Below are 144,179 nucleotides of genomic sequence, written 5' to 3' on the forward strand. Positions count from 1 at the left end.
CTAGATTTTATGAGTCATTCCAGTGTGCTGTATATGCATTGTTGCTCTTTTATTTAGTCGCTCAAATCAGCCTATTTCGCAACCCCATGGACGGTACCCTGCCAGCTTCCTCTGTCCATGGGTTTCTCCAGGCAAGAATACTGGAGTGGGTTACCATTTCCTTCTATGGAAGATCTTCCCAACCCAGGGATCCAATTCGAGTCTCCTGCGTCTCCTGCTTTGGCAGGTGGATTCTTTACCACTGTACCACTACGTGCACTGAAGCAGATACGAATACAAACCAACCAAAGTTTTCACTTCTTGGTTGACTTGTCTTCTCTGCAGCAGTGGGCAAGCCTCAGTAGCCTCTGTCTGGAAACAGTGGTCCTTTGGCGTCTTTCCTGGTTTTCCCCTCTCTCTCTGGCTACTCTTTTGTTCTCACCTGCAGGCATGGCTCCCCTTGCATGTCTATTACAAACCACTTCTGTGTTCACATGCTGTATTCTTCTCCAGTGAAGATTATCTGTACCCATTTGGGTGTAAATGAAAGTATTGGCATCAAAGTAATTTGTGGACTAAGAAAGCCTTTTCAGAAGAGCTGAGTCTGCAGGATAAGGAGGATTTAGCTAGAAAAGAAAAAGAATCCCTGGGTCAGGAAGATCCCCTGGAGGAGGAAATGGCAACCCACTTACAGTGTTCTTGCCTGAAGAATCCCCTCTTGCTAGACAGAGGAGCCTGGCAGGCTACAGTCCTTGGGGTTTCCAAAGAGTCGGACATGTGCAAAGATATTTCTAGATGGAGGGAAGAGCATATAGAAAGAAATACAGATAAAAGAGGGACAAAATTTGCAAATAGTGATCAGCTCAATGTCTAACAATAAATATTTGTTGTGAATATTGATTGAAAGGATGAATATCATAAAAGGCATTTTTAACAGAAAATGAGGAATTATTTTGCTAAATCATCCATGCAAATTATACAACCTGAATGAAATTAAACAGAACCGATAAGAACTGGATCTGTGAGAAAATTGAATGGATAAAAGGGAAACCACTTGAATGTTCTAACTGGTGAACTAGTGTCTCAATCTGCTGGTCACTGTCAACATAGCACCCTGCTTTAGGTCACCTCGGTGTGTGGGGAGCTTGTCACAGCTTTGCAGAGTCTATGAGCCTCTCTCCATACGCTATAGAAGATTTTGCAGCAGAACCTTAAAGTATACTTCACCAGAGGGGAAGACCTTCATTGTTAATTGTACGGCTTTTTAAGTCTATCAACCGTAAGGGCATGTCAAAGTCCAGTTGCTTTCTTTCAGCTGAGAGAATAGAACAGTCTCCCAAAGTTACAAATTCATGTCCAAAAGCCAAAATGAAAAGAAGCCATTCAGTATCTCTGCCTCTGTGAGGACAGTATTTTGACTGCGTGAAGGTGAAGTGAAGGTGAAAGTTTCTCAGTCGTGTCTGACTCTTTGCAACGCCATGGTCTATAAAGTCCATGGGATTCTCCAGGCCAGAATACTGGAGTGGGCAGCCTTTCCCTTCTCCAGGGGATCTTCCCAACCCAGGGATCGAACCCAGGTCTCCTGCATTGCAGGCAGATTCTTTACCAGCTGAGCCACAATGGAAGCCCAAGAATTCTGGAGTGGGTAGCCTATCCCTTCTCCAGCTGATCTTCCCAACCAGGGATCGAACTGGTCATGGGAATTTTGTCTTTAACTGAATACTTCCAGTTGTTTAATCTTTTTTAAAAACTTAATTTATTTAATTGGGGGATAATTACAGTTTTGTGATGGATTTAGTCATGCATCCACCTGACTCAGCCACAGGCATATGGGTGTTCCCCATCCTGAACCCCACTCCCTCCTCCCTCCCCACCCGACCCCTCTGGGTTGTCCCGGACGGCTTTGGGCGCCCTGCTTCAGGCATCAAACTTGGACTGGCCATCTATTTCACATATGGCAATGTACATGTTTCAGTACTGTTCCCTCAGATCCTCCAAGCCTTGCCTTCTCTGTTGTTTAATCTGGATTTTTTTAACTGATTGTCTGCATGTCTGTAAGATCCCTCTAGCTGCATCAGCAATGATTGAGAGCCTGAGGAGCAGGTCCCCGAGCAGAGTCAGCACTATGACCAAGTCCTATTGCTTCGTTTCTCTGGACCCTGTCATCCTCCTCTGTGCTAATATCACAGAACTGGTAAGAGAATCATATAAAATGAAATTGCTTCTTTAAATAGAATGCTGTCATAGAGTTGCTGTAGAAGTCTCCTAAACTTGGACTTACCTCTGTTTGGGTTAAATTTCTTCTTATTGCAATGAGAAAGAATTAACAATTTACATTGTTAATAACAAATAATAGATTGAACATTTCATACTGCCTTCATTCCCTGTGAATTCCATGTTCCCATAAGAAAAAGAAAATCATCAGATGGAAATGCCAGAGGTCTCAAGCCCATTTGGAAGTTTTTAGGAAGCTCTTTCATAACAAGTAGTATGACATGATTGCCAAGGTAAGGAGGGCTGGATTCTACATCCTACTTGTACTGTGTAACGCTGACAAGTCACAGCCTTTGCAGGGTATGTTTCTTTACCAGCAAAACAAGTCCATATGATTTCCAAGACCCCTTACAATTCCCCAAAAAAACCATGATTTTTCTCATGACAGCTGTCTTTAAATGTACAAATGATGTCATATATTGGAGGGCATAACAAAATAGAATTTTAATTTCTCAGTCTATCTATTTCAATGACTTAAAAAAGTGCAGTTTTTAATTGAAAAGGCAAAATCTTTAGTGGTGCTAATAAAGGACCAATAACGATTTCTCTTCTTCACGCAGATGTATTTAGAAGGATGCTAGCCACACGGAGGCTAATTTTGCACTGAGCCAGAGCCGATCCAGTGACTAGGCCTGAACATCCAGCTCAGCGAGATTGCAAAGGGCATTGATAGGAGAGGAGGTGAGAGGGGATGAGGTCTCTGTATCAAGTAAATTATCGATTTGCATCTAAAAGCCAAGGTGTCTATTCAAAGGCCATGTTTTTGAAAAGGACAAATATTCCTTGGCTAGTTCAAAAGCTATGAAGCCATTTTGGGGTTTCTATTCAATAGACTGAAAGGGAAGAACCGAGAATTCTAAGTTCAGTTCAGTATTGAAATATTCCTGAATGTCAGCTTGCTGCTAAATATATGCTAAATGCGTAATTTCTCAGTTATCATAGACATAGAGAAAACTGACTACGTTTCTCAGTTTTCCGTTAACTTTGAAAAATTAATTTGATTCGGCATCCGACGTTGTCAATACATAATTTTAAAGTAGTGAGATCAGGGCTTTTTAAGGGAAAGTCAGCTTAGAAATGTTGAATTTAACAACAACAAAAAATAAAACCCTTGATGTCCTCCATACAAAGATAATCTTAATAAATTCAGATAAATAAAAATTTAAAAATTAAAACCACTTTCAAACCCATCAGTCCATGAATATTTTCATGTGTGTTCCTATGTATTTTTTTCATATGCAGGTGGGGTTGCTTGTTTTAATTTGCTTTTCTCACCAACACTGCATGTTGAACACCCTCATACATCCCTGAATCTCACATGTATAAACAGCCAGTTTCACGCTGGTGCTCTGAGGAGGCCCAGCGCTTTTCCTGAGGTTCCTCAGGGGTTTCCAGGGTTTGGACTGTGGCCAAGTGGACAGAGGGCCTCCACACCCCTGACCCCATCCCGAATCCAAACTTCATCAATAGCAGGCTTTCAAACACATGCTTTACTTTAAAAAAAAAAAAAAAAAAAGCTTTTCTGTTTAAAAGATTCTGCTGCTAAAAAGAAAAATTTTTAATCACTGCTGTCTATTTTTTTTTTTCAGTTTTGTTTTATTTTTGGCTGCACTGGGTCTTCATCGCATCTTGCGGGGTTTCCCTAGTTGAGGTGAGCAGGGGCTACTCTGCCGAAGTGCATGGGCTTCTTATGAGGCAGCTTCTCTTGTTGCAGAGCACAGGCTCTGCGTGCACGGGCTGCAGGAGTTGCACCAGCTGGGGCTCAGTAGGCGTGGAACACAGGCTGAGTTGCCCCACGGTATGCGGGATCTTCCTGAACCGGGGATGGAACGTACGTCCCCGCTTTGGCAGGCAGATTCTTAGCCACTGGATCACCAGGGAGGCCCTGTATCCGTTTTAATGTCTATAATTGTGAGCATGTATGTATGTATCATGGGATTCCCTGGTGGCTTGGGTCGTAAAGAATCTGCCTGCAAAGCAGGAAATGTGAGTTCAATCCCTGGGTCCCTGGAGGAGGACATGGCCACCCACTCCAGTCTTTTTGCCTGGAGAAGTCCATGGATGGTTGAGTCTGGGAGGCCACAGTCCATGGGGTCACAAAGAGCTGGACGTGACTTAGTGACTAAGTAACAGCAGCATATGTATCATATTCCGATTAATAGGTTCCTTTTGACACAGTAGGTAAGAGTCACACTTCCTAGATCTGAACCCCAAGTCTGTCACTATGAGCTGTAACAATGTGCTTGTCTTAAAGCGCCCATAAATTCTTTGACACTCCTGCCACAAATATACATATTAATCAAGAACCTGTATTAATCAGAATGCATTCAGCTTCAACGACAAATAATCCAATCCAAAATGATTTTTGCAAAAAGAAAAAAAAAAAAAAGGATTTATCTACTTCCATAGGTATTCATTGGAGAAGGAAATGGCCACCCACTCCAGTGTTCTTGCCTGGAGAATTCAAAGGACAGTGGAGCCTGGAAGGCTGCAATCCATGGGGTCACAAAGAGTTGGACACGACTGAGCAATTTTCACAATTTTCACGTGTAGGTATTCATATTAGCTTCAGGAAAGGTCGGATCCAAGTGAAAGTGAAGTCACTCAGTCATGTCCGACTCTTTGCAACCCCATGGACTGTAGCCTACCAGGCTTCTCCATCCATGGGATTCTCCAGGCAAGAATACTGAAGTGGGTGGCCATTTCCTTCTCCAGGGGATCTTCCCAACCCAGGAATCGAACCAGGGTCTCCCACATTGGAGGCAGACGCTTTAACCTCTGAGCCACCAGGGAAGCCCCTGGTGGGATCCAGGGACTCATCAAATCTGTTTTTAACTCTTGACCGCTCGGCCATCCTTTCTTTCATGATAACTTTATTTTCAAATTTACCTTCACATCAGGGCCCCTGAAATTTCCAGATTTATATCTAGAGGTTTCACATTATGATCAGAGTTCTTACTTGTAGCTCTACACTCTGACTCTGAGGATTAAACAGAAAATGAGTTTATTAAAAGACTACTTTGTAAGCTACAGAATTGTAAAGGCAAGAACCACACCTGTAGCCAAGCTTCCAACAAGAATGGTCTAAAGAAACCACCACGAAGCTGCCACGGGCTCTCCCAGCGCCAGACGCTCTCTGTACACTGGTGTCAGAAGCTCAAATACTGATGGGAGCAAAGCCAGTCCCAGTCCAGAAACTCATCCGTGCAACCACTGCCACCCTCAAAGCCATTCATCTTAGTCATTATACTCGCCAGCCCAGCAGGACCCCCGCGCGTCCTTCCTTGAGCTGTTGACTTCCCAGTCAAAGCTTCACACGACAGAGTGACTGATGAAGGCACGTAGGTCGTATGCCAATGTCTTCACTGCTAAAGAGACTGGATTTTCTGTCTTTTACTTTGGTGAGGCAGACCTCATACAGCAGAAATTCTGTGAAGCTTGGGACTTTGGTTCAAATATGCTGGGCCAAAACCATGACAAATACCCCGAAGAACGGCTCCAGGGGAGAGTGACTGCAGAAGTTACTGGCTTAAATACAGACCCGGTTGCCCTGTTATCCGCATGCAGAGCTTCGTTTGACTTCAGCATTGCCTGCCTCCTATCCAGAGTTGAAATATTAGCCCATATGAACCAAAACCAAGCTGGAACAGTAGGCTCCTTCCCAGAATCCTTCCGGCAGACAAGCTGTTTCATACAACTAACATATTGTGAGCTTTAAAAATGCTCTAAAATAAGGGCCACGTGAGAAAGGAAGTTAACTTGGCAAATAGTCAAAACATAAAACTGCAAATGAGTTAATGACATTTCATAATTTTTAAACTTTGCCTATTTGAAAAATAATTGAGATGTATCACTACCTCATATGAATAGTTTAAGGAAAGGAGAATAATGTGCAGATGGCAGCATCTGAGCAGTTTATAGCTGATGACGTAATTCCTTTGGTATTGTTAACATGTTTCGGTCTTTCATTCAAATACGCACTATGGTCTTCACAAAAGGGTTTTAACGTTAATCACTCATTCTAGAAACAAATTTACCCTCATCTGATGCTGATCTCTATTATACAGTTAATAAGATATGAACGCATCAAATATTAAAAATCAATTATGTTACAGAAAACATGATGAATGATCGGAAAGGACTGCATGCCATTTAGACTAAGAAAAATCTTCTGCTGTGATTATTTTAAGGATACGTCTTTTATAACTGATTTAACTTGTAACTCAACATTTTCGCACCTGTCTATTGCGTTTCATAAGATAAAGATAAATTTCTAAACTATTATCTGTCAGTTTCTTACATGTTTTTCTCCATATGGCAACAAATTGAAAATACTGTGCTTGTCAGAAGCTAGATGTAATGTGAACAGAGAAGTATATATAGAGGTGGCCCTCAAGAACTTAGAAATGAAGGAAATGGATTGCTTTATGAGACAAACTGTAAAATAAGTATAATTACCATATTTTGATGGACAGGTTCTCCTACAAAAGGGATAACTTTCTACGTCTTCAGAACTATAAAGTGCAGATGATGTTTATAACCTTACCTGTCAGATCAGCCAAGAAACCCAGAAAAAAGAGGGCCATGGAGGGTGGTTTGGGGTCCTTCCCCACACACACAAAGGAGAGTTATCAAGGATAACATTGGCCATGTCCATTTCAACAGATTCTTAATGAGACAGGGTCTTAGGCATCACGTTTTGAATACCGTCCCTAGGGCAAAACTATATCCATGGAGTTTTGGACACATCAACCCTGTTAGTAACAGACCTTTGATTTATGTAATTCCTGTTATTAAAATCTTTATGTGTCGGTAAACTTTTAGTCACATAATCTTGATTGTAAGAAGGGAAAACTCTTCATTCTGACTGTGGGTCTTCTACTTCTTGTGACAGTTATTTTTCATTTTAAGCTAATAAATTTACATTCTGATACCTTCCAGATCTCCTGGGCAGCTTACCTTTAGTCAGTGTCACAGGACTTGTAGAAATTGACCATTATCAGTGGCCTCTCCCTAAACCCACTTGCAAGCGCTGATCTATCTGGGGATTTTATACTTGATCCTAAACTAAGCTATGGCTGCAATACTAGAAACCACACCAAGGTCTGTAAACAAAGAAACCACAGTTTGCTAAGAAAAAAGAACTGGGGATGAGTGATATCTCAAGCTGGATTTCAGCAGCCACCACTGTGTAGGTGGTCCAATCGACTGAAAGATGATGCTGCAGATGAGCATCTTTTCAGAGGCCGGGATAGGCGAATGTGGGACAGGAAGGCCTTCAAGTGAGACGTTCCTCCTCGCATAACTCTTTTTTAAATTCATTTACTTTTGACTGGAGGATAATCTGCTTTACAGCATTGTGTTGCTTTCTGCCGCACATCAGCATGAGCCAGCCACGGGTATACCTGTGTCCCCTCCGTCTCCAGTCTCCCTCCCGACTCCCACCTCAGCCCACCCCTCTCGGGTATCACAGAGCACTGGGTTGAGCTCCCTGTGTTATACAGCGACTTCCCACTGGCCATCTATTTTACTCAGGGTAACGCATGCTTCCATTCTACTCTCTCAGTCCGCCCCCTCTCACCTTCCCCCACTATGTCTGTAAGCCTGCTCTCTCTGTCTCCATCTCCACTGTTGTTAGTCTCGGAGTTGTGTTCAGTTCTTTGAGACCCCAGGGACTCTAGCCCGCCAGGCTCCTCTGTCCATGGGATTCTTCAGGCAAGAATACTGGAGTGGGGTTGCCATTTCCTTCTCCAGGAGATTTTCCTGACCCAGGGATTGAACTCAGGTCTCCTGCATTGCGGGCAGATTCTTAACCGTCTAAGCCACCAGGAAGCATGTCCACTGCTATTCTGAAAATAAGTTCATCAGTACCGTCTTTCTGGATTCCACGTATACCTTCATCGCTCTTAGTTTCATAGTGAACAATGTGTGTGTGTCCACGTGCAAGTGTATGAGAGAGAGAGAGGCTAGTAGACTTTCCCGATGTCTGGCCTAGAAGTCAAACTAATACCAAGTCAAAATCGTCACTGTGGTAGCCAGTATGGTAGATATCGAGCATCCGAGTGAGAAAGGAGGAGCAGACTCAGAGTGCCCTCCACGTAACGGTGTATCCTGGGCCTGACCTAGGAGAGGATCCTGATATATGCGTTGCTGCCTCCATAATGCCCACTGTGGTCACAATTACCCTCCTTCCAATCTCCAAGACCCAGGAAGGAACTGTGTTTCAATTTCAAGCTGTCCATGAATGGAAATTTTCTCAAACATGGATTTTGCCAAAAGTCAAATAACAATTTACTAGCTGACATTAATCACCTCACCCCAGTATTCTTGCCTGGAACATCCCATGGACGGAGGGGCCTGGCAGGCTACAGTCCATGGGGTCGCTGAGAGTCGGACATGACTGAGCGATTTCACTTTCACTTTTCACTTTCATTCCTTGCAGAAGGAAATGGAAAACCACTCCAGTGTTCTTGCCTGGAGAATCCCAGGGACGGGGGAGCCTGGTGGGCTGCCCTCTTGGGGTCGCACAGAGTCGGACACAACTGAAGCAGCTTAGAAGCAGCAGCTAACATTAATGGAGTGCTTCGTATGTATCAGGTAGTTATGACTGACTGGGTTAACTAGAACTGCAGGGATACAGTGGGGTGGAAGAACACTTTTCCACAAAAGGGAGCATTGTCTCCAAGAGAAGAAAGATATTCTGCAAAAACAAAATAAGAAATGTTTTAATTTGAGTTTCTCAGTCCCTTGGTCTACAAGGAGATCAAGCCAGTCCATTCTAAAGGAAATCAGTTCTGAATATTCATTGGAAGGACTGATGCTGAAGCTGAAACTCCAATACTTTGGCCACCTAATGGGAAGAACTGACTTATTAGAAAAGACACTGATGCTGGGAAAGATTGAAGGCAGGAGGAGAAGGGGATGACAGAGGATGAGATGGTTGGATGACATCACCGACTTGATGGACATGAGTTTGGGTAAACTCCGGGAGTTGGTGATGGACAGGGAGGCCTGGCGTGCTGCAGTCCATGGAGTCGAAAAGAGTCAGACTTGACTGAGTGACTGAACAACAACAACAATATAATATAAATGAAATTGAGCAACTTTTCACACCTTTATGGGCAATTTTTATACTTTTTTAGGGAATTGCCTGTTTCTGTCTTTCCCCATTTTCCTAATGCTTTTTGCTTCTCTCTCCCTCTATTTTTGTGATCTTATTTCATTTTTAATATAGACTTTGTTTTAGAACAGTTGTAGAACTAGTCGGTATTGCACATGATGTCTCACTATTGGCTTCCAGAAGCTGCACACATTCATTGGCTTATAGTCCCTCTCGATCTCTGAAGCCAGCAATGGCAGATCATGTGTTTCTCAAGATGTCTTCTCTTTCTGATTCTTCTGCTTCCCTCTTCCCCATTTAATGCTGTGTGATCACATTGGGTCAATTGAAATAGTCTCTTCATCTTAAAATCAGCTGATTAGCAATCTTAATTTTATCTGCAAGCCTAATTCCCCCTTGCTGTGTAGCAGAATATATTCATGGGTTCTGGTGATTCAGATCACTTCAGTCATTCAGTCATGTCCGACTCTTTGCAACCCCATGAACCACAGCACACCAGGCCTCCCTGTCCATCACCAACTCCCAGAGTTTACCCAAACCCACGTCCATCAAGTCGGTGATGCCATCCAACCATCTTGTCCTCTGTCGTCCCCTTCTCCTTCTGCCCTCAATCTTTCCCAGCATCTGGGTCTTTTCAAATGAGTCAGTTCTTCACATCAGGTGGCCAAAGGATTGGAGTTTCAGCTTCAGCATCAGTCCTTCCAATGAGCACCCAGGACTGATCTCCTTTAGGATGGACTGGTTGGATCTCCTTGTAGTCCAAGGGACTCTCAAGAGTCTTCTCCAACACCACAGTTCAAAAGCATCAATTCTTCAGTGCTCAGCTTTCTTTATAGTGCAATTCTCACATCCATACATGACCACTGGAAAAACCACAGCCTTGACAAGATGGATCTTTGTTGGCAAAGTAATGTCTCTGCTCTTGAATATGCTATCTAGGTTGGTCTTAACTTTCCTTCCAAGGAGTGTCTTTTAGTTTCATGGCTGCAGTCACCATCTGCAGTGATTTTGGAGCCCAGCAAAATAAATTCAGCCACTGTTTCCACTGTTTCCCCATCTATTTGCCATGAAGTGATGGGACTGGATGCCATGATCTTAGTTTTCTGAATGTTGAGCTTTAAGCCAACTTTTTCACTCTCCTCTTTCACTTTCATCAAGAGGCTCTTTAGTTCTTCTTCACTTTCTGGCCGTGTAGCAGAATATATTCATGGGTTCTGGTGATTAGCTTGTGAACATCTTTGAGGGACCATTTTTCCCTTTACAAAGATCATCAGTATTCCTTGTTTACAAGCAATAGAAATTGTCTCCAACTTAAGCAGATAGAGAATTTATTAGGTGAATAAAGGTTTAGCTCATAGAATTACAGAGAAGCTGAATAACTTTGTGTTGGAATGGATGTGAAACAGAGCAGCTCTGGATCTCTAGAAAGTAGGGGATGATTGACAATCTTTTTAATAGACAATACTATCTTGATGAATAGCTCTAACTATGCTTTATTCTTATGCTGCTCAAGATTGAAATTCCAGGGAGAAATAGACTCTGACTGGCTTTTCATAAGTAATGTATCCACTCCTAAGCCAAAATTGGGATGAACACCTTGATTAATGAACCCACAAAGATTGTGTGCAATGAGAGGAGGTTCTTCCCCAATGCCAGTTCCAGGCATCATTACCAGAAGAAGAAATGTGTGTTAGGCAGGCAAAATAAGAGCTATCTACTGTGGTATGGGAAGGATTCTGAGCAATCATAGCAGAGTCAGTTAGGCTGTAGTGGCATCATAATAAAGTGTATATGGTATGAACTAGTTTCATTTGGCTAGCATGGGGCATGTAAATAGCCCTCCCCAGACAACAACAGGAAAGTAGACTCAGCTGGTAGGACTGTCCCTGAGTGTGCAGATGAGAGATTTTACCCAATGTCACAAGGCATAGGCAGCTATCAACTGCTTTAGCATTGAAGAATACTAATAGCAACTGCAGTTAAGGAAACTCAGGTCAATGGATCTGGGAGCAAACGGAGTAGGAAGTTAGATTCAAAATGTAGTTATCCCACTAGTAGGTAAGAGCAAAGCTTACCTAGCTATTTCCATTCTCTCCTTAGTGAAAGACAAGTCTGATTTCCTAGAGGTCAATTATTTCTTCAGATCTTTGCGGGAAGGAGGCAAGACACATGATTTTCAGTACTGTGCTTAGTCACTCAGTCATGTCCAACTCTTTGTGACCCCATGGGCTGTAGCCCGCCAGGCTCCTCCATCCATGGAGATTCTCCAGGCAAGAATACTGGAGTGAGTTGCCATGTCTTCTTCCAGAGGATCTCTCAAATCCAGCTCTCCTGCATTGCAGGCAAATTCTTTAGTCTGAGCCACCAGGGCAGCCCAAGAATACTGGAGTGGGTAACCTAACCCTTCTCCAGGGGATCTTCCTGACCCAATAATGACATATCTAAAAACTCCTACACAGTGACTCAGCATAACCTCTCATAATGACAACCATAGAAGCAAGAATACACAAACCTTCTTTATCCTACTCCATTCGTTTTTGTCTTTCAAACCCTGTAATTATCTGCCTCATTGTTCTTTGTACCCAGTAGCCATTCTTTCACAGTATTCAGTAAAGAAATTTATACATTCATCCTAGCCAAATCCTTGACAAGAATGTGCTTCACATAAAATTGCCAGATGATTTTCAAAGAAACTAACTTTAAAAGTCACACATTTGAAGGTTGATGTTTAGGCTTCACAAAGAGAAATCACTGAAGTAAAATGATGCTCAAAAATACTTGCAACTTACATCTATGACAAAGATAAAAAGGATTCCTGGTCAGAACTACTACTCGTCAGGAATCCTGAAAGCAATATGAGACTCAAGCTGTGAATCTGAAAAGGAACGTAAAGTATTAACAAGTACTAGCAATGTACCATCATCATTGCCTAGAAATATTTTCCCCTTGCTTCTTAAATATCATCCATTTTTATCTGGATTATAACAGCTCCTCTTCTGTCTCCCTTGTTTTGCTGGCCAGTGGAATAGATGAGTCATCTCACCATCTGGGCTGGAGGAAAGAGAGATGTATGGCTGAATAAAGCTGAATATTATCTACATAATGATGGCCCTGCAGTCCAAAATATCTCTTTCTCAGTGTCCTCATCTACACTTAGTTTTTCTTCAAAACAAAATTAGGGGGTATTCTACAAAAGCAATTTCTGGCTACTTCTTCCCACCTCTAAGTCAACATTTCCAAACTTTTGGCAATATAGACTCCAGGCAGCACTGACTTTTCAAAGGCTTGGTAATGGCTGAAAAGCCTAGATTAAATTAATTAAGCAAAATATTATAGCACCATGTTTTTTGAGGTGCCATTCAAAACTCTTCATAACGCCATTCCTCAAAAGTAAAGTCAGCACCTGAAGAGACAAATGTCTGTCTTTGCTTTGAGATAAGATTTAAGGTTGCACAAATGTTGCAGGTTTTCAGTTTATCATGTATGCCTGTCTCTCTGCGTGTGTATGTTTATATAGTCTTTGCTAAATGCCAGGATATAGTGGAGAAAAAAAAGCCGTATATCTTGCCTTCACAGAGTTTACAGATGAGTGTGATCAAACATACAGGCTATCTGTAGAACACACATGGATTTCCAAGCATATAAGACCTGTGTTTAAAACACTGCTGCTGCTGCTGCTGCTGCTGCTAAGTCGCTTCAGTTGTGCCAGACTCTGTGTGACCCCATAGATGGCAGCCCACCAGCCTCCCTGTCCCTGGGATTCTCCAGGCAAGAACACTGGAGTGGGTTGCCATTTCCTTCTCCAATGCATGAAAGTGAAAAGTGAAAGTGAAGTCTCTCAGTAGAGTCCAGCTCTTCGAGACCCCATGGACTGCAGCCCACCAGGCTCCTCCGTCCATGGACTTTCCAGGCAAGAGTACTGGAGTGGGGTGCCATTGCCTACTCCGGTTTAAAAAACAGGTAATCAAATTCTGTTTATGTAAGATTACTTTCTTTTCATAAAGAGCTAATGCAAGCCATATGGTTCAGAGCTTTATATTGTTTATATATGTATACATATATACACGTAGGCTCCAAAATCACTGCAGATGGTGACTGCAGCCATGAAATCAGAAGACGATTGCTTCTTGGCAAGAAAGGTATGACAGACCTGGGCAGTGTGTTGAAAAGCAGAGACATTACTCTGCCAACAAAGATCTGTATAGTCGAGACTATGGTCTTCCCAGTGGTCACGTACAGTTGTTAGAGCTGGACTATAAAGAAGGCAGAATGCCAAAGAATTGATGCTTTTGAACTGTGGTGCTGAAGAAGACTCCTGAGAGTCCCTTGGATAGTGAGGAGACCAAGCCAGTCAATCTTAAGGGAGATCCACCCTGAATATTCACTGGAAGGACTGATGCTGAAGCTGAAGCTCCAGTATTTTGGTCACGTGAGGCGAACAGGCAACTCATTGGAAAAGTCCCTGATGCTGGGAAAAATTGAGGGCAGAAGGAGAAGAGGGCGTCAGAGGATGAGATGGCTGGACGGCATTACCAATGCAATGAACATTAACTTGGACAAACTCCAGGAGATGGTGAGGGACAGGGAGGCCCGGCATGGTACAGTCCATGGGGTCGCAAAGAGTCAGACGTTATAGATATAGATATAGATATAGATATAGATATACATATAGATGATATAGATATAGATATAGATATATCCTTATGCTCTCTTTTCAGTTTCTGAAATATAACTAAGAATCTCAGTTATCTGAAGAAACAAGTCTACTAATAAAATAATAGTCTGAGTACTGGCAAGCACTGCTGAGGAGAGGGAACCAAGGCCGTGCTGAGTTTGTTAGCTTATACAAGGCACAGCTGAGGGAACTGGTAATGTTCAGTATGGAAAACAGTTGGCATGTGTAAATCTCAGAAATTTAGAGCTGAAAAGGATTTTATTAGGATGGTGCTGGTTTAGTTGCTAAGTCATGTCCGACTCTTGCGACCCCATGCCTTCCAGTCTCCTCTGTCCACAGGGTTTCCCAAGCAAGAATCCTGGAGTGGGTTACCATTTTCTTCTCCAGGGGATCTTCCCAACCCAGGGATGGACCCCGACCTCCTGCATCACAGGTGGATTCTTTACTGACTGAGCTACCAAGAAAGCCCAAGATAATTTAATCCAAATATTTCATTTTGCAGGAAAAAAATGATACAGTAACTTCTTTTAGACTATGAAATTGGCCAGTGGTAGAATAAGGTTTATGACTGGAATCTCACAAAGTTCAATGTTCTTTCTTCAGTTTCGTTCTGTATTTCCACGCACCTGACTTTTAACTTCAGAAATGCTATTACCATCAGCATCAGTGATTGATTGATCAGCCAGTCAGTCATTGTCATCACTGATATTTGTTGAATGTTCACTCTGTTGGTTACTGATCTACGCACTAAATTATTGCATTATATCTCACAGTAACTCTCCAGGGTGGATACTGTTATAATCCTCATTTTTCAGTTGTAGAAAACAAGAATTAGAGCAGTCACCCAGCTAGAAAGAAACAAAGTCAGGAATCAAATATTGGTCCGAGTCCAGTAGTTAAAATAAACTTGTACTTCACTCTATTCTGAATAACTAGAGTCATCAGATCTAGGATTCATGAGCGGATGTTGTAAGAGAGAAAGTTCATCCTATATAAAGAGGAAACTTCCCACATTACACTATTAACATGTCAGAGTTGGAGTGAAACCCTATTTCAATGAGCTCCTCAAATCCTACAAGTATTGAAATGGATCATGGGGAAAGATTTCTGCAATGACTAGGAAGCTGAACCATTGATATCAACTCTTTCTTCTAAATCCTTCATTTTTTATCTTTCAGAAATCATTTGATATAGTATTGTAGATCTCACAGCCTATTTATCTCTGCATTTTGCTGTTACTGTAATTAGAAAAATCTATTTTCTAAACACATTTAAGCATTCACATTTCTAAAAGTCATGCTGAATGTTGGTTCTGAGTATCAGCTATGTGCTTGGAGGTGGCCATGTATTCTGTCTTTTGGCTACCTAGAATGCAAACCTCTTTGCTGTTTGAGGAATTTCCTACTATACAAATCCTAAGTGGAGGCAAAACTTTCCATTATAGCAGCAGAAAATGCCAGATACCTGCCTTCCTACTCTAGTGGCACATGACTTAGGCTCTGGCAATCAGATGCCCCCTTCAGGGACTTTGACTCGGAGCCGGTGACTAAAGCAGCATAGTGAAAGAAGAATTCTTTTGGCAACAAGGACAATCAGTTTTCCAATGCAGAGCTGCCAAGAGCAAAATAAAGCACTAGTGCAGGCTGTATCATCCAGTGCTCAGTGGGACGGCATGTATCCACAACACATCTTCTTTATCCCTTCATTTGTTGGTGGACACGTAAGTTGCTTCCACATCTTGGCTATTGTGAATAATGCAGCTCTCAATGTTGGGTTGCATGTATTTTTTGGAATTTGTGTTTTTACTCTCTTTGGATATATACCCAGCAGTGGATTTGCTAAATCTTATGGTATTTTGAGAAAATCTCTGGTGGCTCAGATGGTAAAGAATCTGTCTCCAGTACAGGAGACCTGGGTTCAATTCGTGGGTCAGGAAGATCCCCTGGAGAAAGGAATGGCAACCCACTCTAGTATTCTTGCATGGAGAATCCCTATAGACAGAGGAACCTGGCAGGCTGCAGTCCATGGGGTCGAAAAGAGTCAGCACATGATATTTTGGGGCTTCCCAGGTGGCACCACTGGTAAGAAACCCATCTGCCAACGCAGGAGACATAAGGGATACAGGTTTGATCCCTGGATTGGGAAGATCTCCTGGAGGAGGGCATGGCAACCCACTCCAGTATTCTTGCCTGGCAAATCCCATGGACAGAGGAGCCTGGCGGGCTACAGTCCATGGGGTTGCCAAGAATTGGACACGACTGAAGTGACTTAGCACCCCCCCACACACACATGGTATTTTTAGTTTTTTTGAGAAACCTCTGTACTGTTTACCACAGTGACCACACCAGTTTACATTCCCACAAACGCAGTATACTAGGGTCACTTTCTCCCCAACATTTGTTATTTGTAACAAATAACAGGCATGAATTGGTATTGCAATTGGCTTTGATTTGCATTTCTCTGATGATTAGTAATGGTGAGCATCTTTTCATGTGCCTGTTGGCCATCTGTATGTCTTCTTTGGAATAATGTCTTTTCTTGTCTTCTGCTCATTTTTCAACTGGGTTGTTTCGGATTTTTTTGATATTGAGTTATACAAGCTATTTATATATTTGGATAGTAACCCTTTATTGGTCATATCATTTGCAAATATTTTTCCCTTATAGTAGGTTGGCTTTCCATTTTGCCAATGGTTTCCTTTCCTGTGCTAAAGTTCTTAAGTTTAATTAAGTCTCGCTTGTTTAATTTTGCCTTTGTTTCCTTTGCCTTAGACTTATCCAAAAAATTGCTATGATTTATGCCAAAGACGCAGGACTTCCCTGGTGGCTCAGATGGTAAAGTGCCTGTCTACAATGCAGGAGACCTGGGTTCGATCCCTGGGTCGGGAAGATCCCCTGGAGAAGGAAATGGCAATCCACTCCAGGACTATTGCCTGGAAAATCCCATGGACAGAGGAGCCTGGTAGGCTACAGTCCATGGGGTCGCAAAGAGTCGGACACGACTGAGCGACTTCACTATACTATACTATACTATGCCAAAGAATGTTCTGCCTGTTTTCTTCTAGGGATTTTATGATTTATACTCTTATATCTTTAATCCATACTGAGTTTATTTTTCTATATGGTTTGAGATGTTGCAATCTCATTCTTTTACATGTAGCTGTCCAGTTTCCCCAGCACCATTTAGTAAATGAACTGCTTTTTTTCTACTGTAATACTTACCTCCTTTGTCATAGACTAATAGAATAGGTGCGTGGGCTTATTTCTGGGCTCTCTATTCTATTTTATTTGTCTGTATGTCTGTTTGATGCCAGCACCATGGTGTTTTGATTACTATAGCTTTGTAGTATAGTCTGAAGTCAAGAAGTATGGTATTTCCAGCTTTGTTCTTTTTTCTCAAGATTACTTTGGTTATTCAGGATCTTTTGTGGTTCAATATAAACTTTAGGATTATTTGGCCTAATTCTGTGAAAAATGTCATGGATATTTTGATAAGGGTTGCATTAAATCTGTAGATTGCTTTGGGTAGTAGTGCCTTTTAACAATATTAATTTTTCCAATCCATGAACATGAACATAAGTTATATTTCCACTTATTTGTATAGTCTTCAATTTCCTTCATCAATGTCTTATAGCTTACAGCATATAAATCTTTTGCCTCCTTGGTTAAATTTGTTCTTATATTTTATTATTTTTGATGCAATTATAAATGGGATTTTTAAAAAATTCTCTTTACGATAGTTTATTAGTGTACAGAAAATCACAGATTTCTATTAGTCTTATATCCTAAAATTTTACTGAATTCATTTATTAGTTTTCAGTTTTTTGGTGGAGACTTTAGGGTTTTCCATATATATTACCGTGTTATCTGTAAAGAGTGACAGTTTTATTCTCCCTTTCAAATTTGGATGCCTCATATTTCTTTTTCTTGTCTAACTGCTATGGCTATGACTTCCAGTATAGTAAGTCCCCTACACATGAGCCTTCAAGTTGTGAACTTTCAAAGATATGAGCGTATATTTGTGGATCCAGTCACATAAGTTAGTTCACGTGTCTGGCGTACACTGTCATGGTATGTGCCTCCTCTACAGGTGGCTGTGCTTTGGTGTGACTGCGCAAAAGCGTGCCGGCTGCGACGGACCGCACAGAAGCGTGGCCAAGAGGAGCTACCACTCGCCCAAGGTCAGGGGCGGCGGCCGGGAGGAACTACCCCACGTCCAAGGAGCAGCTGCTGTGCGCGCGCAGGAGGGCCGAGAGGATCTACCACTAGCCCAAGGTCAGGGGCGGTGACTGAGAGCTCTAGGCTGCGATGGTGCAGGATGGGCTGAGAGGAGCTACCCCACGCCCGAAGCGAGGGGCAGAGGCCAGGAGGAGCTACCCCATGCCTGAGGTCAGGGGTGGCGGCCGAGAGCTCTAGGCTGCGATGGTGCAGGATTGGCCGAGAGGAGCTACCACTCGCCGGAGGTCAGGGGCAACGACCGAGAGCGCTAGGCTGCGATGGCGCAGGAGTGGCCAAGAGGAGCTACCCCACGCCAGAGGCCAGGGGCAGCGGCCGGGAGGAGCTACCCCATGGTCCAAGGAGCAGTGGCTGCGCAGGCGCAGGAGGGCCAAGAAGAGCTACTCCACGTTCAAGGTCAGGAGGGGCGGCCCTGAGGAGATACCCCTCATCCATGGTAAGGAGCAGCGGCTGCGCTTTGCTGGAACAGCCATGAAGAGATACGCCACTCCAAGGTAAGAGAAACCCAAGTAAGACAGTAGGCGTTGCAAGAGGGCATCAGAGGGCAGACACACTGAAACCATACTCACAGAAAACTAGTCAATCTAATCACACGGACCACAGCCTTGTCTAACTCAATGAAACTAAGCCATGCCCTGTGGCGCCACCCAAGAAGGGCGGGTCAAGGTGGAGAGGTCTGACAGAATGTGGTCCACTGGAGAAGGGAATGGCAAACCACTTCAGTATTCTTGCCTTGAGAACCCCATGAACAGTATGAAAAGGCAAAATGATAGGATACTGAAAGAGGAACTCCCCGGGTCAGTAGGTGCCCAACATGCTACTGGAGATCAGTGGAGAAATAACTCCAAAAAGAATGAAGGGATGGAGCCAAAACAAAAACAATACCCAGTTGTGGATGTGACTGGTGATAGAAGCAAGGTCCGATGCTGTAAAGAGCAATATTGGATAGGAACCTGGAATGTTAGGTCCATGAATCAAGGCAAATTGCAAGTGGTCAAACAGGAGATGGCAAGAGTGAATGTCGACATTCTAGGAATCAGCGAACTAAAATGGACTGGAATGGGTGAATTTAACTCAGAAGACCTTTATGTCTACTACTGTGGGCAGGAATCCCTTATGAGAAATGGAGTAGCCATCATGGTCAACAAAAGAGTCCAAAATGCAGTACTTGGATACAATCTCAAAAATGACAGAATGATCTCTGTTCATTTCCAAGGCAAACCATTCAATATCACAGTAATCCAAGTCTATGCCCCAACCAGTAATGCTGAAGAAGCTGAAGTTGAACGGTTCTATGAAGACCTACAAGACCTTTTAGAACCAACACCCAAAAAAGATGTCCTTTTCATTATAGGGGCTATAGTGAGGACAGATGGCACCCCACTCCGGTACTCTTGCCTGGAGAATCCTATGGATGGAGGAGCCTGGTAGGCTGCAGTCCATGAGGTCGCTAAGAGTCGGACATGACTGAGCGACTTCACTTTTCACTTTCATGTACTGGAGAAGGAAATGGCAACCCACTCCAGTGTTCTTGCCTGGAGAATCCCAGGGACAGAGGAGCCTGGTAGGAGGCCGTCTATGGGGTTGCACAGTTGGACATGACTGAAGCGACTTAGCAGCAGCAGCAGCGGCAGTGAGGACAGGGCTATAGTGAAGTTGCTCAGCTGTGTCCAACTCTTTGCGACCCCATGGACTATAGCCTACCAGGCTCCTCTGTCCATGGGATTTTCCAGGCAATAGTCCTGGAGTGGATTGCCATTTCCTTCTCCAGGGGATCTTCCCAACCCAGGGATCAAACCCGGGTCTCCCACATTGTAGACAGACACTTTACCGTCTGAGCCACGAGGGAAGTCATAAAAGTAGGAAGTCAAGAAACACCTGGAGTAACAGGCAAATTTGGCCTTGGAATACGGAATGAAGCAGGGCAAAAGCTAATAGAGTTTTGCCAAGAGAACACACTGGTCATAGCAAACACCCTCTTCCAACAACGCAAGAGAAGACTCTACACATGGACATCACCAGATGGTCAACAAAAATCAGATTGATTATATCTTTATAGCCAAAGATGGAGAAGCTATACAGTCAGCAAAAACAATACTGGGAACTGACTGTGGATCAGACCATGAACTCCTTATTGCCAAATTCAGCCTTAAATTGAAGAAAGTAGGGAAAACCACTAGATCATTCAGGTATGACCTAAATCAAATCCTTTATGATTATACAGTGGAAGTGAGAAATAGATTTAAGGGACTAGATCTGATAGACAGAGTGCCTGATGAACTATGGATGGAGGTTCGAGACATTGTACAGGAGACAGGGATCAAGACCATCCCCAAGAAAAAGAAATGCAAAAAAGCAAAATGGCTGTCTGGGGAGGCCTTACAAATAGCTGTGAAAAGAAGAGAAGTGAAAAGCAAAGGAGAAAAGGAAAGATATAAGCATCTGAATGCAGAGTTCCAAAGAATAGCAAGAAGAGATAAGAAAGCCTTGCTCAGCGATCAATGCAAAGAAATAGAGGAAAACAATAGAATGGGAAAGACTAGAGATCTCTTCAAGAAAATTAGAGATACCAAGGGAACATTTCATGCAAAGATGGGCTCGATAAAGGACAGAAATGGTATGGACCTAACAGAAGCAGAAGATATTAAGAAGAGGTGGCAAGAATACACAGAAGAACTGTACAAAAAAGATCTTCAGGACCCAGATAAACACAATGGTGTGATCACTGACCTAGAGCCAGATATCCTGGAATGTGAAGTCAAGTGGGCCTTAGAAAGTATCACTACAAACAAAGCTAGTGGAGATGATGGAATCCCAGTTGAGCTGTTTCAAATCCTGAAAGATGATACTGTAAAAGTGCTGCACTCAATATGCCAGCAAATTTGGAAAACTCAGCAGTGGCCCCAGGACTGGAAAAGGTCAGTTTTCATTCCAATCCCAAAGAAAGGCAATGCCAAAGAATGCTCAAACTACCGCACAATTGCACTCATCTCACACGCTAGTAAGATAATGCTCAAAATTCTCCAAGCCAGGCTTCAGCAATATGTGAACCGTGAACTTCCTGTGTTCAAGCTGGTTTTAGAAAAGGCAGAGGAACCAGAGATCAAATTGCCAACATCCATTGGATTATTGAAAAAGCAAGAGAGTTCCAGAAAAACATCTATTTCTGCTTTATTGACTATGCCAAGGACTTTGTGTGGATCACCACAAACTGTGGAAAATTCTTCAAGAGATGGGAATACCAGACCACCTGACCTGCCTCTTGAGAAATCTGTATGCAAGTCAGAAAGCAACAGTTAGAACTGGACATGGAACAATAGACTGTCTCCAAACAGGAAAAGGAGGACATCAAGGCTGTATATTGTTACCCTGTTTATTTAACTTCTATGCTAAATACATCATGAGAAACGCTGGGCTGGAGGAAGCACAAGCTGGAATCAAGATTGCCAGGAGAAATATCAATAACCTCAGATATGCAGAGGACACCACCCTTATGGCAGAAAGCAAAGAGGAACTAAAGAGCCTCTTAATGAAAGTGAAAGAGGAGAGTGAAAAAGTTGGCCTAAAGTTCAACATTCAGAAAACTAAGATCACGGCATCCGGTCCCATCACTTCATGCAAATAGATTGGGAAACAGTGGAAACAGTGACAGATTTTATTTTGGGGGGCTCCAAAATCACTGCAGATGGTGATTGCAGCCATGAAATTAAAAGACATTTGCTCCTTGGAAGAGAAGTTATGACCAACCTAGACAGCATATTCAAAAGCAGAGACATTACTTTGCCAACAAAGGTCCATGCAGTCAAGTCTATGGTTTTTCCAGTGGAAACATATGGATGTGACAGTTGGACTATAAAGAAAGCTGAGTGCCAAAGAATTGATGCTTTTGAACTGTGGTGTTGGAGAAGACTCTTGAGAACCCCTTGGACTGCAAGGAGATCCATCCAGTCCATCCTAAAGGAAATCAGTCCTGAATATTCATTGGAAGGACTGATGTTGAAGCTGCAACTCCAATACTTTGGCCACCTGATGGGAAGAACTGACTCATTGGAAAAGACCCTGATGCTGGGAAGGATTGAAGGTGGCAGGAAAAGGGGACAACAGAGGATGAGATGGTAGGATGGCATCACCAACTCAATGGACATGAGTTTGAGTAAACTCCGGGAGTTGGTGATCAACAGGGAGGCCTGGCATGCTGCAGTCCATGGGGCTGCAAAGAGTCGGACACAATTGAGCAACTGAACTGAACTGAGCTATGGGTTTTTCATATATGGCTTTTATTATGTTCAGATATGTTCCCTCTATACTGACTTTGATGCATTTTTATCATGAATAAAAAAAATTTTATCAAAAAATTTTTCCACTTATTGAGATGATCATATAGTTTTTATTCTTCAGTTTGTTAATGTGGCATATCACACCGATTGATTTGCAGATACTGAAGCATCCATGCTTCCCTGGAGTAAACCTCACTTGATCACAGTGTATGATCGTTTTTATATATTGTTGAATTCAGTTCAATAGTACTTTGTTGAGGATTTCTGCATGTATATTCATCAGAGATATTAGCCTATAATTTTCTGTGATGTCTTTGTTTACAGTATCACAGTAATTGTGGCCTCATAGTATGAATTGGAAGTCTGTCATCCTTTTCAAGTTTTTGGAATCATTTGAGAAAGATAGTATTAGCTCTTATTTAAATGTTTGGTACAATTCCTCTGTGAAGATGTTCAGTCTTGGACCTGTGTTTGCTTGGAGTTTTTTAAATCACAAATTCTGTTTCACTACCAGTGATTGTTTTATTCAGATTGTCTATTTCTTCCTGCTTCAGTCTTGGAATATTGTATGCTTCTAGAAATGTATGTCTTCTGTTTTGCCCAGTTGTTAGCATGTAACTGTCATAGTATTCTCATGTTATTATTTTTGGATCTCTGTGATATTGGTTATTTCTCTTATGTTTAGGTCCTCTTTTCTTCTTGATAAGCTTAGATAAAGGTTTATCACTTTGTTAATCTATTCAAAAAAAACAGCAGTTGTTTTCATTGGTATTTCTATTGCTTTTGGAATCTGTTTTATTTATTTCTCTAATTTTTATTATTTCCTTTCTACAGATGATTTTGAGCCTTGTTTGTTCTTTTCCTAAGTCTTTCAGATGATACATTAATTTGTTTATTTGAGACTTTTCTTGTATCTTGAGGTGCACTTGTATCACTATAAATTTCTCTCTTAAAATTGATTTTGCTGTTTCCCTCAGACTTTGGAATGCTATGATTTCATTTTCATTTTTCTCAAGGTATATTGATTTCCTCATTGGTTTCTTCATTGACCCATTTGTTTCTTAGTAACCTACTATTTCAGAGAAGGCAATGGCACCCCACTCCAGTACTCTCGCCTGGAAAAATCCCATGGACGGAGGAGCCTGGTAGGCTGCACTCCATGGGGTCGCTGGGAGTCAGACATGACTGATCGACTTCACTTTCACTTTTCACTTCCATGCATTGGAGAAGGCAATGGCAACCGACTCCAGTGTTCTTGCCTGGAGAATCCCAGGGACGGGGGAGCCTGGTGGGCTCCCGTCTATAGGGTCGTACAAAAATCCTGACTGAAGTGACTTAGCAGCAGTAGCAGCAGCAACCTGCTGTTTAATCTCCACATCTTTGTGTTTTCCCCATTTTTCTCCCAGTCATTGAATTCTAGTTTCATAAGGCTGTGGTCAGAGAACATGCTTGATATAATTTTTAACCTCTTAAATTCATTGAGACTTGTTTTGTGCCCTAGAATGTGATCTATCTCTGAGACCATTTCCCACATACTTGAAAAAAATTGTGTATTCTGCTGTGTGGGGATGGAATGTCATGTAGATATCTTTTGTATTAATTAAGACCGCTGTTGCCTTAATGATTTTATGTCTGAACGACTTCTCCTTTGATGTAAGTGGGGTGTTGAAGTACCCTACTATTGTCATAGTAGGCTTCTCAGGTGGCAGCGGTGGCAAAGAACCCGCCTGCTAATGCAGGAGACAGAAGAGATGCGGGTTTGATCCTTGGGTTGGGAAGATTCCTTGGACAAAGAAATGTAAACCCACTCCAGTATTCTTGCCTGGAGAATCCTATGGACAGAGGAGCCTGATGGGCTACAGTCCATGGGGTCATAGAGAGTCAGACATGATTAAGCACACCTCTAGTAGTAGTATCATATTATTGGTGATTTTCCCCTTTATGTCCATTAATATTTGCTTTATGTATTTAATTGCTTCTGTATCTGTTACATATGTGTTAATAAATTAAAAATTCTCTTCTTATACTGATCTATTTACCATGATATAATACCCTTCTTTGTATTTTTTAATAGACTTTGTTTTTGGTTCTATTTTATCTTATATGTTTGCATGAAATACGTTTTTCCATCTCCTCGTTTTCACTCTCTGTATGCTTTTAGCTCAGAATTGAATATCTTAAAAGCAACATATAGGTGAGGTTTATTTTTTATTTTTTTCTTTTTTACTCAGTCACCATATGCCCTTTGTTTGGAGCATTTACAACTTTGACATTTAAAGTAATTATTGGGGACTTCTCTGTAGTCCATGATTAAGAATCCACATTCCAGGCTTCTGGTTCAAGATGGCGAAGTAGGAGGCCATGTGCTCATCTGCTACTATGAGAGCACCAAAATCATACCTAGCTGTTGAACAACCATCTACAGGAGGATGCCAGAACCTACCAAAAAATGATACCTCACGTCCAAAGACAAAGAAGAAGCCACAGCGAGATGACAGGAAGGGCACAATCATGATAAAATCAAATCCCACACCTGCCAGGAGGGTGACCCACAAAGGCGAGGACAACAATATGAAAAAGTTCTCCCAAGGCTATGGTTTTTCCAATGGTCATGTATGGATGTGAGAGTTGGACTATAAAGAAAGCTGAGTGCCAAAGAATTGATGCTTTTGAAGTGTGGTGATGGAGAAGACTCTTGAGATTCCCTTGGACGACAGGAGATCCAACCACTCCATCCTAAAGGAGATCAGTCTGAATAAAAACTGATGTTGAAGCTGAAACTCCAATGCTTTGGCCCCCTGATGTGAAGAGCTGACTCATTTGAAAAGACCCTAATGCTGGGAAGGATTGAAGGCAGGAGAAGAAGGGGACAACAGAGGATGAGATGGTTGGATGGCATCACTGACTCAATGGACATGAGTTTGAGTAAACTCCAGGAGCTGGTGATGGACAGGGAGGCCTGGTGTGCTGCAGTCCATGGGGTAGCAGAGTCAGACATGAATGAGCAACTGAACTGAACTGAACTGAACTGTTGTGAAGGTTTGGAACCTCATGTCAGGCTTCACAGCCTGGGGACCCAACAAAGGGACTGGAAATCCCCAGGAAATCTGACCATGAAGGTCAATGGGATTTGTTTACAAGACTTCCCACAGGACTGGGGGAAGAAACAGAAATTCCAGTCTTGGATGGTACAAACAAAACTTTGCATGCACCAAGACCCAGAGGAAAGGAGCAATGACTCCACAGGAAACTGGACCAAACCTACCTGCTACTGTTGGAGGGTCTGCTGTGGAGGTGTGGGTAACCAGGGGCTCACCACAGGGACAGGGGGACTAGCAGCAGCTGTCTGGGAAGGTCCCCTTTGAAGTAACCTACCATAGAGCCTGTAGACCTAAGGGCTAGGTTGCCTCAGGGCAAAATCTACCACCTATGTCAACCCTACCCGTCAGCAGATAATTGGATTAAAGCTTTTCTGAGCAAAGACCTGCCCACCAGAGTAAGAACCAATTTTTCCCACCACCATCAGTCCCTCCTATCAAGAAGCTTACACAAGCCTCTTAGCCTCCTCTATCAGAGGGCAGACAGAAGAAGCAAGGAGAACCACAATCCCACAGTGACTGAAACAAAACCACATTACATTTCATCACGATGAAAAAGCAGGTGGTTACATCCCAGATGAAGGAACAAGATAAACCCCCAGAAAAACAACTGAATAAAGTGAAGCTAGGCAACTGTCCAGAAAAATAATTCAGAATAATGATAATGAATATGATTCAGGATCTTGGAAAAAGAATGGAGGCATGGATTGAGAAGATATAAGAAATGTTTACCAAAGACCTATGAGAACTAAAGAACGAATAAATAGAGATGAATAATACACTATAAGGAATCCATAGCACAAAAACTGAGGCAGAAGCACGGAAAAATGACCTGCTGGACAGAATGTTGGAAATCAATGCCACAAAACTGAATAAGAAAAGAGAATGAAAATAAATGAAGACAGCCTAAGAGGCCTCTGGGACAACAGTAAACACACCAGCATTCTCATTATAAGGGTAGCAGAAGGAGAAGAGAGAGAGAAGGGCCCTGAGAAAAGATTTGAAGAGATAAGAGCTGAAAAATTCCCTAACATGGGAAAGGAAATAATCAACCAAATCCAAGAAGCACAGAGAGTCCCAGGCAGGATAAACCCAAGGAGGAACACATCAAAACACAGAGTAATCAAACTGACAAAAATTAAAGACAGAGATAAAATATTAAAAGTAATAAGGGGAAAAGGACAAATAACATACAAGGGAACTCCCATCAGGATACCAGCTGATTTCTCAACAGAAACTCTACAAGCCAGAAGGGAATGGCATGATATACTGATGTAAGGAAGATATACCCATTTGAACGCAGAGTTCCAAAGAATAGCAAGGAGAGATAAGAAAGCCTTTCTCAGTGATCAGTGCAAAGCCATAGAGGAAAACAATAGAATGGGAAAGACTAGAGATCTCTTCAAGAAAATTAGAGATACCAAGGGAACATTTCATGCAAAGATGGGCTCAATAAAGGACAGAAATAGTATGGACCTAACAGAAGCAGAAGACATTAAGAAGAGGTGGCAAGAATGCACAGAAGAACTGTACAAAAAATATCTTCACGACCCAGATAATCGCGATGGTGTGATCACTGACCTAGAGCCAGACATCCTGGAATGTGAAGTCAAGTGAGCCTTAGAAAGCATCACTACAAACAAAGCTAGTGGAAGTGATGGAATTCTAGTTTCGCTAGTTCAAATCCTGAAAGATGATGCTGTGAAAGTGTTGCACTCAATATGCCAGCAAATTTGGGAAACTCAGCAGTGGCCACAGGACTGGAAAAGGTCTGTTTTCATTCCAATCCCAAAGAAAGGCAATTTAAAGAATGTTCAAACTACTGCACAATTGCACTCATCTCACATGCTAGTAAAGTAATGCTCAAAATTTTCCAAGCCAGGCTTCAACAATACATGAACTGTGATTTCCAGATGTTCAAGCTGGATTTAGAAAAGGCAGAGGAACCAGAGATCAAACTGCCAACAGCCATTGAATCATTGAAAAAGCAAGAGAATTCCAGAAAAACATCTATTTCTGCTTTATTGACCATGCCAAAGCCTTTGACTGTGTGGATCACAATAAACTGTGGAAAATTCTTCAAGAGATGGCAATACCAGACCACCTGACCCGCTTCTTTAGAAACCTATATGCAGGTCAGGAAGCAACAGTTAGAACTGGACATGGAACAATAGACTGGTTCCAAATTGGGAAAGGAGTACGTCAAGGCTGTATATTGTCACCCTGCTTATTTAACTTATATGCAGAGTACATCATGAGAAAGGCTGGACTGGAGGAAGCACAAGTTGTAATCAAGACTGCCAGGAGAAATATCAATAACCTCAGATATGCAGATGACACCACCCTTATGGCAGAAAGCAAAGAGGAACTAAAAAGCCTCTTTATGAAAGTGAAAGAGGAGAGTGAAAAAGTTGGCTTAAAGCTCAACATTCAGAAAACTAAGATCATGGCATCCAGTCCCATCACTTCATGGGAAATAGATGGGGAAAGAGTGGAAAAGTGACAAGCTTTATTTTCTTGGGCTCCAAAATCACTGTAGATGGTAACTATAGCCATGAAATTAAAAGACATTTGTTCCTTGGAAGAAAAGTTATGACCAACGTGGACAGCATATTAAAAAGCAGAGACATTACTTTGCCAACAAAGGTCCATCTAGTCAAGGCTATGGTTTTTCCCGTAGTCAAGTATGTATGTGAGAGTTGGACTATAAAGAAAGCTGAGGTCTGAAGAACTGATGCTTTTGAATTGTTGGAGAAGACTCTTGAGAGTCCCTTGGACTGCAAGGAGACCCAACCAGTCCATCCTAAAAGAAATCAGTCCTGAATATTCATTGGAAAGACTGATGCTGAAGCTGAAACTCCAGTACTTTGACCACCTGATGTGAAGAATTAACTCATTTGAAAAGATCCTGATGCTGGGAAAGATTGAAGGCAGGAGGAGAAGGGGACGACAGAGGATAAGATGGTCGGATGGCATCGTCAACTCAATGGACATGAGTTTGAGTAAGCCCCAGGAGCTGATGATGGACAGGGAGGCCTGGCATGCTGCAGTCCATATGGTCGCAAAGAGTTGAACATGACTGAGCGACTGAACTGATTGAAGAGAAGAACCTACAACCAAGAATACTCTACCCAGCAAGACTCTCCTTCAGATTTGTTGGAGAAATCAAAAGCTTTCCAGAAAAGGTAATGTTAAGAGAATTCAGCACCACCAAACCAGCCTTACAACAAATGTTAAAGTTCTCTAGGCAGGAAACACAAGAGAAAGAAAAGACCTTCAGAAAATAAACCCAAGCTATTAAGAAAACAGTAAGAGAATCATACATATGGATAATTACCTTAAATGTAAATGTATTAAATACACCACCAAAAGACATAGACTAACTGGGCAGAAGAAAACATGTGCATGTAGGCCTTACCACAAATTCTACTTGACCCCCCAAAGTGTATGTAATTATTTTATATTGTTAAGTTAATCATGTTCCCATTATGGACTCCAGTTGTAATTATCTTTTATTTTTATCCTTTCTATTGATTGTGAAAACTGATAAACATCTTTTACTATTGTAATTATGTAACTATTACTTGGTACCATTGTATCATGTTTGGTCAAGAGAAAAATTATAGAACTCTATATCACCAAAACTACCATTTAAAAGAAAAACCTGTCATCAGTTTTTAAAATCCATATGCACACCAGAATTATTTCAGAATTTTTTGAAAAATACAAATACCCAGTGCTTTTTTTTTTTTTCTAGAGCTCCAGATGTTTCTAATGAGCAGCCATGTTTAGAAACAGCTGGACCATATGAGGATCTTTTAATTTTATCTGGTTTTTTTCACTTTTTCTATTTCATATTCAGTGTTCCCGTTTCATTTAGTTTATGTTTTCCAATTTCTCCATCTCTTTTTTAAAATTTTTTTCTCAAGCCTTTATCAAGCATAGTAGAAAAACTTTTGTATACATATATATAAATAATATGTATAATATATATATTTTAGAAAATGTATGAATTTTTGCCTAACCAAAAAAGTTATGACATTTTGATTCCACCTGTTTGACTTAGTACAAATAGAATGCTAGATTTTTAATTATAAAAAATAGACATATAACAGGCAACAATGGTTTACTATGTAGCATAGGGAACTGTAGTCACTATCTTGTAATAACTTTTAATGAAAAATAATTTTGAAAATATTATGTATGTTTATGTATGACTGAATCACACACACAAAAAATAACTTTTTGAAATTTAGTAATGTTTATCCTTTTGCCAGTTTTTCTAAATGTCCTATGGATAATAACATATACAGAATTTTAAATATACTTGTATAGGATATGATTAATATAAATTAAATATAAATCTATTATATTTAAATTATTAATGACCTCATTCAAGGTGCTCCTATGCTTATTTTTTCTGCACTTGATAAAGTATTCTCAGAGAAATGTTAATATGTCTCACTATGATAGTATATTTTTACTTTTCCCTTATATGTCTTCTGATTTTTGCTTTATGTAGCTTTGCTTTTTTCAAGGTGTCTAATGGTTCATGCTGTCTATCTTCTTTGTGAACTGTAGCCTTTATCATTAAATATATTCATCTTTGTTTCATTTTTAAAATAAATAAAATTAAATTTGAATTGAAAAACAAAAAAGAATCCCCCTTCCAATGCAGGGGACAAGGGTTTGATGGCTGGTTGGGGAACTAGGATGCCTAAGATGCCACCTGCCAGGAGAGCACCTGCGTGCCGCCGCACCAGAGAAAGGCAGCCTGCGGACTGGATCCAAGACCTGACTCAGCCCAGCGAGCGCCGAGAGCACTCAGTGGCTGCTGATAGGCAGATCTGCCATTTTCCCTGGTTATGTTTGTAGTTCCTGGCTGCTGATAGGCAGATCTGCCGTTTTCCCTGGTTTCCTGGTTATGTTTGTAGTTCCTGGCTGCTGATAGGCAGATCTGCCGTTTTCCCTGGTTTCCTGGTTATGTTTGTAGTTCCCTGTCCATCTCTTTTCGCTTCTTTCCTTGTGGTTTGATGTTTTTCTCTAGTGGTGTACTTGGCCCTTTTTCTATGGTTTTTGTGTATCTATTATAAGTTTCTGTTTTGTGGTTACCAAAGGATTCAAATATGTTGACCTAGAACAATATCTGCTTGTTTTAAACTGGTAGTCATTTAGGGTCAAAAATAATTGAAAACATCTATTATATCTATATTTTTTACTCCTCTCCCCTACATTGTGTGTTTTTTTATGTCATACTTTGCATCTTCATGTTTATCCCTTCTGTGTTTATGGTAGTTATTGTTGATCTTAATTTTCGGTCTTTTAATCGTTGTACTAATTTATTTAAGTGGTTGATTCATAGCCTTCGGTATACATTTACTCTACTAGTGGGATTTTTTTATTTCCTGTAGATTCTTACTTCTTGTTGTAGCCATTTTTTTCCCACTTAGAGAAGACTCTCTATATCTTTTAGGGTAGGTTTAGTATTGATGAACTCCTTTCATTCTGAGAAATTCATTGTCACTTCTTCAATTCTAAATCATAATCTTGTTGAGTAGAATATCCTGGAGTTCACTGTTGGCAAAAGCAGACTTTGAATGGACCATGATAGACCCAGGATTGGGGGAGAATTGGACCAGAGCCCTGTGAGCATCAGGGTGGAAAGCAGGTTGATTGCAGCCTGATCTCAGCTTGGTTCATTCTGTCCTGTAACAGGAGTTTCTCAACTGTGGAGTTGGAATGCAAGGCCTCTTGAAAAAAATTGACCCTGTTCTTTACTGACAAAGTATGAAGGTTCTGGTTGAATCAATGCAACAAAGTTGTTGTGTAACCTGAGTGTTCAGAGCTAAAAACCTTGTGACTGTTGTGAGGAACCAAGTATTGTATTAAATTTTGGTAAAAATTTCAAACTTTTTAGTTTTCCTATTTGGAGAAAGTATAATCCTTGAAATAAAAATATTATCAATATAGAAATTATATAGAACTCCTAAAATTCTGTTCAGTTCAGTCACTCAGTCGTGTCCGACTCTTTGCAACCCCATGAATAGCAGCACGCCAGGCCTCCCTGTCCATCACCAACTCCCGGAGTTCACCCAGACTCACGTCCATCGAGTCAGTGATGCCATCCAGCCATCTCATCCTCTGTCATCCCCTTCTTCTCCTGCCCCTAATCCCTCCCAGCATCAGAGTCTTTTCCAGTGAGTCAACTCTTCGCATGAGGTAGCCAAAGTACTGGAGTTTCAGCTTTAGCATCATTCCTTCCAAAGAAATCCCAGGGCTGATCTCCTTCAGAATGGACTGGTTGGATCTCCTTGCAGTCCAAGGGACTCTCAAGAGTCTTCTCCAGCACCACAGTTCGAAAGCATCTAGGCTGGTAAAATGTTGTTAGTTGTATTTCTAGTAATTATCTTAAATTGTAACCTGCCTGCCAATGCAGGAGACATAAGAGACACGGGTTCCATCACTGGGTCCAGAAGATCTGCTGAGGGAAACCATGGCACCCCACTCCAGTATTCTTGCGTGGAGAATCCGCATGGACAATGAGCCTGGCGGACTACAGTCCAAAGGGTCGCAAAGAGCTGGACGCCAGTGGCTGAGCGTGCAACACGCTGTATGTCATACCGGTAACCAAGTTCCTTTTCAACTGCACTGCAATTAGATCTTTAAGCTTGACTTTTTAAAAAGTCTTTTGCCATTTATTGTTATACTCTGATGCTTTTGCAAAATTCTTTATCTTCAAGAAGACTCATGGAAAGGACTTTGTGACAAGTGCAGGTTTCTGAGAACTCTCAGATCTTACTATTGAATTGGATAAGAAATTAAAGAATTCTAATGGAAAATCCGATGGCTTCATAAAACTATTAACAGAAGATTAAGATCAGGGATTAGTTAAATAGGATTGAGTGAACCTATAAGTATGGTTATAATTTTATTTTCAGTTTTGTCTGAAATATTACTGTTTTTTTACCTGTGTTTTCCAGATATAAGGAAGGCTTTAAACTATACCCCTACAAATAGAATTGAAACTATCTTTTCTCTCTACCTGATCTCTCCAGAATTTGGAAACTCTTAGGCTCCCAGAAGCTTTCTCAGATATGCATGTGTACTCTAAGTCTCTTTAGCCATGTCCAGCTCTTTGGGACCCTGTAGACTGCAGCCCACCAGGCTCCTCTGTCTGTGGGATTCTCCAAGCAAGAATACTGGAGAGGGTTGCCATGCCCTTCTCCAGGGATCTTCCCGACCTAGGGATCGAACCCATATCTCTTACATCCCCTACACTGGCAGGCATGTTCTTTACCAGGAGTACCACCTGGGAAGCCCTTTCTCAGGTATAAGGAAGGTCAACTTCTAACAGGTGCCAGAATCTCAAGGTATTTCAGGACCTCCAGATGAGAAGAAGTCACTTGAATCTATCATCCAAATTTATAGATATCACAGGTGAAACCTGTAACACATCCCTGTTGTGACTTTCCTGGCCCTGAAAGGTTTTTTTTGTGTGTGTGTGTGTGTTTTTTTTAAGTTCAATCTGATTGCTTATGAAAAGCTTCAACACAACCAATTAAAAAGCCTGTGTGATCAATTTACCACAGACTTATTTCACAAACAGATTAGTCTTAATTTGGCCATATACGGTAGAAGCAAGGGTAATTTTAAAGAGAAAAAGATGTTTTAGTGAATATTAAATTCTAGCTTTATCCATGGAGGTCTGTATTTACTGGCTAAGACTCACTTTCTAGACAGTTACTTATGACGTTTAGTTTTTAAACAGACACTCTAAGTTTGTTTCTGAAGTTTATCAAAGTAACCTAACTTTGGATAAAGATCTGATTCACCCTGACCTGCAACTGGGAGATGATGCACCCTGGAAAAGATATCAGGCAAAAGACTTTTTATAGCCACCTTGGAGACCATGCCAGGCCTCTCCTGGATGAACTGCAACTCCTGTTTTTGACGCCTGATTACAACTCAGATAGGCGCGACCACACCAGGGTGAGCAGATGGCAACATCTGAAACAGACAGACAACTCAAGATGCGGGACTAGGCCTGTATGCTGACCTTGACAGTTGCTCACACTTGTGCTTATGAACCAAATGTATTTTGTCTTTGTGCTCAATCTTAGGCAAGTTTCAAAAATATATCAAATTGCTGTTTATGGCCAAATACCTATGTTCATTACTCCTCGATCGCCTTATTGGATTTTTCCTCTCCAGGGCCCTAACTGGATGGCTCTTGGAAATGTTTAAAGAAAAGAAACTCTAGCACCACACAAGCTAATGTTATCACCAGGATAACTGAGACTTTCTGATCCAGCCAATTAATAATGCCTATTCTCAACCTGGCCATAAATACTCCTTTTCATTAGGTGTTATATTTTGGGTAGCTCCTAACAGACCCCAGTGGATTTTTGCAACATGTTTATGACATTGACTCTCCCCAGGTTGTTCAGGAAGATACGTAATTGGTTTCCCTTGGGCTCAAGGTCACCTACAGGTAACCTTGGAAACAGCCCCAGCCAATCTGCCAATCTGCATTTAATACAGGCACACTGGGCTCAATCAGTTTTCCAAAAGTATGATCATTTGATCACAGTATTTGTTCCTTACTTGGAACAGAAGGTATTATTCATGTAGAGGCTTTAACAAAATTCACTCAGCAAGCTTTGAATGATAGTAATTAACCCATTAGGTTCTCAGTTTGGAAGTCTCCATGATGAGAAAAGCAGTCTCACAGAATTTCGTGGCCCTCAATATTTTAGCTGCTTCCCAAGGGGGAATTTGGCACGCTGCCGTCCATGGGGTCGCAAAGAGTTGGACACAACTGTGCGACTGAACTGAATGGGGAATTCGTGCTGTAACATGTACTGAATGCTATGTCTTTACACCTGATGAGTCTTCAAATGTAACTAACCTTATAACCATGTGAAGGGTCACATCTCTGCTCTGAATGATTCTCTTCCCAGTTTAGAGGAAGCACCAGGAAAATGCTTTGGTTTAGAAGGATCTTGGCTTAAGTTTTTGCTAATGATGTTGTTGATACTACAGGCGATTTTAATTACACTTTGTGGAACTTATAAGGTAATAGTTTCTTTTATGCTATGTGTCACTTGCTTATACTAAGATAGTATATTTATAGTTTCAATCAAATGAAAATATAGATTATGCCAATAGTTCTCCATAAAATAATAGGCATACACAATGCACATGTGAGAAAAATCGGTTTAAGTCTTATTGGACAACCTAGAATTGACTGTCAGTCCTTGCCAAACATTCTGCTGGTATAAGTAACCCCATAAAGACAGAGAACCAATGTATTAGGACTTGGTATCAAGGGATATGACAGACCCAGGGCAGGAAAGCAACTACCCTAGAAAATATCTGCTCACCTACTGCTTTCTATCAAATGATGAATGATCAAAAGGGGGAAACTGTGAAATAAAATTCATATTTTATGACAAGACAATAAACATTTAAATATAAAAAGGTTTTCTTTACCGTTTGGTTTCCTCTCTCCCCTCTACTGCACATTACACATTGACCAAACCTCCCCCATCAGAAATACCTGCTCAGCCAGAAACAGCAACATTTTCCTGGCATCAGTAAGACAGCTCCTTAAAAGGTAACATTGCTTCTAGACTTGCAAGGGACCATGATGATGCTTAGACATGGATTATGTAAACTGTCAATAATATGCTATTTAATGCATATCCCTCTGCCTCAAAAAACTTATATTACTGTGCCTTGAATTCAAATGGGCAGAATACTTCTCAGAGCTTTTTTTATCAACTAAAAATAGATGAGATTTTTTATCAACAGTGGTGTGCGGCCACTGAAATTCTGTTTGGTTAGCTTAGTGCTTATCTAATGATTAGACAGAGATTTCTTTAAATGCCTGGAATCAGTATGCCTCCCAGGGTTTGTTGAGTATCTGGTGTATGTGTTTGGGTCACGGTTCAACACCCAGCCAGGCAGTTGACAGTTTCCCCTTAGTCTTCATTTCTTACTTATGCAAAGCCTCAAGATCAGCCTTTGCTGTTGTTCAGTCGCTCAGTCATGCCCGACTCTTTGCGACCCCATGGACTGCAGCATACCATGCTTCCCTGTCCTTCACCATCTCCTGGAGCTTGCACACGCTCATGTCCATTGAGTCGGTGATGCCATCCAACCACCTCATCCTCTGTCATCCCCTTCTCCTCCTGTCTTCAGTCTTTCCCAGCATCAGGGTCTTTTCCAATGAGTTGGCTCCTCGCCTCAGGTGACCAAAGTATTGGAGCTTCGGCTTCAGCATCTGTCCTTCCAATGAGTATTCAGGGTTGATTTCCTTTAGGATTGACTGGTTTGATCTCCCTGCAGTCCCAAGTACTCTCAAGAGTGAATGTTTAGGGCCTTCTCAAGTCTTTGCCAAGCTTATGCACTGCTTAGCATAATCTTTGGCATGTGTGTTGGTTTCTGGATTCTTATGAATGTGTTGGAGCTTACAAAGCTCCTACAGACATTCTCCAGCCTTTCCTTTTAAGCTTTCTGTTTAACCAATTTTGCTGCTCCAAACTGTTTCCACTGCCTAAAGTGTGGCAGAATTAATCAGTTCCCTCTCAGTGTTTGTTGGTTTGCTTGTTTTTTGACAAACGCTTCTGGGGAAGAAGCTTTCCCAGGCTTGCAAGTGAGATTTTTCTGGGGAACCAGAAGATAGGTCAAATGATGACTCTTCTCTTGGAAATAGGCTCTGAAGGAGTTACAGCCTCATTCTACCTTGTCTGGACCTGCCACGATGCTCCTTTTCACCATGATTGCCAGCTATTATTTTTCAGTGCAACAGTGGAGCTGGAGGTGAGATTGGATTAGAGTAAGCTGTTTTCTTGAATAAATGCTTCCTGGGTTGCTGCAGGCCCTTGGTTGGTTTGCAGAGTTCTGAAAAAGTTGACTCTGACAATTTTGCCAGCTTTCTCATCACTTTTATGGAGAAAATAATTTTCAGAGGTGCTTGCATCTCCATTTTTGGGATGTCACTCTAAGGATATAATTCGAATTCAGGTCCTCTCCCTCATTAACCAATCCTCCACCTATTATATCTGTGGTTCTCAAACTTTACATGCATCAGAATCACCTCAAAGGCTTGCTAAAATACAGATTGCTGGACTCCACACCTAGAGTTTCCAAGTCAGGTCTGAAGTTGGACCTACCTGAGAATTTGCATTTTAAAAACATTAATGCTGATTCTGTTGCTTTGGGGATCACACCTCAAGAACTACTGCATTACATCCTGTAGAAATGAAAAGTGGTGCCTTCATTTCATTGCCATAGGCAGTGCTTCCCCCCTCTGAAGTCAACAATAATACATATAAATCATTAATACATATCTGAACTGAGGTGTTCAAGAAGACTCTTGAGTGTCCCTTGGACTGCAAGGAGATCCCACCAGTCCATCCTAAAGGAAATCAGTCCTGAATATTCACTGGAAGGACTGAGGCTGAAGCTGAAACTCCAATACGTTGGCCACCTGATTTGAAAAGACCCTGATGCTGGGAAAGATTGAAGGCAGGAGGAGAAGGGGATGACAGAGGATGAGATGGTTGGATGGCATCACTGACTTGATGGACATGAGTTTGAGCAAGTTCCAGGAGTTGGTCATGGACAGGGAGGCCTGGCGTGCTGCCGTCCATGGGGTCACAAAGAGTCAGACACCACTAAGTGACTGAACTGAACTGATATACCTATATCTATCTATATATCTATATATATAATACAATACATAAGTATTTAGTACTTACTACATGCTAGGTATTGAAATAGGGGGAAGGGGACATGGCACAACCTTTGAAAAAATGACATAGCCCATATTTACCTGACAGGGGAGATACAATGATCACAAAGGTAGTTTTTCCAAAGTGAGGCTCATCCATTGCACTCCAGATGTGCTGACCCCTGCAATTTCCCTAAATGTGGGAAACTCGACTGCATAATTTGTGGTAATGGGGAACTTTCCCCCCAGGGGGAAAAAAAAAGAATAATATAGCCCAAGGACACAACATAAATAGATTATAACCAAATGGGTCAAAGATGTCAGATAAGTCAATTTCGACTAGACCTTAATCCTCAATATATGCTCATTGTAACACATCAACAAGCTAAATGCCAAACCCAGAGGCACCATGACAGTTCCACAGGAGCAAGTATATAGTGAGTGTAGCCTTTTGATTCTAGAATACATGGAGTGTTTCTCAAAGAGTAACACAGATCAAATCTGATGCCTTGGGACATGCATGCAGGATTAAAAAAAAAAGACTCACATAGTGAGAGAGTGATTCCTATTTTGGTTCTATTTTTCTCTCCTTTGATTACATCATGATAAAAATGCCATTTCCCTGCTTGCTTTTAAAATGTTTCTAGTGCTTGGTAACCTGTTTTTTACAGGCAGTAGGCTTTAGGCTTAGAGACTTTAGTAGAAAAAATGCTCTTTAATTCCCAGATTTTAAAAACTTTGCTTTATGTTCACTTCTCCTTCAGTTGCTTTCAACTTGGGAGAGGTGATACACGGTTTCAATTTACAGTAATTTACAAAGTCTCCCTCTTAAAGAAATTGAAGGAAAAACAGATTTATTTAAAGAAAATAAATACTACTGTGAATGTATACACAGATACAATATGGAAGAGATTAAAATTTGGAAAACCCTGCCCTAACAAACAGGTTAGTGTATCCAATTGGATCAGTATACAACATCCTAAAAGGAGACAAGGGAAATGTGACTCAAGTATCAGTTCTTCAAAGAGGAAGAGACTTGGGTGGAGAAAGAGCAACACCTGTGAAGCAGAGAAATATCAAGCAGGAAATGGTTTCTTGGTAAGAAATGTACTACATCAGTGGGCTGAGAGTTTTGTTCCACAAACTGCCTAGCCAGTTCTCACAGTCTAACTTTTATAGTAAATTTGGGATAATTTTGTTTTCATCAACAGCAAAAAAAAAAAAATTAGTCTGGGTTCACTGGCAGGAGACTTTGCAGTTGCCAGGGACAGCAAGAGAAGTGGGGCTCTTAACTCTTGGTGCAGGTGATAAGCTACATGTATCCTGGGCATTGGGCATGTGTGTGGTGGGGGTGAAGGGGCTCGTGGTAAGATGGGAGGAGAGTGGGCCTGTAATTACAGAAGCAGACAGGTTCAGCATGAAAAGGGGAAACGTGCAGGGCGAAGAAACAATTCAGCATCAGGGACACGACTGACTAAACTGTTACCCATGTTTAAATTAAGCAAGGTGTCCAAGGACTACAGCTGTTGTATTTATTTTGGTTTCAAGTGATGGGACCTGGTACTTACCAGCTTGACAACCCATCAGCCCCAAGGTGCAAACTGGAAGCCTCTGGTCAGGCCATGGCTATACAGAGGAAACGCAGGCATCCCCATATGACCCGCCCCCACCCCAAGAGAATCAAAAATGAGGGGACAGACGACTGCCTGCTGGACTGCAGGGTGGGAGGGGAGAAGGCTAAGGTGGGCAGGGAGGGGGAGCTGCCCTTCCTCCTGCTATCTTCTCTCGGCCTACCCATGACGCCGGGAGACCTTCATCTTGTTAGTTAGGTCTACAGTCAAATTAGGATTGATTTTGGAAACTGTGGTGCTGGAGAAGACTCTTGAGAGTCCGTTGGGCAGCAAGGAGATCCAACCAGTCCATCCTAAAGGAAATCAGTCCTGAATATTCACTGGAAGGACTGATGCTGAAGCTGAAACTCCAATACTTTGGCCACCTGATGCGAACAACCGACTCATTGGAAAAGACCCTGATGTTGGGAAAGATTGAAGGCGGGAGAAGGGGACGACAGAGGATGAGATGGTTGGATGGCATCACCGACTAGCAAGCTCAGGGTGTTGGTGATGGACAGGGAAGCCTGGCGTGCTGCAGTCCAGGGGGTCGCAAAGAGTCGGACACGACTGAGCGACTGGACTGACTGAGGATTCATTTTGACACCTCCGTCTCGCGTGCTGCGCCTTCATTTCTCAAAGCCTAACTGCGCCAGTCCTCCAGATCTCCGCACGGCGTCCCTTCCCCTGAGACCCCGCCCTTGTCTCCCGGCTCAACCCACTGAAGGCCTTGCGGGCCCGGCCCGGCCCGGCGCCCCGCCCCCTCAAACGTCGCAGTGCTGCAGGGAAAGGGGGCGGGGCTTGGCGGGGGTGGGATTTGTCCTTCCGCTGTAGGGCCAATCGGTGAGGCTCCCCCTTGCCGAAACAGGGGAGCGGGGCGCAAAGACAGGACAAGTGTTTTCCCCTTCTCCGCCACGTCCCAACTACTGACGCGCGCCCACTCCTCAGGTTCCGATTGGGCAGGAGGCTTACCCCCGCAGCGGTCTATTAAGCCTATTGGTCGAGCCCGCTTTGGGGGCGGGGCTTGCGCGCTCCCCGCCCTCGCCTGCGCCGCGGCGCAAGGGGCGGGGCGCGCCGCCGCCGTCCGTGTTTCCGCCGCCGCCGGCTCCTGCGCGTTGGGCGGGGGAGGAGTCGGAGGCGGAGAAGAAGGCGGCGGCGGCGGCGGGTGGAGGACCGAGCGCCGTCCTCGCTCCGGAGCCGCTTCTCAGCTCGGTGAGGGGATTGCTTTCCTTTCCTTTAAATGAGGCTGGTCCCGGTGTCTGGTGTGCGAGGGTCACGGCCGGGAAGCTGCCGCCTCCGCCGCCGGCGTCTCTCCGTCCCGGCCCTCGAGCGGGGCCCGTCCGCGGCCCGCCGCGCCGGCCATGGTGGGTGGGGTCGCTGGCTGGGAGAGGCCGTCTTCGCCGCCTGGGCCCGTTCCTCCAGCGGCGGCCGCGGGGCCTCCGCAGGCCGCTCCCCCTCGCTGCCCTTGGCGGCTGGGCCCGCGAGCGCTGCCTTTCTCCGTCAGCGCGGCTGTGTGAGGAGAGCGTCTCCCCCGGCGCGCTCACCGCCCCCCGCGCCCCCGGCACCCGGTGTGGAGACCCCCGTCACCCCGCTCACGCACCCCGTGTGGAGACCCCTGTTAACCCCGCTCACCCCATTCAGTCACCCCGTGTGGAGACCCCCGCTCATCCCACACAGTCCCTCATTCATTCACCGCGTGTGGAGCCCCCCCCCACCCCGTGTGGAGACCCTCGCTCACCCTTGGAGACCCCCCACCCCGGTCAGGCACCCCGTTAGAGCCGAGCCGTCGGACGCCGCGGGCCTGCGGCAGCTCCGCGCCCCCGAAAGCCGCCGTGGCCGTCGTCCCCTGCCCCGCGGTCGTCCCCGAGGCTCGGGCGCGCAGACCTCCGCCCAGGCCGCGGCCGTCACGCGCCCCGAAAGCAGCCCCGCTCCCCCGTCAGCGCGGCGGGTCAGGGCTGGCCCCGGCCCCGGCCCGGCCCGGCGGTGACGGCTCGTCAGCGGCTCTGCGCGCGTCCAGGGCCTGAGCGCCGCTCGGACCGAGGCGAACGGGAGAGGGGCAGCCTTCTTGACTGCGAGGAAGAGCTGTTGAGAAGACTCCTCTCTCCGGGCCTTTTTTTTTTTTTCCTCTTTTTTTTTCTAACAGACGCATAGGCACTGCGTTGAGTCGGCTGCTTCCGGGAAAGTTGTTTTTTTAAAGGCCTAATATAATCTTTTTAATCATGACTTGTTTGGTAAGTTAAATTTATTTACATTGGCAGCCCCAAGGCAGTGGCACCCCACTCCAGTACTCTTGCCTGGAAACTCCCACGGACGGAGGAGCCTGGTGGGCTGCAGTCCATGGGGTCGCGAAGAGTCGGACACGACTGAGCGACTTCACTTTCACTTTTCACTTTCATGCATTGGAGGAGGAAATGGCAACCCACTCCAGTGTTCTTGCCTGGAGAATCCCAGGGACGGGGGAGCCTGGTGGGCTGCCGTCTACAGGGTCGCACAGAGTCGGACACGACTGGAGCGACTTAGCAGCAGCATAGATCATTTGCAGAGTGTGTAAATAAACACGAAGATAAACATTTAAAAGATTTTTAACGAACGTTTGGACTTTTCCCCCCATGTCTTCTGGAATTTATTATTTTATATGAAATTTTAATTTTTAAAATTCAGTTACAAACATGCAAACTAGATGTAAAATTTCAGCAATACAGAAAATGAACCATTAACTACAATGTGAACATTCCTTTTTATCCTCCAGTCTCGTTCCTGTGTCTAGAGTTAACAATACTGTACGTCTTCTAACGTACACTTTTAAACACATATGCATACATGTAAAGTTGGGAGAGTTTGGTGGGAATACACTAAACACCTTGATATATCACTTGCTTTTTTCGCCAAATTATGTATCTTGGCCATCTTTCCTTGTAAATTATAAGTCCCCTTGGTACTTTTTAAAAGCTAAATATTTAAATAATTTCAATGGGCTGTAATTTACTTAACTGTTCCCTTACAGAAAGACATTTAAGTTAGTTTCTTTTTCTAATCACAAATAATGCTTTATTTGAAGCCAAGTTTTACAGTTACTTGTTTTTATTAATATCCTTTAAATTTTCTTAAATTTTAGAACTTCAAACAGCATGGAAGGACTAAGGTGAAAAGTGCATCTCCCACTTCCCCTTCTAGTTCTGCCTTCGTTCTGAGAGTCAGCTGTTCAGTAAACTTCCTCTTTATGTGATTATTTCTGGAGCATGTATTCCTAGAAATTGAATTGCTAGATTAAAAACAGTATGCATTTAAGTTTTGATAACCTATTAAATTTCTCCCTACTTAGTACTCTTTTCCAAGTTAATCTTATGCATTCTACAAATGAACTTTAGACTCAACTTGCAAATTAGATAAAAGATCCTTTAGGTGTTTTGAGTGAGGTTATATTGAAATTTTAGATTAATATGGAGCATATTGTACTTTGTGATACTGAATCTCTCCCCTCTGATAGATATGTATAGCATGTCTCTTAATTCACATCTTGCTTAAGGAAAGTTTTATAATTTTATTCCATAAAACTCTATGGCATTCCATCTTGGTAGCTCTGGTGGATAGAAACTTTAAGTAACATTTATTTCTCACCCCCCAGTTATACCAAAGCTTTTGAATTTTTTTCTGCTTATCATGTATCTAACCACAACTGATTATCTGCAAATATTCACAGTTTTGTGGCTTTTAAATTTTATAATTTTGTGTTTTCCTCATTACATTAGGACTTCCCTGGTGGCTCAGCTCGTAAAGAATCTGCCTGCAATGCAGGAGAACCGGGTTTGTTCCCAGGGTTGGGACAATCCCCTGGAGAAGGGACTGGCAACCCACTCCAGTATTCTTGCCTGGAGAATCCCCAAGGACAGGGGAGCCTGGTGGGCTGCAGTCCTTGGGGTCACAAAGAATCTGACTGGACTGAGTGACTTAACACTTTCACTTCTTTCTCATTACTTTGGCTGGTATACATATTTCTTTCTCATTACTTTGGCTAGTAACATTTTTATACAATGTTAAATAATAGCAGTGATAGTTCACAACTTGGTGGTGTTTTAGACTTTAAGGGGATCTGATGTTTTAGCATCAATTATGATGTTTACTGAAGCTTTCTGATAAATGGAGAGTATAATAGGTTAAAATATTTTCTTGTATTCTTAACTTTCCAAGTGATTTTATTGTTGTTTTTAACTTCTGATGATATTTTAAAAAATCATAAGTGGGTATTGAATTTTATTGATGTTTTTGATACCTTTTGAGTATCTGTATAGGGCATCACCAGTATTCCCTGCTTAGTATTCTCCCAAAAGAGCTGTTTTTTACAGAATCAATTTTATTGAGGATAATTTACTTACAATAAAATACATAGATTTAAAATGTATGGCTCCGTGTGTTTTGACAGATGTATATACAGTCATGTCACCACTACCACAATCAAGAGTAGAATATTTTCATTACTACAGTCAAGATATTGAATATTTCTCTCATCCCCAAAACTTACCTTCTACCCTTTTTCAGTAAGTCACTCTTTTACCCTCGGCTCTAGGAAACAGTTTGTCCTCTTTTTCGCACTCTAGATGGGTTTCATTTGTTCTAGAATTTTATATAAATAAATTATGTAATGTATATTCTTCTGTGTCCATGTTTTTTTCTTTCACTGTGTTGTTTTTGAGGATAATCCGTGTGTTTGTATGTTTAGCTGGTTCATGGCTTTTGTTGCTGAGTAGTAGTTTATGGTGTATAGATTTACCACAATAATTGACCATTTCACCTATGTATAGGTATTTGGATTGTCTCCAGTTTGGGATTCTTATTAATAAAGCTCTACGAACATTCATTCATGAATGTGTGAACATATATTTTCCTTTCTCTTGGTTAAATACTTATAAATGGATTTGTTGAGTTGTATTGTAAATGAATGTTTAATTGTAAGAACCTGTCAAACTGTCCCCCATTTTACAGTTCCAATTGCTCTATGTTCTTATCAAACTTAGTTAATGTTAGCCCTTCTTGTGGGTATGTAGTAATATGACACTATTTTAAATTTGTATTTATGTGATGTCTAATGATGCTGAGAATTTATCATTTATTATGGATCATTTGTATGTCTTCCTTTTAAAGTATGTGTTCAGATATTTTGCTGTTTTTAAACACTGAGTTGCTTGTCTTACTGAGTTGGAGGAATTCTTTATACAGTTTTCTGTAGAAGTCCTTTGACCCGGACAGATGCATACATACTCAGTGCAATCTGAAGCTTACCTTTCAGTTGGCCCAGAGGAGCTTTTAATTTTGATTAAATTCATTTCATCAATTTTTCCTTTTATAATTTGTGTTTCTGTGTTCTAAGTTTGCTCAGTACAAAGTCAGGCATATTTCCCCTTACATTTTCTTCTTCAAATGTTACTGTTTTTATGTCGAGGGGTAGCAGTCTGTTTTGAGTTATTTTTGTATATGGTGTGAAATAAGGATTAAGTTTATGCTCCCAGTTCCAGCACCACTTAGTCAAGTCAGTTTGACCATGTATGTGAGTGTGTTTCTGGACTATCCCCTTGATCTCTGTTATCTTTCGTTTTGCCAGTGCCACTTTGTCATTCATGATAATTGTTGCTTTATAATAAGTTTTAAAATCAGATAGTGTAAGTTCTTCAACTTTATTTTCCAAAATCATCCTGGATATTTTAGTTCCTTTTGCTTTTCTGTAAAATTTTTTAGAAGTAACTTGTTGGTTTCTACAAAAAATACTCGGGATATTACATTGAATACATTGATCAATTTGATAAAAATTGACATCTTAATATTGAATAATCGTGTAAGCACATGAGCTATCTCTGGTTTTAATCAAAGGTCTTCATTTTCCTTCATTAATATTTTATGGTTGCAAGATACAGAAGTTGTTGCTCTTGTCAGATTTATATCCAGGTATTTCATCACTTCTGATAATATTGTAAATGATAATATTCCAAAGTTTCCATGTCCAGTTGTTCACTGACAGTATGTAGAAATACAGTTGATTTTGTATACTGATCTTGAACCTTGCAACCTTGCTAAACTTACCTGTTCTAATAACTTTTTTTCCTTTGTGGATTCTTGTGGATTTTCTCATGTAGAAAGTTCGCATCATTTGTGAATACAAAGCATTTTTGTTTCTTTTGTTTTCAACTTGTATGTAGCCACCTCCACTGTACCTTTTTTCCCCTTATTGCCCCGACTAGGACCTCCAGTATGATGTTGAATAGGAGTGGTGAGAACAGGTATCTTTGTCTTATTCGTAATCCTAGGGAAAGAAATCTTTCAGTCTTTGATTAGTAAGGCCACTAAGGCCTTTTATCAGGTTTTATTATGTACTACATGTTATAGTTAAGTAAAATAATCCTTTAATCAAGTTAAGGATGTCCCCATTCTGTTTTTAGATGAGAATTTTTTAATCATGATTGGACATTGAGTGTGCTCAGATGTTTTAAGTGTTATTTGTTTAGATGATCTTCTGATTTATCTTCCTTGGTGTGTTAAGATGAATTACATTGATTTATTTTCAAATGTTGAGTCAACCTTGCATTCTCTAGATATGCCTCACTTGGTTATGATGTATTATCATTTTCATAAGTTAGTAGGTTAGATTTGCTAATATTTGTTGAGTGTTTTTTTGTATCTGTGTCCATGAAAGATACCTTTTTGTGTAATATTTTTGTACCAGGATAATGCTGGTCTCATAGACTTAAGTGTTTCTTCCTCTGTATTTCCTGAAAAATTTTAGATATTTCTTTCATAAATGTTTATCAGAGTTTGCAAGCTAACTTATCTGGGCCTAGGTTTCTTTGTTGAACAGAGATGGATTTAGTTACCTTAATAAGTATAGGATGGTAAGGATATCCTAATTTTGTCTTAAAAACATTGTCAGTCTTTGACTATGTGAGTCACCTAATATATGAGTTTTAGTAGTTTGTGCATTTCAGGGAATTTGTCTCTTTATTAATTGCCATGAAGTTGTATCTTATTGTCCTTTAATAGCTATGGCATCCGTAGTGATGTCTTTTCTTTTATTCCAGATGTTGTCAGTGTGACCTCTCTCTTGTCTTTATTAGTTCATTTCCAGGTTTATCAATTGTGTTAACTTTTCTAAAGATCCAGCTTATTATTTTATTACTTTAAAAAAAGTTTTGAGTTACACTGACTTTAACTCTTTACTGTTGCTTAAGTGCTTTGGATTTAAATCCACTCAGTTTTTTCAGGTGTAAGCTTAAAAGGCTGTTGATTTGAGACCTTTCTTCTTTTCCTTCTAAGTACTACATCACATGGTCTCACATATTTTTATGTTGATATTTTCTGACTTCTTTTGTGACTTTCACATTCACCCATGGGTTATTTAGATGTATATTGTTTAATTCCCAATCATTTGGTGATTTTTGCCCATCTCTTTCTGTAACTGATTTCTATGCTTAATTTTATTGTAGATGGAAAACATACTTTGTATAATTTTGTTTGACTTCTTTGAAGTTTTATAAATCAGAATATGGTCAGTCTTGGTAAATGTCTGTGCAATTCAAAATAATGTATGTCATGCTGCTTTGGGGCAGGATATTCTATAAAGTCTGCATTCCATTTTAAATACTAAATTAATCATTTGTATTAAATATTCTGTAATTGTTAGGTCAAGTTGACTTGTGATGCTTGTTAGGTTTTCTCTTTCCTTACTGAGGTTTTGTCTACTTGTTTTTGTTGGTCATTGCAAGAAAAGTTGAAGCCTTTAAGTGTAATTGTGGATTTGTCTATTTCTGCTTCATCTTCCAACTGTTTTTACTTCATATATTTTGAATCTCTGTTCTTAGGTACATATTTGTTTAGGAGTGTTATATCTTCTTGGTGAATTGACCCCTTTATCATTATGTAGTATCCTTGTTTATCTCTGGTAATATTTCTTCTGCAGACTACTTTTCTGATATTGATAGTGCTATTCTATCTTTTTTTTGATTAGTGATTGCATGATTAAAAAACTTTCAAAGGCATTTATTTAAAAAAACACTTTGAAGACACCCATAATATGAAGATAAAAAGACTGAGTAAGTATCCAGTACTTTGGCCACCTCATGCGAAGAGTTGACTCATTGGAAAAAACTCTGATGCTGGGAGGGATTGGGGGCAGGAGGAGAAGGGGACGACAGAGGATGAGATGGCTGGATGGCATCACTGACTCGATGGATGTGAGTCTGAGTGAGCTCCGGGAGTTGATGATGGACAGGGAGGCCTGGCGTGCTGCGATTCATGGGGTCGCAAAGAGTCGGATACGACTGAGCGACTGAACTGAAGTATTGTTTGCAAGTACTCACCAAAAGTAAACTGATATGCCTGCATTAGTCATAATATTATTCAAAATAGACATAAAGGAAGAAATATTACAAGAAATAAACAGGAAAATACCATAATAAGTAGGTCAATTCATCAAGACAATATAATAATCCTAAGTGTATGTGTATCTGATAACATAGCCTCTGAATATAGAAGTTAATATAATTAGTAAAGATAGGTATGCATTCATAACTGGAGATTTTAAATATACATATGGTATAACTGATAGAACAAATATATGAAAATGTCAGTAAGGAAATAGGAAATTTGAATGACATGATTAATCATCATGATATAATTGACATTAATAGAACATTTTATCTAACAACTGAAGGCTATGCTTTTCTTTTCAAGCACATATGGGACATTTGTCAAAATATTGTGGTCCTTAAAAAGTATCGTCAAATTTCACAGGATGGAAATTATATAGTACATGTTCTTTGAACCCTGTGGAATTAACTACAATTCAGTCTTGCCTGGGAAATCCCTTAGACAGAGGAGCCTGGCAGGCTACATACAGTCCATGGAGTTGCGAAGGAGTTGGACATGACTTAGCAATTAAACACTTTAAAGACGCACATAATACAAAAGTAAAAAGCGGCCGAACAACAACAGCAACATAAAAGTAACTAGCTAGGTCCATGGGGTCGCACAGAGTTGGGCACAACTGAAGTGACTTAGCATGCATGCATGCATTGGAGAAGGAAATGGCAACCCACTCCAGTGTTCTTGCTGGGAGAATCCCAGGGATGGAGGAGCCTGGCGGGCTGCCATCTATGAGGTTGTACAGAGTCAGACACGACTGAAGCAACTTAGCAGGAGCAGCAGGCTCCAAATGTTTGAAAATTAACCAAGACATTTTAAATAGCCCATGAATCAAAATGAAGTCACGATGAAAATTAGAAAACATTTTTTATCTGAAAAATAACAAAAAGATTACATCGGAGCTTGTTGAGTGCAACTGAAGCAGTGCTCTGAGAGCACTCTATATACAGGCATACTTAAGGTTTTATTGTGTTCTGCTTCATTGCACTTCATGGATACTATGTTTCTTTACAGATTGAAGAATTCATTAGTGCTACTTGTCCAGTAGCATTTTCTCACTGATACAGTTTGCATATCCTTATCAATTTAGGAATAGAAGAAAAACAGTGTTAATTTTCTGTATAGTATCAGCAACAACAAAATGTTACAGCGGATACAATACTCAGTGAAAAACCTTGTTTCATGTCCCCTATCTTTTTCTCTATTTAACTACATTGGAATCCTAACCAGTGCCCTCAGGTTAGAAAAGGTTAATTAAAAAAAAATGGAAAAAAAATTTTAAAGTGTTTGCCAGTAAAGTTTTAGAATATGTGAATTTAAAAAGATACAAGGGTACAAAGACAACTTGCAAAAATGTAAGTGGTGTACTAGCAACCAAAAAGTATAAAATAAAATTAGAAAAGTACTTTTAGCAAAGCATCAGAATATGTAAGATACCTAAGAATAAATCTAATAAAAACTTTGGCAAAACTTCTACACTGAAAATTATAAAACAGTGCTGGGAGACATTTTAAAATACCTAAGTATGTGGAGAAATACTTCATCTTTATATAATAGGAACTCACTATTGTTAAAATGTCAGTTTCCTCCAAGTTGAGCTATAGGTTCAATATGATTTCACTTAAAATCCCAGAATTTAAAAATCATGATGAAATGGATTGCAAAATTTATATCAAAATGTAAATGTCTCAAGACTTGGTATAAAGTTAGAGTAATTAAAATAGTATTATATTTGAACAAGATGGACAAAAAGACCAGTGGAGGACTGTGAGTGTCTAGAAGTGGAACCCTCACATATGTAGTGTCTTGGATCGTGACAAAAGCTCCAGTGAAGCTAAGAAACATGTTTAATAAACTGTGTTAGGTAAGTTGGATACTGAATATTTGGGGGAAATGAACCTTGATTTCTGCCTGATACTGTATTCATATGAGTTGGATCTGTATCACCTAGAATTATCAAGGTTCTAGAAGCAAACCTAGAATGTCTTCATCACCTTGGATTAGACAAAAATTTCTTAAATAAAACAAAGTTGGTAAATTAGACTACACTAAGTTATGAATTTCTATTCATGAAGATGTCATTAAAGAGAACAGGCAAGCCACAGACTACAAGAATATACTCACATTAAGTAAATCTGGTGAAAGACTTGTATCCAGAAAGTATAACTCTTAAAAATAGAAAAAGGCAAGCAACACACTTTTTAAAATTTGCAAGAAAGCAGGCAGGTTCTTCACAGAAGATATCCAAAAGGTCAGTGTGCGTAGGTAAAGGTACTCTACATTATTACTCATCAGGGAATGTCACAATGAGGCACCATCCCATCACACCCCCACCAAATGGCTGAAATTAGAGACTGACAATATCAGGTGTTGCCAAGGATATGAATCAATATCAAGTGTTGCCAAGGATATGAAACAACACTCTTACATATTGCTGGTGGGAATGTAAGTCGTTTCAGCCGCCTTACCAAGCCGTCAGGATCTGTTATAGCCAAACGTACCTCTGTACTGTTACCAGTAATTCCAGGTCATGGATACTCAAGAAAAGTTGAAAAAAAAAAGTCCATACAAAGATGTTTATAACAGCGTGAATGAATCTCAGAAACATTGTGTCAAACAAAAGTAAATAGACATAGAAGAGTTTATGATGTATGATTCCACTTCGAGGAAGTTTAAAATCTGAAAAACTTAACTGGGGTAATGGAAGTCAGGAGAGTGGTTGCCTTTGGGTTGAGAGGAGTCAGTGTCTTAGCAGGGATGAGAGAAAACCCTCTGAAGTGATGATAAATAATTTTTATTTAGGTGAGTAGCTAGATATATATGTAAAAATTATTTGGATTGTAATGTATGCTTAAGAGTTTTGTATGTGAACAATTCTTCAATAAATGATTGCAAAGAAAAGGGAAATAATGTCAAAGTTTTCATGGAAATTTCCAAACATGTCTGTAGAGTACAAGGAACCCCCATGTACATACCATCTTGCTTCAGCATTTTGCCTTGCTAGGTTTTTTATATCTCCTCAACCTTCACTCATGTTTCTCTTTTTTTTTTTTGATAGTGCACACATCTCAGGATCTATCACAGATACATTATTCTGAGCATATTTTGTGTTTTTTAGCATCAAATGACATTTGTTACCTTTTGGTATGCATAACATTGAATTTTTTATTTTCTTTGTTTTCTGTACCCTGGTTTTTCCTTTTTCTGGTTTATTGACATGAAAATAAATCTCTACAGCTTTTTTTTTTTAATTGAGGTGTAGTTCATTTACAATGTTATGTTAGTTCTTCCCAACTTTTCTGCTTAAAGCTGATTAATTTGTGTATCTCGAAGGAGGGTCGGTTGAGCAGAAATCTTCTTATTTGTGACACTTGAATCAGAGATCTTCCTATCTAAATGAGAGGTAAATTTGAGGAATATTCTTCATCTCTTTTAAATGAATTAATATTTTATTCTTTCATCTCGCTTTTCTTTGACTCTAATCTTCTCCTGCCTCAGCCAATTATACTTTAAGGTAAACCACAGAAATTATTGTTCTAGTGTGTTGAGAGTTGTATTTCACTTCTTTCCTCAAAGATTGCTATTGATAGTCTTAAAAAATCTTTTTTTACAAGACTTTTCTTTAACAGAATGAGAAGTTTATAAAAACTTGGTGAGATACAAGCTTTGCCAGAACAGAATTTGAAAATAGTTTTTTGTGTTATGTTTGAGTTACATTTTGTAATGTAATTTTCACTGTACCAGTGCTCAACTTATTGTTCCTTTTTTACAATAGTTTGCAAAACTATCTTCAGAGAAGAGTAGCAGTTAAGAGAAGAGTAATAGGTAAGGGAAGAGTAGTAGATAATCAAGTATAGCCTTCTGTCTTATCTCTTGTTACTAGGGATAACAAACCCGTTTCATCTCAGAAGTTTTAACAGCTGTCCCTTAAAATTTCTCTCTGATTTAGGTATTATTATCGTTTCTAAAGTTGTTCATTTGCAGAGTTTGCTAATCATACCTTGGAAGTTTTCTTGTGATGGTGGTGGTGGTCATTCACTTAGTCATGTCTGACTTTTGCTAGCCCATGGACTGTAGCACGCCAAGCTTCCCTGTCCTTTACTATCTCCCTGAGTTTGCTCAAACTCATGTCCATCAAGTCAAACTCCTGTCCATTTCATTCTTCATCCCTTGTCCTCTTACCCTCAGTCTTTGCCAGCATCAGGGTCTTTCCCAATGAGTCAGCTTTTCTCATCAGGTGGCCAAAGTATTGGAGCTTCAACTTCAGCACCATTCCTTCTAATGAATATTCAGGGTTGATTTCCTTTAGAATTGACTGGTTTGATCTCCCTGTTGTCCAAGCTACTCTCAAGAGTCTTCTCCAGCACCACAGTTGAAAAGCGTGAATTCTTTGGTGCTCAGCCTTCTTTATGGTCCAAGTCTCACATCCATACGTGGACTACTAGAAAAACCATAGCTTTAACTATACAGACCTTTGTCAGCAAAGTGATGTCTCTGCTTTTTAATACACTGTCTAGGTTTGTCATAACTTTTCTTCCAAAAAGCAAGTGTCTTTTAATTTGGTGGCTGCAGTCACCATCTGCAGTGACTTTGGAGATCAAGAAAATGAAATCTGAGACTGTTTCTACATTTTCCCCATCTATTTGCCGTGAAGTGATGGGACCGGATGCCAAGATCTTAGTTTTCTGAATGTTGAGTTTTAAGCCAGCTTTTTCAGTCTCTTTTTTTTCACCTTCATCAAGAGGCTTTTTAGTTCCTCTTTGCTTTCTGCCATAAGGGTGGTGTCATCTGCATATCTGAGGTTATTGACATTTCTTCCCACAGTCTTGATTCCAGCTTGTGCTTCATCTAGCCGGGCATTTCACACGATGTACTCTGCAAATATGTTAAATGAGCAGAGTGACAGTATACAGCTTTGATATACTTCTTTACGAATTTTGAACCAGTTCATTGTCCTTGTTCAGTTCTGACTATTGCTTCTTGTCCTGCATACAGGTTTCTTAGGAGGCAGGTAATGTGGTCTGGTATTCCCATCTCATTAAGAATTTTCCACAATTTGTTGTGATCCACACAGTTAAAACCTTTAGCCTAATCAACGAAGCAGAAGTACATCTTTTTGTGGAATTCCTTGCTTTTTCTATGATCCAGCATATGTTGGCAATTTGATCTCTTGTGTAGCAGCCTGTAGCTTTAAGTCTGTGGTTGGTTGCTTGATTTACTACAATTAGTTGTAGTAATATTTCCAGTTGCTTAGTGATATATGGAATTAATACCACTTTACTCCTCATTTATTGTGTGTATACTAGTTAGATGTACTGAATATTTTGCAGTTGTAAATACATATAAGCAATCATTTGTGCTTGTTGATAGAAAACATGAAAAATCTAGAGATACATTAAAAATAATATATAAGTGTCAGACATAATTAAAGTATAAGCTTAAGTTGCTAATAGTGGATTCTTTAGTAATCTCTTGGGATATTTACTTTGCCTTAGCCACTGAAAATGGAAGGATGAGGTAATGTTAGGAAGCTAGGTTTAAATGTAATTGGTTCCAGCATATATGAAGCTGCTTTCTGGTGGCATTTGTCAGCGTTTGTCATAAACCTATTTTGTCATGGAGTTTTTATTTTTGAATTTATAGCTTAAGTGTGGTAATAATTACAAAGCTTTGTGTGACTAAAAAATTATTTTACTGAAAGGAAATATGGGCTAGGTAATTATAAAAGTTTGTTTTAAGAGAAATTTTAAAAGCCATTTCTAGGGCACTTTGATATATGTAAAGCTAAATATGGGAGAATACAAAATAAATATTTCAGTGAGCTTGGAAGAGTAATTAAGACTTCCCCCCCTTAAAATAGTTGGATCAAGCTGTATTTGTTTCTGAACTATTGTTTGTTTTGTTCTTTTTTTTTTTTTTAATATATAATGTTATCTGAGCTTTAGGTGTTCAACATTGTGATTCAACATTTGTGTTCATTACAAAGTGATCATCACCAGAAGTCTGGTTACCATTCATCATCATTTACTTGACCCCTTTCACCCCTTGTGCCTAGCCCCTTAATTAGCTTTTCTGTTTCTAAAAGGACACTTTAAAAGTAGATTATTTCTAGGCAGTCTAATGAATGGGCTTCCGTGGTGGCTCAGACGGTAAAGAATCTGCCTGTAATGAGGGAGACCTGGATTCGATCCCTAGGTTGGGAAGGTCTCCTGGAGGAGGGCATGGCAACCCACTCCAGTATTGTCTGGAGAATCCCATGGACAGAGGAGCCGGGTGGGCTTCGGTTCATGGGGTCGCAGAGAGTCATTTCTCAAAGTGATCATGACCAAAAGTCTAGTTACCGTTCATTACCATATACGTGACCCCCTTCACCCATTTTGCCCACCCCCTTAATTAACTTTTTTGTTTCTAAAAGGACACTTTTAAAGTAGATTATTTCTAGGCAATCTATTGAATAGGAGAAAATATTTGCAAATCATGTATTCGATAAGGGGTTAATATTCAAAATGTATAAATAATTCATGCAACTCAATAGCAAATACTAAGTAGATGTTTTTCCAAAGAAGACATACAGATGGCTATCAGACACATGAAAAAATGCAGAGCGTAGGTGCTAAGCAGCAGTGCAGACATTGTCAACAAGCGAATGACGCATGTAATTCATTTTACACTGTCATCCCCAACATGGTGCCTCCCAGGTTGAGAATAAGTAGGTCTCTTACAGGGAGAAAATGCACTTTTGTGAGCTGGTATTAGAGAATCTTTATGGTGGTAGATGGACGCATAACTTCAGAATCTAAACACAGGTAATTTAAATTGGTTGTATTTATTATCTAATACAGGATAGTTTTGTGCAGTAATAGACCTGGCAGCTCAGGATGTGTATTATATCATAGTTTCTGTGGGTCAGACACTCAGGAACAGACTGACTGGATGGTTTTGGCTCAAGGCCTCATGAGGGTTACAATCAAGATGGAGCTGCAGTCATAAAAAGCCTTGAATGAGGCTGAAGAATCTGCTTCCTAGATGGTTTATTCTCATGGCTATTTCCAGAAGACCTTGGTTTCTTCTGCCTTTTGGCAGAAACTGCCAGTTCCTCATCACATGGGCCATTCTGTAGGACTACTGAGTGATCTTACGGTACAGCAGCCAGCTTCTCTGAGAGAGTGTGAGCCGAGAGAGTGAGGAGGAAGCCACAGTATCTTGGGCCTGAGTCTTGAACATCACATAGTCACTTCTATCACTTTGTCTTCATTAGAAACAAGTTACTGAGTATAGCCCACACTTAATGGGAACAAATTAGGTTCTGCTTTTTTAAGAAGTATCAGAGGATTTGTGGACACGCTGTAAAACCACTACATTATTCTAACAGGTATGGTGATATTGCACAAATGAGTAGCCTACATTACAAAAATAATAGTAATAAATGTGAACTTTGAATATTATACAGGCTGGAGTATTAGTTGACTACTCTGGTGTGTGCGTGCATGCATGCATGCCAAGTCACTTCATTTGTGTCCGGCTCTTTCTGACCCCATGGACTATAGCCTTTCAGGCTTCTCTGTCCATGGGATTCTGGACAGAGTTGCCATGTGCAGGAGTGGAGTTGCCATGCAGAGGAGAACTGATCCTGAAGGCGGTTCACGGTGTAGCTTGGTGTGTGTGTTCAACGTCAGTGGGTATTGTGGTCATTTAGGTATGAGCACGCATTATTCTGTGTGCTGAAGTCTGTTGCTTTATTACTATTTTAGATTTTTAGTTTTCTGAATTACTTCTACTACTAGCTTTCACTTAATGTGTGTGAGTTGAAACTTGAATCTAAGTATTCCCAAGTCTTAGTCTCTTCTAACTATATTTCCGTATTTCCATCAGAGAAAGGGGATTGTCATGCATTCATTCATCCCTTCATTGACAGCTGTTTAAATATGCATCATTATGTTAGTATACCGACACAGTTCATTTAATAGACATAACACACTTAAAGCAAGGCCTTTGTCTTTAAATTCACTCTTTCAGCTCTGCCGTGGGAGGGTAGAGCCCATATTCAGGCTTTCCCTTGTATTCTTTTGAAGATTGTTCCCATTACCTATCTAGAACTGCTGGCATATTATCCTAGTTAAGGGGTAAAATGATGACACCTAAGTCAATAATTGGAAGATCTAGAATTAATACTTCCCTGATTAATTCCTTTAATTCTTAGACAACAGCACATTTGTATAGTTTTTTTTGTTTTTGCAATTAGGAAGAAGTATGTGAGCACTCTTAAGAATTTGAAATGAATGATTGTCACAAGTAGAGAGGAATCATATGTTATTATTAGATGAATAGTACTAGCAAAGGAAACATTTCTTTAGAGAAAACTGGAGAGACCAAATGTTCCCAATAAACTTTACATACAAATCTGCCACTGATGAATTAATTGTTTTAATCTTGACGTATAACTATGGTTTTTATTGTTCATCTTCTGTTCTGTTTTCTTTTCTCTTTCATACTTCAGAGATAGGAATGAGTAGCCCTGTTGTAGGACTTATCTATGGGAGAAGGCAACGGCAACCCACTCCAGTACTCTTGCCTGGAAAATCCCATGGATGGAGGAGCCTGGTGGGCTGCAGTCCATGGGGTCGCGACTGAGTGACTTCCCTTTCACTTTTCACTTTCATGCATTGGAGAAGGAAATGGCAACCCACTCCATTACTCTTGCCTGGAGAATCCCATGGATGGAGGAGCCTGGTAGGCTTCAGTCCATGGGGTCGGTGAGTCGGACATGATTGAGTGACTTCCCTTTCACTTTTCACTTTCATGCATTGGAGAAGGCAATGGCAACCCACTCCAGTGTTCTTGCCTGGAGAATCCCAGGGACGGGGGAGCCTGGTGGGCTGCTGTCTGTGGGGTTGCACAGAGTCGGACATGACTGAAGTGACTTAGCAACAGCAGCAGGACTTATCTAAACAGCTGGCCTAGATAAAATAGAGATAATTGATATCCACAGAGAGATTCAAGTTTACATTTTATTTGTAAGACAAGAACCACTATTGAAAATGACAATGATGATAGAAGAAGCAGGGAACAAGAAACACAAGAAATCTGAAAAATTATTGTAGAGAATATTAGAAAGCCAGAAATATAAAAGTACATGAAATCTATCATTTTGTACATTGAAAATGAGAAAGAAAAGTTTAGAGACAAAGAATTAAACTCTGTGGGCCAAATACAGAGAAAATAAGGAAAGAAAAAAAAATGAGAAAATTTTATGTAAGTCTTTAAAGCAACCCTACTATGCTATGTGATAGAAATTTTTTAAATGGCCAAAGAAGGTCCTTGTGAAATATAGAATACCATTTCTTGAGAGAAGATCCTAGTTATTCCATAAAGAAAAATTGCTTTACTTACAAAAGAATGAGAAATAAACTGACAGGGCAGTTTCTTAACAGCAACATGGGCCTCTTAGAAAGCAGTGCCCTTTAGAGGTTGGAAAAATGATTTTGTTTTGAACAGAAGTCAAGAGTGTGATGGAAAGAGGAAATATTTTGATATGCAAAGACTCAACTTTTACCTACTTACATAAAATTGCTAAAACAATTACTTGAGAATCTACTAATAAAGACAAAAGGAACACACCCCTGTTCCTGAAACAAGGTAAAGAGGAGAGAACGTGGGTTTCAAATCAGGGGACCTAACTCAAACCCAACCAGAAGATAGCCCAGAAGTAGTCGGGTCTTGAAAGCAAGCAGACTTAGTTTCTATCAGGCAGTTGGAGGGCTCCAAAAACAATCTTTTAGAAAGAAATGGATTTATGTTGAAAAAAAGTATGATTAAGAAACAGGGAGCTTTTAATGATTTCTGTACTCTTAGCACTTCTCTCTCTCAACGGCATGCTTTGACGCGGCTTCTGTGTTCAGCGTTCTACCAAAGACGCCATTGTCAAGAGCTCCAGTGACCTTCCCTGTGGCTCGGTCTGGGGTCAGTTACAGATCCTCGCCACGCTTTTCTTGTAGCAGCAGTTTGGCCCAGTGGATCAGTTCTCTGGTCTGAAGTGCTTTATTCATTGGCATCCACACTCCTAGAGTTTTTTTGTTCTCTCACCTGCCTCTCTCACTGGTTGGTTAGTTTTCCGGGTACTTCTTTTCCCCTGACCTCTTAATTTTAGGGGCCATCTCTAACAAACCCTTTTTGAATATTAATCTATATCCTGATAACTCCCAAATTATACTGGCAGTTCAGAATTCTCCAGTCAACTCCAGCCTCTTATTTAACATTTCTACTTGGATATCTAGTAGATACCTCAGATTTGACACATCCAGAAGTAAACTAAGTGTACTTTCTCCAAACCTGCTTCTTCCACAAATTTCCTACATCAGGTAATGGCCTGTCTGTTTTTCTAGTTGCCTGGGCTGTAAAACTTAGGAATCAACCTCAGATTCTGACCTTACTTCATAACCTATATCAGAAAATTTTGTTGCCTCTGCTTTCAAAATATATCCACAATCTGGTAAATTCTCACTGCCTCTATTTTTACCCTGGTCCAAACCACTGTGATCTCGTGTCAGTATTTTCATAGCTTTCTAACCAGTCTCCTACCTTTGACCCTGTTCCCCTTCAGTCTAAACACAGTAGCCAGAGTGTTCCTTTTAAAACAAGTTAGGTAATGTCTCCTCTGAGAACTATTTGGTGGTTTTCCATCTCACTAAGAATAACACCTACATTTCTTATATTGGGCTTCCCTGGTAGCTCAGCTGGTAAAGAATCTGCCTGCAATGCAGGAGACCCCAGTTCAATTCCTGGGTTGGGAAGATCCCCTGGAGAAGGGAAGGGCTACCCACTCCAATATTCTGGCCTGGAGTACTCCATGAACAGTCCATGGGGTTGCAAACAGTCAGACATGACTGAGTGACTTTCACTTTGACTTTGTGGTCTTACCTTGTAAAGACTTATGTGATCAGTTACATTTCACTCCCCCATCCATAATTTACTTTCTGACCTCATCTGTTACTTTCTTGCTCATTCCACCCCAGACCTTCTTGCCATGGTCACTTCTGGGAATCTTCACTTCAGAGTCTCCTTTTATACTGCTGAGGATGTTCTTTCCCACACATGGGGATCCCTCTCTCACGGGTATTTGCCCAATGATCCCTTCTTGGTGAAGCCTTCCCTAACTATGCTGTTTTAAACCACATACTCCTAGCAGTTCTTGAGTCCCTGCTCCGTTTTGCTCCATGGATGTTGTCTGTGGGCTTCCCAAGTGGCTCAGTGGTAAGGAATCTGCCTGCCAATGCAGGAGACACAGGTTCAATCCCTGGATGGGAAAGATCTCCCTGGACGAGGAAATGGTGGCCTACTCCAGTGTTCTTGCCTGAAAAAGTCCCATGGACAGAGGAGCCTAGTGGGCTCCAAGTCCATGGGGTCACAAGAAGACTGACACCACTGAGCGCCTGAGCGCGCACACGCACGTGTACGGTCTAACATTTATTTCTTGTTTGTTTTGTCTAGTATCTGTACCCCGTACTACAATTTTAGGAGGGCTTAAGATGGCAGGAGTATTTGTCTATTTTGTTCATTTTTATATCTTCAGCACTGAAAATAGTGCCCGGAATATTGCCTTATTTCAAAGGAAAGGCTTTGGATAAAATATCCATGAACTTAAATCCATGGCCATCCTTTAAGTCTGCCATGTATTGTAGTGTGAATCTGTGAAGATGCAAGTTATTGCAGATTATTTTTGTTATTAAAACAGTATTAATCAGTTTGTATTTTTGCCAGTATGGCAGGATTATTGTTTGATATTCCTTTCCCTTTTAGGTATTGTTAACAATCTGACTTGATTCAGCAATATTAGAGCAGTACACAGCCTATTGCTGGGGTATAATTTATATGGAGAATGTGTATGTATACTTTTATATGTGTTAATTTATAGCTAGCTGTATGGCTAGACAGATAGCATACAGATTGAAACTAATTTTCAGAGCTGTCATCTTCTAATAACTTTAAGTTGGTGGTGGGCAGTTAGCAGTAGCTCAGGTGTTAAGGTGTTGAAATAAAGAATTAAGCTCTTGCCAAACTTTAAAAAAAAAGCACAGGTTGTAACTTTTAAAATACTAAATAAATGGATTAATTTGAAAACATGAAGTTTTTATATGTTACATGGTAAATTTTGTTTTCCTGATTTAGAATAGTTTCTTCTTTGGCATTAAAATATCTGGTCAGTTGACTATTCTAATAGTCAATTTATCATTTTTTACACTTATTGTCATAAGCCATTATACATTTTTAAATGAAGTTTGTGTTCTTAGGGTTGACTTCTTTTAACAGTGGCAGAGCTAAGGGAACTTTAGTGTTTGATGGAGAAGCAAAGATAGCATAGTTTGTATTAGATGCCCAAAGTACTATATAACATAAGTTTGGTCACATACCCCAATCCACACTTCTAATATATTTGCTTGCTGCTGCTGCTGCTAAGTCGCTTCAGTCGTGTCCGACTCTGTGCGACCCCATAGACAGCAGCCCACCAGACTCCTCTGTCCATGGGATTCTCCAGGCAAGAACACTGGAGTGGGTTGCCATTTCCTCCTCCAATGCATGAAAGTGAAAAGTCAAAGTGAAGTCACTCAGTCGTGTCTGTCTCCTAGCGACCCCACGGACTGCAGCCCACCAGGCTCCTCCGTCCATGGGATTTTCCAGGCAAGAGTACTGGAGTGGGGTGCCATTGCCTTCTCCAACATATTTGCTTATGTACTTATAAATTATTCATGTATTATCATCATTGTCTTTCTTAAGGATGATATGTACTTAAGGCAAGGTTTTCTGAGAGGATACTAAATGTTTTCAAATAGCCATCTTCATAGTTTTGAGATTTTTTTGATTGCCTTATCAAATCCAGTATATATTATTGTGTTGTTATGGGCAAGTTAAGAACTTCACTAGAAGTGTTAGTTTTGGCATTTTGTTTTGTGCTTCTGCTTTATTAATGTTGTATTTAATCTGTGGTTTCTTTGTAGGAATCTTCTGCAGCTTATCCATTGTGTGAGTAAAAACTAAATCACATCCATAATTCCACTGAACTGGGCACACGGAAACTGCCATATATGTCACAGTACATTGAAAAAGAGCCAGCAGGTAAGCAAAGTCTGTGTTGGTTACTGTAGATTGAGGACTTCATATTTTCCCCTCTGGATTCCTTGTGTACTGTATATGATGTTTAATTTTGGTATTATTTAAGGCCAGTTTCAATCCATGTACTGAATATTTATAAAGCTTAATTTCTAATTTTTTATACAGTCAGATCAGATCAGATCAGTCGCTCAGTCGTGTCCGACTCTTTGCAACCTCATGAATCGCAGCACACAAAAATGAGTATAAATAGAAATTGTTATATTTTCTTTTCCTACCCCCTTGGCATCTATTGTGGTTTACACTTTGGAGACTATTTATTTGGAGATGTTGTTAAAGATACTGGTTCTGGAGTCATCAGTTTAGTTCACTCGCTCAGTCGTGTCCAACTCTTTGTGACCCCATGGACCGCAGCATGCGAGGCCTCCCTGTTCATCACCAACTCCCGGAGTTCACCCAGACTCATGTCCGTTGAGTCAGTGATGCCATCCAACCGTCCCATCCTCTGTTGTCCCCTTCTCTTCCTTCCTTCCATCTTTCCCAGCACCAGGGTCTTTTCAAATGAATCAGCTCTTCGCATCAGGTGGCCAAAGTATGGGAGTTTCAGCTTCAGCATCAGTCCTTCCAGTGAACACTCAAGACTGATTTCCTTTAGGATGAACTGGTTGGATCTCCTTGCAGTCCAGGGGACTCTCAAGAGTCTTCTCCAACATCACAGTTCAGAAGCATCAGTTCTTCAGCGCTCAGCTTTCTTTATAGTCCAACTCTCACATCCATACATGACTACTGGTAAAACCATAGCCTTGACTAGATGGGCCTTTGTTGGCAAAGTAATGTCTCTACTTTTTAACATGCTGTCTAGGTTGGTCATAGCTTTTCTTCCAAGGAGAGTGTCTTTTAATTTCATGGCTGCAGTCATCATCCGCAGTGATTTTGGAGCCCAGAAAAATAAAGTCAGCCACTGTTCCCACTGTTTCCCCATCTGTTTGCCATGAAGTGATGAGACTGGACGCCATGATCTTAGTTTTCTGATGTTGAGCTTTAAGCCAACTTTTTCACTCTCCTCTTTCACTTTCATCAAGAGGCTCTTTAGTTCTTCTTTACTTTTTGCCATAAGGGTGGTGTCCTCTGCATATCTGAGGTTATTGATATTTCTCCTGGCAATCTTGATTCAAGCTTGTGCTTCATCCAGCCCAGCGTTTCTCATGATATACTCTGCATACAAGTATGACAATATACAGCCTTGACGTACTTCTTTCCTCATTTGGAACCAGTCCGTTGTTCCATGTCCAGTTCTAACTGTTGCTTCCTGACCTGCATACAGATTTCTAAGGAAGCAGGTCAGGTGGTCTGGTATTGCCATCTCTTGAAGAATTTTCCACAGTTTATTGTGATCCACACAGTCCAAGGCTTTGGCATAGTCAGTTAAGCAGAAGTAGATGTTTTTCTGGAACTCTCTTGCTTTTTCTGTGATCAAGCAGATGTTGACAATTTGATCTCTGGTTCCTCTGCCTTTTCTAAATCCAGCTTGACCATCTGGAAGTTCACGATTCATGTATCGCTGAAGCCTGGCTTGGAGGATTTTGAGCATTACTTTACTAGTATGTGAGATGAGTGCAGTTGTGTGGTAGTTTGAGCATTCTTTGGCATTGCCTTTCTTTGGATTTGGAATTTGTGCTTAGAAGCAATTATATTTTTTATTTTAATACCCTAAAACAGAAATATGTAACTTTAATTTACTGATTATTCCATATACTGTGAGGAAATATTTTGTTTATTAGTTCCTGCATTATATAGGTAAAGTCCAGGTGACTAAGCAAATTTATTATATGTGTAGATGTGAGATAATGGCCTACTTAGTAAAAGATACTAATCTTTGCTGTTATATATCCCTTAGGCATCAGAACTTAGTACTTGAGTTGTTCAGATGTTTTTGACTTTTCTTACCATGCGTATAACATTGGTAGTTTTGAAAAGTTTGACTTGGTTCACCACTGTTTTCTTTTGGAGAGTTTTACTTGACCCTGATCTTTGGGATATATTTTATAGTGGTCCAGTTGGTTCTTTGTAATAGTACAGATAGCATTAAAGAAATTACTTGTGAGAAACCTAGACAGCATATTAAAAAGCAGAGACATTACTTTGGTCCGTATAGCCAAAGCTGTGGTTTTTCCAGTAATCATGTGTGGATGTGAGTTGGACTATAAAGAAGGCTGAAGGCTGAAGAATTTGTGCTGCTTTTGAACTGTGGTGTTGGAGAAGACTCTTGAGAGTCCCTTGGACTGCAAGGAGATCCAACCAGTCCATCCTAAAGGAGATCAGTCCTGGGTGTTCATTGGAAGGACTCATGTTGAAGCTGAAGCTCCAGTACTTTGACCAGTTGATATGAAGAGCCATTAGAAAAGACCCTGATGCTGGGAACGATTGAAGGCAGGAAGAGAAGACGATAGAGGACGAGATGGCTGGATGGCATCACCAACTCGATGGACATGAGTCTGAGCAAACTCTGGGAAATAGTGAAGGACAGGGAATCCTGGGGTGCTGCAGTCCATGGGGTCACAGAGAATCGGACACGACTGAACAACTGAACAGCAATTTGACTGGATTTTATTCACTTTTAATGTCATTGAAACCATTATATTATATGCGAGTAATTCACTCAACAAATTTGTATTGAGCAGTTATACATAAGGTATTTAGATAATTTGAAGGATCATTCTCCAATCCTTTAGCAGCTTTTACAGTATAGTAATTTGGCATGTGGAAAAAATTTGGAGTAGGTTATGTTGTAAAAAGCTGCAATACCTTAAAGGAATCAAGAAAAGATATTTGGGGGAGGGATGAAGGGGGTCACATAACTCAGAAAGTAATATTTCATGCTTACTTTTCAAGTTAGTTTTATGTTACTCGTAAGGGGCACTTGGTGTTCAGTAGCATGTGATTTGACAGATAATAGCATGCATATATGTTGAAACAGTACCCCAAATGTCACAACGAAAGCCATTGCTGTGCCTCTTATTTTTAACTCTGTTTTTCAGCAATGGATCAAGACTCTAGCAAGACTGCCTGGCCGAAACCAGCAGGAGGATATCAGACAATCACAGGCAGGAGATATGGCAGAAGACATGCATATGTCAGTTTCAAACCGTGTATGACCAGGCATGAAAGAAGCTTAGGTCGGGCTGGTGATGACTATGAAGTGTTGGAACTGGATGATGTTCCAAAAGACAATTCCTCAGGTATGCAGCCTGGAGTTATTTAAAAGCTGTTAATAGCGATGTAAACATTGATCTTGTGATGCTTGAAATAGTAAGTGGATTTTACGTGTGTCTTGAGTATAAATGCTGTACATTTCCTATCAAGAATTTCTATTTTAAATTTTCTATAAGCTTAATAGTATATACATAGAAGAAAGTGGAATATGGCCAGTCGTTAATCTGTAACTGCATTGTCATTGCAGTGATTACATTGTCACATCATTTCGCCAGTGGAAATGTTCAAGGAAAAAAAATTTGTTTTTTTTAAATGTGCACTGAGTATATTCTCCCCTGCATATTACATTTAAATAGCTTTTTTTGTTGTTTGGTTTTATTTGTATCTCTAAATAATTTAACTTGGTTATTTTGATATTTTTAGAATCATTATATAAAATACAAAATTATATAAAATCATTATATAAAATACATTATATAAAATACAAAGGTTATTTAATTAAAATGCCTTAATTATTCATTACTCAAAAAGTATTTTGCAGGTATCCATGTACTGTGGCTTCCCGGGTGGCTCAGTGGTGAAGAATCCGCCTGCCAGTGTGGCGAGGCGGGTTCGATCTCTGGGTCGGGAAGATCTGGAGTAGGAAATGGCAGCCCACTCCAGTGTTCTTGCCTGGGAAATCCCATGGACAGAAGAGCCTGGTAGGCTGCAATCCACGGGGTCGCAAAGAGTTGGTCACACTTAATAACTAAAGAATAACAACGATCCATGTACTGTAACTACACATTTTTGGACTGGAATGTCAGTTTCTTTTTATCCTGAGCAAACTTGATAATTCTAGGGTTGTTTTTTTTCTGTCATTTATGTTCAAGAATATGAATTATTAGCTAAGGTCATTCTGCTAAAGAAGCCTTTTTGTGATATGACAGGACAACTTTATTTATAATTTGTAAAATTTTGTTTCGACAGGTCTTGGTGTCTTTATTTTTTCTAGTTATACATTAGTGTAAAAGATAGTTGTGCTGGAAGTAATTTGTAAGGTATATAGCATTTTACTCTTGTCTCATAGTTCTTAGAAACTATGACAAAGAGAATCAATATATTGACTTTTTTGTTGTTTTTCAGTCATAGCTGTAACATAACTGAAGTTAACTCATTGTAGATATGTTATAACAGTTCATTTTGGGGATAGAAATTTTAATATTATGTATCTAGTGACTGAGATATAATTTTCTGAATTGACATATAACACAGTCTCATTTCTGTTAGATCTGCCGTTCTTATAGCTATTATAAACACTTTAAAGAAATCTGCATGTAATAAAATAATTTTAAGTTTGAATTGCCCATTCCAACAACTGGAAGAGTAGATTGATTACCCTGTGACTTCTCTCAGGTCTCTCATTAGTTTGTCTTTTAAATATCTTGTTTAGAACGTTTTAAGTATTAGGATTTGGGTGAAAAACCTGCAGAAGATGTCCGAGAGAGAGGATATTGAGAGGCTATACAATGGCATAAATGAACTCATAGGGTAACCAGTCTGCCGCTCCCGGTTAAGTTAGGGAGTGTAGAAGCACCAGTCAGAGAAATTCACTCATATTCTCAAATAGGTAATAATTGGTATGGTTTTTAGTTAAAGAGTCATTATTCATGTTATCTAAATTAGCCCCTCTAAATATGTTTTCTTTTGTTCTGTGAAGGTTCCAGTCCACTGGATCAAGTTCATTCTTCTGTACCCAGTGACCCTTTATTTGAAAAAAGTGAAGCAGAAATTCCCATTTGTGATACAGCATTGAACCAAACCATTGAGAGCACTCCATCCTTTGCTGCAGTGCGTCATAGCGAGGAAGGCAGGGAGCCCTTAGGGAGCAGCACAGATCTGCACAGTCACTCTGAGGGAGAGTGTACTCCAGGAGTCTGTAATGCTTCAGGCGTCCAGCATGGAGTTACATTGGCTCATACTGACTCTTACGATCCAGACGGCAGACACGGAGAGGATAATGGCCATCTTCAGCTCTCTGCAGGCGTTGTGGAAGGTGGCAGCTATCAGGCAGCACTGGGTGATATGGTATTTGAGCTGGAAAATGGAGAGGCAGAGGCATACACTGGTCTCTCACCAACAGCTCCCTCTTTCAACTGTGAATTAAGAGATGCGTTTGGAGAGGTAGATTCAGCACCTTTAGTGGAAAGGTCCACTGATAATACTGAGTTTGTCAGTCAGAACAACCAGGAATTTCAGACGTCCTCTTCTGAAGATGAAGTGGTTAGAAAGAAACAACAAAATAATACTAGCCAGGAGAGACAAAGAGAAAATTCAACTGAAGATTCAGCCTGTGCTCCCAGGCATATTTGCAGTGAACAAAACACCACTGATAGGGGCAAAAACCAGGGCAATTCTCTTGAGCAGGTGGTGAGGCCCAAAGTTAGGAAAGTGATAAGTTCAAGCCAGGTGGACCCAGAATCAGGTTTGAATAGGCATGAGGCCAAACAAAGAAGTGTTCAGAGGTGGAGAGAGGCTTTGGAAGTTGAGGAAAATGGCTCAGATGACCTCTTAATAAAATGCGATGAGTATGACGGAGAACATGACTGTATGTTCTTGGATCTGCCTTTCGCAAGAGTCACGCAGAGGGACACAGAGGATCGCCAGCTAGCAGCAGAAAGCGGAGCCCCAGCGAGGCAAGGGGCTGTGGAGAGCACGTTTTGGAATGGCTGTGGGGATTATTACCAACTGTATGACAAAGATGAAGACAGGTGAGTTTTGTGCAGTGCTTTGTGAGATTGTATAGTGAGCAAAGTGGTTTATTTTCTAGTACCACTTACCATTGGAAAAGACCCTGATGCTGGCAGGGATTGGGGGCAGGAGGAGAAGGGGACGACAGAGGATCAGATGGCTGATGGCATCACCAACTCGATGGACGTGAGTCTGAGTGAACTCCGGGAGTTGGTGATGGACAGGGAGGCCTGGCGTGCTGTGATTCATGGGGTCTCAAAGAGTCGGACACGACTGAGCAGCTGAACTGAACTGACTGACCATTTATGTTTGGTGGATGGGCTCTCTGGCATGGTCATGGAATTAGCTATTTTGACTTAACACATATTTTTATTAACCCATTGCTAACCATGCATACTGGTTAGTTTTTCACAGAAACGCTCTCTGAGGTGTTTCAGTAGTTTATGGATCTTAAAAGTTCAGGTAATAACTATTCATTATTAAAAAAAGATAGTGATACTAATTATTTCAATTCGTGGTATTTCAGTTAATACTGATAAAATGCAAGGTAAACATTTGTTGTATTTTTAAAAATTTCTAAATGTTAAGCCAGTCTGGATTTAAAATGTGGTTAAGATCAAGGAAATTTTGGTTGATAATATTGTGTTAACTTTGCCAATATTTATTAATATCACCTGTTTATTCTTCCTGTTGCTGTTCCTATCAGTTTATTTTTTATTTATTTTTATTTGGTGTTTATTTTTCATTAGTAACTTTATGTGGTACATTTGTTATTTTCCACATTTGTAGATGAAACTGAGACATAAAAGTATTTACTAACTTCCTAAGGTCACAAGCTAGTAAAAGGTGGACCTGGAATTTGATTGTCTACTTACTAACTCCAGGCCCTCTGTTCTTCACCACTGTAGTTTACTGTTTTGAAGAGAACATATAACTTTTCTTATAAGAAGCATTCTGATTCCTCTTCCATAGATTCCTTTTTTTCCCATACTGTAAGACAACAGAAAGAACAGAGAAATGAAGAATTTCTTTGTCCAGCTGCTGACTTTTCAGTACCCCAGAGTCTAGACTTTTATCTATTCTTTTACGCTTGTGATAACCCTTGGAATGCTCAATTGCAGTGTAATTTCAAGATTTTATCAATTTAAAAAAATAGTTTTTTGTTTTTTTTTTTTTAACTAGAAAGTTCTGCAAAGGAAGAAATTTATCCTTGTGAATATGAATGCATTTTATATATTTTCTTTCACATCATAAAATTAATAAAATTGTCTTGATTTTTTTGGGGGGGATGTATAAATTAAGCTTCCATAATAAAGCATATGTAACTTGTAGAAATAGTTGAAATATTTCTACTGTTGTCTTGAAGTTAAGAACTTGTGCGTGACTGACTTCTGCTTTTTCAGTTTAGGTGCAGTCTTTTATCCAAAATCCATAAAGTTCTAAAAACAGAAATTGACCACAAAACCTGACTAGTCTTGATTGCAGATCTAGATCTGAACTAAAATTAGGCCCTTTTTCAAGTATTCATACATTTTACTGCAGAAATATGAAAACATTTGATTTCTGGTGCTGGCTTAGACTCCATTGGTAATGTTAGGTAGTATTTCTAAATCTTGCGGAGGGGAGGTTGAAGTTCTAAATTCTGAAGCGTACTCAGCCCTAAGGTTTTTGGATTGGATTGTGAACATCTGTTAGACCTTTAGATTACTGTTAAAAACAACTTAATAATCCTAGATATCTTATGATTTGAAAGTATAAGGTTGGTGTACTTTTTTTTTTTTACCACATTTTTGCTTTTTTGAAGAAAATCATTTAGCTTGGCTATGCTTTCTCCACTATAGACACATTAATCAAAAATAAAAACCTCTTTAGTTTGCATTTTGTAGTCAAGCCTAATGTCATCTAATGAAGTTGCTGAAATATTTATGCTATTTGCCAACCACCAGAAAAAGGATAGTTTTGAGTCTGCGAGGTTTTTGTATTTTCTCTGCTTTATAAAACTTAAAGATGATATACCTGAAGAGTTTTCTCATCATGTTAATAGTATAATAGCTACAAGTAGAACTCTTTTATCAATAAGTAAACTAAAATTTACTGTGACATTTTAAGGTATAGGATTTTTTTGGCCATTTAAAAATACATAGTTTATTCTTTATAAGTAGAAAATATTTTAAAGAATGTATGTTTGCTTCCCTGAAAAATTCTAAATGATCATTTAATCACATGTGAAATATTATACTTTATGGGATAAGCATTGCAGCTGGTAGAGTTGTTCTGAGCTGTTTGACAGGAACTGAACACCACCTTATTAAATTAGAACTGCAAGGGGAATTTTAATAGGCAGCGTATAATTACCAGACTTGGAATTAGACCAAAGAGCTAAGGTTCATACTCGGCTTTTTTGAAACATACCCTGAGAATGTTAATAACTGTTTGAGCACAAGATCTTGAGTTTAAAAGAGCCTTTTGCCCATGGCAGCAGATTTTAACCTTGGGACTAATTGTTCTGAAAAGAGGTGTGCCATCTCCTGACCACTTCTTATAGTACTTAAGTTTTTTTTCAGAGTTTTTCTGTCCCTAGGCCTTAACCTTGCTTAAAAGGTAAGAAACCTTACCTTATCTAATGTAAACATGTCAGGACAACTTTTTGTTGTTGATAACTTGGGGAGAATGAAAGGAATATTACTTAGAGTTGATGTCGATTTGATTCATTTAAAAAGAATTTATTGAATTCCTCCTAAAGATCACATTTTGTTCCAGGTACTCTGTAAATACAAATAATAATGATCCCTGTTGCCTTGATCTTCATCAGCCTTATGAGAAAGACAGAATATACAGATAGTTACCATGAGGCTAAATTAAGCTCCTTTCCTCTCCTATGTGTTAGTTGAAAGCTGTGAAGAAAGCTCCTCTGATCATACTATCTCCCAACAAGTGAAATATCTATGAACAGCCAAAGCAAAGATCTGTAAGCACATACTCTAATATTTTAGTAAAACTTTTTATCTTGTTTCCAAGTTCATAGTTTAAAAGGAATAAATCGGGGATAAATAACTTTGTTCCTCAGGCATACCTAGGGAGTCGTAGATTACAGTATTTTGCTATTAAGGGAAAAGACCAGAAAGTTGTAAAAGGCAGACACAATTCAAGAAGAAACCTAGGGACTTCCCTGGCAGTCCAGTGGTTGCGACTGCACACTGCCAAGGGCCAGGGCTTGATCCCTGGTCGGGAGACTAAGCTCCCACAAGCCCCACGATGAGGCCAAAAAAAGAAGAAACCTAACTATTGGGTTTTATTTATTAAATGAAGCAGACTTATAGATTTGAACAACTTCTATCGTATCATTTTATCACAACATAGTTCAGTGTTAATACTAATAAAAAGCCCCAAACTGCTTAGATTATGTTTAGTATACTATTTTTGAGAATGCCAAGAATTACATAATCAGTTCAGTCACTCAGTCATGTCCGACTCTTTGCCACCCCATGGACTGCAGCCCGCCAAGCCTCCCTGTCCATCACCAACTTCCAGAGTTTATTCAAACTCATGTCCATTGAGTCAGTGATGCCATCCAACCATCTCATCCTCTCTTGTCCCCTTCTCCTCCTGCCTTCAATCTTTCCCAGCATCAGGGTCTTTTCCAATGAGTCAGTTCTTGAATCAGGTGGCCAAAGTATGGGAGCTTCATCTTCAGCATCAGTCCTTCCAATGAATATTCAGGACTGATTTCCGTTAGGATGGACTGGTTGGATCTCCTTGTAGTCCAAGGGACTCTAAAGAGTCTTCTCCAACACCGTACTTTTTAATATAGTTTCCTTCTCACGTATTTCCAATAAAATTTGAAAAGTGTTTTTGATCCACAGCCGGTCAGATAAGAAAACTATCTAAAATTTCATTCTTCCCGAAGCTTATATATAGTTTAATTTTTTGGGGTGATATAAATATATAAATATAAGAGAAGACAGATCAATTCCTTGTGAGATTTAGGGACTCAGAGGTTGATTAGGGCTGATTTTGCTGCTTCTTTCTAACTAGGATTTGTACATAAAGTATTTTGTCTAGAAACCACATATAATTTTTTTTAATTGGAGGATAATTGCTTTATAATGTGTTGGTTTCTGCTGTATAATAGGTGTGAATCAGCTGTAAGTATACATATATCTACATTTATCTCCTCCCTCTTGAGCCTCCTCCCCACCACCCCCATCCCACCCCTCTAGATGGTCACAGAGCACCAAGGTTGAACTCCCTTTGTTACACAGCACCTGCCCACTAAGTGTCTGTATATTTCAGTGCTGCTCTTCTCAATTTGTCCCACTTTCTCCTTCCCTCACAGTGTCCACAAGTCTGTTCTCTGTGCTTGCATCTCTGTTCCAGCCCTGCAAATAGGTTCATCAGTACCATTTTTCTGGGTTCCATATATCTGTGATTTTATATTTGCTTTTCTCTTTCTGACTTGCTTCACTGTGCGTAATAGGCTCTAGGTTCATCCACCTCAATTCAGCTGACTCAAATTTGTTCCTTTTTATGGGTGAGTAATACTCCACTGTATATACGCACCACAACTTCTTTATCCGTTCACCTCTCAATGGATGACCAGTTGCTCCTGTGTCCTGGCTGCTGTAAACAGTGCTGCCGTGAACGTTGGGGTACATGTAGCTCTTTTGAATATGATAGGAAAACCACTTACATGCAAAGTCCATCACGCCAGATGCCATAATGAAGCACCAGCTGGAATCAAGATGGCTGGGAGAATTGTCAGTAAGCTCAGAGATGCAGATGACACCACCCTTATGGCAGAAAGCAAAGAAGAACTATAGAGCCTCTTGATGAAGGTAGAAGACGAGAGTGGAAAAGCTGACTTAAAACTCAGCATTCAGAAAACTAAGATCATGACATCTGGTCCCATCACTTCATGGCCAATAGATGGGGAAACAGTGGAAGCAGTGAGAGGCTTTATTTTCTTGGGCTCCAGAATCACTGAGGACAATGTCTGCAGCCATGAAATTCAAAGATGCTCCTTGGAAGAAAATCTACGACACACCTAGGTGGTGTTTTAAAAAGCAGAGATATTACTTGGCTGACGAAGGTCCATATAGTAGTCAAAAGTCATGGTTTTTCCATTAATCATGTACGGATGTGAGAGTTGGACTATAAAGAAGGCTGAGCATGAAAGAATTGATGTTTTCGAACTGTGGTGCTGGAGAAGACTCTTGAGAGTCCCTTGGACTGCAGGGAAATCCAACCAGTCAATCCTAAAGGAAATCAGCCCTAAGTATCCACTGTAAGGACTGAGGCTGAAACTGAAGCTCCAGTACTTTGGCCACCTGATGCAAAGAACTGACTCATTGGAAAAGATCGTGATGCTTGGAAAGATTGAGGGCAGGAGGAGAAGGGGGCAACAGAGGGTGAGGTGGTTGGATGGCATCATCGACAATAGACGTGAGTTTGAGGAAACTCTGGGAGGTAGTGAAAGACAGGGAAACCTGGCATGCTGCAGTCCATGGGGTGGCAGAGAGTCAGACACGACTGAGCAACTGAACAACGAACAGCAACGGAAACCACATATAATTTTATTTATATGAAAAACGGTTCTTGGTTCACAATTAAATCTGTAAAGAGCGTAGTATTTGAGTAAGTTACAGTTTTCTGCTTTTGAGTATGGTTCTGAATCTTGATGGAAGACAGTACTAGTGGAAGACTATGTGAAACGCACAGTGGTGTTTTCATTTTTACATTGAGAAATTTAAAGTGTTTGACTCGTGTGCTTTTATAATCAACAACAAATGAGTGCTCACTAGTCCAAGATGAATCTGTGTCGTGTTTGTTCTGTTGCTTGTTCTTGAAAAATTATTTTATAATCTTTTTCTTTTAGTTACTTATCGTCATGTCACTCAGTCGATTAACTGTGTCTCTACTTTCCCGGAGATACTGAAATAGTAGAATGTGATCCATCTTGTTTTCCGATCCTCCATAAGAATACATATTAGCATACTAACATAATATCTTGGTATTGGTTCCTATTTTAAATTTCTTCCGAAATTTTTTCTTTAGCAGTTGTGCCTGATACCTTGCTTATTTATTGTCTTTATCCCTAGTTTCCTTCAATTTTATAAATCCTGGGGGCAACGTTCATTGATCTTGCTTCCTCTTTTTATTACTTGCCTGTTTATGTTTTCCACTGCTGAGTTTTCAGAATAAATATTTCACACCCACTGCTTCTTTTATTTCACTATCTACTCTTATTAAATGCCTCAAAATTTTAATTCCCTTTATTATTTCTATATTCTCTAGTTTCCATAGCTAATTGATTTTTTACTCTGTATACATCTTCTGTGACTTCAGTGCTGCCACTGAGCTGTTTGCTCACACTTTTCTGCTCCACGGTTTCTCTTCCACTGATCTATGTTGGATGCTTCTTTGCTATGTCTTCTTTGGGGTCTGCAAACTTTTTTTTAAAGATTAAGTAGATAGTAAATATTTTAAGCTCTGTGGACCAAAAGGCAAAATTGAGAATATTATGTGGATACTTACATGAGCGTTTTAAAATGCAAAAAACCCCTTAGCTTCCATGCCACCAAAAAACAGACGGGTGGGCAGATTCTGCTTTTGCACTGGGGCATAATTTGCTGAGCTCTGGTGTAAAGCTGTCAGGGGACCCGGAGACTGACAATACCGTCAGTTTGTCTATTCAGTAAGACAGACCAGAAGGTATTGAGCAGATTTCCTTTGGTAGAGAAAGGAGGAAAATGGTGGTGTGCTGGCAGGAAATCCTATTGAAATTTCTAAGCAGGTAGGTTATACAATGAAAGAAGTAACTACCACTTTTATTAAATGTTTGCCATTTTCTGAAAATTGTGCAAAACATTTTATCTGTTTTTCATTTAAACATCACTGTAGACTTGAAAGGGAAACATTAATATCCTCATTTTACAGATGAGGAAAAGTGAACTCAGGGAAGTTCATTCATTGTCCAGGCCTGTCCTATAAGTACTGAGCAGATCTTAAGCTAACTGTCAGACTTCAAAGCTTGCTCTTGCCATCATCGTATTCCACTATTAGGGTGAAAAAGGCTGTCATACATCATAGATGGAACTTTACCTGATGTTAAATACAGTATCTTGTTTCTTCAGTAAAGAAATAATCTGTGGTAGGTTTTTTGCTTTTCGTAGTAAAAAATCTTAATCATAGTTAAATTTCCTTTGACTAGCTCTCTGAACCAATTTGGATTTTTAGAGCTACAAATTAGTAACAGACATTAAATTGTGAAATTTGTCATAGATAATAATGTTCAGAATGAAATAGTAATAGGAAATTATCGATATTACTCTTTACCATTTATATCATCCATGTGTATTAATTTCTAGAGAACGTATACTAAAGAAGATTGTTGGTCCTTTTTAAATAAACTGATATCACTGAAAATTCACTATTTAAAATCATTTGATAATACAGTCTTAGTTAACTTCTAAGAGCTTACAGATACTTGACAATACAAGCAGATCTCCTTGGATGCTTTTCTGGGAAAAGAAACTGAGTTTGCACTTAAGAAAGATGCCTTTAAATGCAGCGCTACAGAAGCAGCTGCATTTCAGTGGTTCAGACTGAATTGTACCTGAAGGTGAAGGGTAATGTGTTCAAAAACAAGCGGATCCTCATAGAACATATCCACAAGCTGAAGGCAGACAAGGCTCGCAAGAACCTTCTGGCGGACCAGGCTGAGGCCCGCAGGTCTAAGACCAAGGAAGCCTGCAAGCGCCGTGAAGAGCGGCTCCAGGCCAAGAAAGAGGAAATCATCAAGACTCTGTCCAAGGAGGAAGAGACCAAGAAATAAAGTTCTCCCCCTCTTCTCTGTACATAGTGGCCTCGGCAATTGCATAGATCACTCATTCAATAAAAGACAAGCCTTTATCTGCCTAAAAAAAAAAAAGAAGGCTAGTCTATGGATCAGTTGAAAAACAAAAGAAGCAGTGTTGTAGGGGAAGGTCTTGAAGGAATGATCTGGCCCTGAAATGAAAAAAGAAGGTGAGGTGATGGTGAAAACATTTGTGGTGGTGGGAGCAATAGTTGTGATGAAAATTCATATTTGAGGGACAGTATTTGGAATAGAGCATATTGGAAGGAAAGTGTTGCATGTGAGAATATACTCATAACTGGGATCAGATTGTAGTATATCATCAGTGCCATTCGAAGTTAAAACTTTTTTTTTCCTATACAGTAGTATTTTTTCGAGTGGCTAAAATATTAAATGGCACAAAGTTTTCGTAATTTTATCATTATATATTTATTTTGATGTGAATTAGAAAAAAATAATAAAGCTGGCACATCACATTTGGAACTTTACCAATATTGCTTAGGAGATAACTAAAATGTATTTAGGTAACAAAAAAAAGTATTGTTTAAAAAATGATTTCTTAATAGTTGCTGATGATACTTTTACCAGGCCCTGTTAGAATGTTTTCTGTATATTAACCCATTTACTCCTCAAATAAACTCAGTGTGATAGTGGATACTATTATTATATTCTTCTGATAGGTGACGCAGTGAAGGCACAGAGACATTAAATAACTTTTCCACAGCAAATAACTGGTGAATTCAAATCCAGGCCAACTGACTCCATAACCTGTGTTCTCAGCTGCATTACCTTAAGGCACAGTGTTACTGGACACCTGTAGCAAGAGTTGTGAGGGCTGTAGGCAGATGGCTTATGTGTGTGAAATAAGCCTTAGTGGAGAGGAACTGTTGAAGTTCCTATATTGTTTTAATATAAATCTATTATTTATAATATTTTATTATAAAATATAATATTTTGGAGTAACATTATAAATGTACTGTTTGATGTAAATTAAAGTGATAGGAATATTCAGAATATGCTTTTTAATTGAGTTGAGAGAGTTGGGGTTAAATTTAGGGACACTAGCTAGTAAAGTAATGCTTAAAATTCTCCGAGCCAGGCTTCAGCAATACGTGAACCGTGTTCAAGCTGGTTTTAGAAAAGGCAGAGGAACCAGAGATCAAATTGCCAGCATCCTCTGGATCATCTGAAAAAGCAAGAGAGTTCCAGAAAAACATCTATTTCTGCTTTATTGACTATGCCAAAGCCTTTGACTGTGTGGTTCACAATAAACTGTGGAAAATTCTGGAAGAGATGGGCATACCAGACGACCTGACCTGCCTCTTGAGAAACCTGTATGCAGGTCAGGAAGCAACAGTTAGAACTGGACATGGAACAACAGACTGGTTCCAAATAGGAAAAGGAGTACGTCAAGGCTGTATATTGTCACCCTGCTTATTTAACTTCTATGCAGAGTACATCATGAGAAACACTCGGCTGGAAGAAGCACAAGCTGGAATCAGATTGCCGGGAGAAATATCAGTAACCTCAGATATGCAGATGACACCACCCTTATGACGAAAGTGAAGAAGAACTAAAGAGCCTCTTGATGAAAGTCAAAGAGGAGAGTGAAAATGTTGGCTTAAAGCTCAACATCCAGAAAACTAAGGTCATGGCATCTGGTCCCATCACTTCATGGGAAATAGATGGGGAAACAGTGGAAACAGTGGCTGACTTTATTTTCTTGGGCTCCAAAATCACTGCAGATGGTGACTATAGCCATGAAATTAAGACACTTACTCCTTGGAAGGAAAGTTATGACCAACGTAGACAGCATATTAAAGAGCAGAGACATTACTTTGCCAACAAAGGTCCGTCTAGTCAAGGCTATGGTTTTTCCAGTGGTCATGTATGGATGTGAGAGTTGGGCTGTGAAGAAAGCTGAGTGCCGAAGAATTGATGCTTTTGCACTGTGGTGTTGGAGAAGACTCTTGAGAGTCCCTTGGACTGCAAGGAGATCCAACCAGTCCATCCTAACGGAACTCAGTCCTGAATATTTGTTGGAAGGACTGATATTGAAGCTGAAACTCCAATACTTTGGCCACCTCGTGCGAAGAGCTGACTCATTTGAAAAGACCCTGATGCTGGGAAAGATTGAAGGTTGGAGAAGGGGACGACAGAGGATGAGATGGTTGGATGGCATCACCGACTCGATGGACATGGGTTTAGGTAGACTCTGAGAGTTGGTGATGGACAGGGAGGCCTGGCGTGCTGCTTTTCATGGAGTCGCAGAGTCGGACATGACTGAGTGACTGAACTGAACTGAGTTAATAATTGTCTTAAGTCTAGGTTTGGAGAAAACACTTGAGCCAGAGTTTTTTAGGGGAAATGGAGAAAAGGGAGCTAGGATATAAGAGCCATTGAACAGAAAAAATGGGAAGTAAGAGAGGACTTAATTGTGAGGAGTTTGTGAAGAGTCAGAGATCTATCCAGCTTAAGGGCAGGATAATACCATTAGCAGATAAAAAATCAAGAAAGGGACTTAAATAGCAGATGAATTTTGTTATACATACATAATTTTTAAAAGGAGTGTGAAAAATCTAAAAAATATTTGGTGGGAAATTAGTGGTTATGAAAGCTTAGTATGTGGTCAGGGCTGGTGATACATGTTTAAAAAGTTACCTACTTATAGATGAGCGTTATATATATTGAGTAGCAATGATGTCAGCCAGGTGTCTACAAACTTTCTTAAAGGGTCAGATATTAATTATTTTAGGTTTTGCTGACTAAGAGGCAAAATCAAATATAAAAACCATTTTTGGCTCACATACCATTAAAAAGTAAAACAGGCAGCAGGGCCAGATTTGGCTAATGAGATGCATAGTTTGCCAGTCCTCAACATAAGCGTCTTAAATAAATTGATAGTTGATCTTAGACATCCTTTTTATACTGAAATTTAGAGGTATTCCATCAGTTATTTCACTAATTGATAAAAGTTCAGAAGTTTCATATGTTATCTTTCTGGACAGGACCTTACTCTGAGAGAAATGTTTAATAATGAAGTTTGCTTTTAAGCAAGTGTGTTAAAAATTGCCACAAACTAATGTAGAAATCTTACCCTGCTTCTTAAACCAAAATTGGAGTTGGTAATTCAGCTATAAATTTGAGAAACTTCATATTCAAGGAAAGTTAGTTCAGTAAGCTCCTTTAAAACTATTTCTTTGTTCGATTTTGACACTGATACAAGTCTGAAAATGATTTACTTGATCTTAGGATATTCTTTGGACCAGAGAGGGTTTTACAGAATAGAAGCGGTTTTGGTGCATACCAGTGAAGGCCCGCCTGTTACTCGCTATGCCAGGGCTTTGTTCTGTCCTTCCCCAGGATATTTGTGACCTGCTGCCCATTGTTTTCTGAAAACTGGAAGTTGATTTTATTTCTTTTCTTCTGTTAATTTCTCAGAGCTCAGATCAGTGCTTCTCTTTGTTAATTGCGTCTTGATCTCTTGGGTTCATCTGCCTATAGAAGAAGACAATACCAATTATCACTTCCTTTCAAAAACATAAAGTTTGTTATTTTTTTGTTTTCTTAAAAGTCAGTCAGTGCAAAAAAGGTAATCTTTTAAGGGAATTCTTGACCAGAATGATTGATATGACTGGAAAGAGCATTTATAGTTTATATTCAACACTGTTAAGTAATATTGTAGCTTTTGGTAATATAAGATGTGGCTTCCCTGGGGGCTTGGTGGTAAGCCAAGAATCCGCCTACCAATACAGGAGACACAGGTTCGATCCCTGGGTCAGAGAGATCCCCTGGAGCAGGAAATGGCAAGCTGCTCCAATATTCTTTCCTGGGAAAACCCACAGACAGAGGAACCTTGGCGGGCGACGTCCATGGGGTTGCAGAAGAGTTGGACACGACTTAGTGACTAAACAACAGCAAATTTAAGATGACTAATGCTTCGCAAGTTGTTGAATGTAAACGAACTAACCAGTTAAATACGCATAACTAAAAGTAATTTTTCTGAAACTTTTTCATTAATTAACCCTTTTATCACTTATTTCATTCCTTATCTAAATATTCTGTTGAGATTTATTTTGTGTTCATAGTCCTACCAAAGGACTTCAGAAAAGATTTGTCAGTGCAGTTTTGAATGAATTTGAATCTTTCTCCATTGAACATGGTAATAGTGAAAATTTATTCATAGAGGATATGATATCAGTTGTCAATAGGTAATTACAAAGTTGTTGTGGATAGATCGAGTGAGTAACAACTCTCATTATATATTCCAGATACCATTTAAATTGTGATTACTGAATAAATTAAAATTTTGTTTAGAATATGTCTAAAATATAAAGAACCTATATCTAAGCACCATGGAATTAGTTACTTTAATGAAGAAAAAAATAAATTGATAATTTTATAACTTGCCATATAATATATTCATTTGAAAATGTTACATTCTGCTGAATATTTATCTCTATTTTAAAATGTGTTAAAATTGAATCGTCTCCTGATGAAACATACAGAGCATCAGTAGTCCATTCTCTACCATGATGCCCGGTTAACACTCCAGATGATAAACACACTTGTAATGACAGTTTTTTTCTGTTCTAAACTTGCAGTTCAGAATGCAGTGATGGAGAATGGTCTGCTTCTTTGCCTCATCGATTTTCTGGTACAGAAAAAGATCAGTCCTCAAGCGATGAAAGCTGGGAGACTCTGCCAGGGAAAGATGAGAATGAGCCTGAACTACAGAGCGACAGCAGTGGTCCCGAAGAAGAGAACCAGGAGTTGTCTCTTCAGGAAGGGTGTGTACCAGTAGGATTTGTGATTTTTATGTGCATTGCATGAAGTGTTACGCATCACATGCAAATGTTGGGTATGCTGTTAATCACATTTGCAAGCCCTATGTAGGACCAGTAGATCCTGCTGAATTTTGTTATGCTTTTGGTTATTTTCCAAAGAACAATTAACTTGAAAATACTGGTAATTACAGTGTCTTCTCTTGAAGTACAGTCTGTGTTTCCATTTTGCTTTATTAAAAGAAACCGTGGGCAGTTAAACGATTGTTTTGGTTAAGTCAGGTATGAGTGAATCAGAGCCACCTGCTTCTCTGGAGATGCTGACGAGGTGGAAGGGACGGCCGTCGGGGGAGTCAGTGGTTGTTCCTGGGGACACAGGCAGTTGTAAAAGCGGAAGTTTTACTGTTGCTGTCTGATTGCATTGGATGAGATCTCCAGTCAGTGGGTTGATGTTAAATATCTTTGTGTTTTCCTAACTTTAATGGGAATGCTGTAGTGCAGAGCTTGTCAGGTTTATACTCTGAAGGGCTAGATAGTGAATATTTTCAGCTTTGTGTGTCAGTCTCTATTGGAGCTGCTCAGTTCTGTTGTTGCAGTGTAAAAGTAGCCATAGGTAATATGTAAATGAATGGGTGTAGCTGTCTTCCAGTAAAATTGTTTTATGGAAACAGGTGGCAGGCTGGAAATAAGCTGTGGGCCATTGTTTACCAGCTCTTGCTCCACTAGTATTTCCTGGGTAAGAGAGACTCTGGTGTTTAGATTGATTTCATACATATACGTTCATACACAAAGAATTTTTTTTGTTTTAAATCACATTAAAGAAACTTTCCCCATTTTGTATTTTATAGGTTTCTGGTAAGAATATTTGTTGAATTTTAAAGTCTTGTTAGCACCAATGGAAATGACATAATGATTTTTCACTTTTGGCCTAGTAATCGTGAGCAGTTATTCTGTTACTCAATTTCCTAATATTCAACTACCCTTACTTCTTATAATTAGCCCAGCATGATCACATAGTCATGGTTTATTGTTGTTTTAATGAGCTGCTAGATTCTTTTTGCCAGCATTTTACATAGGATTTTTATATTGAGAGCTGTGTGAATTTTCCCTATTTGTGTGGTGTTTTTTGGTCTTGGTAAGTTTGATACTCGCTTTGCTAAAAGAGTACATAAATATATATATATTTATATACATTGTATCTCCTGGTGTTTAAATAGCTTCTTACTACTTTAAAGGCTGTTGGTATTTGTTTGTGAAACCTTTCTGGCTTGGTGTTTTATTTTGAGGGAGTATTTCTTTGATAATTAAAATTTCTTTATGATGATAATTGGTTCTAATTTAGTCTCATGAAATCTATTTTGGTAAATATATTTTCTTAGGAAAAACTATTTCAACTTGGACAAACATCAAATTTTTACTTTTCAAAAAATATAAATTTCCAGTTTGAGATTAATTCTATAAGAAAATCTAGAAATAAAAAACATTAGAAAATTTGTAAAGAAAGGAATTTACAATTGGTTTTGATAATGGTAGGTTGAGGTGTTTTTTTCCCCTCTTCCTGACTTTGATCATCTTTAATTATTATTAGTTTCAGTTCAGTTGATTTCAGTTGCTCAGTCACGTCCGACTCTTTGTGACCCCATGGACTGCAGCACGCCAGGCCTCCCTGTCCATCACCAGCTCCTGGAGCTTGCTCAAACTCATGTCCATTGAGTCAGTGATGGCATCCAGTCGTCTCATCCTCTGCCGTCCCCTTCTCTTCCTGCCTTCAATTAGTTAGTTTGGTGCTGCTGCTAAGTCTCTTCAGTCGTGTCTGACTCTGTGCGACCCCATAGATGGCAACCCACCAGGCTCCACCATCCCTGGGATTCTCCCACTAAGTATTAAATTTTTTGTATGTAATTGGTAAAAAATTTCGTATGTAATGTTTGGTGTGTAACTATCATGCAACAAATATTTACTGAGCGTGCAGTGTGTGCCATGTGCTGAGCGTGCAGTAAGCATTGTCCTGGACCCTGGGATTGTATCAGTGAGCAAGGCCAAGCTCCTTCATGAAGCTTACGTGATGGTGGGGGTGGCAGGCAATATGTAAGATGGAAATAATTGTAAATCACAAACTGATAATTACGGTGAAGGGAATGAAACACAAATGTAATAAAGCAACTGACAGGCGCTTATATATAGAATGGTCAGGGAGGACTTCTCTTAGGAATTGACTTCTGAACTGAGTTCTAAAAGATGAGAATTGGCAGTTGAGGGAGAGCTCTCTAGAAGTAGGAATGATGAGAGCAGAGGTGCTGAAAAGGAAAGGGCATGGCATGCCAGAAGACATTGGGGCTGAAGCAGATGAGTGACAGAGAGCAAGATGAGAGGGAGTGGGCGGGAACCAGGCTGAAGAACACACAGCAGCTGGAATTATTCAGAGAGCAATGAGAGTTTAAGTGTGGAGAATTAACTGATTTAACACACATTTTTAAAAGATCAAACAGCTTTGTGGAGATTGAATTGGAAAGGGACTAAAGTAAAAAAGAAGGTAAGAGTGAGTTAGGCTGTGAGGGGATATCTGATAGTGAGAATTTTAAAAGGTAAACAAGTTTGGGACTATTTTTGAGTTATAAATATTAGAATGAATTGGTGTATGAGATGAGGGAGAAATCAGTCAATTATGACTGGGTATTTTGAGCAGTAGGTAGACATTAATGTCATTGACTAGGATGAGGAAGCCTGGGGAGAGAATTGGAAAGTAGGAACCCCTTTATGGAATTTTAAGTGTGAGTTAGACATGCATTGTAGATGGCAGGAGACATGTGGATATTTAGCTTATAAGTTTAAGGAAAGTGTCCTGAATTGTAGTTAGATGTACAGATACATGAGCACAAACAGAGACACATAGGAAGTCATCTAGTGCTTGCATCAGTATCCTGTAATAAAAAATGCAGTAATTTGATTTTAAAAAACAGAAGGCAGTTGGTGAGAAGGGCAGAGCTAATACGCTGTACAGCAGTAGTGTTTCAGTTGATGGAAAAGATCAGCATTGAAGTGTATAGTTTGGGAGAGGTCTGAAAGTTAGCTTTTGACATAAGGTAAATTTGTACGGTAAAATTTTAAGGGTAGCCATTATAAGAATAAATACAGAGTATATGTGTTAGAAACCTGTATACAAGGAAAAAAGAAACTTGAGACATGGAAAAATAACATTTAAAGTCAATCCAAATAACAATAAAGAAAGGAAAAAAAAGCCTTAAAACATGGAAGAAAAATAGAGATTAAAAAAAGCACTTGAGAAAAAGTTCTGTAACAAATATAAACTGTTTACTCTCTGCTTGTGGAAGATAAAGCTTCAAATCAGTTAGATTTTTTAAGTTAAATGTTGTTTATAAAACCCACACTTAAAGCATTAGCATACAGAAAGATTGAAAGTTAAAGGACAGAAAATCATACTTCAGGGAAATACTAACTAAAAGAAAATGGACTAATCATACTAGCATTAGCAAAGTAGACTTAAAGACAGAAAGCATTATTGGGGAGGGTGACGGTCACTACGTAATAAGTCCAATTTTCCAGTAAAATGTAGCAGGTTTAAACTTGAATGTACCTAATAAAATAGACTCAAAAGATATAAATCAAAATTTAATCAAACTAGAGAATATTGACAGATTGTCTGTCATATTAGAACAATTTTAAATACCTTTCTGAATTTCTAATTAATGGATACAAAAAATTAATTGCAGATTTGAGCAACTCATTTAAACATGGTTTAATGAACACTGCATGCTGTGGAATACAAAAACACACAAAAAGTGAACGTGTACTATAGACTGCAAAGCACAGATTAACACATTTCGAAGAATCAGTATCCTGCAGACCATTTTCTCTGACCATAATGCAATTAATTTTATAAATAAATAATACATGTATGTTATATAAAACCCCCTTTGCATTTGAAATTATCTGTCCTTCTGAAAAACCAGTAGGACAAAGAAGAAATCATTCTAGAAGTTCAAAAAGCATGCAACTCAATGATAATGAAAATACCACCAATCAAAAACTGTGGGATTATAATGAAATTGATATTTACAGGTAAATTTATAAATACTTATGTTAGAAAAAAAACAAAAGCTGAAGATGGAGTAGCTATGCATAGAAAAGGATTATTAGAATAAATAAACTAAGGTAAGATAAGAATCAGAGTTAGAGAAAATAAGAACAAAAGTCAACGTAATTAGAAAACAATAACAGTAGAGAGAATTAAAGAAGCCAGAAGCAGATACAGACAAGAAGACATTGCACTAGGAGAATGAAGATGACACAGATGCATGATGTGGGCATGCAGATGGGGGCAGAGCTGCAAAACCAGTGAAGGTCGTATGGACCAAGAAGAACACTGTGAACTTAGATCAGTGCATTTGAAAACTTAGAAGTTGACAAATTCCTAGAAAAATAGAATTCATCACTGCCCTAAATAATATGGTAACTATTACAGATATGTAATCAGTGGTTTATAATCTTTCCATGGAGAAAACAACTGATCCAAATGGTTTTAGAGCTGAATTCTCTTAAATTCTCTCTAGACTTTCAAAGGTCATATCATACTACTCTTCAAGAGAATGAGAAAAGAACTATTTCTCCAAGTCGTTCAAATAAGGCCAGTATAACCCTAGTACCAAAAGAGTGTGTGAAGGAAATTATAAGCTTATTTAATTCATTAAAGTATACATCAGACTCCTAAACAGAATTATTGGAAATCTGAATTTGTTAAGTGTATTTTTTTAACAGGTGAAATTCAGTTACCAATTTGAGTTTATTCCAGGTATGTAAAAGTAGTTTCATGTAGAATACCTGTCAATGTTATCACCACATTAGCAAAATACAGGAGAAAATTCAAATGACAGATTCTGTAGATTTTTTTTTTTCTGTAGGGGAAAAAAAAATCACTTGTAATGTTCAGCATCTCATCATGATAAAAATTCGGAAACTAAGATCAGAACAGAATTTCCTATGAGATAGATTCCTCATAAAACCTATCTAAAAAAATAGAAATGATTTTCAATAAAGAAGCATTAAAAAAAACTTCCCCCTTAAGATCAGGAGTAAGACAAGTGTACCATTTCTATGGCCAATGAGGAGGAAGTGTTAGCATGGCAGGATGGGAGATTAATAAAAGATAACAAAGATAGAAAAGGAGAGAACCAAATTAGGAAACTGTACGTACAGTATAAGGTCTTAATGTGCAGAGTGCATAGTGAGCTAGAAATCAGGAAGCAAGACTTAGTCTGATTGTAAAATGATCAAACCTTGAGCAAATAATTCACTGAAGGGAAATATTAACGGTGAATTAAAAATATCAAAAGATGCTTAGATCATTAGCAATCAGGGAGTGTGCACTAAGAACACAAGGAGGGGGGCTTCCCTGGTGGTCTTGTGGTTAGGACTCTGTGCTTCTAATGCAGGGAGTGCAGGTTCAGTCCCTGGTCGGGGCACTAAGATCCCACATGCTGTGTGGTGCAGCCAAAAAATAACAACAAAAAAGGGGTCACAAGGGGGCGTCTTCTTTTAATCACCTATTGTATCAGCAGCGTCGGGTGTTTTGGAGGATGTGAATCAGTTCCTACACACTGCTTGTTGAGGTGGATATTATTACCCAAGTATTAATAAGAAAAATTAATGTATTCATACATAGAGTATTACACAGCAGAGGTAATGAATGAGCCATAGTTACATATAGAAACATGGATGAATCTTAAAGATAGAATGCTGAGAGAGAATAACCATTCCTGGGAAAATGTGTATCATACCTATTTCATAAAGTTTAAAAACAGGCAGTAGTAAATATCTTATTTAAGTATAAAAAAATAGTGAAAACATCTTTCAGAAGCAATGGAATGAAAACAGCATTAACATGATGGTACTTTGGCATCTGGTCCCATCACTTCATGGGAAATAGATGGGGAAACAGTGGAAACAGTGTCAGACTTTATTTTTTGGGGCTCCAAAATCACTGCAGATGGTGACTGCAGCCATGAAATTAAAAGACGCTTACTCCTTGGAAGGAAAGTTATGACCAACCTAGATAGCATACTGAAAAGCAGAGACATTACTTTGCCAACAAAGGTTCGTCTAGTCAAGGCTATGGTTTTTCCAGTGGTCATGTATGGATGTGAGAGTTGGACTGTGAAGAAGGCTGAGCGCCGAAGAATTGATGCCTTTGAACTGTGGTGTTGGAGAAGACTCTTGAGAGTCCCTTGGACTGCAAAGAGATCCAACCAGTCCATCCTGAAGGAGATCAGCCCTGGGTGTTCTTTGGAAGGAATAATGCTAAAGCTGAAACTCCAGTACTTTGGCCACCTCATGCGAAGAGTTGACTCATTGGAAAAGACTCTGATGCTGGGAGGGATTGGGGGCAGGAGGAGAAGGGGACGACAGAGGATGAGATAGCTGGATGGCATCACTGACTCTATGGTCATGAGTCTGAGTGAACTCCGGGAGTTGGTGATGGACAGGGAGGCCCGGCGTGCCGCGATTCATGGGGTCGCAAAGAGTCGAACACGACTGAGCGACTAAACTGAACTGAACTTTGCTCTGGAGTGTCAGGCGAAGGGGATAGAGAAAGTATAGAACACAAGGTATGTGCTAGTCAGTGCTGATGTTCTAGTTCCTGGCTTGGGTGGCTGGCTCTGATTGTTCAATATAATATACTATATAACTAAAATAGGTTGTATATATTTTGCATTTGGGAAAAAAAAGGAATTAAAAAATAAAGGGAATCGAAGACGAGGAAATGGAGATACCCAGTTCTTTACAAAAAGGAAGAGATTCCACGTGGATTTTAGGCCTAGAAAAGGGTTGTCCTCACCCCTAAAAACCTAGAAGCATGATTGTTTGCTTATAGAATGTTCAAGGAGAAAGTAACTTACTGATGATTAGAGCAAAGGTAAGTGAGATTCTTGAGAAGATGATCCAGAGCTCAGGAAGAGGGCCTCTAGGATCAGAGACTCCTGCATTGTAGCTCTGGGGAGGCAACAGCTGGTCCTGGGTACTTCTGGTGTCCTGTTGTTCAATTTTTTTTTTTTTTTTTAAGATCAAAATTCCTTTTGTTACACTGTCAGGCCAACTCCGTCCAACCACAGTGCCACTCTTCTAGCCTGATCGATCTTGTTAAATGGTGAATGGCCTTTGTGTAACATGTTGAGAGCATATGCCACATAGCCCTTATTTTCTGTTTCTGCAGCTGTTTTGTAATGAGTTGTGAAAGAGAGAAACAAATGTTTAAACAAAATATGTAGCCAAGGATTATTTATAAAGTTGAAAGAGTATTAATGACATTATCATTTAGATTCAGAATAATTTTTGTTAGTTTTCTTCTTTGAATTAAAAAAACTCATAAATTAATATTTCTCGTACTGAATAATTTTCAACCGTGTATTTGAGTTTTATGTTAGATATCTGAATTACAGCGTAACAGTCATTTTGATAGCCGTATAATAAAAAGAAATGTACTTCTTGTAGGTGTATATTGAAATAACAGACATTTCCAAGGACTATTCTAGGCTTAATCTCTAAATTATTTGACTTTTAAAATATTTATTTTTCAAGGGTTTATTATTATATTTGCAACACAGAGAGAGAACCTATTAAGTGTCAAGCACATGTTACAGGGAGTAAGGCTCTAACGTGTGCACTGGGCTCAGTTGCTCAGGCGTGTCCGACTCTGTGACCCCATGGACAGAAGTCCACCAGGCTCCCCTGTCCATTGGATTCCCCAGGCAGAAACACTGCAGTGGGTTGCCATGCCCTCCTCCAGGGTAATGAGGAGACACAACAACGTGTTATGCCCTTGAGAAGCTGCCAGTCTAGGGGGAGGCAAGTGAGTCCCAGGAGAGTTAGAGGACACTGTGCCAGGTACTCTCAGAAAGCTGAGAAGAGAGGTCTGCTGTGCAGGGATTTTTAGTTTGATCTGTACTTTAAAACTGTTTGAGGCTTAATTTTACTGAAACTAAATTATGCACAAGAAAGCATGTACTGTCTTTATGTATTAGACATTAAAACTTTAACAAAATAAGCATATTTTGGTATGCTCATTTCTCTCGTTTTATTAGACTGAATCATATAAGTATGTTATTATGAAGTGTAGTTGAGGAGCAGAAATTAAACATTTATGGATTTAGGTATAGAAGGAGATAGTTTCTTTATATTTAAAATGTGTTGTTTCTTATATGTGGGCATTGTCTACATCTCTTTCATAAATGTTTTTATCCCTAAAGTTAAATTTGCACGTTACAATGAATAGAGTTCTAATTAGCTGTTCTTCAAGTTGAGATACATAAATTGTTGTACAACATTTCTCATCTTGAACCCAAACTAAAATGAAACTTTGCTACGACTATATTATTTAACCTCCTTTTGGTATACTAAAAGGTATTTTTTGTCAAATAAAATGGATAAGAAAATTCTAACAGTATAATTGTCTTATTTGTAAATTTGAAAGTAGCTTTTGTTCAGTGTTTGCAGCCTTGAAATGCCGTTTTTTCTTATGTATTGTAATTATTAATTTTCCTCAGTTTGGTCTTCATGTCCAAGTTCTTTGTGTTTTGGCTTTTCCATGAGCATTGTCTTCAGTGTGTATGTTGTGAAATTTAGCAATCAGTTTATCTTTGGCTTCAAAATTTTGCATCATGTTTAGAACAACACTGAGATTTTTGTGGAAATTTCTCTTGTGGTTCTTCTAGTACTTGTGTTTTTTAGAGATATTGAAGGCAGGCATGCATTTTTATAAAATAGATCTGGAATTTATTTAAGGCTAAATAATGACATCAAAATGTAACGTCCCTCCCTCCCCCATGTGTGTTCCCAGTTGTCTCAGTGTCATTTATCAAGTGCTCTTTTCCCCTACTTTCATTTTTCTTCTTTTCTTTATCTGTGTCGTTGATTTGTCTACCGCTGTTTCTGTTAGCTTATTTTCTAGTGGAAGAATGACTAATAGTAAATAAGAAAATGATAAGTAAAAGGAAGGTCTATAAGGAAAATAAGCAGAATGCTGTATCAGCAGTGGCTGGTGAGCTGCTTAAAATGAGTGGTCACGCAGGCTTCCCTTGAAGCAGCGACAGTGCCTATGGTCTGAGCAGCAGGCAGGGGAGTGGCCGTGCACATGCCTGGTGGAAAGCGCCTTTCACGTGGAGGGGGTGTCCGAAAGGCGGGCTGAGCTCCACAGCTCCAGGAGGGGAGAGAGCAGCGGGAGAGCAATGAAGGGGTCGGGGTGGCATGCCCAGAGGCGGGCTCCTGCTTTGCAGGGTTTGTAGGCCAGGCTGAGCAACGTGGCCTTACTGTAACTGAGGGGAGCTACTCAAGATTGGGACTTAATGATTCAGATTACCTAGGGTGAGTTTTTCTTTCTTCTCCTGCAAAAAGAAAATAGTGAGAGTATAGATAATATATATCAAATAAACAGATTCACATCTAAAGAAGGCAGATTTTTTAGAATCATGTAAGTACCAAGAATTTAGAATTCAAATGAAGTATCTACTTGCACTAAGAGAGCTCTTTAAAGAAAAAATTTATGATATGTTTTAAAATCATAATATTTTTTCTTCCATGAAAATGTTTGCATTAGGGAACAAACATCCTTGGAAGAGGGAGAAATTCCTTGGTTACAGTATAATGAAGTCAATGAAAGCAGCAGTGATGAAGGGAATGAGCCCGCTAATGAATTTGCACAGCCAGAAGCTTTCATGTTGGACGGTAACAATAACCTTGAGGATGACTCCAGTGTGAGTGAAGACTTGGATGTGGACTGGAGGTATGTAGCACAGTGCGTACCGTGCTCACTGTTGACTGAGTAGAATTCGTTCATGATTCTAAATTATGAAAACTGCATCTCTGATACCTAAGAAATATTTTGATTTTTCTCATCTGTCAGTCTTCCTCTCCTTCCAAGCTCATTTCAGATATTGCTTCCTACATGAACTCTAGTCATTGACCTCTTCCTTCTTTGACCATTAACTCTACGGATGCTTACCTTGTATCCTAGTTATTTACATACTTGTTTGAGGTTTCTGACTTTTAAATTTGGTGTTAAGAAATTTTTTATGACAAATATATATTGTGTGTTCTGATCCCCTTAATATAGCACTTAATATAACCCTGTAAAAAATAAAAGTCCATGATGAATACTACTTGAATTTCGAAACCTGTGATTGAATCAGAAGAATCAAGACTGTAGTTTTCCTTCTGTATTTGCAAAATGTAGTTGTACCTTCCCAGAGATGTTGAATGGATTAAATTTACTTGATGCTGCAAAGAATAGTGAGCTTCAAATAAAAGTAACATATACATTAAATGGATTATAGAATTGTTACTGCTTGTGATAGAATGATCAGAATTTATCTATTTTGGTTTATAAACTTAGACTTTTTTTTCAAGTGTGCACAGCCCTCTGGAATAATGACTGAGATGTAGAGAGAATGTTCCAGCTACTCTGTTTTTGTTACTTTTTCTGGAAAAAATTATGGCTTGATACTACCCTTATTTTCTTCTCTGCACAGATATATTTTTAAGAATTTGTCTTATTTTTCCAGTTAAAATTCCATTACAGAAAATTTAGAAAAATAAGGTAAGGAAAGCTCATTCAGACCCCTGGTGATATGTTTTTAAGGCCTCCTTTGTGCCTTCAGTCTCTCTTTCTGAATGTTTTTCTTTGTACTTCTCTAAATTGTTCCAGACACGAAGCAGTGTCTCCATGATTCTCCTCGCTGACCCTTTTCTCCCTCCCTAGGGGAAGAGTCAGAGCAGACCTCAGTGACCTGTTACAGGAGCAGAAGTGGGGTTTCCTCACAGCCACACAGTTAGTTTGAAATTCATCCTACAGGCTCTCTTCTGAGACCTGTTTTCTGTCTTCCCGAGCAGAATGGAATCAATGGCCTCACCTGGTCCTCGTCTTGACCTTGAGCACCCCCTTTGCTTCTCCCCTCCTTCAGGTCTGCCCACTCCCCTCTTACTGAGCTTGCTCACCCTGACTTTTTTCCTGATGACATTATGCACAGTCATTTCTGACAGTGCTCAGCAGGATTGTCTATTCAGCATCATCTGAGCATGTTGGGAGACACTTATGGTTTCATGTGAGAAATACTGTATAAATGCTCCATCCTACAGAAGCATGAAAATTTACTTGATTATTTCCTTATTGAAATAGTGCAGTAAATTTTTCACCAATAAAACTTGATCTGTACATCAGATTGTTTCTTTAGGACAGATTAATAAGAGATGGTATTACTAACATGATATTTTTTAAGATCTTGATATATATATTTCTAAATAACCTTCAAAAAAGGTTTCCCATAAAAATTTGAAGAGATGATTGAGGTCTTTATTGAAAGCTTCTAATTCATTGACGACTGTTCTGGATATGGCTATTGTATTAAGAGGATATGGCTGTGGTATTAAGAGGATATGGCTGTTGTATGAAGCTTGTGAAGACATTACTGATTGCTCCCAAGTTGTGAAGCTTCAAAGTAGTTTGTTTTTTTCTAATATGGAAACCAATTTGCTACTGCTGCTGCTAAGTCGATTCAGTCGTGTCCGACTCTGTGTGACTCCATAGACGGCAGCCCACCGGGCTCCCCCGTCCCTGGGATTCTCCAGGCAAGAACACTGGAGTGGGTTGCCATTTCCTTCTCCAGTGCATGAAGGTGAAAAGTGAAAGTGAAGTCGCTCAGTCGTTCCCGACTCTTAGCGACCCCATGGACTGCAGCCTACCAGGCTCCTCTGTCCATGGATTTTCCAGCAAGAGTACTGGAGTGGGGTACCATTGCCTTCTCCAGGAAACCAATTTAGCCTTGATTTTTAAGACAAAATTTTTGAAGTTACTGCTTTTAATTTTGTCTAAATATGGCAACACCTCATTATTTGCTTTGGTGGTATTCTGTTCGATTTATGTTGTAGTAGCTAAATGTTGATAAGGTAAAAATATGGTTTGATTTTCACATTAAAATAGCATGTCATTTTGGCATCTTAAACGAATGGCCATGGTGAACAGCAGCAATTCTTATGTAACTCCAAAATTTAACGTTTGTTTTTTTTTTTTCTTTTCAGTTTTGCCTCTGCATAGAAAAAAAAATTAAAGTCTTTGGTTTTTTATTATAGCTTAAAGGAAAATGGAAAAAATCCTCTATCAAAAGTTGCTTGCTTGTTTGTTAATGTTCATTAAGTCACAGAAATGCTATAGGATAACCAGAGACTCTTTCATGGATTTGTGTGGTAGGAGTTGATGTGCAAAAAACATAGATTTTAGATTTAGACACATCCCAAATGTACCATTTATTCTTTGATAACAGTTTAAGCTTTCTCTTGGTTAGAAATTGGGTTACCATTATTATTTTTTAATAATTATCAACCTAATAAGAAATTGGGATGATAATTAACCTAATTAGATTGTGAGAAATTAATTCTTTATGGCTATGGTTTAAGAGTAGAATTTTTAAAACTCTTGAAATTATTTCAGACTTACAGAAAAACGGCAGACAGTAGTACAGAAAATTCCCATATACCTTTCACTAAGATTCTGTAAATATTAACATTTACCACGTTCATGTTGCCATTCTTTCCTTTATTTATATTTTTTTCTGACGCATTTAGTAAGTTGTAAACATGATTGCCTCTTTACTTATGAATCACCTAGAATGAATTTCATTAAAACGGGAAGATTTTCTTATACAGTAACATTATAAAAATCAGAAAATCAACACTAATACAAGTACTATTCTAATCTACAGACCTGTTCAAATATCTATAATTGTCCCACTAATGCCATTAGAGAAATTTTTTCTGATGCAATCTAAGATATATTACTTAACATGTTTTCTTTAATTTCTTTTAATCTGAAACATTTCCTCAGTCTTAGTTTTTTATGAATTTGGTATTTTTAAAAGTACAGGCAGCTTATTTTGTAGAATGACTTGTCGGGAGCCACGTTAGGCATTACTGACAAAATGGAGGCACCCAACCCCCTCTCCTCATCCCACAGGCACAGTTCTGGGATGAAGGAGTTAGGTTTTGTGAGTCTGACTTGTTCTTTCCTTTCTTCGGTTAAGTTGGCTGGAAAGAATGTTAAGGTGCTTATTGTTCTTGAGAGAAGCATGAGAAAGCACAAAGCCTTCTGCAGTTGTGCCCAGAAAATAATCTATAAAGTAACCATTGACATTTGTTCAAGGATCTTTACAAAGAATGTTCCAGGATGAGCACGTAGGCTGCAGCTTGAGGCCGTGGGAAGGATTGTTATCTGAGACCTGTTTGTGAGGGGAGTGTTTATGGCAAAGAAAGTTTGCTGAGTTTAGGGTTTAAGAATAATTAAGAATAGTTAGAAGCCTTTTTAGGAGATAGTGAGCTTAGGATACTAGGGGCAAGCAGGATTTAGAAAGATAAGAAATAAACTGAGGGATGTGGTATGCAGCCCAGACATAAGCATGAGTTACAATGTAATCACAAGTAAACATCATTCTGAGAATCCCTGAAGCAGGAACTCTGTTTGAAGGGCAACAATGAAATAATAAATCTGGGTGAGGTGGAACTGAAAGTGTCAAACCTCTGACCTAATGCTTTTGTCAAAGTATAAAAGAAGACCTGATGCTTGAAATAAACATGTAGCCCCATACCTCAAGTCAGAGGCTACATCATTCTTCACCAATGCTGCTCATCCCTTCAAGGCTGATTCCCTGACTGCTGGAGCTGGACTCCGGCAATGACTCTTAGGTTCATTTTGTCTGATGACATAGTTAGGTGTGAGTTGCACGGCGTTAGCAGGCAGACCATAGGAGCAGGGTTCTGTTCTCAGTGCGTGTCAGAAGGCACATGGTGTCGAATCGTCCCGTGATGGCCTTCATCCTGATCACTTGGTGAAGGTTCTCTCTCAGAGTTCATCACCATTTTTACCTTTATAGTTAAATGAGCATTGAGTGGGAAGACAACCTGTTTCCTCCCAAACTACTTGTTTTAATGTCCCTGGTGCTTCTTATCTGAGACAGTTGTTACCATGGTGTTTACCAAGTAAACAATACTGGAATTTTTAATGTTCACTGATCGTTCTTCAGTTACCAGATTACAAGCAAATTATGCTCTGAGTGTCTAGATTTGTTTAGCTTAGACAAGAAAAGAATTATTAGGGGATAATTAATTCTTATCATTTGAAAGAGGAAAGGGGACATAGTTTGTGTTGCTTCAGCAGGCAGAACTAGAGCACTTAATTCATATATTTCAAACTTCTAATGAGGGTTCTCCTATACCACATGCACCTGCTTAGAAAGCAGTGTGTTTCCTGCATGGAGGAAGTGGTTCTGCTGTTTCTTGAATGCCTAATCTGGTGCCATCTCTGCACAGCACCTGTGTGCATTTACTCATCTAATTTGTTTTATAGATAAACAGTAACAACCCAATAAAAATTTCATATTGTTTAACAATAATTCAGTTGAATGTGACATTAAATTCCTGTCTGACTCCAAGATTCTTCCTCTCTGCCCTATATCTCACTGATAGATGAAGGAGTTAATAGTGCAAAGAAGGTTGGATTCAGTAATCTAAGTTTTAATTCTAATTCTAAAATCTGTGATTGTATGAAAATGCCCATTCCTTTTGTACCGTATGATGTCTGGTGATTTCTAGATACTGCCAAGTTTTAATACATTCTTCATAGAAATACTTAAGATATTTGATATAGATTTGTCATTTTAATGGAGGCACATCATAACTATTCTGAGCTAGCATAAGTCACTGGGTGTTACTCACTGTGATAGTCAGTTTCTGATAAGAATGTGGAGGTCAACAGAAGCTTGTCTTTAACTAGACAAAATAAGCCCAGTTTTAGAGATGTTGAATTCAAGGTGGTAGGAGTTCATTGAGGTAAAGTGCCCCACAGAAAACTAAAAATATAGGTCAAGAACTCAAGAGAGAGTTTGGAATTAGGTAGAGGCTTAGGAATTATCTGCAGAAAGGATAATCGAAGGGATGGAATTCCAGCGGAACAAGATTTAGAAAGATGACTGAGGATATCTTATGTTTTCTGAATCTTGAAGTATTTAGTATTTCTAAGAACTAGAGGAAAGGGAGGAATCTGTGTATATATAAAGATGGAGGGGAAAAGATGAGAACCAGATTAAGACATAACATTTTCTTCAAGTGGCTTACAACCTTCAGAGTAATAGAAGTGAGCAGTTAAGAGCTCAGATCTTTTTCAAACTGAATGATAAGGGAGAAACCCTAGTCCTTAGAAAAATAGAAGGGAAATTAATGAGAAAAACTTGAGAAAATAAAGGATTCTTATGCCAGAGTGATTAAGCAGTACAAGGTAAGAGAAGAAAAAGAGGTTTTGACCAGTGATGGAATTAAAATAGATGGAGTAATTCTTATCATGTTCTCACCAAAATTCAAATTGGAAACCAAAATAAAGGGGAAAGACATGGGAAAGAATTAGTAGATAAAAAGTATTACCTTTATCCCAGCCATACACGGTTCCCAGAACTAGAACTAGAAACAGCAGAGAATTTTCTTACAAACTTTGTGCAGTGAGTGTGGCAGCCTGTTAGGGATGGGAATGGTATCTTAACTCCTTACACCCAGCATTTAATTTCCTGTTGGGTTCTTCTCGCCCCTCACCCCGTAAGGTTATATTAAAATACTGTAAGGTTTTCTGCTTGTGTGTTTATTGGCTTGTCAGTATGCTGATGTATAATTATGTCTTCACCATTAAGATTTCCCAAATCACGCTTGTACTTTTTTTTTTTTTCCCCAGCTTGTTTGATGGCTTCGCAGATGGACTCGGAGTTGCTGAAGCTATTTCTTACGTGGATCCTCAGTTCCTTACTTACATGGCACTGGAAGAGCGCTTAGCCCAGGCTATGGAGGTATTTTAGTGCTCTGGTACCCATACATGGTACATGGTGGGTGGGATGCACAGTGATAAAAATTAAAGATTTTACTAAACTGCTTTCAAGAAAAGGTGAATAATTTTCTTGCCAATATAATAACAATTACTGAGTAGTGGTTCAGTGTGTGTATATAAATTATACTTGACATCCTGCCCATTTGCCTGAAATTACAGTATTTTCCAATATCTACTGCAGAATATAGTATTTGTTTTGTTTACATTTAGGAAATACACTTCTTCTATTGAATTATACAGGTCTGTGAATCTGAATATTTTTTATACACATACACACAAGTATATTTGTTAAATGAAATTAAAGATATCTAAAGATACATTTCAAATTACTTCCCTTTTTTGGTTTGTATGGCTTCTGAATCTATCTGGCTGCTTAATGCAGTTGGAAAATTCACTCCCCTCGTCCCCACACGCGTGCACAGGCTCACACACATGCACACTGTGTGCCTCTTTGTCTTGCCTTCTTTGCCTTGTTTGACCAAAACACAAAACAGCTCTTCAAAATCGTATTTGCCTGTGGTTGAAAGCCCAAGCTTTTTCACGTTTGGGAACTTGCATTGCACCAGTGAATGTCGTTGTTAAGAAGTCTTTTAAACACTGTCTCCATGGTGATTTCCAGTGGAGGAATGGTAATTACACGAATGAGTCAAAAAGAGGACTTTCAGGAACACTGTTATGGTATCTTATCTTGAAACCCCATGAGACTAGATTTGAAAAGTAGGAAATAGAGACAGACCTGTTCACCTGCACACGACACACACACGCATGTGCACACACAGGTTCCCTCTGCTTTGGCGTCACTGAGGTGTGTGTTGTCATCCACGGAGATATCGCTCTTAGTTACTCTTTATAGTGTATGTTTTTCTCAAAGTGATTATGGGAGAAATACTGTGCATCGTGGTGCTCATTTTGAAATGTATAGAAATGCCCCATCACTGTGTTGGTAGTGTACTAGTGAACTAATACACTGTTGTAGGTCAGTTATACATTGAAAACAAACAAACTCAGGAAAAGAGATGAGGTTTGTGGTTACTAGAGGCTAGGGGTTGTGGGGAAGCAGGAATTGGATGAAGGCAGTCAGAAGCATAAACTCCCAGTTACACAATAAATGTGGAGAAGGCAATGGCACCCCACTCCAGTACTCTTGCCTGGAAAATCCCTTGGATGGAGAAGCCTGGTGGGCTGCAGTCCATGGGGTCGCTAAGAGTCGGACACGACTGAGCGACATCACTTTCACTTTTCACCTTCATGCATTGGAGAAGGAAATGGCAACCCACTCCAGTGTTCTTGCCTGGAGAATCCCAGGGATGGGGGAGCCTGGTGGGCTGCCGTCTCTGGGGTCGCACAGAGTTGGACACGACTGAAGCGACTTAGCAGCAGCAGCAACACACAATAAATGACTACTGGAGATGTGATGTACAACATGATAAATGTAGTTAACACTGCTTATACTGACATTATATGTGAAAATTGTTAAGAGGGTAAATCTTAAGATTTCTCATCACAAGGAAATAATTTTTTTCTGTTTCTTTAATTTTTCATCTATTGAGATGATGGGTGTTGACTAGACTTGTTGAGATAATGGTTTCATAATGTTATCTCTGTCAAATCATCATGCTATATACATCAGATTTACATGGTACTGTATATCAATTATATTGCAGTAAAACTGGAAGAGGGGGAAATACTATATACTAGAAGAAAAGTTAGAACATCATGAGACAGAATTATATATTCTTAGGACTTTTCCCAGGTTATATAACTTGCCTTGCCAAATTCTGACACGGAAATACTGGCACAGCATGATAACCTGCATCAGAAATAGAATACGTAAAGATTAAAGATTACTAACTTCGTTGAGTTAAACAAATTTTAAGTGACCACATGGAATATATCAGTATTGGAGTCTGGTTTTGCAGTGCTTAAATAGTTCTTTCCCATTATGCTAGTGGTTTATGATCTCATACAATGTGGTAATATCTTTAGAAAGAAGTTTTGAAAATTAAAAACTTAATTATTTGTTATTAATGAGAAATGTGACATTTGGCATCTTGAAAGAAGAGCCAGAGAGGCTTGTCACTAGGGTCATGCTGGGTAAAGGCAGTAGCTGCGCAGCAAAGACATGAGGCGGGAAAGAGCATCGCACACCCAGGGAGCTTAGACTCTCTCACTGCCGCCCTCTGCTTTCAGGGAAGCCCCGTGGCTGCACACTCTCAGTCGTTCTTACCCATCCGTCCTCCTGGTTCATTCAGATCAACGGCGTTAAGTGTCTCCCTTCTCCCCACAGCATAACCGCTTCTTCAGATCGAGTGCTCAGCTTTGTTTTATTTGGAGTTGACTGAGACATGTTTCACTCCTAGAGAACCAGCACACTTCCTTCTTCCTGTCAGTCTCGAGAAATCTCTACTTTCCTAGGTCTAGCGTGCACTTACTTAATCATTTTGAAAAATGAACTGATATAATGTATAATGGAGGATTTTTCCTTTTAAGTTTAACATTAACATTTTGTAAATAAGTGAAAAACAAGTATGAATAACAAGCAAACTGAGTGCTTTGCTTTTGTTTTTGTTGCTTAGCAACCCTGTCTCTTTTTGGCAGTGGTTGTTTTCATTTCTGTTATTTTTCCAATACTAGACTGACCTTTCTTTTTGCGTAGTAGCTATTGGTTAATACATTGGCAATAAACATTTGCCTCGTATCTTTCTCAGATTTGAGTGAGAAATAGAGCAAAATACTTAAAATTTTTAACTGTTTGAAACAGTGGTATTAAAACTTTTTACTTAGTCTCCCCAAAATTTAAGCATTCCTTTGTACATCTTGACATTGACATCTAAAGACTTTTAGCTAAAACCTAAGTAATATTATTTAACCTATTATACCAGTTTGCAGTAAAAATATCTTCAGGAATTTAAATATAAAAAAAAAACTGATGTAGATTGAGTTAAAGTTGTTGTGGTAGCTATTGATCAAGAACAAACTTACATACAAATTTTATATATAATTACTTAAACATAAAGTAAACTTTCATTAGAAATGCATCTCTTAATGACATGGAGGCTTTTTTTTCCTTTCTGATTGAGTGAATTTATTTATAGAGTGAGACGTAAGTCAGTATGAATTTTATTTCAGCTTTTCATCTTTATGAATGAAGGTTGAGAAACCTTATTCAGATAAATCAATTGGTAGGGATGGAAGGAGTTTATCATAGCATTGTCACTGAATTCTTCTAAGGTATTTGCCAAAATCCCCAAAACTTGTTGAGAGCCTCCTTCAGTTTTTTTTTTTTGAAAGTGGAAAATTGGAAGTCCTCCACAAAGGTTTGTTATTCAGTTATTATAGTTTAGTTTGACCCCAGTATTTCAGATTGCCCCTCTGAATGGGAAAGAAGTATGCTTTTATTTATAAAGTGGAAAAAAAGGTGAGTATAAAAAAGGAATGTAGAGTAGGAGAGCCAGCATGATACTGTGATTGGAGGTGCATTGTTAGGCAGATTCCTTTGAAGAAAGATTACATAAGAAAGTTAATGGAAATTTGGTCTTTTAAGACTCTCCATACCCATAAGCCCTGAGGAAAATCCTCACATATTTACAGAGCACTTCATATACACTGGGGTGTAGGCCTTAGAAAGGTGGTAGATGAGATAAACGCAGAGACTTTTGAGTTAGAGTGACTCTTTTAGGCAGTGTGACCTTGGATAGTTGACTTAACCTCTGTAAGTTGTAGGTCCTTATCTACAAAATGGGAAAAACAAAGTTTTGCACTTAGAAAAATACCTGGTATTGTCATAAGCTCTCAGTAAATGGCTGTATTCAAAGATGCCTTCAGATGATCAGCCAGCCAAATGGTAATCATCTAACATCATGAATTAGTGGTAATCACTAATCTGGAATTACTGGTCATTCAAAGTCCATAATAAATGATTTGGTATAAGTCTCCATTCTTTAAAAGCTAAATTATTTTATTCTTTAGAAACTAGATTCTGTGCTGACAAAGGATTGTGCTGCTTTAAGGCTGTTTAGGCCATCTAGTTGCGTTTCTGACACTTGGGCTAACATTTGAATATATATTGTACTAAGGTGTAGACAGATTTTTATGGATTTTCGTAGCAGTGGCTGTAAAGTGGTCTTTCTTGCACTTGTTGCTTATAAGTGACCCCAGATCATCTTAAATATATGTAAGTGCCAAGACAATAAATTATTTTTACATATATTGAAATTTACAGATGAGTTCTTACAGAGTTTACCTTGAGAAGTAGATAGGGAATTGAAGGACATTCATGACTGCAGCTGTAGTTACTCATGAGAAAGAAGGGACAAGTAACAGGCTCTTACTTTCCATTTCCCTATTTCTTTATGGGAAAGTTTTAATATAAAGAGAGCTCATCTGTGCTACACATAAACAAAAAGAAGGGATTCTATTTATAGGAAGATCCATTTGGGGAGGTTATTCAGGTTAACTATGCTTTAATACACGTTTGTGTCACTGGGTTCATTATTCCTTTCTGATGACTGCAATTTGTAGTGCTAATAAATACCTGAAATTTCAATATGTGTAAAAACCACTGTAACAAGGGATTAGAATGAAAAGGGAGTGTTTAGTAACAAAGATCGTTCTACAGAATATAGAAAAAGCACGCACACGGAGCAGCCACCACCCAGGACCACCTAAGGGAGAGCTGGCACTTTGCTCCGTGGCTGGGATCCACACCTTGGTGGAGATGGCACAGCTGTGGCTCACTGAATAGCAGAGAAGTCACTGCGGTCCTCGGCTGGCAGAACTTGGGGAAGATCAGCCCTGGAGGGTGATGTCTGACTGGAACGCTGTGTCTGCGGTGGGGGCTGGAGGAAGCCTGATGGCTGCGTGCCCTGCAAGAGCTGGGTGCTGGAGAGGCTGTGTGCACTGTGGGAGTCTGCTGCTGGAGAAGGCTGTGTGTGCCACAGAAGCTGGTGGGCTTCTCACGAGGACCAGGAGCAAAGTGCTTTCCCTGCTGCTCCTTCTCTTTAGCAGTCGCTGTGAATGAAGCTTGACATCATGATAGCGTCAGGAGGGAACATATTTAAATGGCCCAAATCCATTTTCCCAGAGCTTACAAAAGAAGTGAATTTAGATCTGAGAAATGATCATTGGTCTTTGGAGCAGTCCATATATCTTTGACTGCTTGGATTCTGTATACCCCTTTCAACAAACATTTGGACTCCCATCCAGTACACAACAGTTATGTTTCTGTCTAACAAGATACAACAGAAGTTTTCAGTGTTTCCCCCGATGAGCACATGAAGAGCCCCAAGAGTCATTGCATTCATTGCTGGCTATGTTAATGACTCCACAGGTTAAGTCGGTCATACTGAATGTTCTTTTACATAAAGATTAAATTGTAAAGCTGACTGCTGTATAAAATAAAAATGGGAAAGATGGAAAAATGGTTAGATGCAGATAAACATAAACATACACCAAGCAGATGGAGTGCCTGCAGAGCCGCTGGTCCTCGTTTTTGTGTTTGGTAACAGGCTGTAATTGACAGCTGCAGTGTCCTTTTCCCTTATTCTCCCTGTCTTCAGCAAGGATCTGCCTGGTTAGGATTCTTTACTTGGTGGTGAGACCCACGCCTACCGCTCTCAGGAGTCTCATGTCCTTAGTCATCTTGCCTTTTCTGGCTGCTGTGGTCTTCTGGTAACTTTACTGTTGGGGATAGAAGTACTAAGAGATGTGGGCCTTGTACGCAGTTATCCCTCTACAGGATGTTCAAGTAGAGGAAAGAGGCTTGTGGATGGTCAGCCGCTCCTGCTGGTAAAGGAGACTTAAGAGTGAAATGGGGATTCAAAACAGTTACATCTGAATTCAACCACATATCCTCATTCTGAGTTTTAGAATCCTGTTTCTTAACCAGTTAGTGGTATAATTTTTGAGAAACTTGACAAGACTTAGAATTAATTTAAAATGTATGCTTGATTTTTAGAAATGAGAGATTTTTTTCCAGGGCTGTCATGGGCACACTCTGGTTCTCATACTGTGCTTCCCTTTGAAAGTTAGTGGGCTCGGGTTTGTGCTTTTCTCCCTGTCAGCCTGCAGGGACACTCGGAAGGATCCATCATACGTCACGGCTTTTATAGTCACCGTTATGCCGTAAGGTCAGGTGGGCAGACAGCTGGTTCCCCACACGCGCTGGGTTGGCTCGTGGTCGCATTCCACCAAAGATAGTTCAGTTCTGATGCTGCTGCAGCCTGTGCCTTGAGAGCATCCCACTCCAGTTGGTAAGGCTCTCAGCACTGAGCTCAAGCAGAAAGGTCCCACCACAGCAGTCCCATTCCTCCTTCATGGGATCGCGCCTGATACCAGTTCTGTGTCAGTCTGGGCTCAGTCACAAGAAAGAAAACAGTAATTTGAGTAGGATAAGAATTATGAACTACAGTTAGGCTGCATGTGTGCACACTTGTTTCTGATGCTGTGTGACCCCATGGACTGCAGCCCACCAGGCTCCTCTGTCCATGGGATTTCCCAGGCAAGAATAATGGAGTGGGGTGCCCTTCCCTTCTCCAGGGGATCTTCCTGACCCAGGGATCGAACCCGCTTCTCCATTGGCTGGCAGCTTGTTGACCACTGTGCCACGTGGGAGGCCCGGGCACAGTGAATTCTGAGGAATACAGGAATAGCAGATTTGAGGGATAGCCTCAGGGCTGAGACGAAGCACTCTACCACTCTGCCCGCAGGGTTAAGATCCAGACGGCGTTGTAAAGGACACAGCTGTGGTTCTTAGACAAGTGTTTGTACGGCTAGGCTGGCAGAACTTGCTGGAAATCTGCCCTCTGGTTTTTGGCAAAAATCTGGCTTTGGAGTGCTGGAGAAGTTGTTCCCAGGGAAGCACTCCTACTATAAAACCACCAAGATGAGTGCCAGGGGAGGCTGCAGGCACCTCCCCCTGCAGCTGTGAGGCACTGGGGAGAGTGCGTGTGCTTCTGGAGCCAGGTGCTAGGGAAGCCGCTCACGGGAGGAGCCGGGGCAGAAGCCCTGTGGTGCAGAGGCCAAGGTAGGGGTAGAGACAGGAAATCTTCTCCCTGCTGGGGGCAAGCCCGCTGGAACTAAGCAGCAGTCCTTTCCCCCAGTCTCTCCAGCACCCTCTACTGCCTGAGCCTAAGACAGAGGAGGAACACTTAAAAGGCCCAGATCTGTTTTCACAGAAAGGAAATGAAAAGTGAATTTGGAGCTGAGAGGCAACAATTCTGTTACCGGCACACTGTTTTTGTTTTTGTAATGTCTGTTTCAAATCCAGAGTCAAACTTGGGGTTCAGTGCTATTAACTGTGTTTATTAACTTTTACAAAAAACCTTCCTTTGCTTTTTCCTTTTTCAGTCCTGACTGTGGTTTGGCCCTATACTCTGTTGTAAGTCTTCTCAAATTCTTTTTGAAAAGATGGTTGCTAAAGTACCTAGGCTAGGTTATGAGGAGTATACAAAAGACTGTGCTTGCCATCCAAGGTGACACTGTTAACCATCAGGCAGAATCCTATTCCTACCTAGAAAGCCCAGTTTATTTTGTATTGTAACAGGCATATAATGTAAAATTTACCATTCTAACCATTTTTAAGTGTGTAGTTAAGGGGCATTAAGTACATAAACAGTAACCGCATCCCTCCTCTTCTCATTCTGTGGCAGCCTTCATTCTCCTGTCTGTCCTATGGATTTTACTACTTTAGCTACCTCGTGTCAGGGATACAGTGTTTATCCTTCTGTGGCTGACCTTTTCAGCGAGCATCATGCCTTCAGTGCTCACCCTTGCTTTAGCGTGTGTCAGGATTCCCTTATTTTCCAAGGCTCCGTTGTACTCCACTGTTTGTACGTACCCCACTGTTCCAGCTCTATTGGGGTATAATTGACATGTAACATTGTGTACGTTTAGGGTGGACCGTAGGGCTTCCCCGGTGGTGCTAGTGGTAAAGTCCCTGGGTCAGGATGGTCCCTGGAGGAGGGCATGGCAGCCCACTCCAGTATCCTCGCCTGGAGAATCCCATGGACAGAGGAGCCTGGCGGGCTGCAGTCCATGGGGCCACACAGAGTCTGACATGACTGAAGCGAGTTGGCACACAAGCATACAAGGTGTACAGAATGTGGATTTGATACACTTATATATTGTGCAGTGATTATCACAGGCGAGTTGTTAACCTCCGTCAGCTCACATAACTACTGTTTCTGTCTTGTGAGAGCATTTAAGATTTACTCCCTTACCTTATTTCAGGTATATAATGCAATATTGTCACCTATAATCAGTTTGCTACCGTGAATCCCCAGGACTGACTTGTCTTATAACTGGAAGTTTACTGTTTCATGTCTTAGGTGTAAGTCTTTATTCCGTGTCAGGTTAACTTTCTGTGAGTGGTGTAAGGTGGTTGTTGTTCAGTCACTGAGTCGTGTCTTGACTTTTTACAGCCCCATGGACTGTAGTGCACCAGGCTTCCCTGTCTTTTATCATCTCCCACAGCTTGTTCAAACTCATGTCCATTGAGCCGATGATGCCATCCAACCGTCTCATCCTCTGTCGTCCCCTTCTCCTCCCACCTTCAGTCTTTCCCAGCATCAGGGTCTTTTCCAGTGAGTCGGCTCTTCACATCAGGGGCCAGAGTACTGGAGCTTCAGTTTCAGCGTTGGTCCTTCCAATGAATATTCAGGGTTGATTTCCCTTAGGATGGACTAGTTTGAGTTCCTTGCAGTACACAGTACTCTCAAGAGTCTTCTCCAGCACCACAGTTCAGAGGCATCAGTTATTCTTAGGGGTTCAGTTTTATGCATGTGATGATCATCTGCGTGTGATTTTCAGTCTTCCCGGTACCATTTATTGAGGAGACTGTCCTTTCCCCCTGAGTATTCCTGGCTCCTTTATCAGGTCTTATGTTTTCCAGGGTTTGTTTCTGGTTCTTGATTCTGCTCCACTGTTAACGTGTGTCTGTATTTATCCCAGCTCCATACTGTTTAATCACTGTAGTTTAATAGTATCAGGAAATGTGATGCCTTCAGCTTTGTTCCTTGCTTTGGCTATTCATGATCAAGGTCTTTTGTGGTTCTATACAAATTTTAATGTGTAAAGTTAGGTTGCCTGAATAATTCCTCTTTTTTTTTCAATGTAGACTTTTTTTGTTATAAACTTCCCTCTTAGATCTGTTTTTGCTTCATCCTATAAGTTTTGGCATACTGAACATGTGAACAAGCCATTGGTTGTTCAGAAGTGTCTTGTTTAATTTCCACATAGTTATGAATTTTCCAATTTCTTCCGGTTGTTGGTTTTTTATTTCTTGCCATTTTGGTCAGAAACAATAGCTGGTGTGACTTCAGTCTTATCAAATTTGCCAAGACTTGTTTTGAGCTCGGATCTGACCTGAAGAATGCCCGTGTACATCCAAGAATGTGTGTTCTGCTGCTGTTGTGTGGGATGTTCTGCATCTGTCTGTTAGGTCTGTTTTACCTAAAGTAGAGTCCAAGTCCAGTGTTTCCTTTTTGTCTTGTCTGAGTAATGTATCTGTTGCTGAAAGTGAGTTACTGAACTCCCCTGATACTCCCTTATTGTTGTCTAATCTCACTTCAGATCTGTTTTTACTTGCTTACTATGCTTAGGTTCTCTGTTATTTGGTACATATTTTTTATGATTGTTACATCTTCTTGATGAGTTGATTCTTTATATAATAATCATCTTTACCTCTTACTACAGTTTTTGGCTTAAAGTTTCTTTTATCTAATACAAGTATAGCTGCCCCTGCTCTTTGATTTCTCTTGAATAGAGTGTCTTTTTGCATCCCTTCACTTGGAGCCTGTGTGTTTCCTGAAAGCTGAAGTGAGTCTCTTACAGGTAGGATATGGTGAGTTGAGTCGTCGTCTTTTTCTCCTTTTGCCACTGTATGCCTTTTGATTGGAGAACGGTAAGAAGTTACTAATTCTTTCTTACCCATTATTGTCTGGCTGTTTTGTAGTTCCCTTGTTCCTTTCTCCCTCTCCCATTGTTTTCTTTGTGACTTGATTTTCATTATCTTTTGTGTAGATAATTTAGATGTATTATCTACACAAAAATCTAATGTAGATTTTTGCTCTATGATTTCTGTGAGGTTTACATAAGACATCTTAATAGCTTATTTTTGCTGGTAACAACTTCAGTTGCATGCAAAAAGCTCTGCCCTTTTATTCCCCTCTTAGGTTTTTGATGTCCCAGTTTCTCTTTGTATACTGAGTATTCTTTAGCAAGTTATTGTAGTGTACTTATTTTTAATACTCTTATGCTCTAACCTTAATACTCAGTAAAATGGTTAATATACTGCCATATTATAGTATCAGAGTGTTCTGAATTTGACCATATACTTACCTTTACTAACCAGCTTGTTCATTCATTCATCAGTAGATATTTGGTTTATTTCTACCTTTTAGGTCTTGTGAGTATAGGTCCTGTCTGCAGTTGTAATTTAACTGTAATCAAAAGGGCTAATCAAGCCACAAAAGGATGAGGCTGACTCCTGCTAGATGGTTGTATGATCTGCTGGTCTTCCTGTCTTTCTTAGAATAGTGACTTTTTCCAGACATTTGAGTTCCTAAATAAGTTCACAGCCCAGGTAACTGGGAGTTCAGGCATATCTCAGTGAGGTTACAGATTTAGGCCAAGAGCACCACAGTGAAGTGAGTCGCACGAACGTCGGGTCTCTGAGTGCGTATAAAGCTATGTTTATGGTGTACCATAGTACGTGTATGGTAGCAGCATGTCTAAAGAAGTGTACGCACCTGCGTGTGAGAGTACTTCATTGCTAGGAGCACTGACCGCTGTCTTAGCCTTCAGTGAGTCACAGTAACAGCAGAGTTCACTGATCCCAGATCATCAAAACAAAGATGATGATAATAGGAAGTTTGAAATATGAGAATTACTAAAATGTGACAGAGACATGAAATGAGAAATGCTGTTGGAAAAGGGGGCACTGATAGATGTGTTTGAGGCAGGGCTGCCAGAAATCTTTGGTTCGTAAAAAATGCCATGTCTGCCAAGTACAGTAAAACGAGCTGTGCCAGTACTAGTGAACTGGTAACATGGGTGCATGGACTCTATGCCAGGAGTCAATGCTGCCATTCAGGGGCACAGTATTGGCTTCCCTGTCTTGAACATCATGTAACCTTGGCCATATTTTACTTTCACGAGTTGAACCTGTCCAAAATATTACTTTCTTTCATGTGATTGATCTCACACAGAAACTCACAAGTTAGAAGAGAACCACTGTTTTGAAATTATAAGTACGATAGTCAAGTAAATTATTGAGTTATTGAGACAAAATAGATTTTTGTTGTACTTGTGAGAAATAGGTTTGTTTGTTTTTTTCCCTGTGTTTATGATATTTTTGGTTCAGTGCAGAATCAAAGCAAAAGAAACCAACAGGAAGAGGGGTAATGTTGGATGTGATTTTAGATGACACCTTTAAACATGGCTCTCATTGCTGCTTAAAAAGCGTATCTAACAAAGTGTTGTGACTTTCCATTTTCAGACTGCCCTGGCACACTTAGAGTCTCTTGCAGTGGATGTTGAAGTGGCCAATCCACCAGCCAGTAAGGAGAGCATTGATGGTCTTCCAGAGACCCTTGTTCTTGAGGATCACACTGGTAAGTGCAACGTTTCTCTCTCATAAACGTGTCAGACGACACATTGCATATTCAAGTATGTTACCAGTGCACGTAGAAGATAAAAATACAGTCAGACATTTTCATTAGATTTTCTGTGAAACTTAGAAATTTATCGAGTGATAGGTTAGGACAAATGTTCTCCAGTCAACTTTTCTACAAAAGCAGTTTTTATTAAATTCCAAATTGTCATGCATTACGCAGAAATACATTTGCCAATTAATTGATCAAATTCTGGTTCTTTCATCTTCTGTAGTTATCATTTATGAGTTAATGTGTTGGATTTCAGTTTTGTTAAAATTGAACCTTGTGGGATTGTTAAGTCACATTCTTTGATTTCAGCTATTGGTCAGGAGCAGTGCTGTCCGATCTGCTGCAGTGAGTATATTAAGGATGACATAGCAACAGAGTTACCCTGTCACCATTTCTTTCACAAACCTTGTGTCTCAATTTGGCTACAAAAGGTGAGTTGCAGGTTTACTTTTTTAGAATTAATATTTTAATGGCTTCTTCTACAAGTTAATGATGATAGTAGTGTTTTTTAAGCCTGTTATACTTAGCTACATACTCAAAATATTTTTTAATTTAGTGTTTAAAATTGGTTACCCTTTAATGATTACAGATTAATGGTAATATCAAGCCATTTTACCTTACTAAAGTGTGAGTCTCTCAGTCGTATTCGTCTCTCTGTAACCTCATGGACTGTAGCTTGCCAGGCTCCTCTATCCATAGGATTTCCCAGGCAAGAATACTGGAGTGGGTTGCCATTTCCTTCTCCAGGGGATCTTCCTGACCCAGGGATTGAACCTGGTTCTCCTGCACTGCAGGCAGATTCTTTACTATCTGAGCCATCAGGGAATCCCTTTAACTTATTAACATTTTCTAAAAAAGCAATGTAAGAAAATGATGTTAGGATAAAACTAGTTAGATCTTTGATTGTATCTCTGAAATCTGTTGTTTTCAAAAATATCTTAAGCCAGGAAGTCTTTGGGACTACTCAGAGTACTGTAACATTGTACAGATATTCTGCTAACATGAGATGGTATCTCTAAAAATGAGGATAAACAAGGTCTTACTGTGCAGCACAGGCAGCTGTAGTCGATATCCCGTGATAAACCCTAACGGAAAGGAATATGAGAAAGAACACACAGATAGCGGAGTCACTTCGCCATATAGTAGAAATTAACATAACATTCTGAATCAACTGCATTTCAATAAAATATTTAAAAGGTAAAGTAGAAATGGTTTGATAAATATTTAATAACCTACCAAGTACCTCTGATGCAATTTTTATATACTGTTTTTTAATGTTTACCCAATAATTTTTAAGTATATTTGAATTACTTTAAAAAGTATTCTTTAAATCGCAGTGAGCTCTATTCTTGCATAAGGGATATTTACATGCAGTTCAGTAGAAGCTCCCAGATCACTCTCTCAGCTTGATTTCTTAGGGATACGGCTCTCTGTCTCCTCCATGACCGTTTCCTTTGATCTCTTCTCTCTCACTCCCACCCTCTCCGTCCTCCCTTTTCTTTCCTTTCTTTTGTTTTGTTCTTGGCAGTAGAAGTACTGCCACTTCATCTCTGTCAAAATTCTAGTTAATATCTGTCAGATCCAGTGCAGAAGTGTTCATTATGCCTTTATAATATCTAAAGTTTCTGTCTAGGCTTTCAAGGCCTTCTGGGATCTAGTCCGTCCTTCAGATTTACTCCTCTGTACCTTTACTCATGCCTAGCCTGGTGTGATCATCCCCTCACTGTAAAAATAGAGGTTCTGGGGAGGTCCAGCTTACATGCCACCTTTTCTATTCTTGGCACCCTCTTTCTTTAAACGCCCACAATAGTATCAGAGCCTCAAGAAGGGTCTCGTGTTGTCTGTGCCTGCCGTGTGTCACTCCTGGGTGGGACATGTGCGTTTCCCCACTTCATCCTGATAACAACTCGGGGGCATCTTGGTGTCCTTACTCTCGTTTCCTGGTAGTTGTCACTCACCAAGGTTCCATGGCTGCAGTGTGCTTGGCTGAGACTGGACTCCTATTTGACTCTCAGATGTTGCTCTTTGGCTCCATCTCTATGGCAAGTGCACAGTACCTGTTTGCTGAATTAAGTTCTTGAATTGTAAATATTGCTTATGTTGTACAGTCTTGAATTGTCAATGATTTTTGCCTTAACCCAAGGTCGTAGTTTCTTCAGTCTCTCTCCTGTCAGGAAGCAGCATAGTGTGAAGCCTTTCCTCTGGGGAGAAGGTTCCCAAGATACATATCTTTGTCACCTTCAACAGCATGATTTCTTCAACCTGTTTTCTATCGGGGAGATCTCTGGGGAAAAGACAGTTTGTGAGGGGATTATCTATTGCCAGATGGCAATCTCTGTAATCTGCCATGGGTCCTAAAATCATGCACTCCCAGTCTAACTGCTTTCCCTGTTCCACCTTCCCTCATTGATTTGTTTTATTATTCACAAGGCACCTAACTCTTCTTAACTTTCTGAAAAGGAAGTATATGGCTTTATAAAGAAGGGCTGCAGTCCATCTGCTTTGACGTATCTGTACCGCACTAGAGTGAGGTTTTACTATATATGTGGAAGATCCTAGGGGGGTGATTTGATGTAATAAATACATGAATTAAGTAGGTCTCTGGTTTCTCTTAATACATACATCATAGATTCATAATAATTCACTTCAGAGGAGGACGTACCCTGCGACTCCTAGCTCGCCCTTGTAGCGCCAGTGCTCAGTGGAGAGTACGGTAGATGCTCAGTGATACTCACTAAAGGAAAGATGAGTGACCTATAACATACAGAACTGATGAGGAAACATTGTTCCCTCAAAGAAATCAAGAGTCTGATTGGGATGAGGGGAAATCGCCTCAGAATTCTGCTTCTCTGATTTGTGGGTTGACGTTCATTTGTTGTTACAGTATTTGACTTTTTTAGGATAATGCTACTGTTCTGATACTTCATAGCAATTCAGACCTTTCCGTTTGTTGGCTGCCAACTTGCTCTTCTCTCCCTCCGTTTTTCTCCCTTCAGTCCGGGACCTGCCCCGTGTGCCGCCGTCACTTCCCGCCCGCTGTGATGGAAACGCCCGCAGCTGCTTCCGCTGAGCCTGATCGTGACGCGCCCCCTGCAGGCGACAGTGCTGCAGAAGCCCCCTAAGCCTTCCCACTCGAGTGAGATCAGTCTATCAAAGTAAATCTGCAGATTCCTTCTAAATCCGATGTGCAAATAATTATATATAAATATATTAAAAATGCTATATATAGTCTATGCCATAGTTTAGAAAGAGAATATTAACCTTTCTAAACTTAAGTTTAGGTTTGCAGAAAGTACTAAACGTTTTCAAGCTGAATGTTGAAGTAGTGCATCCGTTTTCTTTAGTTTAACATGTTATTAATTGTAAAGTCAAGCTTATCAATTAATTCTCTCCAGAAGAAATAATCATCTATGTGGCACACGTTGTTGATTTTGTCTGGAGTACTGCCACTAAGTGATTATAATTAAGCTTTCCTATTTGCATCAAATGTGAAGATTGTGATTACAACAGTAGTAAAATTTGGCTTCGTTGGAAATAAAAAGGAATTATAAAGCATGCTTTTTCTTTGGTCCCTTTGCTTCATCAAAACCTCTTGGTTGGTAATACTGAGTGGTTTTGTAAGAAGGTATATGTTCTTTCAAATTAAGACTTTTTAGAATGCCAAACAAAACTTCTAGCTAGAGTATCACAAAATGTTTATATCTTAATTGTAGTCTCCTTGAAATGGTTAGGTAGAAAATTATTATATTTGAACTGGTGGATGTGTGTAAAGTAAAGTTAGTAAAGAAAAGTACCGATCTCCTGTGCTCGGTGCTTGGTGCAGTGAGATTACTTAGATGGCCTTACGAGATCCTTCTGTTTGTCTAAAGTTACACTTGAAGGTCCAGAACACTTATGGCACATTTGTGAAATAAATACTGGATAGAGTTAAAGGTGATTTTCACTCTGTAATATTTTGGAAGGTCTGAAAAAAAAAAAGCATGAAGGGTTTTAAAACACTCATTCTGTTGTATCCCAAAGGAAAATCTGAATCCTTAAAAAAACTAGAAAGTTAATTGTACTATCTTGTATAAAGCATCAAATTGATGGAGTACAGGACAGATTTGACCACACCTTTTTACAACATATCTAAACCTTCCTGTGTTACAATTTATTATTTTAAAGTATTGCTGGACAGAGATTATTCATATTACATTATCAGCCTTTGTTTCTCTGCACTAATATATTTTGGTAAAACTATTCACCCAGAATTAAAATAGTGTCAAATGAAGCCGTAGATGAAAAAGGAATAGATTGTATGATTCCCTAGTAACTGTGTGAACAGAACTGATCAGGTAACACAGCTCTGGTGTTAATTTCCTTACCATAAAAGGAAAGATGCTGACCTCAAATTTAACCTCTGAAAGAGACCTGTTCACAAGCTTTTACACAAGAGAGAAAATCAGCTTTCCTCACATTTTTTTTTTTTTTAATGGGAAACCTGACCACAGAGTCATCTCTGTGATTATGAAACCAAACTAAGACTGCACAGCTTTCTGTTTAGGTTGTCCCACCCAGTAGGCAAGTATATATCAACATGGACATGATATTTAACTTAGGGATGCTTTAGATACCAAGACCGGAGAATGGTGATGGGTCTTAGAATGCCACATTTGAGCAAGTAAAATAGTAAAGCACATAGTGAGTGTACATCCATCGAAGTAGTACATCGATAATTTAGTTTGGACACTAAAACAGGAATGTTTATATGGCTTCCCAAATGCAAAGTTCGCGTTTTATTTGTGTAATTTCTCTGAGTATTTATATTCCATTTCTTTTCTTCATTCTTAAATGAATTTTCACTGTTGGCACATTTGAGGCTTAAATATAAGGAACACAAAACTTGCATTCTAATTTTTGCATATATTGTAAATGTGTCTGGTATTTACAGCAAAATACTGTGTATCCTTTTATGGGTAAAACAAAACTGAACATTGCATGCATGTAATGTGGTGACTTTGTAATTTAGAGGTTCTTCGGGGCGTCTGTGACTTTCAAAATGCTTACATTCAGCCTTAATGTTGCATTAGGTAGCATGTTTTCCTTCTGATGTATATAGTCACTGTTGTATAAACTAATCTTTGCTTGTTTTCTACTCCGTGATCTTTCCATACCATATTTCATTGATAATCAGTTAGTGTCAGCGGTCAAATCAGATTAAGGTTAATTCTCATGTGTATATTGTGGAAATTTGTGGTTAGTGTGATTTTTGTTGTTGTTGTTTGTTTCCTTTAAGTAATAATGATCAGTTGTGACACTTACTGGTTAACTGACATTGTTACAGGTTTTCTCTGTAATAAGCCACACGTTATATTTAGGCAGTATAATGGGACCTTGGTTTTCTTCTAGATAGCAGCTGTCAGAAGGAAAATATTTCCTCTTTGCCTATTAAGATTTAGCTATTATCTGCCAGTTGTTAAGAGGTTTTGGTTCCAAATTCAACCAGCAGTGTTGAGAGCTGAACTTAAGATAGCTGTTGTACTTTTTGCTTTCCATCTGTTTCCGCCCTTCATTCTTGGCTCCCTACTATCTATAAACATCTGCTGTGAAGGAGAAAAGTTCAATAAGAGTTGGCTTAAAAATTCTGTAAAAAATAAAATTGAGGTTTTAGAATTGTCATTGTAACAAGCTGATATAATCTGAGGCTGACAAGGCAACTAAATTTTGAAAATTTAGAAAATTTTGAAAAAGTAAAGAATATATGATGGTAAATTAGAAGTATTAGTATTAATTAAAATATTGTTTCTCTTATTTCTCTATTATATGTTAAGTGACTTGACCTAATAATTTTATTTTTTTTTTAAACGTGTTCTTCTTTCTTGTAATATGAATGGTGATATTTAAAGGTAAATCTATGTGGTTTTCTTTTGTGTTTCTTGTTTATCTCTAAGCTAAGTCTTTAAGATTATTTGTGATCTGGATTTATATATAAGCTGTTAAATATATATGAACTGTTAAAATGGAATGCAAGCTTTTCAAAAGCCCAGGTCTAAATGTAATGATTGGTTTATTGTTCTACAACCCCAGACCATCATTTTTCGTGTAAATCATAAACAATAAACAGGATATACTCAGTGGTCATTTCTAATATTTAATCATGTAGTCGTATCACTTCTATAACGTAACCTCCTCGAGGATTTAGTTTTAATAGCAAAGAACACAGGTCTTAACAGGAAGTCTGGAATAGGCTCCTGAGCACGTGATTTTATAGTCCTTCTGCTGTGATCCAAGAAGGAAGAGGCTAAAAGAGAACTCGGCTGTACGGAAGTGGTTGGTGGCCTTGCAGAGGGCGAGCCGCTCCGCGCGCCTGCAAGGGCTGGATTTCAGCATCACAGGAGTGTCGCCCACATGCGCCTACAGGTAGCACGTGTGAAGCTAGGCAGAAAGGTCTTGTTCCTTCTACGTGGCCGCCTCTTCATGTCTCCCCTCAGGCTTCATACTTTTCTCAGATTTTGCATGATACCTATTCTGGACCAGCTGGCATTGACTATTTCAGTCTCTCACGTATAATGCATTGCTTAGAACTAGACACAGTTCTGTGGTCTGACTAAAGCAGGATCCAGAAGCATTATTGCCATCATCAAGGTGATTGACATATGACCATTACAACTAGTATATGTTGACATTATTATTATCATTAGCATCATTTTTAGGCACATGTATCACATTATTGTCTTTTGCTAAACCTCAAGGTATTGCTGGTAAGCCAGGCTGGTTCCTAATAATTACTTACCCAATTTCCCATTAACCTAATTGAAGGACTACATTCATCCTCACTAAAATTAACTTGTAAAGGTCTGTATGAACTCCTGATTCTTCTCCCAGCCTGTGTCAGTCCCAATTTTGATGAAGCATGCCTTTGGTGTTTAGAGGCTTTCTCCACGTTACTGATAAATACTGAACAAATCAGGATGAAATACAGGCCCTCCTGAGAACACCACCTTAGACAGCCTCTAGATTACCTTGACCCACCAGTCAATGCTTTGGGTACAGTTGTTGAAGCAACTGCTAGTCACTTAGATGCCTACGTTTGCTGAAAGGACACTGGAAGAATAAGAAATACTGTCCTGTTTGGTTGACAAGCACTATGGAAGTAGCCTAATCTTGCTAGTGTATTAAATCAGGAAAGCAAATGAAGTTACCTGGAAATGCTTCACTCTTAGTGAAAGCATGCTACCTCCTTTCTAACTGCTCACATGCCATCTGTTAACCTTCTCTAGAAATTTGGTAAGTGACCAGTGTCAACCTAATTTTTTTTAATTTTTGGAATCTATCTTTTTTCTTTCAAAAATTAATGATATTTGAATTAACGTGACCTTAACAAGTCACTTAATCATTCTGCTTCTGTTTTCTCTATAAAGTAAGGACTCTGAATTAAAGGTTCAGTACTACTGTTTGTGCATGGGTAAAAGTTTGAAAAAAATGTTCTTTGTTGATGTGCAGAGGGAGGGGGAAATACAGTTGCTTTCTATCATTGTTTGATGTTAGCACTGCCTTTTAGGATTGATGAACATTTTAGCTAAAAATCTTAAAAGCATCTTAATCACTTCTTAGGAGCTGAAAGAGTTTGACATGGGAACTTTATTAAATCAAAAGAAAGAAAATTAATGTCAGTTTTACTAAAAGGCTACATGCCTAGATCTGGGGTCGCAAAGAGTTGGACATGACTGAGTGGCTGAACTAAACTGAACATGCCTGGATATGGCAGTTTATTCCATTTTGTTTTTAATTTATAACCATATGCAGTTGTTTAGTGAATATTAGAGGGAGGAGGTCTAATGCAGGGAAAAATATACTGCTTTTTAGCCCTTCACTGTCAGAGACATTCAGTAAGCCACAATGATTTCTTTTTCTTTGATTATAAAACAGCAATTCTTCTTCAGATTAATTGAGAAAAATGCATTTTTACATTCTAAGAATAGTTCCAATTTATGAAGTATTAAATATTAGACATTGTTTTAGGCTCTCTGTTTTAGCTAATCTTCATAATGAGTCTGCAGAGTAGTTTTATGTTGTCACAACCTTCACAAATGAAAAAATTGAGTCCTGGTTCCAAAGCAGAAACCCCAGGGTTCTGGGTGGTTCATGCCACCTTTCTGGGTAGGAACAGTGTGATCAGTGTGAGTATTTAACCAGGTTGTTTGAAATGATGTCTGAGTTTTTAAAATGGGGAAGGAGGCCTGTTTAAAATTCTGAAAAATACTTTGTTAGTTTTTCCTTTTGCTAAATTGTTACAGAGAGACATGTTTGCCTTAAGTAATGTGCTGCTGACCAAAGTTGTAATGTCCTAGTTAGTGAAGTTTCTTAGTCACGGTTAAAATCTATGAGAACTTCCTCCCTTTGCCTAATTTGGAGGAATCCTTAAGTTATCCTGTGGAGGCTGTCTCTAACCCACAAGGTATGTAGCATCTTCTTGTCTCTTCAACCAGTGAAACCTCACTGGTGCAGGTATCTGTGTATAAGTGACAAGCCCTGCTCTTTCCAGGCCTCTGGAGTCCTTGCCTCAGAAGCCGTGGGCATTTATCTGCCCCCACACTTGCAGTCAGTGGGAACAAACATATGACACAGGGTTTCCTTCTGATTTTAGTCCTTAAGTGATATTTTAAATTCTTTCCAGGTATTTAATCTGTGCCCTAGTTTTCCTATTTTATTCCCGTTTTCTTGTTAAAAGACCTCAGATGTTACACCTATTATAAGGGGCCTCCCTACGTACCATCGTGCTGATTGGCCTTTGGCCTCCACAAGTACCTCTTGGTCTGGACCAAGGAGCCTTCATTCCTGGTGTTGCAGTGCCTTTGGTTTGGAGCCACGAAAGAATGTCAGAGTTTTCATTGTAGTTTAAATTCACATTTCAGGCAGATGAAGATAGAAATGGGGAGCTTACAAAATCCACCTTGTCTGGAAAGCAAGCTCTAGCCTAGATTGGATGGTGAATCACAAGTGAACTGTGATTACGGCCCACAGCTACTTAAGTAAATAGCACCTGAAAGGAGATGTTTAAGTTTTTTAGTAAAAATTAGTTGCCTTATAAAAATAATACATTAGACATAGCCTGGCAACGTCCCTGAATCTGTGGAAACAGTTTCATCAAATCCAACAAATGAACTCTGTATCTTGACCTGCTGTCTGTTCAGTAGATGTTTACCAGGTGCCTCCTCTAGCACTACTGTGAGCAAGATCGCCAGCCTCCCTGGCCGCCTCAAGTGTCTCGTACTGAGGAGACTCGACTACATGTTTTTCCCAAAGCAGCCGAATGCACCGTATGGGAAGGGGTTCGTCTTGGCCTGGGGTGTGCCTGGCTCATAGGGCTTCTCCGTGATTATCCAAGTGAGAAACAACCAAAGCAGGGAGAGAGACTAACACGTGCTGAGCCCTGCAAGGTACCCAGCTCCCAGCAGCTCCTTTCATTCCCCAATGACTTGTAGCTCTGTTATTGTGTTTACAAGTTGAAGATCTTTTAGGAGGTTATATGCCCGATGGCCTCCAAAAGGTCATGATGTTTCACAATCCAGGAAGCTGGGAAAAGCATTTCTCCAGAGATAGGGCTGGCTGAAATAGAAGCAAAGCATGACTGTCTCACCTTTCCCCATGCTGTGTTGTACTACCTTCTCCTACTGCCTGTTTTTGGGGGCATTTACACATAGGCATCCAGTTTGTTTTTCCCCAGAAAGTGGAACAGAAAGGCAATTCTGAGTCACCGGCTTCCTGCTGGCTGAGTTACCTCAGGTACAAAATACTGTGTAAGTTTTGGTCACGATGCTGCAGGACCAAAAATTGTTAAGATGTAGACTTAAATCTCCAAAGGCATCAAAAGGTTACGTAGCGGCTGAGGGTCACATGGCTGGTGAGGGAGCGAGTCGGGATTCCAGCCCAGTGCTTCTTGGTGCCTTGTTCTGCTGCTTCCTGCACAGGTCAGCGAGTTAACACTCAAGGTGAGCATAAAGGAAGTAAATTTCAGCTGATGTAAGGAGGGTATTAAAGTCCCTTAGACTCTGAATAGACTAACCTGCCAGTTCAATAGCCTAACCTAGCATTCGGAGGAAAAAAACTACTCAAGTTGGTAATTATCATTATTAGTAATTACAGAGAATAAGCCCAAAGAGGCTAAGGAGAGGAGCCTAAACATATTAAATCGATTTATAGTCTCCTACCTAAAATGGTAGGAAGAGTGAAATCATATTTAGAATCAAACCCCATTCCTACCAGAGATGCTCAGAGGGCTCAAACATACCTTGTGCACCCCACAGAGACAAAGACAGAACTGTCTCTGAGCATCTCCTGAGGAGATGCGGGTCAGCAGTGGACTGCCGCAGGGGCAGGGGCTCTGGGTGCAGCAGACCTGGGTCTGGCATAAGCCCTCTTGGAGGAGATCGCCATTAACCCCACCACAGAGCCGCCAGAACTTCCACAGGACTGGGGAAGCAGACTCCAGGAGGGCACAGACAAAGCCTGGTGTGCAGCAGGACCCAGGAGAAAGGAGCAGCAACCCCACAAGAGACTGACCCAGACTTGCCCATGCGTGTCCAGGAGCCTCTGGCAGAGACATGGGTGGTGGTGGCCTGCTGCAGGGCTGGGGCACTCAGAGCAGCAGTGTGTGCATGGGACCTTTTGAAGGAGGTTGCCGCCATCTTCATTACCTCCACCTTAGTTTGGCCTCAGGTCAAACAGCAGGGAGGGAACACAGACCTGCTCATCAACAGAATATTGGATTAAGATTTACTGAGCATGGCCCAGAACAAGACCCAGTTACCCCCTCAGTCTCTCCTTTCAGGAACCTTCCATAAGCCTCTTATCCTTCTCCATCAGAGGGCAGACAGACTGAAAACCACAATCATAGAAAACTAACCAATCTGATCACATGGACCACAGCCTTGTCTAACTCAATGAAACTAGGAGCCATGCCACGTAGGGCCACCCAAGACGGATGGGTCATGGTGGAGAGTCCTGACAAAACGTCCACTGGAGAAGGGGATGGCAAACCACATCAGTGTTCTTGCCTTGAGAACCCCTCGAACAGTATGAAAAGGCAAAAGGAAAGGATACTGAAAGGGGAACTCCCCAGGTCGGTAGGTGCCCAATATGCTACTGGAGATCAGTGGAGAAATAACTCCAGAAAGAATGAAGGGATGGAGCCAAAGCAAACACAGCACCCAGTTGTGAATGTGACTGGTGATGGAAGCAAGGCCTGATGCTGTAAAGAGCAATATTGCATAGGAATCTGGAATGTCAGGTCCATGAATCAGGGCAAATTGAAAGTGGTAAAACGAGATGCCAAGAGTGAACGTCAACATTCTAGGAATCAGCGAACTAAAATGGACTGGAATGGGTGAATTTAACTCAGATGACCATTATATCTACTACTGTGGGCAGGAATCCCTTAGAAGAAATGGAGTAGCCATCATGGTCAACAAGAGTCCAAAATGCAGTACTTGGATGCAATCTCAAAAATGACAGAATGATCTCTGTTCGTTTCCAAGGCAAACCATTCAACATCACAGTAATCCAAGTCTATGCCCCGATCAGTAATGCTGAAGAAGCTGAAGTTGAACGGTTCTATGAAGACCTACAAGACCTTATAGAAATAGCACCCAAAAAAAAAATGCCCTTTTCATTATAGGGGATTAGAATGCAAAAGTGGAAAGTCAAGAAACACCTGGAGTAACAGGCAAATTTGGCCTTGGAATACGGAATGAAGCAGGGCAAAGCCTAACAGAGTTTTGCCAAGAGAATGCACTAGTCATAGCAAACATCACTAGATGGTCAATACCAAAATTAGATTGATTATATTCTTGGCAGTCAAAGATGGAGAAACTCTATACAGTCAGCAAAAACAAGACCAGGAGCTGACTGTGGCTCAGATCATGAATTCCTTATTGCCAAATTCAGACTTGAAGTAAGTAGGGAAAACCACTAGACCATTCAGGTATGACCTAAATCAAATCCCTTACAATTACACAGTGAAAGTGGGAAATAGATTTAAGGGACTAGATCTAATAGACAGAGTGCCTGATGAACTATGGACGGAGGTTCATGACATTGTACAGGAGGCAGGGATCAAGACCACACTCAAGAAAAAGAAATGCAAAAAAGCAAAATGGCTGTCTCAGGAGGCCTTACAAATAGCTATGAAAAGAAGAGAAGCAAAAGGCAAAGGAGAAAAGGAAAGATATACCCATTTGAATGCAGAGTTCCAAAGAATAGCAAGGAGAGATAAGAAAGCCTTCCTCAGTGACCAGTGCAGAGAAATAGAGGAAAACAATAGAATGGGAGAGACTAGAGATCTCGTCAAGAAAATCAGAGATACCAAGGGAACATTTCATGCAAAGATGGGCTCAATAAAGGTCAGAAATGGTATGGACCTAACAGAAGCAGAAGATATTAAGAAGAGGTGGCAAGAATACACAGAAGAACTATACAAAAAATATTTTCATGACCCAGATAATCACAATGGTATGATCACTCACCTAGAGCCAGACATCCTGGAATGCAAAGTCAAGTGGGCCTTAGGAAGCATCACTATGAACAAAGCTAATGGAGGTGATGGAATTCCAGTTGAGCTATTTCAAATCCTGAAAGATGATGCTGTGAAAGTGCTGCACTCAGCATGCCAGCAAATTTGGAAAACTCAGCAGTGGCCACAGGACTGGAAAAGGTCAGTTTTCATTCCAATCCCATAGAAAGGCAATGCCAAAGAATGTTCAAACTACTGCACAATTTCACTCATCTCACACACTAGCAAAGTAATGCTCAAAATTATCCAAGCCAGACTTCAACAGTATGTGAACCATGAACTTCCAGATGTTCAAGCTGGATTTAGAAAAGGCAGAGGAACCAGAGATGAAATTGCCAACATCAGTTGGATCATCAAAAAAGCAAGAGAGTTCTAGAAAACATCTATTTCTGCTTTATTGACTATGCCAAAGCCTTTGACTGTGTGGATCGCAATAAACTGTGGAAAATTCTGAAAGAGATGGGCATACCAGACCACCTGACCTGCCTCCTGAGAAATCTGTGTGCAGGTCAGGAAGCAACAGTTAGAACTGAACATGGAACAACAGACTGGTTCCAAATCGGGGAAGGGGTACATCAAGGCTGTATGTTGTCACCCTGTTTATTTAACTTATATGTAGAGTACATCATGAGAAATGCTGGGCTGGATGAAGCACAAGCTGGCATCAAGATTGCCGGGAGAAATGTCAATAACCTCAGATACGCAGATGACACCACCCTTATGGTAGAAAGTGAAGAAGAACTAAAGAGCCTTTTGATGAAAGTGAAAGAGGAGAGGGAAAAAGTTGGCTTAAAGCTCAACATTCAGAAAACGAAGATCATAGCATCCAGTCCTGTCACTTCATGGCAAATAGATGGTGAAACAGTGGAAACAATGGCTGACTTTATTTTGGGGGGCTCCAAAATCACTACAGATGGTGACTGCAGCCATGAAGTTAAAAGACACTTGCTCCTTGGAAGATAAGTTATGACCAACCTAGACAGCATATTAAAAAGCAGAGACATTACTTTGTCAACAAAGGTCCGTCTAGTCAAGGGTATGGTTTTCCAGTAGTCATGTATGGATGTGAGAGTTGGTCCAAAAAGAAGGCTGAGCGCTGAAGAACTGATGCTTTTGAACTGTGGTGTTGGAGAAAACTCTTGAGAGTCCCTTGGACTGCAAGGAGATCCAACCAGTCCATCCTAAAGGAAATAAGTCCTGAATACTCATTGGAAGGGTTGATGCAGAAGCTGAAACTCCAATCCTTTGGCCACCTGATGGGAAGGGCTGACTAATTTGAAAAGACCCTGATGCTGGAAAAGATTGAAGGCAGGAGGAGAAGGGGACGACAGAGGATGAGATGTTTGAATGGCATCACCAACTCAATGGACATGAGTTGGGTAAACTCTGGGAGGCCTGGCGTGCCGCAGTCCATGGGGTCACAAAGGGTCAGACACGACTGAGTGACTGAGCTGAACTGAACCTGAGAAAAAGGTCTCAGCAGATGCAGACGTTTATGTTACTTTCCAATCCACTGCAGACGGAATTGTGTGTCCACCGATCTCTCGTCATTCCCTGTGGTTCCCGCAGTTACCACTGGCCAGTATCCACCTCTCTGAGTAAGCAAGAGCAATACTGTGATCAGAGGAAGCCTGCTGTTTGCACACTGATCAAGCCAGGGTGAAAAGCGGGTTGTGATTGAATGGGGCTGCATGTCAGGCCCCTGCTGTCTCTCACCGTGAGTACATGGTCTCCTCTGTCCTAACTAGTGACTGTCCCAGATAGCCAGCCCTTCGGTTAATGAATACCCACGGCCTCATCGTCTTCAGAAACAGGAGGCTGGGAGAGCACTGCCCAAGCGACTTGGCTGGAGGTGCCTTTCCTATCCATAGACTGCTTCATACTTGGATCAATGAACAATGAACAATTAAATTACAAATATATTACGTCACCTAAGGAGGAGGCCGTGGCTTGCCCATGATCATACAAGCAGAATGCTGGAGCTGACTCGGAGGAGGTTTTCTGACCATGCCCAAAACTCTGCTTCTGCTTTCTTGCCCAGGGTCATCCTCCGATGAGTCAGGGCAGCAGCAAGCGTAGATCAGATATAGGTCATGTTTGCCTCTAAAGCTGCTTTGTGCCCGGGTCCTCAGCTGCCTGCAGGCCAAGTAGGGAAATAATGACAGATAAGCAGATCAAGATTTTGCTTATGAATTCCTACATTTATTCTTCCACTCTGGGCCCATTTTGAGTTAGGAAAGGCTTGGGGTGAAGCGGTAGAATGAAGTGGCAGAGAAAGGAGCTAGAATGAGACAGGACAGAAAAGCAGCGTCAGTGGATCTAGAACCTGAGGAATTTCTCAGTAGGTGTTTGGTGCTCTTGCAGCACAAACGCTAAACTTCTGAAGAGTTCTAAAATACATGTGATGAGTGTCAGAAGACATTTTCATAACATTTCAAAAGGTAGCTGAGAAATTAAAGGCCATACAGCATGTATGTGCTGTATACCGGTTATCTGTCTGCAGAAGACATTTTCATAACATTTCAAAAGGTAGCTGAGAAATTAAAGGCCATACAGCATGTATGTGCTGTATACCAGTTGTCTGTCTGCAGTGGACTTGGTAACTACACATTTTACCACGTTGACAAAAGAACACTCATGTGTATGTTTGTGCCTAACAGTGATCCCTGTTCCTCAGAAAGGGCCGTGTCCCGAGGACAGTTGTTTTGGCTTCGACCTCCCCTACCTGAGGGCCTACTCTCACAGGCCCCCCTGAAACCGCATGGGTCTCCCACCTGCAAGGGTCAGAAATAGGCTTTGCCCGACTTGACCTTGCGTCTGAGCCCCACGGGCTGGAAGGAGGGGCGCTGAATCCAGGATCCGGGGGACAGGGCAGGAAGGCCCTTCGGCCTTCAGTGTAGGGCCACCAGCCGGGGCCACGTCCCGCCCCCGGTCCACCCAGCCCGCACCCGCCCCCAGCCCTCTGTCTGCTGCGGGGTGGTCCATAGTCAGTGCAGCCCTGTGCAAGCCCCCTTCCCTGCCAGCGTCCAGACCCTGCTGTTGGGATGCTCTGCCTCCGGTCACCGTAAAAGCTGAGCCGCTCTGGTTCAGGAAGACACTCTGCAATTCGTGTCCTAAAGGAGCTCGTTTCTCTTCCCCTGGTTGGACTCCCTCTGCAGAAAATTCTACCTCTCACCTTGGGCCCGTTTTCCCCTGTGGTTCCTGCCTGGAAACTCTGAGGAAGGCCTCGTGGGAAACTTGTTTCTTGAGCTCCAGGCAGGAGGTGAGATGTACCTCATTTCTTCCAGACTGGAGCCTTACCTGCTTTTGCATTTCCGAGAGCTTGCTTTTTACAACAGGCCCTTTAGGAAAATGAAAGTACTCGGTGGAATTTTTGAGCTTTTTAAGGATAACGCTGATTTTCATCCCTGGGAGATGGTGATTGCTTCGTGGTCCTGAAGGAGGGAGCCTGCTGGGTTAAAAAAATCACATTTGAAGGAAATGCTTTGTCTTGTAAATTGAGTAATGGCCTTCTCTAGTGATCTGTTAAAAGTAAGATGTTGTCCCCAAAAGGGAGGGTAGGCTTCACTGCACCCAAGGAGAGCATCTTTTTCTTTTCAAACTTAAGTTTGTATATACAGACTTAAGGTTGTTTTATTCTGAGTTTTTTGAGCCTGGGAACTGCAAAGCTGAGGCAACACCTACACACTCCAGATTAGAAAGGAAGAAAAATGCCCTCAATCCTGGTGACTGCAGAAGTAAGAGGCACCGGCCGTTTCTCCCCATCTCTCCCTCCTTCCCTCCTCTCCTCCCCGCCTTTACTTCTCTCCCTCATCAGCCGGACTGACTCAGTTTAAACTCAAACCCACACATTTGTCAGCTGTGAGACCGCGAGTGGCTTGCTGGACCTCCACGCCTCATCTGTACCCCGGGGTTGAGTCCTCATCTCTTACCACCCCGACAGTGGGCCCACGGAGACGTGCGGCTGGACAGACGGACCCTCTGGGCCGGGTCAGTGTGCACCCTGGCCCCGGTGTCTGCCCTTGGGTGCGGCCTCAGCTGCTTTGATCGTCCTGACCGTGGGCCTGCGGACATGCACGGAGATCCCGGCCCTCACGTCTGCGGGTCGGTCTGCGGCCCTATCCCCGGCTCTGGTTCCAGGAGGATGGCTTAGCTGTGAGTCTCTCCTGCTGACCGACAGGATGTTTCTTTTGAAAAAGTAGACAAGATTAGGCCCCAGAATCATGCTAATATGGGGCACCTCTAACTCACACCAGAAACGGGGCCAGTGGAGCCGCGAGTGTGGGTGGGTGTCCCTGGAGCCGCTCAGCCTGTGGCCCTCGGCCGGCACCCGCGGGTGTCCTTTCCCTGTTCCATGCCCACCACTGGCAGCCATGGTGGTCAGCCAGCTCTAGTGGGTCATCGCCGGGGTGGCTTGCCATCTTCTCTGAGAACCTTGAGACGCCTGCCCCACCGCACTCGCAGGCTCTTTGCATCCACGTCCTCTCCTGCCTCCAGTCATGGTGATACGGTCTCTCACAGGTTGGTCTTAAACCATGCTGGACAGGGTGATCAGAGTTTCTGGTACCAAAGGAACTGCTTCATCCACCAACATCCCTTCTCCCTGATGATGGTGTGTGGAAGGCAGGGGTGTGGTCCCTATGGAAAAAGATCAGTTCTAGGAATGACGTAATTGCAGCCTCAGGAGTTCTAGAGAGGATACCGTTGGAAGATGCGCTATTCTGTTTATGCCATAAAATTCAGAACAGGACATCTCACATATCTAGAGGAGGAGTTTTTGTTCACATCTTCCTGCCTACTCTGGGTAGGACCTGCAGGTGTGATCATCATCCATGAAGCACAGTAGCAGCCTTTGATGGAGCCGTGGGAAGCTGGCATCCAGCCCACGTCAGGAGTGATGCTGTAACCAGCGTTCAGTAAACGGGAGGAGGAGCCTGCAGAGGCAAGAAGACCTGTGTTACGTCAGTGCAAGCCGGTTCTGATAGCTGTGGCGTCGTGAGTTACGCTGCTGCTAACATTTCCTCACGGTGGGAAACATGAAATTAGCCAATATGATAGTAAAGAACATGAATAAAGGGTTTCTGTACCTGGACGGGAAGAAATGGTTCCTACATAGCATGAAAAACCTTCACAGGTGCTGATGGATCATAAACAAATACGTAAGTACACCACCTTTTCTCATTATTGGTGCTAAATCTTGATTGATGAATCACAATACCCCACATGGGCCCTTGAGTTTTATAATGTATTTTTTAATCAGTTATTTATATAGACAAGGGCCCAACAAAGGTATTTTCAGAGCTCTTCACACCTTAGGAAATGTCTTGGAGAAAAGCATTTTCTCTAAGAATAAAGCCATTCTCCCATCTTACCTTTATTAGTAACAAAGGTGCTAATTCAGTATCACGGTAATCCAAGTCTATGCCCCGATCAGTAATGCTGAAGAAGCTGAAGTTGAATGGTTCTCTGAAACCTATAAGACCTTCTAGAACTAACACCCCAAAAAAGATGTCCTTTTCATCATAGGGGACTGGAATGCAAAAGTAGGAAGTCAAGAAATACTGGTTCGGTTCAGTTCAGTCACTCAGTCGTGTCTGACTCTTTGTGACCCCATGAACCACAGCACACCAGGCCTCCCTTGTCCATCACCAACTCCCGGAGTCCACCCATACCCATGTCCATTGAGTCGGTGATGCCATCCAACCATTTCATCCTCTGTCGTCCCCTTCTCCTCCTGCCCTCAATCTTTCCCAGCCTCAGGGTCTTTCAAATGAGTCAGCTCTCCACATCAGGTGGCCAAAGTATTAGAGCTTCAGCTTCAGCATCAGTCCTTCCAATGAATATTCAGGACTGATTTCCTTTAGGATGGACTGGTTGGATCTCCTTGCAGTCCAAGGGACTCTCAAGAGTCTTCTCCAACATCACAGTTCAAAAGCATCAATTCTTTGGCACTCAGCTGTCTTTATAGTCCAACTCTCACATCCATACATGACCACTGGGAAAACCATAGCCTTGACTAGACGGACCTTTGTTGACAAAGTAATGTCTCTGCTTTTCAATATGCTGTCTAGGTTGTTCATAACTTTCCTTCCAAGGAGTAAGCGTCTTTTAATTTCATGGCTGCAATCACCATCTGCAGTGATTTTGGAGTCCAGAAAAATAAAGTCTGACGCTGTTTCCACTGTTTCCCCATCTATTTGCCATGGAGTGATGGGACCAGATGCCATGATCTAACAAATACCTGGAATAACAGGCAAATTTGGCCTTGGAGTACAGAATGAAGCAAGGCAAAGGCTAATGAAGTTTTGCCAAGAGAATGCACTGGTCATAGCAAATACTCTCTTCCAACAGCACAAGAGAGCTCTATACATGGACATCACCAGATGGTCAATACTGAAATCAGACTGATTATATGCTCTGCAGTCAAAGATGGAGACGCTCTACACAGTCAGCAAAAACAAGGCCAGGAGCTGACTGTGGCTCAGATCATGAACTCTTTATTACCAAATTCAGACTTAAATTGAAGAAAGTAGGGAAAACCATGAGACCATTAAATTAAATCCCTATGGTTATACAGTGGAAGTAACAAATAGATTCAAGGGATTAGATATGATACAGTGCCTGAAGAACTATGGATGGAGGTGTATAACATTGAACTGGAGGCAGTGATCAAAACCATCCCCAAGAATAAGAAGTGCAAAAAGTCAAAATGCTTGTCTTAGGAGGACTTACAAATAGCTGAGAAAAGAAGAGAAGTGAAAGGTAAATGAGGAAAGGAGAGATATACCCATTTGAATGCAGAGTTCCAAAGAATAGCAAGGAGAGATAAGAAAGCCTTCCTCAGTGATCAATGCAAAGAAATAGAGGGAAACAGTAGAATGGAAAAGACTGGAGATCTCTTCAAGAAAATTAGAGATACCAGGGGAACATTTCACTCAAAACTGGGCACAATAAAGGACATAAAGGGTATGAACCTAACAGAAGCAGAAGATACTAATAAGAGGTGGCAGGAATACACAGAAGAACTATACAAAAAAGGTCCTAATGACCCAGATAACCACGATGGTGTGATCACTCACCTAGAGCCAGGCATACTGGAGTATGAAGTCAAGTGGGCCTTAGGAAGCATCACTACAAACAAAGCTAGTGGAGGTGATAGAATTCCAGCTAAACTATTTCAAGTCCAAAAAGATGATGCTGTGAAAGTGCTACATTCAATATGCCAGCAAATCTGGAAAACAGCAGTGGCCACAGGACTGGAAAAGGTCAGTTTTCATTCCAACTGCAAAAAAAGGCAATGCCAAAGTATGTTCAAACTACTGCACAATTGCAATCATCTCACACGCTAGCAAAGTAATGCTCAAAATTCTCCAAGTCAGGCTTCAACAGTTCGTGAACCAAGAACTTCCAGATGTTCAAGCTGGATTTAGAAAAGGCAGAGGAACTAGAGATGAAACTGCCAACATGCATTGGATCATAGAAAAAGCAAGGGAATTCTAGAAAAACATCTACATCTGCTTCATTGACTTTGCTAAAGCCTTTGACTGTGGATCACAATAAACTGTGAAAAATTCTTCAAGAGACGGAAATACCAGACCACCTGACCTGCCTCCTGGGCAATCTGTTTGCCGGTCAAGAAGCAACAGTTAGAACCAGACTTGAAACATCGGACTGGTTCCAAATCAGGAAAGGAGTATGTCAAGGTTGTACATTGTCACCCTGCTTATTTAACTTATATGCAGAGTACATCATGAGAAACGCTGGGCTGGATGAAGCACAAGCTGGAATCAAGATTGCAGGGAGAAATATCAATAACCTCAGATAGCAGATGACACCACCCTTATGGCAGAAAGTGAAGAGGAACTAAAGATCTTGAAGTGCCGGGAGCCAGCTGGAGGAGCTCCGCCCATGGCAAAGGTCATGAGGAAGGAGGCTCGGCATATGCAAAGGCGGGATCGAGCCTCAGGAGTCCCCTGGATATTCTCGAGCATCTACCCCCAAAAACCAGAATCTGCCTACTTTACTGCTTTGTGCTCTCACCTCTGAGTTTACTGGGGGCTGTCCCCCACCACCATCTTGCTCTCTCTGATAAAGAGTTAACTTACAGCTCCAGTTAATAAGTTCCTGGGCATTAGGAGTGTTTAAATCCAAACCCTTCAGATAGCTCTGTAACTGGCCTGACAAGTTTACCCGGACTCCTACAGCTATGCATACGATTGTTTACAGTCTCTCAGCTTTGAGAGGTATGGGAAGCTTAAGATATTCAAATAGCTTAGAGCCTCTCAGAGAGTTAGAAACTGTCAGAATAAAACTAGTAAAAGATTTCATTGATGAGCCAATGCTTGCTGCCAAGTTTCCACATCGCCTGTATTGTGTCCTTGAATGTGTATTAATTAACATAGTTGGTGTGTAGAAAAAATAAGTAGTGGCCTTGGTGTTAGCGACTGTAGACCCTTAAGGTAATAAATTCTTTCCTTTGTTGTAAACCCGCTGCACCTCTGCCCTATAGGAATGCAACTTTATCTAACACCTTTGGAGGATGGTGCCAAACCTTAAAATAATTACTCTTAGAGAAAATAAGTCTTATGGTTGACAAACCTTTGTCAAGAGTCATAAAATGTTAATAGGCCTTCTGGCCAGAAGATGATGTACATCACGTAAACCATTTACGATAAATTCACAGGAAAGAAACCCTGGTTTCAATAAGGATCAAAGACTGCTGACTTTGCATGATTTCACATCCCCTATTATGCTCTATGTGCAACTTAGGGTATAAAAGCCCCTGTTGAAAATAAAGCTACGGGCCTTGCTCACCGAAGCTTGGTCTCCCCATGTCATTCTTTTTCTCAATTTCTGGCTGAGTCTCCATCTGGAGCGCAGAGGTCCTCTGCGACCATTTATTTGCCTGGGCTTCTAAGACCCACTCGAGAAGGTGCCTAAGGTGGGGCACCTTCAGCTATTCTAGAGGGCACCTGCAGCCTCCGTGGTCAGAGCTAACCTGATGTCACAGGTTATATTGATTTTCCGCGTAAACCAAGCTACTCAGCCTCTTTTCTCCACTGAATTTTCCTACTGAGCTATCCTAATTCTATTACTCTTTATATCTTTGATGAATATTTAAATAAAGCTATTGTATCCAGTGAACTCGCTGAAGCCGTCTCCCCTTCGAACTCCCTGAATCAGCCGGGGCTGGACCTTGGCATTGAAAAAAGTGAAAGAGTGAAAAAGCTGTTTTAAAATTCAGCATTCAAAACACTAAGATCATGGTATCTGGTTGCATCACATCATGGCAAATAGATGGGGAAACAATAGGAACAGTGAGAGACTTTATTTTTTGGGGCTCCACAATCACTGCAGATGGTCACTGCAGCCATGAAATTAAGATGCTTGCTCCTTGGAAGAAAAGTTATGACCAATGTAGACAGCATATTAAAAAACAGAGACATTACTTTGCCAACAAAGGTCTGTCTAGTCAAAGCTATGGTTTGTCCATTAGTCATGCATAGATGTGAGAGTTGGACCATAAAGAAAACTGAGTGCCAAAGAATTGATGCTTTTGAACTGTGATATTGGAGAAGGCTGTTGAGAGTCCCTTGGACTGCAAGGACATCCAACCAGTCCATCCTAAAGGAAATCAGTTGAATATTCATTGGAAGTACTGATGCTGAACCTGAAGCTCCGATACTTTGGTCACCTGATGCAAATAACTGATTCATTTGAAAAGACCCTGATGCTTGGAAAGATTGAAGGCAGGAGGCGAAGGGGATGTCAGAGGATGAGATGGTTGGATGGCATCACTGACTTGACAGACATGAGTTTGAGTAAGCTCCGGGAGTTGGTGATGGACAGAGAGGCCTGGTGTGCTGCAGTCCCTGGGGTCACAAAAGTCAGACACGACTGAGCGACTGAATTGAATTAGTCTGTTTAGGTTTTCCATTTTTTCATAATTCAGTTTGGAAGATTACATGTTTCTGCGAAGTTGTCCATTTCTTCTATGTTGTCAAATCTGTTGGCATATAATTATTTGTAGATATCTCTTTGTGATCCTTTGTTTATCTGTGGTTTCTGTTGTAACATCTCTTGTTTCATATATGACTTTATTGAATCCTTTTTTTTTTACGACTCCAGCTAAAATTTTGTATCTTTCAAAGAACCAGTTCTTAATTTAATTCATCTTTTCTTTTCTCTTTTTAGTCCCTATTTCATTCATTTTCACTGTTATTTCCTTCCTTCTACTATTTTATTCTTTTTTGTCTTTTTCCTGGTTACTTGAGATGTGAAGTTTGTTTGAGATTATTTTTATTTTTGAGGCACATACTTACCAGTATGAACTCTTTTGGAACTGCTTTTGCTGCATCCCATAAATTTTGGTATGTTGTGTTTCTGTTTTCCTTTTTCTAAAGGTGTTTTTTTATTTCTCTTTTGATTTCTCCATTGACACACTAGTTGCTCAGTATCATGTTGTTTAATCTCCACATGTTTGTGGAATTTCCAGTTTTGTTTTGTAATTGATTTCTGGTTTCATATCATTTTGATCAGAAAAGATGTTTGTTATGATTTTAGTCTCTTTAAATATATTAGGATTTGTTTTGTGACCAAACATGTGCTCTGTCCTGGAGAAAGTCTCCTGTGCACTTGAGAAGACTGTGTTCTGCTGCTTTTGGATGAAATATTCTGTATATATCTATTATGTCTACTGTGTCATTTAAGGCTGATACCTACTCATTGATGTAAGTGGGGTATTAAAGTCCCTTATTATTATTGGATTGCTGTCTATTTCTCCCTTAGCTCTATTAATATTTGCTTTATATATTTAAGCTCTCCTATGTTGGAGGCATAAATATTTTCAAATGTCAGTCATTGTTGGCTTAACCCCTTTATAATATGTAATGCCCACCTTTGTCTGTGATTACAGACTTTGTTTTAAAGTCTATTTTGTTAAATATAAGTATGCCAACTCAGCTTTCTGTTGCTTTCCATTTTCATGGAATATCTTTTTCTGTCTCTTCACTTTGTCTATGTATGTCCTTACGTGTGATATGAGTCTGTTATAGGCAGCATATAGATGGGTTTTATCTTTTAAATCCATGCAGCCAGTCTATGTCTTTTGATTGCAGAATGTAATGCATTTTAAAATGTAGTTATTGATAGATACACACTTTAGTTCAGTCAGTCGCTCAGTCATGTCCGACTCTTTGCGACCCCATGAATCACAGCACACCAGGCCTCCCTGTCTATCATCAACTCCTGGAGTTCACTCAAACTCACGTCCATCGAGTCGGTGATGCCAACCAGCCATCTCATGCTCTGTCGTCCCCTTTTCCTCCTGCTCCTAATCCCCACCAGCATCAGAGTCTTTTCCAATGAGTCAACTCTTCGCATGAGGTGGCCAAAGTACTGGAGTTTCAGCTTTAGCATTATTCCTTCCAAAGAACACCCAGGGCTGATCTCCTTTAGAATGGACTGGTTGGATCTCCTTGCAGTCCAAGGGACTCTCAAGAGTCTTTCCTCAACACCACAGTTCAAAAGCATCAATTCTTCAGCACTCAGCTTTCTTCACAGTCCAACTCTCACATCCATACATGACCACTGGGAAAACCATAGCCTTGACTAGACGGACCTTTATTGGCAAAGTAATGTCTCTGCTTTTGAATATGCTATCTAGGTTGGTCATAACTTTCCTTCCAAGGAGTAAGCGTCTTTTAATTTCATGGCTGCAATCACCATCTGCAGTGATTTTGGAGCCCAAAAAAAATAAAGTCTGACACTGTTTCCACTGTTTCCCCATCTATTTGCCATGAAGTGATGGGACCAGATGCCATGATCTTCGTTTTCTGAATGTTGAGCTTTAAGCCAACCTTTTCACTCTCCTCTTTCACTTTCATCAAGAGGCTTTTGAGTTCCTTTTCACTTTCTGCCATAAGGGTGGTGTCATCTGCATATCTGAGGTTATTGATATTTCTCCCGGCAATCTTGATTCCAGCTTGTGCTTCTTCCAGCCCAGCGTTTCTCATGATGTACTCTGCATAGATGTTAAATAAGCAGGGTGACAATATACAGCCTTGACATACTCCTTTTCCTATTTGGAACCAGTCTGTTGTTCCATGTCCAATTCTAACTGTTGCTTCCTGACCTGCATATAGGTTTCTCTAAAGGCAGGTCAGGTGGTTTGGTATTCCCATCTCTTTCAGAATTTTCCACAGTTTATTGTGATCCACACAGTCAAAGGCTTTAGCATAGTCAATAAAGCAGAAATAGATGTTTTTCTGGAACTCTCTTGCTTTTTTGATGATCCAGCAGATGTTGGCAATTTGATCTCTGGTTCCTCTGCCTTTTCTAGAACCAGCTTGAACATCTGGAAGTTCACAGTTCACGTATTGCTAAAGCCTGGCTTGGAGAATTTTGAGCAGTACTTTACTAGTGTGTGAGATGAGTGAAATTGTGTGGTGCTTTGAGCATTCTTTGGCATTGGAATGAAAACTGACCTTTTCCAGGCCTGTGGCCACTGCTGAGTTTTCCAAATTTGCTGGCATATTGAGTGCAACATTTTCACAGCATCATCGTTCAGGATTTGAAATAGCTCAACTGGAATTCCATCACCTCCACTAGCTTTGTTCATAGTGATGCTTTCTAAGGCCCCCTTGACTTCACATTCCAGGATGTCTGGCTCTAAGTCAGTGATCACACCATCGTGATTATCTTGGTCGTGAAGATCTTTTTTGTTCAGTTCTTCTGTGTATTCTTGCCACCTCTTCTTAATATCTTCTGCTTCTGTTAGGTCCATACCATTTCTGTCCTTTATCGAGGTCATCTTTGTATGAAATGTTCCTGGGTATCTCTAATTTTCTTGAAGAGATCTCTAGTCTTTCCCATTCTGTTGTTTTCTATTTGCATTGATCGCTGAGGACGGCTTTCTTATCTCTTCTTGCTATTCTTTGGAACTCTGCATTCAGATGTTTAATCTTTCCTTTTCTCCTTTGCTTTTTGCTTCTCTTCTTTTCACAGCTATTTGTAAGGCCTCCCCAGACAGCCATTTTGCTTTTTTGCATTTCTTTTCCATGGGGATGGTCTTGATCCCTGTCTGCTGTACAAGGTCACGAACCTCCATCCATAGTTCATCAGGCACTCTGTCTATCACATCTAGTCCCCTAAATCTATTTCTCACTTCCACTGTATAATCATAAGGGATTCGATTTAGGTCATACCTGTATGGTCTAGTGGTTTTCCCTACTTTTTTCAATTTAAGTCTGAATTTGGCAATAAGGAGCTCATGATCTGAGCCACAGTCAGCTCCCATCTTGTTTTTGTTGACTGTATACAGCTTCTCCATCTTGGCTGCAAAGAATATAATCAATCTGATTTTGGTGTTGACCATCTGGTGATGTCCATGTGTAGAGTTTTCTCTTGTGTTGTTGGAAGAGGGTGTTTGCTATAACCAGTGCATTTTCTTGGCAAAACTCTATTAGCCTTTGCCCTGCTTCATTCCGTATTCCAAGGCAAAATTTGCCCATTCCTCCAGGTGTTTCTTGACTTCCTCCTTTTGTATTCCAGTCCCCTCTAATGAAAAGGACATCTTTTGGGGGTGTTAGTTCTAAAAAGTCTTGTAGGTCTTCATAGAACCGTTCAACTTCAGCTTCTTCAGCATTACTGGTTTGGGCATAGACTTGGATTACTGTGATATTGCATGGTTTGCCTTGGAAATGAACAGAGATCATCTGTCGTTTTTGAAATTGCATCCAAGTACTGCATTTTGGACTCTCTTGTTGACCATGATGGCTGCTCCATTTCTTCTGAGGGATTCCTGCCCGCAGTAGTAGATATAATGGTCATCTGAGTTAAATTCACCCATTCCAGTCCATTTTAGTTCGCTGATTCCTAGAATATCGACGTTCACTCTTGCTATCTCCTATTTGACCACTTCTAATTTGCCTTGATTCATGGATCTAACAGTCCAGGTTCCTATGCAGTATTGCTCTTTACAGCATTAGGCCTTGCTTCCATCACCAGTCACATCCACAGCTGGGTATTGTTTTTGCTTTGGCTTTATCCATTCATTCTTTCTGGAGTTATTTCTCCACTGATCTCCAGTAGCATGTTGGACACCTACTGACCTGGGAAGTTCCTCTTTTAGTATCCTATCTTTTTGCCTTTTCATACTGTTCATGGGGTTCTCAAGGCAAGAATACTGAAGTGGTTTGCCATTCCCTTCTCCAGTGGACCACATTCTGTCAGACCTCTCCACCATGACCCGCCCGTCTTGGGTGGCCTCACATGGCATGGCTTAGTTTCATTGAGTTAGACAAGGTTGTGGGTCTGTGTGATTAGATTGACTAGTTTTCTGTGATTGTGGTTTCAGTGTGTCTGCCTTCTGATGCCCTCTTGCAACACCTACCATCTTACTTGGGTTTCTCTTACCTTGGATGTGGGGTATCTCTTCACGGCTGCTCCAGCAAAGTGCAGCCACTGCTCCTTACCTTGGATGAGGGGTATCTCCTCACCGCCGCCCCTCCTGACCTTGAACGTGGAGTAGCTTCTCTAGGCCCTCCTGCGCCCATGGATCACAATAAACTGTGGAAAATTCTGAAAGAGATGAGAATACCAGACCACCTAACCTGCCTCATGAGAAACCTATATGCGGATCAGGAAGTAACAGTTAGAACTGGACATGTAACAACAGACTGGTTCCAAATAGGAAATGGAGTACATCAAGGCTGTATATCATCACCCTGCTTATTTAACATCTATGCAGAGTACATCATGAGAAATGCTGGGCTGGAAGAAGCACAAACTGGAATCAAGATTGCCAGGAGAAATCTCAATAACCTCAGATATGCAGATGACACCACGCTTATGATAGATACACACTTCAGATCAGATCAGAATTGTTTTCTGATTGTTCTGCAGTTGCTCTCTGGCGCTTTCTTCTTCTCTTGCTCCCGCTTTGGTTTGATGACTCTCTTTAGTGCTGTGCTCAGCTTCCTTTCTCATTAGGTTTTGTGCATTTACTATATATTTTTGCTTTGTGGTTACCATGAGGCTTACATATAACAACCTGTATTTATAATGGAATATTTTAAGTTGGTAACAACTTAAGTTTGAACATGTTCTAAAGCCCTACATTGTTCTCCTCCCCTACCCCACTTTGTATTTTTGATGTCAAGTTTTTATCATTTTGTATATCCCTTAAATAACTACTGTGTGCATGTATGCTATCACTTCAGTCGTGTCCAACTCTTTGTGACCCTGTGGCCTACACCCCAACAGGCTCCTCTGTCCATGGGATTCTCCAGGCAGAAATACTGGAGTGAGTTGCCATGCCCTCCTCCAGGGCTTATTCCCGACCCAGGGATCGAACCTGCAGCTCCTGCATTGCAGGTGGATTCTTTATTGCTGAGCCACCAGGGAAACCATAGTTTTAGTTATTTTTGTTACTTTGTCTTTTAATTTTTATATTAGCTTTATAAGTGATTAATCTACTACCTTCAGTATATATTTACTCTTTCCGGTCAGATTTATACTCTCACACGTTTTCTTGTTATTAATTTCTTCTCAGCTTAGAGAAGTACTTTAACATTTCTTTTAAGGTCAGTTTAGTGATGATGAACTTTTGTTTGTCTGAAACCCTTTATCTGTCCTTCAGTTCTGAATATTAACTTTGTGAGACAGAGTATTCTCGGTTAGAACTGTTTTCCTTTTAGCCCTTTAAATATATTAATGTTATGCCTCTGGCCTGCAAAGTTGCTGCTGAAAAATCTGCTAACAGTCTTATGGGAGTTCCCTTGTGCATAACAAGTTGCTTTCCTCTTGAAGCTTTTAGGTTCTCTTCTTGTCTTTAACCTTTGACATGTTAGTTATAAGGTATCTTGGGCCTTGTTGGGTTCATCTTATTTGGGTCTTTAGGCTTTCTGGATCTGGATGTCTGTTTCCTTCCCCAGATTAGGGAGCTTTTCAGCCACTATTTCTTCAGGTGATTAAGGAAATGGCAACCCACTCCAGTACTCTCTGGAAAATTCCATGCACTGAGGAGCCTGGTAGGCTATAGTCCATGGGGTCGCAAAGAGTCAGACACGACTGAGCGACTTCACTACTTTCTCTTCTCTTACAGGGAGTCCTATAAAGCAAATGTTTGGTGTTGTTCCAACAGCATCTGCTTGATGTTGTTCCATAAATCCCTTAAGTTATCTTCACTTTTAAAAAATTCTTTGCTGTTCTGATAGGGTGAGTTCCATTGCCCTGCCTTCAGGTTGACCGATCCTTTATTCTGCTCCATCTGGTCTTCTGTTGAGCCCTCGCTACTGTGTCTCTGCGCCCCGTCGTTGTGTTCTTCACTCTGTGATGTCTGTTTGGTACTTCCGTATATTTTCTGTCTCTCAGTTGAAGTTCTCACTGTGCTCATCCATTCTTCTTTCAAGTTTAATGAACAACTTTATGACCATGACCTAGGACTCTTTATCAGGCAGATTGCTTGTCTCCTTTTAATTTTTTTTTTTTTCCTGAGATTTTATCTTAGTCTTCCTTTGAAACACATTCCTGTGTTTTCTCATTTCTCTTGGCTGTGTTTGTTTCTATGTAGTAGATGAAACCGCCACCTTTCCCAGTCATGAAGGAGTGGCCTTGTGTCAGAGATGAACCTTATTCACCCTTGTCCTAGCTCTTGGCTGTCCCTTGAACCTTTGAGATTGTCCAAGTAGCTTATTTTACTTTTTACTAGCTCTCAGTTTTTGAGGGTGTTCCAAGCCCTGTCAGGGTCCCGAGAGGTGGAGTCACAGCACCTGGATTCAGGCTGATTGGATGCCACACCTTCAGGCGGCAACTTTGAAGTATGCAAATACACTGTGCAAATGTGGGTCCTGTGGCGCTGCAGCGGTTGACCTCGCTGGCCACCAGAGCAGGCGTTCTGGCGCATCTCACCTCCTGGTCAGTGGTTTACCTCGCTGGCCACCAGAGCAGACGTTCTGGTGTGTCTCACCTCCTGGTGAGATTGTTGTCTCAGCCTCTCTGACCCACTTCAATGTGGCCTTTTTCTCATTTTCCACACGTGTAGGAGTTGCTCAGCTAGTTTTCAGACCTTTTTCAGAGGAAATTGCTCCACGCGTGGCTGTAGATCCGGTATGTCCGTGAGAGGAGTTGAGTTCAGGATCTTGGTGAGTTGCCATCTTGAGCCACCTCCTCAGGTTGCACTTTATGTTTCATTTTTCTCCTTCCTTTCCATTCCCAAAGCTTATAAGCTCTTCTCTGAGCCCTGCCTGGAATTTTTTTGTTTTGTTTTTATGATTATTCCAGAGACTTGGACAATAGCACAGAAAGAAACCCCCTTCCTTCTTAATGTCCTTCAGTAGATTTTGAAAGTTCTTGGCTTCCTAGCCCTCAGCTGCTATGCTCTGAAGGCCCACAGGCTGAACCTGTGCCTGGGCCCTGACCTGAGGGGAAGATGATGGGAGGGTGTATTCATGGGTTAAAAATCAAGACGCTTAGAAAGAAGGGCATTAATTCAAAATGTCAAGGGTTATAGGAATAAAGGTATTCAATAAAGCAAAATTGAAAGCAAACTACATGTTCGCTGAATATAAGAAGGACATGATAAAGTAAATCGTCATTAAACCGATTAATAAACCAAGATGGAGCACTTTGCCCTTATGTTAGGGAGGCCAGCTGGAGACATGGAATAAGACTTCTGTGAAATAAAATAGAGAGGAGAGGAGGCAACACTATTTTATAAACGTGCATTTTGTGGTAATACCTGAGGAAAATTTGGATCAGAAAAGAGAATGAGAATAAAGTGATTAATAATATGTTAGAGTAATTGGATTATTATATTTCTTGTTGCTTTTTGAAAAACTAAATGTACTGTAGTGATGTTACTTTAATATAATTTAATAAGTGCTTTATTTCCAAGGGAGACTCAGCCATTGCCTTTCTCCCAGCAATCTGCAGCCTGAGTCACGGCTGAGTCATGGCTGAGTCATGCCTGAGTCACACCAAGCAGCCTTGTCTCCTGTGACACCCTAGGTCTTTTGTCTCTAATTTGTTGTTTCTTAAAGTATGCTTTTTGTATCATTTAAAACAGCCTTTGGGGATGGAGCTATGGAATTTGCATTGTAAGCAAATTCCTGGGTGATCCTCATATTCACTAAAGTTTAGACCAAAGTAATTTTTTAGGCAAAAACCCTCAAGGAAAAGCACACAGGGATTTCTGTGATCTGTATTATCTCTTAAAGCAAAATGAATCCCCTGGAATTATGCCATGCAAGTGTGTGTGTGTTTAAAGACTCAGTGAACAGAGTGTTGTCATCCTCAGACCTTCCTTTGGAAATTTTCATTTATAATTTGATAGTTTTCACTGGAATGTTGTCTTCTGCGCACGCTGTCCTGTCATAGGACTGCTGTGTGCTCTCCCCCGCTTTGAGGCCTGCCTTCCAGTTAGGACTGCCCACTGAGGACACAGCTCACTTTGATTCCTAATCTCAAGAAAACACCAAGCGTGAGACTCCAGAGCCCTAAGGCTGGCCAAGCGGTCTCAGTGTTTCTTATTTCGCTACTGTGCCCAGAAGTACGCAGTCGTGAGCCCACGGCTTCCAGGCCTCAGACCAAGGATGCAGTCCGTTCTCTGCTGCTCCCCCATCCTGCAGGGAGCCCCCGGAGGAGCTCCTCTGGCGAGGGGCACGCTCTCGCCCTCCAGAGACTCACCCAAAGAGTGATTTTTCCTCAAGGCAGGAGCTGAGAACCGCAGGTGCTGCCCAGTCACGCCAGTGTTTCAGCTCAGAATGGGAAGGTGTCTTCTGTAGGGGCAAGAATTTCCCCAGTCTTTTCCAGGAACGTAAAACATGAGCAAGCATGTTTTCTAAGAGCAGCAAGGGCTTTCCTGGGGCTTCGGGGCTCTCGCGTGAACACCCTCCTCACCGCTGTTTCTTGGGTGGGCTCTGTGATGTCCACCTGTGGAGCAGCCTGGGGTGCAGCGGAGCGCATGGTGTCAGCAGGCCCCTAGTCCTGCTAAACCACAGCCCCCAGTGCGTGGGTGCAAGCGTCCCTCACCGCCTGTGTGTGTGAGCTATTCAAAACACTCATGCTTTCCTTTATTATCACCTGTAATTCCTGTCCAGGATAAAATGATCACCTGGATTTTCACAGAATTCATGAATATTAATCAAATCACTAATAACCCACTCTCCTAAACAGCCGGAGAAGGAAATGGCACCCCACTACAGTACTCTTGCCTGGAAAACCCCATGGACAGAGGAGCCTGGTAGGCTGTAATCCATGGGGTCGCTAAGAGTCGGACACGACTGAACGACTTCACTTTCACTTTTCACTTTCATGCATTGGAGAAGGAAATGGCAACCCACTCCAGTGTTCTTGCTTGGAGAATCCCAGAGATGGCAGAGCCTGGTGGGCTGCCGTCTATGGGGTCGCACAGAGTCGGACACGACTGAAGCGATGTAGCAGCAGCCTAAACAGTAGGGGTTCCATTAAGTAGCATGCTGAATACAAGGCCCAAATTTATTTTCAGAGCTTTGAAGATAAATTATAAATTATGAAGCCTCCCAGACCATGATCTCTCCTGTAGCAAAGGAAAAATATGGTTGAGGGTCCAGTTGCTAGGGCAGCCAAGGAAGCCAGAGCCCTGGCCCAGGAGGCCCTCTGCAGGCTCGTCTGTGAGGTACAGCTAGCTGAAGAACCAGGCTGAGGCTCCCCCAAGGCTGGGCCAGTGCTGGTCATTGCCTAGGCCTGTTGTCTCCCTTGCCCGTGAAGGGGAAAAACACGTTAGGCTGGGATCTGATTCTTTAAGAATGCTGCTCAGCCGTGTCTGAGTCTTCACTGCCTATTGGACTGTAGCCCACCAGGCTCCTCTGTCCATGGGATTTCCCAGGCAAGAATACTGGAGCGGGTTGCCATTTCCTTCTCCAGGGGATCTTCCCGACCCAGGGATTGAACCCATCGTGTCTCTTGTGTCTCAATGTATGTATTGCTTCTTTAAAGCCATGCGTCATCCCTTCATCCATTACCTTCAGCAGGAAGCTTAAGAGAGGACCAGACCACTACTGGAAACCCTCAAAACTTCCTTCTCTTTCTTTCTTTCCAATCAAAAAGAATGGTTCACTTTTCAGTACGAAAGCGATTGTTTAAAGCATAAAAAGTTTCCTTTAAAAAATCAAAAGCTCCCATCTTCCTTTTTCCTCCCTGCACTGCAGTTTGTGCAGAATGAGGAAGGCCCAGGAGCCAGGGTGGGGGTCCCTGAGGCCCACGTGGGTGTGGCATCCGAGGAGTGGGGGGCATCTCCGGCTGAGCCCGTTGCACCAGACCAGGGCAGGGGCCCCCAGGAGTGAGAGGGGTGCATCTCAGCGCTGAGCCCAGTGTGCCAAACCCCGGGGTGGAGGCCCCCAGGAGTAGGGGGGGCATCTCCGGCTCAGGCAGATGTGCCAAACCAGGGCGGGGGGCTGCAGGAGTTGGCGGGGGGCATCTCAGCACTGAGCCAGGTGCACCAGACCAGGACGGGGGCCCCCAGGAGTGAGGGGGGTGCATCTCAGCACTGAGCCTGGTGTGCCAAACCCCGGGGTGGAGGCCCCCAGGAATGGGGGGGGCATCTCAGCACTGAGCCCCGTGTGCCAAACCCCAGGGCGGGGGCCCCCGGGAGTGGGGGGCTGCACCTCAGCGCTGAGCCCAGTGTGCCAAACCCCAGGGTGGAGGCCCCCAAGAGTAGGGGGGGCATCTCTGGCTCAGGCAGATGTGCCAAACCAGGGCAGGGGCCCCCAGGAGTGGGGGGGGGCATCTCAGTGCTGAGCCCGGTATGCCAAACCCCAAGGTGGAGGCCCCCAGGAGTGGGGGGTCATCTCCGGCTCAGGCAGATATGCCAAACCAGGGCAGGGGGCTGAAGGAGTTGGTGAGGGGGCGCATCTCAGCGCTGAGCCAGGTGTGCTAAACCCCAGGGCAGGGCCCGCAGGAGCAGAGGGGGCCCTGCAGAGAAGGGCGGTCCGAGCCCAGGTTGAGGGGTGTCTGCCCGGGAGCGCCGGGCCAAGCTGGGTTATGAGGGCGTCCACGCTGGGGCGGCCCTGTGTCTGAGCAGAGCCCACGAAGAGAGGGCAGGGTATCCCTGGTGCTGCAGAGACCAGTGGTTTCTTGCATCCAGGGAGGCTGATAGATAGCTGCATATACCAATGATATGGAATCCAGACTTTCTTCCTCTCGGGGAGGGAGTTGCAAGTGGGGAGAGGAAGAAAGGTAGAATCAGCTCTCTGGTGCTGATTGGGTTTGGATATGTCAGTGGGAATCGTGGTTTTCCGTATACACAGATGCAGAAGTACAGATGGCAGTACATTCAGTGTGTGCGCACATACACACACACATCGCCTGCCTTCGTCCAGTGAGATGCCAGAAGCAATGATGATCCTGATACCCAGATCTTGGTCTCGAAAAGCCGCCTGCCACTAAAAGAGACCAGGGCTTACTGGAGAAATGGCTGATTTCAGGGCTGGGCTAGGGAAAGTACAAGATGAGCCTGAAACACCTTGAGTCAGAAAAGGAAGTGATAGTGATCAGAGATTGATGGTCACAAAGATGCAAAAAGTGGCTCCCACTGGCAGATGGAGGATGATTTGTGCATCAGAATAAGTAACGCTGGTGAAAGACTGTAACGCATTAAAGGAAATCGGAAACTATCAATCAGGAAACAAAGAAGTGAGAGTTTGATTAAAAATAGTATAATTACATAATTTCAGAGTACTTATCCATAAAATGCTTACTGCAGAAGGGAGAACGGTGACTTTGCAGTGGAAACATCTGGCAGATACCACCTCATCCACGGGCCAAAGTGAACAGACACCATCCGTCAGGAGACCAGTCGAGATCTGTGCCCCCTGATAAGTGGCCATCAGAAGAACTGCTGTGATAGCCCGACTGAAAACTCACAACGCGAACCCAACTACAAGACAACGTCAGGAAAACCCAAGTTGAGAACCCTCCGAAGACAGCTGACCTGTCACCTTGCAAAGATTCAAGGTCAGGAAAGTCAAAGAAAGACGGGGGAACGGGTCCAGACTAGACAGGATCTCAGAGACAGGATCACGGAATTCTGTGTGCAGTTCAGAGTGAGGTCTGGAGAAACGGATCCAGGCTAGACAGGGTCTCGGAGCCAGGATGCTGGATGCCGCGTGCGGTTCAGAGTGCGGTCTGTGGGGGGATGGGGCGTGTCACCCTTTGGCTCCTCCAGGCGGTGCCTGACACAGTCGCTACCGCAGCCACCTCCTGTATTTTGTCGGAATCGGGAGAGGTCTCTTCAGTAGCCTCCCCACAGCCCCGGGGTTCGATATTACCGCAGCCAGCTTGGTCATTTCTGTTACTCTTCCTGTCACTGTGGCCTGAAGGACGTGGTGCTGGAACTGGCCAGGCCTGATCCGGGGTCTGAGCGCCCTGGCGGAGCTGCGCAGACTGGAGTGGGGAGAGGCGAGCATAAGGAAGGAGGGGAGGTGAACGCTAGGGAGACGGATGTCCGAAAGGTCCCCTTAGCACGCCGCGTGCATGTGTGGCCATAGAACCTACACATCTCTGAAACTCTTGATTTACTTTCACCATCGTGCAATGTTTGAAAATCTGTGATCTGAATAAGCTCTTGGCAGTTGGGTGGTGGAAAAATAATTCCTTCCTATTGTCAGTTTCCCGATATTTCTATCCAATTTGAGTATAAATCCTGGCATACACTTGAATTAGTTAGCAATGCTTTGTTCCCCCATACACGTTCAATCGTTTTGTTCATATGTATTTTCATATCTGTTAGGAAGTATGGTTTGGTTTGAAGTCCAACATATTTGTTTTCCCAGAGCTCTTTAAAAATGGAAATTTTTCTGTGGCTGAGAAAGTAGACGGTAATGGCTTTCACAGTTTCTGTGTCCTGTCCTCTCATTATAATTGACTCAGTCCCTATAACCTCTTTCAGGTGTCTCATAAATTTTTCTTACAATGCTGCTGCTGCTAAGTCACTTCAGTCATGTCCGACTCTGTGCAACCCCATAGACGGCAGCCAACCAGGCTCTGCCATCCCTGGGATTCTCCAGGCAAGAACACTGGAGTGGGTTGCCATTTCCTTCTCCAATGCAGGAAAGTGAAAGTGAAGTCGCTCAGTTGTGTCCAACTCTTTGCCACTCCTCGGACTATAGCCCACCAGGCTCCTCCATCCATGGGATTTTCCAGGCAAGAGTACTGGAGTGGGGTGCCATTGCCATCTCTTACAATGAGATAGACTCTATTTGCTTATGGCTGCTAAATAAAAATATATAAGCTGTTTTCTTACAATCCTGGGCCTTAGCCCGTCCACTGTTGAGTATTATCATTTAAGATTTTATGAGTTCAAGCTTACACTGTTTCAGGAGTGTCATACCAAATGTTCCCATCCTGAGTCCCTTTTATTTCTGGTGAATAGATAAATAAGTGAGACACAGATTCTTTGAGTCCAGCAAAGGAGACTGTAAAGAGCTTTAAAAGTGAAACTAATGTCGTCAAAGCAGTTTCCTGGTTTCCCCTTGTATTTGCTGTTACAGGAATATCATGTTGGAATCATCTTTATAGAGTTTTAGAAATAAAATTAGCACTTAGTAAGTAACAAAGGTTTAGCTGTGATGATGTCAAGGCTTGGAATAACTGTATTAAAGACCAGTTCAGAAAACTTACTTGCTCTGTCCACATCAGATGTTATGTGTCATTTTCTATCTTTCTGGTTCTGGTATTTGCAGTGATTTTAGTCATAATTAGTAATACACGAAGACAGTTTTTGCTGTTACAGGAATATCATGTTGGAATCATCTTTATAGAGTTTTAGAAATAAAATTAGCACTTAGTAAGTAACAAAGGTTTAGCTGTGATGATGTCAAGGCTTGGAATAACTGTATTAAAGACCAGTTTAGAAAACTTACTTGCTCTGTCCACATCAGATGTTATGTGTCATTTTCTATCTTTCTGGTTCTGGTATTTGCAGTGATTTTAGTCATAATTAGTAATACATGAAGACAGTTATTAGTGATGTTTCAAATCCTTAGAAATAGACTCAGCTGAGTGCCCAGCGTTTCTCTGATGACTTGTACAAGCATCATTAAATCTATACAGCGTTCTGCCTCTCCTGAAACAGCAAACTTGAAAATATTTAGCTTCTCAAAACAAGCTTCCAGACATTGCTGGGAGGTAGATTGGTTGGAAGAGATGGATTAGCTACCCACATTTCAGTGCTAATTACAGATAACAGGTCCCCTTGATACCTCCACCCTCTGGCTTAATTATATTCCTTACAGATAGTTTGGCCCAGAGAAAGTCAGAAATCAGAGGTTGTGAATGCTGGAAGCAGCTTTGGAGATCATGCAAGAAACCTCACAACTGATGGTTTGAATGTTTTTAAGGAAACATCTGAGCAGATCCCCTGAGAACATGCATATTAGAACATGCGTGCAGGACTCCTGGGATCCCCAAAAGTGGAGCTGGGTTTCTTGAGCTTGGAGGGTCATTGAAATAAAATGACTTGCTCAAGACCATAGCACAGGCTGATGGACTCAGGACCTGAGCCTGAAATTCTAGGGAGTCCGGCCATGCCCGAGCTCGTTATCCAAGGCTCTGATGATGCCCAGTGGGTGTGGGGGCTTAAAAGAGAACTATTGCCTAATGGGCCTGATAGCCATAAAGTCACTCTCCGCTCAACATGGAGTTTCAGAGAAGTTCTTCCCAGTTAACCAAAATTTACTCAACTGGTAGCACAACAGTTTTACTCCCCAGAGGTTATCACTGACTCTCCGTATCTCTGAACCTGACCAGAAAATCCCCATTCAAACACTCTGCTACATTTAATGTTGGTTCCCACCAATCATATAAATGTCTGTTTTTCCGACTCCAGGATTCAGGACATCCAACAATGTGCTGTTAATACAGTGCAGGTAGGTTGCAAAGTGAAAATGCACATCTTGTGAAAGATGCAA

At 40.8% G+C, this 144,179-nt stretch overlaps 1 protein-coding gene and 1 pseudogene across 1 annotated transcript; both read left to right on the plus strand.

The window, feature by feature from the left end:
* Positions 1-37,489: 37,489 nt before the first annotated feature.
* LOC113896754 lies at positions 37,490-37,641 on the plus strand (annotated as a pseudogene).
* A 2,472-nt stretch (positions 37,642-40,113) lies between these two features.
* Positions 40,114-112,816, plus strand: PJA2 (praja ring finger ubiquitin ligase 2). Its single transcript, XM_027545472.1, has 10 exons — positions 40,114-40,217; positions 60,404-60,521; positions 63,554-63,754; positions 65,428-66,478; positions 78,918-79,103; positions 88,705-88,890; positions 94,870-94,981; positions 106,517-106,631; positions 106,992-107,113; positions 109,679-112,816. Exons 2-10 carry the CDS (start codon positions 60,491-60,493, stop codon positions 109,802-109,804), a joined length of 2,130 nt encoding a protein of 709 aa, XP_027401273.1. The 5' UTR covers positions 40,114-40,217; positions 60,404-60,490; the 3' UTR covers positions 109,805-112,816.
* Positions 112,817-144,179: the final 31,363 nt, after the last annotated feature.

Source organism: Bos indicus x Bos taurus, chromosome 7 (genome assembly GCF_003369695.1).
Source record: "Bos indicus x Bos taurus breed Angus x Brahman F1 hybrid chromosome 7, Bos_hybrid_MaternalHap_v2.0, whole genome shotgun sequence".
In the NCBI taxonomy this organism is placed as follows: Eukaryota; Metazoa; Chordata; class Mammalia; order Artiodactyla; family Bovidae; genus Bos; species Bos indicus x Bos taurus.

Bases quoted from the DNA above. Each gene is read 5' to 3' on its own strand.
- PJA2 (XM_027545472.1), top strand. From the start codon at position 60,491: ATGTCACAGTACATTGAAAAAGAGCCAGCAG. The intron at 63,755-65,427 runs GTATGCAGCCTG...TGTTCTGTGAAG, and splicing joins TCCAAAAGACAATTCCTCAG to GTTCCAGTCCACTGGATCAA. The intron at 66,479-78,917 runs GTGAGTTTTGTG...CTAAACTTGCAG, and splicing joins TATGACAAAGATGAAGACAG to TTCAGAATGCAGTGATGGAG.